This window comes from Periplaneta americana, chromosome 3 (assembly GCF_040183065.1).
Source record: "Periplaneta americana isolate PAMFEO1 chromosome 3, P.americana_PAMFEO1_priV1, whole genome shotgun sequence".
In the NCBI taxonomy this organism is placed as follows: domain Eukaryota; kingdom Metazoa; phylum Arthropoda; class Insecta; order Blattodea; family Blattidae; genus Periplaneta; species Periplaneta americana.
In genome coordinates, this window is record NC_091119.1 from 36,988,084 (window position 1) to 37,094,908 (window position 106,825).

Consider the following 106,825-nt stretch of genomic DNA (forward strand, 5'->3'; position numbering starts at 1 on the left):
CACGCCCTTTAGGAACAAGATCTTGGGCCGTCCGCTGAAACGATGGAGTGAGATCGCAACAGGCCACCAGGCTTAATACGTGATAGGAAGAAGAAGAAGAAGAAGAAGAAGAAGAAGAAGAAGAAGAAGAAGAACTTAAAACTAAAGTGTTTGAGCCACCCAATGTTTTCCAAAAGTTGACGCCACTGTTAGTGCATATAATTCTCAACACTAATTTTATCAATGTTATGATGTGAGTGAAGGGATATTGCTACATACAAAACTAAAATATTACATTTCATGTTAACTGAAATAATCCTTTATTAGTCAATTGATATCATTACATCTAAGGCTAAAGCAATAGTCGTGACATTAATTGATAATGCCATGATTCTGTGTCAGTCATGTGATATTACTATACATAGGGTTGAATTCTGCACGTGATATTGATTGACGGTGTCAGATTTATCTTTAAGTCCCGTGATAAGACCATATATAGGACTAAAACATGCATAATATATTAATTGACAAAGTTGTGTCATAACGCTTTGTGAGTCAAGTGACATTACTATTGGGAAACAACTTACAAAACTCCGTTGGTCTGCGCATGCGTCAATCTTAAGAGTGACAATATAATATACTATTCACCTCCTCCTTCCTAATAGTCAACCAATAACGGGAGAAGGCGTTACAGGCGTTACTCACGTAGACTTTCGGTTAAGTAAAATATTTTCGCATTTTTTATACTTAATAAGAACTCAAAAAGTAGTAGTCAGATTCTAAAAAGGAAAAAAGCATGTTGAAGAGTATTGTTTGTAGATTTCTAAAATGTTTGAGTCGCCGCAATATAACAAATGTAAGACTTCCTAATTGTGAGAAAATATGTTTTCGGAGTATTTCAACGATAACTTTTTTTCTTGAAAAGATAAGTGGGTAGTTGCAGTGTATTAAATCGTCTAAATATATTATACTTTATGTTGAAAAAAAAAAACATGTTAATAGAATGAGTTTACAAGACATTATCACTAAACTTGTTAAGGTTTATGTCTGACTACTCGCGGTCCGTCACGTAGCGCGCGCGTACATAAACATTATTTATCTTCAAAACCCAACAGGGCTTTAAAAATAAGCATTTATTGTTTTGATTGGTTTCATTTACTTAAAGGCCAGACTAAAGTCTGTGTGATGTATCTTGTCTCACTGTGAAAGAGAGAGAAAGGAAATATGTCTTACTTCGTCTGTATTGTTATGGCGATGGGGGGACTGGAGTGATGCCGTCCATTCATCCAGTGGCGGAAGGGACTAGTTGATACATTCTGTAGCACAAAATAAAATAACAAAATATCTTTCTTCGTACTGTGTAGTTCCGTCACTGAGCTTGTCTTTCAAGAAACTGAGTTCCCCGTAGCCTGTACAATAACAAGGTTTTGAAAGGAATCCTGAAAATTTACAACCCTCCTATAATCTCTCAACCCTCATTTGAAGGGATTTGGTTTTATTGCTACTGAGACAAGATAAACCTTACCAGGTATAAAATGTCTATTAAAATTTCTTCAGTTGTATGTCTTTTCAATTGAATTTTTGTAACAAAAATCTCACTTCACGTAAAGGAACGATTCTGTCGCCGCCTTTTGCAGAATATGTAAGACAAGTGTAAGAAATGTGCTGATCGCGTTAAAAATAACTAAGAACAATATTTTTGTAGTGCTAATGTATTAGACAGTGAAACTGACAATAATTTCGTTAGAAGTTTAAGTGATAGCAGTGATGCATCAGATGACTTGTCAATCAGTGCGACAATGGTTCAGATTAATGGAGGAAGACTCCGCCTACAACGCAGCGGTAAGGTTTAGTAACCTCCCATAACGGAGTTTTGGCAGTTGTTAACCTATAGATGTATGACTAAACCTTGTATGTGATATTAATAAAATTGTCAGTGTCGTAATACTCTGTGAGTGAAGTGCTATTATTGCACATAATGTAGGACTAAAACACTGAATGTGAAATTAATTCGAGGTGTCATTTTTTTTGTAAATGAAGTTTTTTTCCTCAGGTGAAAATAGAAGTTAAATTCTACATGTGGGTGTATAAAAAAAAAACAAAATAATAATATCATTCGATGTGTTTCATTAAAGTAGAACATTTTTTGCAATAAAGGTTCGAAGTTTAATTTTTATTTAAATCAGAACTCATTTTGATCACTTTCTTCACTTTACCCAAATAATATCGAATTGACAGTGTCAAAATTCAAGATATAATACTGCATATAGAACTACAGCACTATATGCGATCTTAATTGACTATACTTAGCAGTTTACACTGTAAGTTAAGACGACGTGTAATTGAGTTTTTGTAATTTATACAATTTTCATTATATCTTCTTGGAAATAATACATCAGTTAGGTACTATGTGTCCACAAATTTTTTATATGTATTTTAAAATCTTTTTGCTTATTTACCTGGGTCTCACATAAAGATAATCCATTTCCTAAAAGTTTAAAATTAAGCTAAGATTTCTTATAATGAAATGGTTAATTGATTTTCTTGGTCAGTACACTTCATTAGTAATAAAAATAACTCTGAACATTTGATTTTCTTTAACTTCACTGCCCGATATAAAAAATAACACATTTTTAATAATAATCATACTTACTTACTTACTTATTGGCTTTTAAGGAACTCGGAGGTTCATTGCCACCCTCACATAAGCCCGTCATTGGTCCCTATCCTGAGCAAAATTAATGCAGTCTCTACCATCACATCCCACCTCCCTCAAATCCATTTTAATATTATCTTCCCATCTACGTCTCGGCCTCCCCAAAGGACTTCTTTTCCTCCGGCCTCCCAACTAACACTCTACATGCATTTCTGGATTCGCTCATACATGCTACATGTCCTGCCCATCTCAAACGTCTCGATTTAATGTTCCTAATTATGTCAGGTGAAGAATACAATGCGTGCAGTCTGCGTTATGTAACTTTCTCCATTCTCCTGTAACTTCATCCCTCTTATCCCCAAATATTTTCCTAAGAATCTTATTCTCAAATACCCTTAATCTCTGTTCCTCTCTCGAAGTGAGAGTCCAAGTTAATAATAATCATAAGGAATTAAAATTTGGAGCGAGTCTTAAAATATAAAGTTTAATTAAAATCGGTTCAATAAAAGGTGAGTAGTTTCATACATACATACAGACAGACACACAGAGAGAAAAACGGATAAAGTGGCACTAAAACGTTATGTGAAGATTTGCGAATTTTCCTAAGACCAAAAACATAAAGATTTTGATAGAGACAGCCAAATAGGAATCGACCCATATCGAGATCCCCTCAAAACACAGTATCGAAATCTTCCCGAGTTACATCTTCATTCAAAAGACGACAGAAAGCCCGAAAGAAAGATAATTATTTAGGATAATCACTTTGGAGCCTTTAGTTACTTGTAATATATATATATATATATAGATATATATATATACATATATATATACATATATATACAATAATTTGTGCATCCAATAATATGACGAATGATCAGTCAAAGTACAATAAACTAGCAGGAGACGCCGATTCCCTCCCAGAAATGAGGTTCCGATTCCCTTCACAAAAAGGGTACAGCCCTATTCTCTCCCAATTCTTTGTTGTTTGAATTCAATGTAGCTCGATTCCCTCCATGCCTTAACCAAACATACAATTTTCCATTAAACTTTGCGTGGAAACTTTCACACGCGTTCGTCGTTCGAACTGCAGTAGCATTTTTTCAGCCCATAGAATTGGTGGGAAAAGAGCATCGTCATCTATGTAATTGTCTGTTAGATAGTCACAGAATGCTCTTACTTTTTCGCAATTAGGCATCTGCGAAATGAAATAATCGACGAAAGAATTTTCGACGTCAATACATTAAGACTTCATCGTATTCATCATCATACACAATCTCGCTATCTCGCTTGTGGAATACCCTACCCAGTGACATTAGAGACTGTCGGAATTTAGTAGCGTTCAAAAGCAAACTTATTAAGTATTTCCTTACTGCGTAGAGTAGGTTTACTTGTTACTTAATTAATAAAAAAAAATTTTCTCTCTTCTTAACTTTCACAATAAACTGTCTAGCTATTATTAATCAGTTAACCTTTTAGTACTTTGATTTTTATTGTATTTGTAAATGTAATATTAATTGTAATTATAATTGTAATTGTATTCTTAATATTGTAGTTGTAATCCCTTGGTAGAGGGGAAGAGAAGGCTTGATGGCCTTATCTCTTCCAGCTTAAATTAATTAATTAATTAATTAATTAATTAATTAATCCAAATAAGCGCCTTAGATATTTAGCAACATCCTTGTTACAATATTTGTATGTAGGTTCCAATCCTAATCTCTGAATTTTTCTCCACCATGCTTGACCGACTTGGACATGACAATACTTGATATTGATGTTTGTGAAAGCCGACCTGACTACAGTGTGAATAGCTACCTCAAAATATGCAACCAACTCTGAGGACTTTAACGTAAAATTGAGGTTTGCGCACTCTTCTACTAATGAAGATAGTTCAGTAAAACATACCTCGGTTGATTTGTTATTTAATAACGTGAAAACCAATGGAATACAGTGTCCGTTTTTCGCTATGTGCAAAGTGAATATTTGTTTTAAAAGATGAGCAATATTGAAACGTCCCATCTACAAACATACGTAGACCATAATAAGTAGCCAAGAACACTGTTATGAACCAATATTTTCTACATTTTCTTAGTTAATTCTGAATGAAAACATTACGATGTTTGTAGATTCACTTACAGATGGATTGCTTACATAATTACATGGAAATTAGTACACTCAGAGCATTCGTGTCCGCAACGACATGTAAGCAAAAACAAATACACTATGACACCCATACATACACCCACCAGCCATCTACACTTTACGGGAGGGAATCGGAGTATTTACTTCCAGCACCTCCTTTTTAGCGCGGAGGGAATCGGTATATTTACAATTATTGCTTCGGAGGGAATCGGGAAGAAAAATTAACCGCGGGAGGGAGTCAGTAGCCACCCAACCAAAGAAGTTATCTTATACAGTATTTCATAACCGAAAAGAAAAGTGTAACATTATGTTGTGTTTAATAATAATAATAATAATAATAATAATAATAATAATAATAATAATAATAATAATAATAATACTGGTTTATTTTAACTGGCAGAGTTAAGGCCATTCGGCCTTCTCTTCCACTCAACCAGTATGATAGAAAATTACTACACTGCTATTTGCCTTCTGTGACGTAAAACATAAATTAGAGCTATGAGATTCACTTACACAGAGATTACAAACACAGATTTTATATAGTTGGAACTGTTTTGACTAAGAATACTGCTCGCAATGGCTACTTTTGTACAGTGTCGAGATCTGCCGGAATGACTGTATTTACAGGGGCTCTTGTTTACTGCACATGCGCAGTATGTTGTAAGCCAAACTTGTGCAATAATGAAGCTGCAAATTTTGTTTCCGTATCTGTACATTTAGATTTATTTAATAATAACATATACATAAAAAAAAAAAACGCTACATGAAAGTATCCCGAAAGAGCAGAGCTCGTGTTCGGAGACAGTTCCGTTTTGAAAATGACATACAATTTTACATTGTTCACCAAACATATCTAATTTTGCTGAATTAAAATTTAAGATTCTGATTACACAGATTAAACATACCGGTAATTCACAAAAATTGAAATCTCTACTGTTTCTAAAATAAAATTTTAAATTCTTGCACTAAGATCACATTCTTAAAAAGAGTAGATAGAAACATACATAAATATAGCCTACATACTTTGTACACAAAATACTTAAGAAAAAAGGTCATATAAAGATGATAATAATAAAGTTAGTAATATACTATACACTAGTTAGTATATACTAGTAATAACTGAGTGAAAAAGAGACGATGTTGAGATTAGAGACAGATTAATATTAACTTATTATTAGTAATATAATTAGTACAGGTCATGTTGATATAGTAACAAAGATAAGATAGAAAAAATATACTTAGGATAGAAATAAAGTTGTTTTACAATACATGGTACATATAATACAGGGAAGTCTGTCATATAAATCTTTTAACCCCTTACTGCATAAAACAGTTTTACACACACTGGTTTAATTTTCAAATAACTTAATTAATTCTCTCTTAACTGTTGTCACATATGGTCAAATCCAGTTTTTCTTGACAGTGTGTCATATCTGTACCAGTATGCAGTTGGAAACATTTGCTTATATTATAAGTTACATGAATATAAAACCAGTATGTGTCATATCTGTCCCAGTATGCGGAAAGGGGTTAATTCTGGATCTGAAAATTTCATTGCTTAAAGTAGTCAATTCTGGATGAAATTTTATTATCGAATTATATAGACGTGGACCATAATTTGCACTGTGTAGTAAAGCAGCAGATGTGAAACATTTAGGTTCAACTAAATTAAGAATTTCATTATGAATACAGCATTTCATGCATAGACCTGCTGTGAATGGGTTTGCAAAGTTTCATTACTCTAGGTATGGCCACTTAGAAAGTATCTTATGTTTAGTACTCGTAAGTTAAAATGTAAAATACTGTGATTTGCGGTAAAATCACTTTAAAGTTTATAGCATTCATTCAGAATATAATAACCTCTTGCTTGTGGTAAGTTGAATTTCTAAGTTAAGATAAAGATATTACGAAGAAATCTTCACTACAGTATCCCTCATGAAACCGCCGTAGATTTTTGGCACCATATTAAAAAAATGAAGGAAATGACAAAACCTGTCAAAACTCAGTAGCTCGTCCCCTTAAGTCAGGGGTGGGCAGAAAACAATTTTCACCGAATCCATAGTGAACGCAACCCGGATAACAATGTTCATTAACCGCAAAACTGAAGGAGGGGGTGAAGTCTGACTGTTTCTTTTTTGTAGTGACGGATTAATATTATAGTGAACATCCATTAATTTCCGCTCTACTACACTGGCTAGGGTTACCATCTGTCCGGCAAAAGGAGGACATGTCCTCTTTTTTAATAATTTTATCCTGTCCGAAAGGCATTAAAAAAATTGAAATGTCCGGCATTTCGCATTTCAACTAGAATTAATCTCGAAGTTGTGAAATTTTTCTTTCATACCGTGGCATGATTGTGACTATAATAGTATTTAAATTCATAAATATTGAATAACATGCGATATTATGCACAGAATATCTAAACAAATGGTGAAAACCTATGAAAGAATTTAACTGCTTTCAATGATTGAAGCTGAAGCACATAAAAAAACATAAAATATGATGACCTATTGACATGCATTGAATTCTTACACTTTAAAATGTCACTATTCATGATTCTAAGCTATTTTATCAATTTTATTCTGCAATGTACAAAGATATGCCAATCAAGTTAATTTGGACAAAGATTTCAATTTAGATAAGCAATGGTGCAAATTCTTCAATTCCAATAGTTCTGCGAGCACTGAAAATTTCTCAGCACTCTTAAAAATATGTCAGTTCTATTTATTTATCCCAAGTCACAATGGAAGTGCTGAGAGAGTATTTTCCCTAATATCTGCTTAATGGACAAAAGAACGAAATCACATGCTAACGGAGACAGAGGTATCATCATGGTGAAATATAATTTCAGAGACATATCCTGTGAACAGTTCCATAGTTATTTGTTGCAAGATATGTCTGTCTCTTCAGGGTCTTGTGCACAAAGTGGGCTCCACCGATAAGTAGGGTACAGATGTAATATTAATCCAGCAACTAGTGAGAAAACCAGCGAATAGGGATTATAAAGAATGGACACTGAGCGAATTTTCCTGTGTTTTGTTTCTCTGTGCGCCGGCGTTTAGTTCCACTTTCAAGCACTAGAGGTTAGTGTAATCGAGAATACGCTAAGATAATAGCCTAATTGAGTATAGAGTTGAGACACAGGATCCAAACATCGCCTACCTTATTGCATAATCCAATAACGCTTTGCTTCAAATAAATTCAAGTTAACAGCTTTTCCTTATTTCTCAGTGACAAATTTGTTGTAATAATAATATTTTATATTTCAGATATAATAAATTATATTATAAAATAATATAATACGTTATAAAATTAAGTATCGAATTCGTTTAATAGTTCTATATAATATAATATAGGTATATGGTTTTACTTCTCGTAAGAGTTTTGTTTTTCCATTTTGAGCGGTATCAAATCATTACATATTTTAATTGTTGTTGGGGTCAACGTCTCAACTCTCATTATAAAGGAACTCTAGAGTCTAGACATTACAGTTAATGACGGATTTATTATTTTATGGATCCAATTTATTTTATTTGAGTACATAATGTACCTAGATGTATTAATTATGTGTGTTATATTTCCGCTGTGTCGACTGCAAGCAGGTGTGATGTCAGCGCCAACTCTAGGGAGAAAGCAGAATCTGACGCTCTAGCTGGCTTGAAGGTCATTGAAATCAGTCCGGCTACATCAAAGGTACCGACGCGAAGTGTCCATTCTTTATAATCCCTATTCGCTGAGAAAACTGACTAAGGTGAGCCATTGTTTTATTTTTAATTTTGTTCATACCAGTTTTTAAAAGGTTCCCTTTTTTTCAGCAATGTCCCCCTATAGAATTCCTTCTCATGGTAACCCTGAAGGCTCATTCACAATGAAAATTAAACATAACGTATGCGTTAACTTAAAAACGTAAACGTTACGGTAAAATCAAGAACATTCACGATGGGAACATAAACATAACCGCAAGGATACTTGGTAACCATGGAAACATAACGACGTCATTTCCTCATATTCTATCGTATACTTCAGCGCTCCACGATTGTGTACTGTTTGCAAATCATGTAAGCATAAGCATGAAAGTCTGGAGTTTGCAAACTTTCATGTTAACGTCTAACGGCAATGTTAATGTCAGTGTTTATGTGAATAATTGTGAATGATCCAATTTGGTAGCCTGGGCGCAAACTTCTGTGCTTATGTTACGATTATGTTTAATTTTCATTGTGAATGGGCCTTTACACTGGCGATCAAAATTAAAGCAATAAACATGTAAGGTAAAGAAATGAATAGTTACCCCGAAAAGAGATCTAACCAACAAAAAATCGAAAGATGAATTTTCAGTGGAATAGTGATCTATCAAAGAAATGCCATCGCCTGGCGGACGTAAAGTGACATAATTTCTCTTTCAAAGGTTAGTTTTTTTGTTTCAATATTGGGATTCCGCCGAATAGTGATCTATCTGTTCTAAAATGGCGGAAGTAGGGAAACAAGCTGTGAGTATTAGTGCTGAAAAACAATTCAATAAAGGCCGGAAGCGCAAAATAAACATTCATGAATGGAAGGATAATAAGAATAAAGCCTTAAGGAATGCTGGGAAGTCATATATGAGTAGAAAAGGGTATTTTGTGTCGGGAAAATGTGTATCAGAATCGGTGAGTGGAACACTGATGTAACCGCAATTTTTATTACAAGCTGTTTTTATTACTTTTCAGATCTGTAGTCCGACTCATTGGTAATATTTCATTAAATATTTAGGCACCATCGTAACATACACATATTACGTCGTGTGAAACCATTTTTAAAAACATGTTTTGTCGAATACACATTATTTCCAATATGAAAATTTATTGAAAACTAGGAGGGAGAAGATAGTATTAATTTTACAAAAATATTTTGCTTTCACACTTATTTGAAGCGTAAGCTGTATGTTGATTTTTGTACAATACAGGTAATCATTATTATTATTATTATTATTATTATTATTATTATTATTATTATTATTATTATTATCATCACACTTTTTATGTTACTGTATGCCGCTGTCGTAATCAGTGTGTAGAGGTTTAATACAGATACAATTCATTCGATGTAAATCAGTATAGGCAATATAACATTGCACACTAGCGAACTGTTATTTATAACATGCAATCAGAAGTTTACTCTGGCTAATTGAATTGCTATTTGAATTTCCCTTTGCGCAAACATAAATAATGCAAAACAGAAGTAGGAAAATTAATCGTCTTGGTCTGAACCTTTGACTATACGTTCAAAATGTGCAGTAATGTGCACAGCTATACGCGGCTGTGCCGGAAGATTATCATCTGAAAGAGAGGGTCTTGCTTTCGATTTAGCAGCGTTCATACGTTGCCGTTTAATGTTGACTCGAAGAAATGAATGTCGTGTAGTGACTGGTCTGGACACAGTGACCTTGTCCGTCACATGTGAAGTCTGGTGGCCATCACCGGTGTCCTATACTAAACACCAGGTTATGAACCGACTAAACAGGAAGTAGATGGGTGGGCGAGAAGAAAGTGCGAGTTAGAGGGGTAGCCTGTGCAGCGATGACATGTTGAGTGTGGGGGGGTGGAGGGGAGGAGAACGGAGCTTTTCATTGGACCTCACGTGAAAATGTCGTCTGCTAACGAAAATCTGGCAACGGGATCACTGAGACAGTGTAGTCAAACTTCCCAGTTCATTTGCAATACCACGTGAATTACGAGTCACATTTCATACCAGTGCCATTAGCTCGTGCTTTCTTAAAAACAATAATTTTAATTACTAATATTATTGATAGTGTTATCGAGAACTATATATAGTAGTGCTTGAAATAGAATAATGAATTCTCCCAAATGTTGCGATACAAAAAGGAAGCAGATTTTTAAGTCTGGAGTGACAGAAATGATTTTTTTTATAAATTCGTATATATGCTTGATATATATATATATATATGAGAATTTATAATAATAATAATAATAATAATAATAATAATAATAATAATAATAATAATAATAATAATTGAATATACATGACTCAATCAGTATAAATATAAACTTACAATCATATCCATTAAATTATTATTGATGTACAAAAATAGCCAAACAGTTAATTCGATTTATAACAATGACTCAAAATAAAATAAAAATTACTATAATATATATTGACATAAATTAGATAACAGTATATTATTATCGTTATTATTATCATTATCATTATTATTTGAATCGAATCGTTGTTCGTTCGTTTAACTGAAATGTTTGAATTCGTTATATACTACTTACTTACTGGCTTTTAAGGAACCCGGAGGTTCATTGCCGCCCTCACATAAGTCCGCCATTGGTCCCTATCCTGAGCAAGATTAATTCAGTCCCTACCATCATATCCCACCTCCCTCAAATCCATTCTAATATTATCTTCCCATCTACTTCTCGGCCTCCCCAAAGGTCTTTTCCCCTCTGGCCTCCCAACTAACACTCTATATGCATTTCTGGATTCGCCCACACGTGCTACATGCCCTGCCCATCTCAAACGTCTGGATTTAATGTTCCTAATTATGTCAGGTGAAGAATACAATGCGTGCAGTTCTGTGTTGTGTAACTTTCTCCATTCTCCTGTAACTTCATCCCTCTTAGCCCCAAATATTTTCCTAAGGACTTTATTCTCAAAAACCCTCAATCTCTATTCCTCTCTCAAAGTGAGAGTCCAAGTTTCACAACCATACAGAACAACCGGCAATATAACTGTTTATAAATTCTAACTTTCAGATTTTTTGACAGCAGATTGGATGACAAAAGCTTCTCAGCCGAATAATAACTGGCATTTCCCATATTTATTCTGCGTTTAATTTCCTCCCGAGTGTCATTTACATATGTTACTGTTGCTCCAAGATATCTGAATTTTTCCACCTCTTCGAAGGATAAATCTCCAACTTTTATAGTTCCATTTCGTACAATATTCTGATCACGAGACACAATCCTTATTTATTAAGTTAATAATTGAAAACACAGCTACGATAGTTATTTTAAACATATCGGTGACAAACGCTGAATTCGCTTTGAATCTCGCGCCACTATGTGGCAACAGAGCTCAGAAAGAGAGCAACAGAACGTTGCTTCCGGTTTAGTCGGTTCATAACCTGGCTTTTAGTATAGGCCTAGTGTGAAAAGGCTCTAACTGTAGCCCAGAATTGGCTATGCAGGGCGGAGAGGCGTACAGCAGAGAATGTAAGAGTGGAAATCAGAGGAAACTTAAAAAAATCTCAGAGAAAATTGAATCGGACGGATAGAATACAGGGATTAATGTAGTGTGTGGGTGCGAGCTGCTTGCGTGCGTTTATTCCAAGCTATCTCTAGCATGAGGACAGCGACGCTGTAGGCAATGCTGGCCGCGTACAGGGACAGCACGAGCTCTACGTGGCGCAGCGTCACTGTGGTGTGTGGCACAGCCTCTTCTTCTGACACCAGGGACGTCCTCACCACCCACTTGGAGCGCAGGTACTGCAGGATACCGCTCGTCTGCAGCCGGTTGATGCTGCAACACGTAATAGTAATATATGTTACAAGAGCGGTATGTTGACGTTTTCATGGTCGAGGAAAAGATTGAAAAAGCGAAACGTAGTTGAGCTTTTTTAATTTCCGAGAACATGAAAACAAACCTACCGCTCGTGTATCGTACATTATTTTGTGCGAAGATCGTTTATTACATACCTGAAAGACGAATTTCTAATTAGTTGCAATTAAATCTCCATGTTGGTTTCTGTTTAATGACGGCAACTTCGGAAAACCAAAATATCTTTCTTCAACATTGTTGCTATAAAATGTTTTCTGTGTTTTCTATACTCCAGCAGGCAGTAATATACGTCTGTCTTCCCCCCCCCCAGTCTATAAATGCGAACTTAAAACAAACGGTAAGGCTATGTAATGATTTATTTTTCATTTTAATATTTTAACAATATTATTTATATAACATATTGCAGTAATAACATCGGCATCTGGAATCTTGTTGTTTTTTTCACGGCTTCCTTGATGTTACTTCTATCAGGAATGCAATAAGTTTCGTGGAGTAGTAGACTTTACTTAATTTTTGCAAATATTTAAAAACAATAATTAACATTGCAATTTAGGTGAAATTGCAGTGGTAAGTTTCCAATTTATAATTATTACTATGTTAAACGTCTCTAAAAATAATATGTTAAAAGCCTAAAGCAGTAAAATGAATATGTCTCTTAAGCGGTAAGAAGAGGGAAATTGTTATGTGTGTTACGTTGGGAATACTGAATGTGGTATTTCACACTTACCGCGTATTGGTTCTATGCGGAAAACAAGCAAATACGCACGATCTCGCACAAAAAATATATAAATTACTTTCTCATATTTCATTATACTCGAACAAACGCATGCATTATGTTCAGACGCTCCCCCACTCTTCCTACAGAGCTGCGCTCGAGATCGGATGAGTCTACTTACGAATTATAGAGTAATGGGTTAGCCTTTACCTTGAACTCGGTAGACACAAGCCCGACCTTCCCTTCTACTCCTACCCCCTCCAGAGAAACGTTGTTTCCCTACTGCGCATTGCGAGTGTCTTGACAAAATGGTCCACACCTGTGGAGTAACGGTTAGCACGTCTGGCCGCGAAACCCGGTGGCCCGGGTTCGATTCCCGGTCGGGGCAAGTTACCTGGTTGAGGTTTTTTCCAGGGGTTTTCCCTCAACCCAATATGAGCAAATGCTGGGTAACTTTCGGTGTTGGACCCCGGACTCATATTTTCACCGACATTATCACCGTCATCTCATTCAGACGCTAAATAATCTAAGATGTTGATAAAGCGTCGTAAAATAACCTTACTTACTTACAAATGGCTTTTAAGGAACCTGAAGGTTCATTGCCGCCCTCACATAAGCCCGCCATCGGTCCCTATCCTGTGCAAGATTAATCCAGTCTCTATCATCATACCCCACCTCCCTCAAATCCATTTTAATATTATCCTCCCATCTACGTCTCGGCCTCTCTAAAGGTCTTTTTCCCTCCGGTCTCCCAACTAACACTCTATTTGCATTTCTGGATTCGCCCATACGTGCTGCATGCCCTGCCCATCTCAAATGTCTGGATTTTAAGTTCCTAATTCTTATTGTAGGGATTCGTAACAAGCTGTTTTTACGGTGATGGGTTGTTAGCCCTTCGCCCAACCCCCAAGCTGGAGGACCACCCCTTATCGGCTGTCCACGACTGCTTATTCAATATATTCGCAGCTACCCTCCATATCTGGAGGCCGTCTCCTCTATCCGTAAAATAACCTACTAAATAATAATAATAATAATAATAATAATAATAATAATAATAATAATAATAATAATAATAATAATTGACAAAGAATGCATGAGGAAACTGAATCATAAGTGTGTGTGGAAAACCCGTGAGCGTGCTCCTGGTTAAAAAAAACAAGCACAATTCATTATGGGCAAATTTTAAGGAAAATGCTTAGTTTCTGGAAAAATGTTGAAAATGATTGTAATTACTGACTTTATTTGACTCGCCCTGTAAAGGTAGACGGCGAATTCTAGTGCTACGTTCATCTGACAAGCAAACTTTCTAATGGGTGCAGATAAAGGAATTATTTTTTTCTTCCACAATGTTAATGATGTCAAAAAAGTGCTTATATAAATTTTTGGCCACTCGAGCGTAATTACGAAGGTCGCCAGAAAGTAAGTTTCACTGGGGTCGTTTACAGAAAGAAAACACAATTTCATGGAACATTTTGTTGGAACAGATACAGCAATAATTCTTGAGCTATTTTTCAACATATCCCCCAACGGAATTGACACATTTGTCATAATATGGGATCAACAGAGAGGTTCATACGGCTGTCACACACTGGTTGCGATCCCAGAAGGCAGACTTCTGCTGTAGAGTATTCCGACATATCAATTGATTTCCAAATTAGATACGCAGGTAGACGCGATCTTAGGCAGGTAAAAGGGCAGGTGTTCTCTTAACTTGCAGGGGGAGGATACAAGAATTTGTCATTATAGCTCGGAAAGTTACTAAAATAGTCTGACATTTATGTAACTTTATGGGAAGGTACTGGTCCAACTAACAGCTTGTTCCGCATACCTGCAAACCAATTTCAGAGTATTAAAGAAAATTGACCCTCCCTTGTTGACAGATTTATGAAGATGAGGCTTGAGTCCTCCTTCGACCCCATAGTGGAAGAATATGTTCGACCCTTGTAAACCAGACAGGTATACTATAATGTCTCTCGGGAAAAGGTGTTGGCGAGTAAGCGGGCGTAGTGAGATGGGGAGACCAGACGTCTCTGTATGTCCGTCACCCCAGCTTGGTCAATCACTTTTATACTTAAATTCAGTTCTATTGTAAATAAACTTTCATATCATAGAGCCAATGGGTTAGTATATATACATCGATTCATAGAGTCATCCTACCTAAGAGCCAACTGGCTAGTCTCTGAAATTGAGACAACTCATCCTGCCTAAAGTTTTTCCGTGGTTTTCCTAAGGCGCTAAGACAAATGTCGGGATGAGCCCTAAAAGAAATGGGCCACGGACCTGCACTCATCTCCCCATGAATCTCCCTAATTACTCTTATTTACAAATGGCTTTTAAGGAACCCGAAGGTTCATTGCCGCCCTCACATAAGCCCGCCAGCGGTCCCTATCCTGTGCAAGATTAATCCCGTCTCTATCATCATACCCCACCTCCCTCAAATCCATTTTAATATTATCCTCCCATCTACGTCTCGGCCTCCCTAAAGGTCTTTTTCCCTCCGGTCTCCCAACTAACACTCTATATGCATTTCTGGATTCGCCCATACGTGCTACATGCCCTGCCCATCTCAAACGTCTGGATTTAATGTTCCTAATTATGTCAGGTGAAGAATACAATGCGTGCAGTTCTGTGTTGTGTAGCTTTCTCTATTCTCCTGTAACTTCATCCCGCTTAGCCCCAAATATTTTCCTAAGCACCTTATTCTCAAACACCCTTAACCTATGTTCCTCTCTCAGAGTGAGAGTCCAAGTTTCACAACCATATAGAAGAACCGGTAATATAACTGTTTTATAAATTCTAACTTTCAGATTTTTGGACAGCAGAAGAACCGGTAATATAACTGTTTTATAAATTCTAACTTTCAGATTTTTGGACAGCAGACTGGATGATGAGAGCTTCTCAACCGAATAATAACACGCATTTCCCATATTTATTCTGCCCTGGCATGGCGCGTCCTTAGGTTGCGGATAGAGGAGACGGCCTCCAGATATGGAGGGTAACTGCGAATATATTAAATAAGCAGTCGTGGACAGCCGATAAGGGGTGGTCCTCCAGCTTGGGGGTTGGGCGAAGGGCTAACAACCCATCACCGTAAAAACAGCTTGTTACGAATCCCTACAATAAGCCCTAATTACTCTAAATTAATTAACAATTACATCTCTCCCCTCTCTTCGTAATTGAGCCACCATAAAGCCAAATGGCTGGTCTCTAAATTGAGACGATTCAACAAGGCTCATGACAACAATCACCTCCTACATAATAGCCAAATTGGCTAGTCTCTTATATGAGACAACTCATTCTGCCTAAGGTATTCCGTGGTTTTCCTAAGGCGTAAGACAAATGTCGGGATGAGCCCTATAAGAAATGGGCCACGGACCTATATGCCCTTCCCCATATATATTCCCCTTTTCTTGTAAACGACGTATGCCCTAGTTCAGAACCTCTAAATTGTCTGTTAAATGTACGAGGTCACTCAATTAGTTGCAATTTGAAAGGACAGGGACCTCTCAAATTGCAGATTTATAATTCACGGCGCCTCTTCCGAAGGCCTTCACATGTCTTGTCATCAAACAACAGATGACAGCGTCTTGCCATCCTAACGGCAAACACCAGCCAACTCCTCCTCGCCCCGTTCCGTGATCACTTGATCAAATCTCCGTCCCCCTAGCGTATGTGGTACCTAAGAGGTTACGTCCAATTTCGGCTTCCCCTTCAAAATTTTCTAGAGCTCCTTCAGTGGAGCAGCGTAACCCATAGTGAGACTAGTGGCCAACAGGCTTGGAGCTCACATATTTAGTTTTGTACAGCCCCCAACCCCTTGCAAGGACGCGTTTTGCGTACCTTTTAAATTTGTCCTCCCAATTCTCTTTCGATTTTTCGATAAACTTTCATTTGGTTTCCCTACAGCCAGAGACTTAGTATTTCCGGCGAACTTATACTTCTTTACCGCAAGGTCCGAGGACACGCGACACTACGTTACAGGGATACAAAAGTTGATCCCATGGTGTGGCAAATGTTTCAATTCCGGTAGGGAATATGTTGAAAAATAGCTCAACAATTGCTGTACCTGTCCCATTAAATTGTGTTTTCTTTCTGTAAACGGCTGCACGGAAACTTATTTTCTGGATGGCCCTCGTATTTGTGGCCAAAATCTGAATAAGCGCTTCTTTTGGCATTATTAACATGGTGGAAAAAAGAAATAACTTTTTTTCGCCCCCATGAGAATTTTTCCTTGTAAGAGAACTATTACGGTGATCCCTAGATATATGCATTCCCAACACACACCAGCTGACTATGTCAAGGTTAACATGCATCCAGGTTCCCAAGCAGGCAGCCCGGTTTGTGTCCAGACTAGCCTCCTCCGAGCCAATCACGGCACAAAGCACTGTACTTACTAGAAGTTGATGAGGTGAGTGTAGGGCAGGTTGGCGCGGAACTCGAGGGACACGGGCACGGCGAAATAGTGGCCTCGGATCTGCTTCATGTGGCAAGCGCTCTCCTTCGTGACTGCCATGTTGGACGGCGTCTCGAGCACCGCCACGCCCCACCTGCACAGCACGGCCTCCAGGTCCCGCTTGGTGACAGCGTTGCCACACGGCTTCCTTGCCACCACCTCGCGCCACTGCGGCGCCACCTCTTTGGCCGCCTCGCTCTCCTGACATTGCGGATTAAAAATCGTCCAAATAAATACAATTTACCTCTAGGGATAGTGATGATACCATAATGAAAATCATTTTGATATACAGTGCGATCGAAAAGTCCCTCCGCAGCTCCATTAATTCTTGTAACCCAGTAGAAAGTTGGCACTCCCCCATTAATTCCGGTTTGACAACCTCACACCGCCAGTCCATCATATACTTAGCGGCCAATGCTGCCACTTGAATTCTCTGCCTAGTGGATTCTCGGCTACACCGTGGCGGAAAGACTGCTTCTCGCCACGGGCTACACAAGCACTGCGGAGAGACTTCTCGATCGCACTGTATCATGATTAAAATAGTGATGTTATTAATAATATAAAACAATAAAATAATTCAGCTATATTATTATTGTTGTTATCATCATAATCATAGATACATTCCAAGATATGTAGCTTTGATATTAGTGTTCCATTAACAGTAGAATATAAAGAATATTTGTTGAAATTTTAACCAACGTAACAGAAATAAAATCTTGAAGTAGAAGTAAAGGTTGTCATTAGGGACCTATCTCATTAATTTAAGGGGTTAGGTACACCTTACAGCAGTAACATTTTTTTAAATATTCAACATTTTTGTCCTCCATTACTGTATTTTGTACAATAATGAAAATTGGTAGTGTAACACACTGTCCTTCTGCTATATGAAACAAATATTTTTAAGATTAAAAAGAATTAATTATACATTTTTTCAAAATTCAAAATGATGGCAGTTTATTGTGCAGTGATTAAGCGTTTCCCTCATAACTCATAAACTTGTTAACTTTTTCATGTTCTCTCTCTTTTATTTTATTGCTGAAACTCATGTTTGCAGTATGATGACCTTTCAACTACATTCCTTAATAAAAATATTTTTTTTTGTGTTAGAAGACAACACTGACATTTGACCATTTTTTAAAATGAATTTATTTTTTATCAGACAACCTATCAAAGGTAGAGAAGTGATCTTGCATCATATTGTAGATATGACATGCATAAATACACACAAAAAAAATCACCACAGAATTTTGGATAGTTTTTAGTTGGGTGGGAAAAGCTTCATCACTGCACAGTGAAATGAATTTTGAAAAAAAAAAAAAAAAAAAGTAAATATATTTTTTTTAAATCGTAAATAAATATATATATATATATATATTTTCATATAGCAGAAAGGCGGCAGTGTTTTACACATATTAGTTTTCATTATTGTACAAGATACAGTAATGGAGGAAAAAAATATTGAATATTTCCAAAATTTTACTTGCTGTAAACTGTACCTAACCCCTTAAGTGGAAGAAGTTACAACACAGAATCACGTCAAACACATATCGCATGTCTATAAGGAAAGTCAGTCTTTCATATATTTACTATTCAAATATAATAGTATTACTTTAGGTTATAATTTGTAACTCGCATGACGCAGAAGGTGCCAAGGTTTTGTTGACATTACAGTGACTCAATGTAACGCGACAAACATCGACGCGGTACTCGAACTTCTGCCAGACTTTTGGATAACATATCAAGTGTCACCGTGGCTGCGATTGAGTCCTTGCAAATTCCCCCAGGAATTTTTAGCCAAGTGAAGTTCAATTCTAGGACGATTCAGCAATTGGGGAAGTCCCATAAATAAATTTATCCAAAAGAAAGTTAAACCAAGAAATATTTACCAATTAAATTATTTTTATTTTTTTAATTTTAATTTTAATTTTTTTTTTATTTTATTTTATAACAATAAGCAGTCGCCAACAGCCGATGAGGGGTGGTCCTCCAGCTTGGGGGTTGGCCGAAGGGCTAACAACCCACCACCGTAAAAGACAGCTTGTTACGAAACCTTCAAATAAGCCTCGGAATGGGACTGATTCTCTGGCACGAACAAAGCAAAGGAATAAGGTTTTGAGAAATTTATCTTTTGAAGAGGTGGAAAAATTCAAATATATGGGAGCAACAGTAACAAATATAAATGATACTCAGGAGGAAATTAAACGCAGAATAAATATGGGAAATGCCTGTTATTATTCGGTTGAGAAGCTTTGATCATCCAGTCTGCTGTCAAAAAATCTGAAAGTTAGAATTTATAAAACAGCTTTATTACCGGTTTTTCTTTATGGTTGCGAAACTTGGATTCTCACTTTGAGAGAGGAATATAGGTTAAGGGTGTTTGAGAATAAGGATCTTAGGAAAATATTTGGGGCTAAGAGGGATGAAGTTACAGGAGAATGGAGAAAGTTACACAACACAGAACTGCACGCATTGTATTCTTCACCTGACATAATTAGAAACATTAAATCCAGACGTTTGAGATGGGCAGGGCATGTAGCACGTATGAGCGAATCCAGAAATGCATATAGAGTGTTAGTTGGGAGGCCGGAGGTAAAAAGACCTTTAGAGAGGCCGGGACGTAGATGGGAAGATAATATTAAAATGGATTTGAGGGAGGTGGGATATGATGATAGAGACTGGATTGATTTTGCTCAGGATAGGGACCGATGGCGGGCTTATGTGAGGGCGGCAATGAACCTCCGGGTTCCTTAAAAGCCAGTAAGTAAGTAAGTAAGTAAGTAATTATTTTCTAACGTTGAAATTTCTAACGCTTAATTGAAATTGCCATGTTATGGCCACATGCACGAAAGTATTCAATAATATATCCTTGGTCTTTAGGCTCATCATACTGAATTACGTTTTGCATTCTACAGAGTGATTCACGAGGATTTACCGTCCTTTACGGAGCTTATTTCCGAAGATATTCTGACCAAGAAATGACATATGAACATTTGTCTGACTCTTAATATCTTCAGAATTACACTAATTTGTGCATGAAAATGGTTTTTATATTCAAGTATGACTTTACTATTTTTATCATTGTCTCATTGCGTACTTCACTTCTGGTAGTGTGGAAGAGAAAGCCTCATGGCCTTAACTCTACTAAAATAAATAAATAAATAAATAAATAAATAAATAAATAAATAAATAAATAAATAAATAAATAAATAAATAAATTTGAAGTTGCTTGTAAAATAGCATTGTTCTTGAGTTTTAAGGGTAAAAAAATATTACAGATAAAGAATGAACTATTCAGCAGTATCATTTCTTTAATTAGCTAATATTCTGAAGCTAAAAATGTGTTGTGAATTCCATAGTTGCTTCGTACAGATTTTGTTTTCGATTTTTAACAACAAAATTATATAAATTATCATAACAATTGTTACAAATCACTCCACTCTTGTGAATTCTTTAAGACTGTACAGTAGGATGCAAAATTAAACTGTAAAGAATCAAGTTTCTAAAGTCGTATATAACAATTTTTGTGATAAGTGCGTACAAATGTCATTTTTAGTTAAAATTTAAAAAAAAAATTTGTACAAAGGAATTAACAACACATTTTTAGCTTCAGAACACTAGCCAATTAAAGAAATGACACTTCTGAATAGTTCATTCTGTATTTGTAGCATTTTTTACCCTTAAAACTAAATGAAAAAGTATTTTACTAACAATTTCAAATTAATGTAACCCTGAAAATATTGAGATTAGGACAAATGCTTTTTATGACATTTTTTGCTCGGAATGCCTTCGAAAATAAGCTCCGTAAGTGACGGTAAATCCTCGTGAATCATCTTGTATTATACAAGTTTTAAAATTTCCTTTTTTGAATGGGATGAATGGGTGAACGAATATTTTAAGGACAGGGATAAAGATGGAGAATATAAACGAATTTTTCCCTACCTTCTTAAACAGCCAGAGTTATTCTTTAATTATTTTAGAAATGTCATTAAAGATGCATCCCAGATTTCCCTTCTTTCTTGAATACATGCTATTAGTATTTCAACATCCATTGTGGAAAAAAATCACTCACAAAAACAGCTACAAATATCACGTCACACAGGCAAGCGTGCTATAAAAAACAAATTTATTTGATCGGCGGAGACGGGTGAACAAGTATGCACAAGCTTGCGGTTGTAACTTGCTTCCAGTGTGAACACTTTCGCCGCACCACCAATGGTTTCAAAAAGACATTCACTAGAACAGGAGTACGGTATACAGTAGTATAATGAGAGAGGAAGTATTAGAATTTTGTTTCTTAACAGACCCAAACATTAAAATCTACATAGTTTGCAATCGATAACATTTCTAGGCTTGTAGAACACATGTTTAGGTCGAGTACACCAATTGCCTACAAATATAACCTCAGTTATCGTGTATTTCCGATAGGAGACACTAACTTAGATTCTACATACTTTGTAATCGAAAGCTCACGAACTATCTTCAAATACATCTTTTCTCAGTCTTGGTTCCTTGCAATCGATACCATTTCTAGGCATGTAGAACAAAAGTTAAGGTCAAACATACCAATTAATGTCTCCAAATACCTCTTCATTGATTGCATATTCCTTCCGTTTTCTAGATTCTCTGTCAGAACGGTAGATAGCACCAATCGTCCTACAGGGTGTTTCAAAAATACGGGGCATAATTTCAGGTATGTATTTCCCACATGTAGATAATCAAAATAGTTCATTACAACATGTGTCCGGAAATGCTTTATTTCCTAGTTATGGCCTTCACAACATTGAAATTCACCGGAACCATACCTCATGTTTTAGAAGACACTCCACTGATCAATCGTCAACACATTCACTTCTTGCATGATGGCGCTCCTGCACACTTCAGTCGTACGGCTCGCCGGTACTTGGATCGAAGGTTTCCTCATCGATGGATAGGTAGAGGTGGCCCAATTGCTTGGCCTCCACGCTCACCTGATCTGAACTCTCTCGATTTCTACTTGTGGGGCCATTTAAAATCATTGGTTTATTCGTCTCCGGTGCCTGATTTAGAATCCCTTCGGAATTGAATTGTGGCAAGTTCTGAGGACATACGCAATACTCCTGGAGTTTGGGATCGTGTTCGCAGGTCAATGAGACATCGATGTGAGGTCTGTATTCAAGCAGGAGGTGGACATTTTGAACATCTTCTGTAATGACAACGACCTCCGGAAAGAAAAACGTTCCGGTGAATTTCAATGTTGTGAAGACCATAACTCGGAAATGAAGCATTTCCGGACACATGTTGTAATGACCTATTTTGATTGTCTACATGTGGGAAATACATACCTGAAATTATGCCCCGTATTTTTTAAACGCCCTGTATATACCTATTACACACATTTTAAAATAAATTACTCTTTCCCTCTTTCTTTAAATGCTGATATACATTGGCGTTTTATCTAACAAGATTATCCTTCTATTTTTAAATCTATCTTCATTCTTTAATTCCTATGTTTAGAATATTCCTATAATTATTTATTCTCTGGGACCCTCAAGTGATCTTCGTTCCTTTACCTATATATAGTGGCTCTCATGATTGATCGTACATTATCATTTAAGCGTAAAATTTTACAAGATTAATCACTCCGAGACGATTTTACTTAAATAACGTTAATTATTCGAAGGAGAGTATTTGTTTACACATTACAATTACGATTTTTTCCTTCCATCTCTGTTTGAAGATACTGTAAGCATTGCATAATAATTTTATTAGCTTATATACACGATCAACTACATCACAAAATTGAACGTACACCTATTAACTTGCCTCGAACTCACCTCTATTACTATCCGGACAAGAGGTTCAGCAGTTGCGTCTTGACCGTCAGTAGGTGTACTACACAGAGTGGACTGTTTATTTCAGTGCGCTAGTTCAGCGGTGGCGAAAATGCTATCGTGCGCCGAGCCACTGTGTAAGCTGCAACGTGCATAGCACCTATGGAGGGAGGCGGACACCCGAAGGGGAACTGAAGCAACTGTCTGACATTAACAGTTTTTCATTTTCCTTACGTCAAGCTCTTAAATAAAATTATATACAGTACAAGGCTACAAACTAATGTTTAGTACGTGTAACGAAGAAAGAAATGAACAAAAAGAACATAGGACACATTATCACAACCTGAAATTAATTGTCTTCAGAATGTCTCTGCGGCAGAGTTTCAAAATCAGGAATTATGTCATTTACTGCCAGTCGTAGTTGATCACGAAGGTATTTGTCTGTCAGTCGTGATCTAAATTTGATTTTTACTATTTTCATTGTTGAAAATAATTTTTCACAAACGTAAGTTACAGCGAACATGGCTTCAACAGAGCAAGCGAAAGAACGAAGCTTCAAATATTTATTTTTTGCCAAAGATTTGAAAAGTTCAACATTTGTCAAGTCCTTATATCTAGCTTTCGTTTAACATCACATTGTAAATATGTGAGTTTAAATTGAAGATCTAACCGCATTATTCGTACATCTGCTGAAAAAGGATCGACGTACAACGATGATGATGATGATGATGATGATAATAATAATAATAATAATAATAATAATAATAATAATAATAATAATAATAATGACAACACCTAACCTTTTAATGTTTCATCAGTAACATGTAGTAACCTATAATGCCGTTTTATGTTATACCACCGTTTTCCTAGTAATACTTGTGAACAAATCATACATTTAATATTCTCATCATATTGTCAGCAAAAAATGCGTCCTCCCATCCTACTTGAAACTTTCGTTTTTGTAGAGGTACATGTATTCGAAAGAGACATTGCGACGATACGCCACTCGCAGGTCAGAGACAAATATACATGGAACGGAGTTTGACTCCAGTGAGTGAGAGGGTGGGGGTTGTAGGTAGGAAGCAAGGGAAATGCACTGCGAGCCACAATGTGCTCGTGAGTCGCATTTTCGCCGCGGCTGCGCTAGTTGAAATGGGCAAGAGGAAAGAAACTTCCTTGGAGGAGCGCAAATCAATTATTAATTTTACTTTAAAAGGGAAATCACGTAGAGAAATAGGTTCAATTTTTGAAAGAACACATTCTACAATTCAAGGGATAGTAAACAAATACATATATAACGGAAAAATACAAAATGAGAGAGGCAGAGGTAGAAAAAAAAAACTTAACGAACGAGATGAACGCCAGATAGTTTCCACAGTTAGACGTAACCCACGGCTTAGCCAACCTGTATCTGCTGAAACGATTCGTCGCACTTTGAGAAGAGCGGGTTATCACGGCAGAATAGCAAGGAAAAAGCCATGGATCACGGAAGTAAATCGACGTAAGAGATTGGATTTTGCAAAAAGCTATGTAAATTATAATGAGTTCTGGAAATCAGTCATCTTTAGTGATGAAAGTAAATGCAACATTTTTGGTTCGGATAGACGAAATTTCGTGCGGCGCAGAGTTAATACAGTGTTTAAAAAGGAAAATCTCTGCCCAACTGTAAGACATGGTGATGGTTCTTCTATGGTTTGGGGCTATATATCTGCTAATGGAGTAGGGAACCTAGCTTTCATAGAGACCACACTGAACCAGTATGGCTACCTTAACATTTTGAAGCAAAATCTTCAACAAAGTGCGGAGAAAATGGGCTTGGGGTCGTATTATCAATTCCAGCATGACATCGACCCAAAACATACGGCCCTCAATGTTAAGTTGTGGCTGCTATATAATACCCCAAAACGCTTGAATACACCACCTCAATCCCCAGATCCCAATCCGATTGAGAATTTGTGGTGGGAATTGGAAAAAAGGGCACAAAAACTTCATGTGACAAGTAAACGTCAGCTTAACGCTGCATTAATTTAAGAATAGACAAATATTTCTAGTTTCATCACAAACAAATTAGTACAAGCCAAAACGACTGAGAGAAGTTATTAAAGCCAAGGGACTGTCTACAAAGTATTGAGTTTATTGTTCTTGTAAATAATGTTATGTTTTTTTTGTTTTGTTTTTTCCCCTGTGTACCATCAATTATGTGATGTTGAATTAAGATGTATTTTGTTAAATTTTATTTTATTTCATGAACATTGTAGACAAATTACGTACAAATTATGTTTAGTTGGAGAAATGATAATAGACGTTATAATTATATTTCTTTTGTGTGTAAATTATAATGCTAAACACAATATATAATTTGATTTATATAAAAAATGTAACTGTACGATCAATTATGAGAGCCACTGTACGTACGAATATCTCACAAGCAATTGGCGGCAATGAAATGAGTGGGTTTATTGTGAAGGTTTTCTCTGTAACGGTTGTGAATAGTAACCATAAGGCAATGTACTTAGCCCGTCCGAAATGAGAAAGAAGCATTTCTCTTTCTTCAATAAGTCTGTTATAGTATCACACGATTCGCCGTATGACATTAATCATTCTTTTTCCTAATAATGTATGATAACGCAATATTTTATAAATATATTAAATTCATATAGATGATGTTATCCAGTTATTCCCACTATTTTAAAAATTAATACAATTGGCACGTGTTCACATCCACATGCTATTTTTGAAATATAGGGAAAGTCGCCTAAATCTTACCACAGTAAATCAGTCCTTAGATATAATGTTAACGAATAAATCAAATGGCAAACTGCAGCTTTAAAAGAGTGTGGATGTGATACAATAACATAATCTCATTTCCATTTCTAATAACTCATGAATTATACATTCATGCAGATTTGTAAGTACGCTTCGGCTTACAATCAAAACACATTAAGTCAAAAATGTTTATAAACGTAGAATTGGAAAAATAAATAGAAACAACTAACAAGAAAATAATACTTTGAGGGTTCAGGTTTTTCATTCCTGGTTCACCTTATAGTTTTCATTTTGCTATTGCTCTGATAGATATCTCTGTAATTCCGAAAATTGTGTGTTTCGGAGTTCCTATAGAATTCGTCTCCTGGTATAATTTTGTTTCTTCAGGCACGCTAGTCATGCTGGCGCTTCCGTTTTACTTGCACAAGCGTACTTCCAATGTGACTGCAGCCTAAAACTGATGCACCAAACAAGTCACCGATTGGAATCATGTGTATGACGGCAGTAGAGTGTTTTCCTTAAGCATATTTCATTTTGTCTGCCATTATAATGAGTTTCTGTGTGTGTTATTTACTATTATTATTATTATTATTATTATTGTTATTATTATTATTATTATTATTATTATTATTATTATTATTATTAATACTACTATACTAAAAGCCAGGTTATGAACCGACTAAACAGGAAGTAGTTGGCAGGGCAAGAGGAAAGTGCGGGTTAGAGGGGTAGCCTGTGCAGCGATGACACGTTGAGTATGGCGGGGTGGAGGGGGGAAGGAGAACGGAGCTTTTCATTGGACCTCACGTGAAAATGTCGTCTGCTAACGAAAATCTGGCAACGGAATCACGGAGACAGTGTAGCCAAACTTCCCAGTTCCTTTGGAGTACCACGTGCATTACGAGTCGCATTTCGTACCAGCGTCATTAACTCGTGCTTTCTTAAAAACAGTAATTTTAATTACTAATATTGTTGACAGTGTTATCGAGAACTATATACAGTAGTTATTTTAAACATATCGGTGACAAACGCTGAACATTCTTTGAATCTCGCGCCACTATGTGGCAATAGAGCTCAGAAAGAGAGCAACAGAATGTTGCTTCCGGTTTAGTCGGTTCATAACCTGGCTTTTATACCAGGTAAGGTTTATCTTGTCTCAGTAGCAATAAAACCAAGTCCCTTCAAGTGAGGGTGGAGATTATCGGAGGGTTATAAATTTTCAGTATTCCTTTCAAAACCTTGTTATTGTGCAGGCTACCGGAATTTAATTTCTTGAAAGACAAGCTCAGTGACGGAACTACACAGTACAAAACGAGATATTTTGTAATTTTATTTTGCGCTACAGAATGTATCAACTAGTCCCTTCCGCCACTGGATGGATGGACGGCATCGCTCCATTCCCCCATCGCCATAACAATACAGATGAAGTAAGACATATCTCCTTTCTCTCTCTTTTCACAGTGAGACAAGATACATCACACAGACTCTAGTATACTACTACTACTACTACTACTACTACTACTACTACTACTACTACTACTACTACTACTACTATCATCGTCATCACCATCGTCGTCGTTGTTAGGCTGCGCTGTCATACCTTGAGCCTCATATACGCATAGCTGAGATTCCTGACGCAGAGCGCGTGGGTTCCCTTCTTAGCAACGTCATCCAGGTCGTTGAAGGGGAGAGTAGGGTTGGTGACGGCGAGGCTAGCTACCAGAACCGCGGAGTAAGAATTGTAGAGCAGGAGCCCGAAGAGCAGCGTCGTCACCATCAGCACGCGACCAGAGACCGAACTGGGCCTCAGCTGGAAACCTAGACCCCAGTCAAAAAACATCGCTTGACTCCGACAGTTACATACATTTTACATTTAACCCTATGGTTTAAATATAGCACTACATTTTCACCGTAGAGATACATGTTTTATAAATAGCATTAGTTTTTGATGCCAAAATTAACTCTGCGAACTTACAATTTCGTTACACTGCACTTCACAACTCAATCGTCATGTCCAGGGATTCGTAGCATTAATTGCGTCTGGGAAATTGTATCATTATTTTAAAAAACTATAGTAACCGTTAGCTACGAATGTAGTCTGATTTAGGGCACTTCTGCGAAAGCACTCTCACATTATTCCATGAACCAGTCAAGTTCATTTAATTTCTGCCTCTTACTAGGTCTAGCCTATGTTAATTAATATCGTGGCCTCGAAAACTATTCTTTAAAAATGTTTAAGTGTTCCAAAATATCAGCAAGGAAGTGCAATCTATGAAACAAAAGAGAATTGGTAAATAGTTTTGCATATTTCGATTTTTCGTCTTGCCTGCATCGGCACAATAAAAGCTCTGCTCTTAACTGTAAAACTCTTTTCAACATGTTGCCTTCGATTCCCGCTTGGCCTGATCCTACCTGGTTGGATTTTTTCCGAGGTTTTCCCCAACCGTAAGGGAAATATCAAGTAATCTATGGCGAATCCTCGGCCTCATCTCGCCAAATACCATCTCGCTATCACCAATCCCATCGACTCTAAATAATCTCGTAGTTGATATAGCGTCGTTAAATAAACAAGTAAAAAAGAACATGTTGCCCCACGAAAGCCGTCTTACTTTGTGTGTGTTTTTTAGTTGGTTATTTAACGACGCTGTCTCAACTACGAGGTTATTGATTGATGATAGCGAGATGGTATTTGACGAGATGAGACCGAAGATTCGCCATAGATTACCTGGCATTCACCTTACGGTTGGGGAAAACCTCGGAAAAAACCCAACCAGGTAATCAGCCTAAGCGGGGATCGAACCTGTGCCCGAGCGCAACTTCAGACCGGCATGATTTTACAAGAATTAGTGTTTTTCGAATGGGGTTAAGTACCGATACGGTAGTGAGGGGGGAGAGGTCGCAGAAGAAATTCTTGTCAAAAAGTGGTTTGCGCCTACAAAAAGTTTGGGAACCACTGCACTAGAGTATTTTCTTCATATTTAGTAGATTTAAAACGAAGTGTGATCTTTTACCTGCTATGCGCCTTCTCCCGGGTTAAATAACCGTTGCATATCTAGTTGTGTAATAGGGTGGAGTGAAAATATGAAGTTTATGGAATCAATTTGCAATACTTACTTACTTACTTACTTATTTACTTACTGGCTCTTAAGGAACCCAGAGGTTCATTGCCGCCCTCACATAAGCCCGCCATTGGTCCCTATCCTGAGCAAGATTAATCCAGTCTCTACCATCATATCCCACCTCCCTCAAATCCATTTTAATATTATCCTCCCATCTACGTCTCGGCCTCCCCAAAGGTTTTTTCCCCCCTGGCCTCCCAATTAACACTCTATATGCATTTCTGGATTCGCCCATACGCTCTACATGCCCTGCTCATCTCAAACGTCTGGATTTAAAGTTCCTATTATGTCAGGTGAAGGATGCAATGCGTGCAGCTCTGCGTTGTATAACCTTCTCCATTCTCCTGTAACTTCATCCCTCTTAGCCCCAAATATTTTCCTAAGAACCTTATTCCCAAAAACCCTCAATCTCTGTTCCTCTCTCAAAGTGAGAGTCCAAGTTTCACAACCATAAAGAACAACCGGTAATATAACTGTTTTATAAATTCCGGCTTTCAGATTTTTTGACAGCAGGCTAGATGAAAAAAGCTTCTCAACCGAATAATAACAGGCATTTCCCATATCTATTCTGCATTTAATTTCCTCCCGAGCATCATTTGTATTTGTTACTGTTGCTCACATATATTTGAATTTTTCCACCTCTTCGAAAGATAAATCTCCAACTTTTATAGTTCCATTTCGTACAATATTCTGATCACGCGACGTAATCATATACTTAGTCTTTTCGGGCTTTACTTCCAACCCTATCTCTTTACTTGCTTCAAGTAGAATTTCGCGTTTTCCCTAATCGTTTGTGGATTTTCTCCTAACACATTCACGTACGTAATCTATTTGCAATACCAGGGAAAAGTTGTGGTTTGATATTATAAAGTGAAAAGACAGATTTTTTCAACTACTACATTTAGAAAAAAGATAAAAAAAAATTCATATGTAGATTCACTCCACCCTCTTGTGTAAGTTTAAATATCTAAATATCTTTAGATTTAGTCAGTGTTAGTACAATACAATAATCTTAACTTAGTTACAATCTAAATCCTCAAATTGCATTTTCATGTTTCTATATACTCGATTTTAAGATCCAATCCAATACGAATATAACACATACCCAAATTTAAAGACAAAAATCTGGTAAAAAAATGAGGGTTTTATTTTCGAGTAAATATGTTAGCTTAGTAAGCCACTTTACCTTCGGACCCTAAGCTGCCGAGCACCGACAGAAAGCAGAGGCTGAGAGTCACTCTCTGTCGCCGGCGCGTCCCGCCGTCCTCCTCGAAGGCGCCGCACTTGCACATGAGCCTCACAGCCACGGTGAGGAGGGCCGTTGTGGCCAGGGTGGCCATCCACACGTTGGGGCCCCAGACCGTGAAGTGGGACTGTGCGGACGCCTGGCCTTCGGGGGCTCTCACGTACAGCTCGTACCTGAGGCAATGAAGACCCCAACTCGACTGAGTCCCTTCAATCATAAAGGCTACTCCCCATGACTTGTGAAATAACCGAACAATAATGACGTTGTATGAAGTACAGGCACTCTGAGAGAAAAAGGCATCATCATCATCATCATCATCATCATCATCATCATCATCATCATCATCATCATCAGCAGCAGCAGCAGCAGCAGCAGTTGTGGATTAGGCCTCTTAGGGTACGAACACGTTGACGATGGTAGACTAGCTGGTAGAGTAGCTGGTAGCGGTAGAGGGGGAAATGAATCGCTAGAATTATATGACACCGCACACGTTGACTCATGGAGGTCGCTTTACTGCTAGCTTTCCAGCACGCTGTAAGCTCCAAGAATGGTTTCAGTCATTCTTTCAAGCTTGCAGCGCAAGTCTCGGCGTGGAGCAGAGAGGCATTGCAGAGGTGATCTGTGGACCAGGTGTCAATGATGACTTGTGTAATTAGTACAGACGACTTTTATCAATTATTTGTGTAATTCGTGCTTTTTAATTTACACAAATTTGTATTCTATTTTAAACTACGCGCGTGTGATTTAGTTTTGACGTTAATTTGCCGTAACTCGGTAACCAGTAAAGATTTTGAGGAGCGGTAACTTTTAAAACGAATTTCCATTCTTACTCAACATTTTTTCTCGCTTTGACCCCCCATCTAACGTGAAAAACAAAAAAGTTTACCGCTTACCGAAAATTTTTTTCTGTGACCAGATAACTTCAAAGTTAGTATTTTTTTTTTCTCACTTTTAAAAACAATATTCTGACTTCGAATTGTTGTCTATGCTTCCCTTAGACATTGACCTATCAATACAAAAAATTGCAGCGCGATTGTTTGAATATCATAGATGCTACGACGTGATAAGTTAAACGGAGCGGGAAATATCATTCTTGGCTACTCCGATTATCAGCCAGCGGCCTGTCAAGCTCCGCCTTGAGCATACCGCTTGCTTCACTCGTGGCGGGAATCCTGTGTCAGTGGTTGTAAAGTTTTAAAACACTGCACACATTGGATGTAGAAAAACGTATTGCTCGTGTGTTCGAAAGACATGCCACGACATTAACTTTTCGTATAGATTCAGAACTGGAGGTAGAATTTAATTGATTTTTTTTAATTACAAACTATTAATGAATTCGGATGAATGGACATCGTCGTTCACCAATAGGCCTGATTTGCAGTCTTCGACCTCATTTCAAGAGTTTAAGCCTGTTACGCTTCAGATTTATAGCTGGTTCCTCCCCCCCCCACCCCAATCGCGTTTCCGGCTGTTCAAGATTTTTCTTCCCCAAGTCTGTAATGAAATAGTCTCTGGACCAGGAGATTTAACTCTTATAATGGAAGATATATGCTCATAGAAATTCCTTAGTTTACTGCAGCGTTGCATATTCAATCCCGTACGGAGTTACTTCACTTCACTTCCTCTACTAGAACACACCGAAAGAGAAGTAGTTGTGCTAAGGTTGTCCATATACAGCTTAAGTAGAGCTAACATTATCACCAATATTGTTGTAATATTATGATAGTCCTTGTGCTAAACTACTATTAGCTAACCGCTGTTACATAATATATTAACATTAATAATGGATAAAATGTATTATTATTATTGTTATTATTATTATTATTATTATTATTATTATTATTATTATGAACATTGTCACCAACATTGTTGTAATATTATGATAATCCTTGTACTAAACTATTATTAGCTAACAGCTGTTAAATAGTACATTAACATTAATAATGAATAAAATAAATTATGATGATGATTAATATTATTATTATCATCATCATTATTATCATCAACATTATCACCAACATTGTTGTAATATGATAATCCTTGCACTAAACTATTATTAACTATTCGCTGTTAAATAGTACATTAACATTAATAATGAATAAAATAAATTATTATCATGATTAATATTATTATTATCATCATCATCATCATTATTATTATCAACATTATCACCAACATTGTTGTAATGTTATGATAATCCTTGCACTAAACTATTATTAACTAACCACTGTTAAATAGTAGGCCTACATTAACATTAATAATGGATAAAATAATAATTATTATGATTATTATTACTATCAACATTATCACCAACATTATTGTAATGTTATGATAATCCTTGCACTAAACTATTATTAACTAACCACTGTTAAATAGTAGGCCTACATTAACATTAATAATGGATAAAATAATAATTATTATGATTATTATTATTATCAACATTATCACCAACATTGTTGTAATGTTATGATAATCCTTGTTCTAAACTATTATTAGTTAACCCCTGTTAAATAGTACATTAACATTAATAATGGATAAAATATATTATTATTATTATTATTATTATTATTATTATTATTATTATTATTATTAACATTATCACCAACATTCTTGTAATAGTATGATAATCCTTATACTGAACTATTATTAGCTAACCGCTGTTAAATAGTACATTAACATGAATAATGGATAAAATAGATTATGATAATGATGATTAATATTATTATCATTATTATCAACATATCACCAACATTGTTGTGATATTATGATAATTCTTGTACTAAACTATTATTAGCTAACCGCTGTTAAATAGTACATTAACGTTAATAATGAATAAAATAAATTATGATGATGATTAATATTATTATTGTTATTATTATTATTATTATCATCATCATCATTATTATCAACATTATCACCAACATTGTTGTAATATGATAATTCTTGCGCTAAACTATTATTAACTAACCGCTGTTAAATAGTACATTAATATTAATAATGGTTAAAATAAATTGTCATTAGGCCTATTATTATTATCAACATTATCAGGAACATTGTTGTAATATTATAATAGTCCTTGTACTAAACTACTATTAGCTAACCGATGTTAAATAGTACATTAACATTAATAATGGATAAAATAAATTATTATTATTATTACTATTATTATTATTATTATTATTATTATCATTATTTCCGTTGTAACTCTGTGAATAGCGTGCGCACTTCCCAAGCAAGTGGTCCGAGGTTCGATTCCCGGCGTGGGCAATGGAAGAAATTCATCTTTCGTGCACTGATTGATGTTTGACCGTGGTCTTGTACTTGTCCTGTGATGTCTTTGTGGTGGTTCTGCGTCATGTCAATCCCATGACCGGCAAGGCCCGCATTTTTAAGATGTCTAGTGTACGATCTAAAGATCTCCCTCCCCTACCCGCAATGGTATGTAAGTCGGAAAAAGGGAAGTTTAAGCAGAGTAAGAAAGAAAGAAAGATAGATAAGATTATTATTATTATTATTATTATTATTATTATTATTATTATTATTATTATTATTATTATTATTATTATTTACACTTGGAGTTACGGGGTTTCCTATGCAAATTGTTCATCCAACACTAGTAAACCACAAGAGTCGTAGAGTGTATGGGAGGAAAATAAATCTTAATTTTTGTACTTAGGAACCAAACCCAGTTCTGCTGGAGTTTACGTAGACTATTATACAGAACCGTAATTGTTCCGTTAGTTAAAAATCATTTTTGCTGATTTCTTCCAAATACCCTTTTCCCTCATTTTAGGTTTACTATCATAGATCTGATGTTATTTTAGTGAAGTCATTGTGTCGTCTGTTTATTGTTACCTGACGTTCTTTCAGTTTTTTTAAGTTCTTAAATTCGTAGAAGAGATAAAAACTGCAGACTTCTTCTATTGTATTTGTCACGTGGCGTTTCTTGACAGAAATGTATTTTCCGCATGCCTTGGAAACCATATACGTCATGGGAGTTTCTAAACATTATTTGCATTCTGTCTACCTTATAACTAATTCATAGGCATGTAGGAAGCGGCGTATTGCACAACGATTAATGCACAGCTTCCATTCCAAGTTTAATCCACGGTTGTGTGATCGTATCCAAAATAAGACACGGTGCTTTGCATTCTAAAGCCAGGGAATGCTGAATTTAACGTCATTTTGAAACTACAAAAAAACCGGACCGACTCTTGTAGCTGATTTCAGAGTCATAGATTCAAATTTTGCTAGTCACAAAATACATCCATCTTGTATAATTAATTGTAACAATGAAATTTGTTGCATTTGTTCGATTCTTACAGTCTTTTGCCGAAGGGCTGCCGAACATTGAAATCTTTCAAATCCAAGTTAGAAAATTATCTTATGATGGGTTGCCAAACTAACTTACTATTATGACAAGTGTTGTATTGCATGTTACCACGTATTCACATTTTTTTCTGTTCTAGTCATATTTAACTTATTTTATATTTTTGTTTTCATATTTTCCGATAATGGTATATCTATAATGTGATAAGTTGAGCTATATGTAATCATAATTTTCCTTACTGTGTGTACTTAAAAATATTGTATTCATTGTATGCTTTGTACTCCATTTTATTATTATTATTATTATTATTATTATTATTATTATTATTATTATTACTAGTCTTATTTTTTATCATCATCATTATTCTTTTTATTAGTCTATTATTATTATTATTATTATTATTATTATTATTATTATTATCAATAATTGTCTTATTTTTTATACTTTGTATGTCTCATGTATTTTGACCTGTTGTTCACATTTTATTATGCTTTCTCCTTTTTCTGTATGTTATATATTATGTCTGATTTCTACTTACTTGTTATTTACATTTTATTATTATTATTATATTATTCAGTTTTGTGTGTAAAATTGTAGTGTACTTTGTAAATTTGTAGTGTGTTTTGTAACGCAGTTTTACTCCTGGTTGAGTGTTAGAGAAGGCCGTATGGCCTTAACTCTGCCAGGTTAAATAAATCATTATTATTATTATTATTATTATTATTATTATTATTATTATTATTATTATTATTATTATTATTGCCCTGCTCATCTCAAACGTCTGGATTTAAAGTTCCTAATTATGTCAGGTGAAGGATGCAATGCGTGCAGCTCTGCGTTGTATAACCTTCTCCATTCTCCTGTAACTTCATCCCTCTTAGCCCCAAATATTTTCCTAAGAACCTTATTCCCAAAAACCCTCAATCTCTGTTCCTCTCTCAAAGTGAGAGTCCAAGTTTCACAACCATAAAGAACAATCGGTAATATAACTGTTTTATAAATTCCGGCTTTCAGATTTTTTGACAGCAGGCTAGATGACAAAAGCTTCTCAACCGAATAATAACAGGCATTTCCCATATCTATTCTGCGTTTAATTTCCTCCCGAGTATCATTTATATTTGTTACTGCCAGGTTAAATAAATCATTATTATTATTATTATTATTATTATTATTATTATTATTATTATTATTATTATTATTATTATTATTATTATTATTATGTTTTTCCTTCAGTGTATCAAACTTACAGACGAAAAAACTTTCAGAGTTTTATTTTCATCTTGCATCAATATTACATTTCTACCTCCATTCGGCAAAAGATAAGTGCGTATTTTTACATTAAATAGCAGTACATACTTCTGGCTTCACTATCCATATTGAAATTACCACAGTTTGACACAATGCACAGCACAGGATTCTTTTGAATCAGCTACAAGGGTCGGTCCGGTTTTTTTGGCCACTCCTGTACATAGATTATTTAGGATCGGTGTAAACATATTTAATTAATAATAAGGAAATGATAAGTTGAGCATGCTGCGCTAACCTAAGTATTCGGGAGAAACCTGTCCCAAAATCGGTTATTTCACTCATAATTTCAGAGAATCTACAAAGATCAATTCCTGGCAATGCTTAGGGACGCGGATGTATGAATTTCACGGCTCCAAGTCGGCCTTTAACTACGATCCACAACTGTTCTCTACAAAAATCTAAATATATAGAGGGTGTTTCAAAAGTGATGATAAAAAGTTTAGGGATGAAAATTAAAAACGAAAAGATGCAAAAAAAAAAAAAAAAAAACTTCCAGTAAACGTGGATCCGCAAATTAATCGTTTACGAGGTAATGTCATTTTGTGCTCGTTTTGGGCCCGCTGAATACTAAGTACTAATTCCAACAAAAACAGAGAGTAAAATTCATAATTTTGGCTTCAACACCATAGAAATTTGATTAAACATACTCAAAAAAAAAACTTTTTCCATGTTGAATCTTTTGTACACTACTTTTAACACTCGAATATAAATAATTGATTAAATGGCGATCTTACAAGTGTTAATTGTATAAGCATGTGCGGCTTACAGCTGTTTCGGAGGCTCTGAGGATGGTGTGAAGAAGCACCGAAACAGCTGTAAGCCGCACATGCTTACACAATTAACACGAGTAAGATCGCCATTTAAGCAATTATTTAAAAACGTTTTGTTTGAACAACAGTGAAGTATGTGGATAAACAAGGTACAGTAAAGTATGAACAAGTTAACTGAAGTATTTTACAGCAGGTGTTCAAAATGTTGACCATGCACTGGAATGGATCTGTCTAGTCTTTTCCACAAAGACCCAAGAATGCGTTCGAGCAATTCTGGGTCATTCTTCATTGGCTGGAAGGCATCTACAATCCGATGCTGAAATTCTTCAGCTGTGGTGATGTCTGTTGTGTAAACTAGGCTTTTTGCATAACTCCATACAGAAAAATCCAAATGATTTAAATCCGGTGATCTAGGTACAGTCCTCCTCTACCTATCCACCGTTCACCATATAGTCTGTTTAGATATCGCTTCACATTAGAAGGATATGGAATGGGGAGAATACGAAGCATGGATGTTGCCGCCTTACAGAATTCAAGCTCTCGGTTCACTGGCGGCCGCAACCACCAAAAAAGTGGCATTATCTCGTAAACGATTAATTTCCGGACCCATGTTTACTGGAACTTTTTTGTTTCTCTTTCTTTTTATCATTCTAAATATTTGACCATCACTTTTGAAACACCCTGTATTCTTTAGTAATAGAATTTTGAATTTAAATTAATAGGAAACATTTCGAAATGTGAGTATGTGTTTATGTTACTAATGATTTTATTTACTCTTATTTCAAGCAACAATATACATTTTCCTAAGTACTTTGGAACATCGTAATGGAAATTAATTGTGAAAGGGTTGAGTAAAATACACGACTAAATAATTATAAAATTTTCCTTCTTATAGAAATTAATTTTCATAATAAAATTATTATCCCGAAAAGACAAAGTATATTATTATGTCTCGTGACCAGAATATTATACGAAATGGAAATATAAAAATTGGAGATTTATCCTTCGAAGAGGTGGAAAAATTCAAATATCTTGGAGCAACAGTAACAAATATAAATGACACTCGGGAGGAAATTAAACGCAGAATAAATATGGGAAATGCGTCTTATTATTCGGTTGAGAAGCTCTTATCATCCAGTCTGCTGTCCAAAAATCTGAAAGTTAGAATTTATAAAACAGTTATATTACCGGTTCTTCTGTATGGTTGTGAAACTTGGACTCTCACTCTGAGAGAGGAACATAGGTTAAGGGTGTTTGAGAATAAGGTGCTTAGGAAAATATTTGGGGCTAAGCGGGATGAAGTTACAGGAGAATGGAGAAAGTTACACAACACAGAACTGCACGCATTGTATTCTTCACCTGACATAATTAGGAACATTAAATCCAGACGTTTGCGATGGGCAGGGCATGTAGCACGTATGGGCGAATCCAGAAATGCATATAGAGTGTTAGTTGGGAGACCGGAGGGAAAAAGACCTTTAGGGAGGCCGAGACATAGATGGGAGGATAATATTAAAATGGATTTGAGGGAGGTGGGTTATGATGATAGAGACTGGATTAATCTTGCACAGGATAGGGACCAATGGCGGGCTTATGTGAGGGCGGCAATGAACCTTCGGGTTCCTTAAAAGCCATTTGTAAGTAAGTAATAAAATTATTAACTAAACGAATGCTCTGGAATATTGAAAGCTACTTAAGGTAGCCTGAAATTATTTTAACCCTTTGCAGCATAGTGGTTGTTCAGAAGAACCACCATTTCCTTTCTTTCTAAATTTTATGGCACTGATATTCCACCAAGGAACCACCTCTTGAGTATACACAGAGGTGCCATCTCTGTTTTGAAATGTGTGCAGAGTTAAAATGTTAAAAAAAAAAAATTGATCGAAGCTTTGTTATGATCCATGATATGAAACACATAAAAAATTAATTTGTACTGCAATGGGTTAATCGATTTAGAAAAGAGGTCATCAATTCTTGGATCTCGATTGGAATTCGGACCTCAGAGATTGTTCTTTCGGACCAGTTGCATATAAGCACAGTCTAGTATATACAGTCACGAAGCTCAATACATAGTAAAAATGCATCCATAGGTAATTGCTAACCACTAGGATCGCTAATATCGCCTCATTACAGACAATGCGAAATAATACCGGCACAGTTTATTGTTCCTAGCACCCTCACAACTCAAGCTTCGTGACTGTATATACTAGACTGTGATATAAGTAAAAACTACAGTTTTCCTCTTAAATTATATGATTGCTGTGTTTACTCTGTGTCGTGTAATAATAGTAAACATATAATTACTGATTCTACAAAGCGTGCATACGCAGTGACCTCTATCGTCAGCTGTTATCAAAACGCAGCTGTTTGTGAGTTATTTGTAAGGAGTTATCAATTCAGTAATTAATTTATTTGTGGCTATTAATATGTAAACTCTAAAGTAAAATATGGACACCATACTAAGAAAGGTCGATTGTCAAAATAGGAATTTTTATAAAAAATACCTTCATTTATATTATTTGACGTTATGTATTACACCTGAAGCTGTACCATTGTGTTTGATTTCTTGTATTTAAAAATTCATACATCCAATTAATTATTGCTATTGTGATAATTGTAACTGACTTATTCTAAATGAATCTCCTCAAGTTAAGTATCTCGGAAAAATAATCGACCAACACTTACGTTGGGATAAACATGTTCTTTCTCTTTGCATTAGATTAAGAAACATTATTCACTATTTTGTTATCCTACGAAATTACTTGACTATCCATACTTAACGAATGATTTACCTCGAATTAGTACAAACTATCTTACAGTATGGTATTATGGAATTATAGGATGGTGTTGTGTTTCTAGTACCTCCCTCATGCCAATAACACTGTTACAGAAAAGAATAATACAATAAGCCTCTTCATTATCCCTCAGAACTGTCGTATTCTGAATTTAAAGTATCTGATATCCATTAAATTTATGGTCAAACAATATCATATTGAATTTCATACACAAAAACCAAAATATACTTAATTTGTATTCACATAAATATAAATCTAAAAAGATCAGACAACATATGCTTGACAGACACTAAATGTACCACAACTGTAGCTTTATGATCACAGTAGCAACTTCGGTCCAAGGCTCTATAACAAGATACAAATACTAAATTCCCAAACATACAATTTGTTATTGCTCCTTATTTAAAAAAATAAATTAAAATTATGTTTAGGGAAAAAATATAAAGCTTCAATGAATGTAATATCTGTGTTTTCCATTTTTTCTTTTTTTTTTACTTTTTATTCTCCTGTTTAATAAAATTTGTTCCTTTAAAAATTTTGTGGACTGCTCCCTAAACAAGAGTATATACTTTTCTTGGGGGTGCTAGATAGAATTTTTTATAAAAAAAAATACCAATTTGCGTCTTTCTTCTAGTAATACTTACTTACTTACTTACTTACTTACTTACTTACTTACTTACTTACTTACTTACTTACTTACTTACTTACTTACTTACTGGCTTTTAAGGAACCCGGAGGTTCATTGCCGCCCTCAAATAAGCCCGCCATTGGTCCCTATCCTGAGCAAGATTAATCCAGTCTCTATCATCATATTCCACCTCCCTCAAATCCATTTTAATGTTATCTTCCCATCTACGTCTCCGCCTCCCCAAAGGTCTTTTTCCCTCCAGCCTCCCAATTAACACTCTATATGCATTTCTGGATTCGCCCATACGTGCTGCATGCCCTGCCCATCTCAAAACGTCTGGATTTAATTTTCCTAATTATGTCAGGTGAAGAATACAATGCGTGCAGTTCTGTGTTGTGTAACTTTCTCCATTCTCCTGTAACTTCATCCCTCCTAGCCCCAAATATTTTCCTAAGATCCTTATTCTCAAACACCCTTAACCTATGTTCCTCTCTCAAAGTGAGAGTCCAAGTTTCACAACCATGCAGAACAACCGGTAATATAACTGTTTTATAAATTCTAACTTTCAGATTTTTTGACATCAGACTGGATGATAAAAGCTTCTCAACCGAATAATAACAGGCATTTCCCATATTTATTCTGTGTTTAATTACCTCCCGAGTATCATTTATATTTGTTACTGTTGCTCCCAAGTACTTGAATTTTTCCACCTATTCAGTAGATAAATTTCCAATTTTTATATTTCCATTTCGTACAATATTCTCGTCACGAGACATAATCATATACTTTGTCTTTTCGTGATTTATTTCCAAACTTCTCTCTTTACTTGCTTCAAGTAAAATTCCCGTGTTTTCCCTAATCGTTTGTGGATTTTCTCCTATTTCTTCTAGCAATAAATGTATTTACTATTATTATTATTATTATTATTATTATTATTATTATTATTATTATTATCATCATCATCATCATCATCAAACTGTTACAATAGTCTAGATTCTAGAGTTTTGATGCGCTTCCTATAAAACACTCTGACAGCATGCAGAAATCGTTTGGCGAGAAGTACGTATTAATGATGATATCTCGCTTACGAACTATTCCACAGCTTTGATTGACTTATAGGAGACATTATTCCAAAGTTCCTGGCTGCTTCTGTTTTAGAACACAATACAAAGGGGAAGGACTTGTACAAAATTCTTATTCGAGTGATATGCGCTTTTGAACTAGACTACTGGAGTTATGCAGATTATTGGATTTTTTTTTCATTTCACGAGAAAAGTACTATGATGAAGAAAACTTATTCTGAAACGATGCTCATCAAATAAAAAAAAAGTATTCTGATGCTGCAAGAAATCGATTTCGAGATTTTCGCCGAAATACACGTTGTCAGCATCCCTCATATCGAAAAAATATTTGTCGTGCTATCTGTCTGTATGTAGCATCGGATTTTTATGGCTACTACTTACGAGATTATTTATTGTGAAATATAATAATTTCAGTGAAACCAATTGATTTCTATTTTAAATTGGAAGCATACAATAAGTATTCCGTAAAAATCAAATCAAAATATTTTCTTCGTGATTTTCTGTATTACAATACAATAAAGAGACTAATGAAGCGATCTGATTTGCAATTAAAAATTCATTTATGAGATTAATTGATTATTATGTATACATTTATTTATATTTTTCGTTGCGATTTTCTTCTTCGTTCCTGGCAGATGACTGCACAGACAGTGAAGATACCCAATTATCGATCACTAGTTGTAAGGTCCCCTTGTTTCTTAAATAATCACCGGCCACGGGTTGTAAACCCCTCTTGTTACGCCTGGATGAATTTCCACAGAAGCATTATTTTATAAAGGAAAGGAATAAACATGTTTAGAGTATCATTATAAACAACAACTTTTGTGTCTGAACATTCATGTAACTTTAGAATGCCCATTTTCGTAAATAGAAATGTATTGTAATATTATATCAGATTAAAATATCAATATAGCTATTTTATGTAAAGTAATTACATACACCTATGCAAACAGTATACATTTATAAAAGAAGTCAAATACAAAGGTTGGATAAAAAGTAATGGCAACAGTTCGATATTTCTGACATGGCTTTATTCACAGGGGTACAACATTTACGTACTTTCAATATACTTTCCCCCTTTATTTGTCACCTTTTTCCAAATGTTTGGAAGGTGGCGTGCACCATCAGCGCGTCCATCTTTGTTGATGTTCCGTATTGGCCGTCCTATAGCACAGATAAGTTCATCTCTGGTATTGTACCGGGTCCCTCGCAGTGGTTCTTTCACTTTGGTGAAAAGATCGTAATCGCATGGATCATATCGGGTGAGTACGGAGGATGTTCCAGAATCTCCCATTGCCAGCGGCGCAAGAGGTCCTTGACAGCAGCAGCGGTGTGACTCCTTGCATTGTCATGAAGAATGATGGGGTTCTGTACCACCAAGTATCGTCGTTTTCTCCTGAGCGCTGGACGAAGGTAGTGCTGCAGGAACCTGCAGTAGTAGTCCGCGTTTACCGTCTGCCTTGGAGATACAGCGTTGTGCAGTATTACCCCATCAATGTCATACGCCACAATGAACCTTCACAGCACTTTGTGTAGGGCGCACTTTCTTTGGACGAGGAGAATCTGAATGCTCCCATTCATTTGATTGGCATTTCAAGTTTGGTTCGTACGAGCGAGTCCAGGTTTCGTCCATAGCGACGATTCGTACCGGTCCAACAAGGCCTTCCTGGAACACTTTAACCCATCGTGCCACTGTGCGATACGGCAACGCTGCATCGCCACATGCTTCACGCAGTCCCTGTAAACATTCTTGTGCACTACGACCTCGTGCCATTTCAATTTTGATTCAGGAACATTGGTCTAGTTTTGTAAACATGGTCTTAGGGCGCTCTTACTATCCCTATGAAAGTCAATGTTCTACACACTGCAGTAGATTGACAGAGTACTGTCGCCGCTGGCTGCACTAACTCATCTAACAGTCCTTGTTCTTCTTCTTCTTCGTTCTCTTTCTTGGCCTCGGGTTCAATTCAATGATCCCATGTAGCCAGCTAAATTCTCTAATGTAAAATTGTATTCTGTTATGTACTGAATAAATAGCACCGAAGTACCGCACCGACCGGTGACTAACTATTTAAAAAAAAACATGAAAGAGTTGTGGATGATAAACGATGACAGTGAACACGCCTGCACTTCACGGAGACAGACCGATGACTCTAGTCCTTGTTCATGTCCATACAGCTGGCAACTCTCGAACACACCATCGTCACGTGACAGCAGTGTTGCCACAACTTTTTATCCAACCCTTGTATCTTACTAATTGGGAAAGCCTTTTGTGCGAATTATAGAAACGAAAATCCGTCCTCTCACATGGGAACATAATAAATGATTTTGTTATTTCACGATAACGAAATAGAACTAATCTCACTGACATGATAAGCTGAAAAGTTCGTAAAACAGTATATATGCCAACTTTTTTTCTTAATCTTCTATCTCTAAATGTCCTTCCTTGTCGTTGTCCGAAGTTCCACAATTTTATTGTTTCAAGTTACTACACAAGATTGACACTTCGTGGAACTGCTGTGAACATTTAACGATATCAACTACAATAGACATATGCCTATCTTAGCAGCCAGGAGTCCGATATTGCCAAACGTCCTCCCACACAGGAGCTTTATAGTTTATCTCAAAGGAGGAAAATACTTATTAGCAGGGTGCGAATTAAAATTTCAAATGAGGGGGGATAGAATCCTAGATAGAGAATACCATACATAAAATTATTATTATCCTCTTTCAATACGGCTCAACGCTTGCTCGCACTGAGTTGCTTGTCTTGCATCTTGATCATAATAATAATTATATCCATGAGCAGCTTAAGATAAGATTGTAATTCCTAAGTTATTGATTATTGTCAGCTTGTTGGTAATGATAATACAGAAATATCATTTTCTTTGCTTACTTTATGAAGTATACTCGTATTAAACACAATTATATTCTGTGAGAGGGGATGGAAGTTATCTCTGGCAGGGATGTAAATATCATCGTCACCTGAATGCAAGAACTAGGTAACTCGAAATTTGCGTTTTAGAGTTATCTTTGTTAGAACATAACAAAAATCGCACAGAATGTAATACAAGAACTAGGTAACTAATCGAAAGATACCAGCGACATCTATTTTCCAATATAACAAATAGGTAAAAGAAAACGAGACATATTCCTTTCCGTCTTTGACTGTCTTATTAATCAATTTTCTTTAACATAACCTATTTAAATTTGTAAAATCATATTTTTGTAAAAGGCAAGGGTCCAAGAGACCTGGTACTTTCAATAAGAACATCTTAAAACTAAAAAAAAATAATAATAATAAATAAATATTCCTTAGTGTAATAAATAAGTAAATAGGCAATATGTCAAAATAAAAAAAAATTGAGTTACTAGTTCTTGAATTCAGGTGACTTATGAAACAGGGATAACTTTTCAACAGAGGGGAAATCCCCCCATTACACCCGTTAATTCCCATCCTGCTTATTAGTATTTGTTAAATTAATAGTTTAAACTACTAGGGACAGGTATCCATTGTCGCTGTAACAATTTCATATCCTCAACAGTAATTAAATAATTTTATTTCTGACATAATTTCTGTATTTCTTGGAAATTACTCTTATTTCTGAATTGATTAACGTTACAACACTTGCTACCAAGCTGACAATATCTAACAGATGTTTCATTATGTTCTCTCATTAATAACTAAAAAACTAAGGATTTTCTGACATATGTTTATATGAAGTTTTTTTGCTTGTTTTGGTGTGAGGAATATGCCCCCATGGTTTGTCAAAGTATTTCTGAAACACCCTGTACAGTATAGCTCTCAAACTTGGTAGCATATGATTTGCAGCTAAGGAGTAAAATATGCAAATAAACTAAAATCCGCTCCCTAGTCATTACTCTATTGATCAAGGCTGTTTGAGTGGAAAAAAGATCTTGTGGCCTTAATTCTGCCAGAGAAAATAAAACATTCTACATACTGCAGTGTCTTTCGTTGTCTATCAACAACTGAAAAAATACTGCGAGTCAATAAACTAAATTTCATGTACATTAAAAGCTGTTGTTAAAGCACTGTAAGGTAAACACACTGGCTGACAAACTGATGTCGAGCGCACTAGGGCCTTGAAGAGGAGGGATAGAGATAACAGACCAAGAATGCTGGTAGTGGTCGATCGACAGCTGACTCTTGAGTGCGCTGGGCTCGGCAGATACTTGGAATAAAATGGAATTTCGGGAGGAGGACACTACGACCCAGCACTGCGACCTTACAAGATTATTGTGCTGACCCTCATGCTAGGCGCATTCTCAAACTTCACTGGCTGACTACACTAAACCCTCGTTCACACTTTTCAAGTAACCTGAATTCAAGTTTCAGTTTAGACATATTCAAGTTATTTTGTTTTCAAGTAGGATAAAATGGCGTCGATGAATGTTTTGCAAGTGATAAATATATTGAAGAAATGGAAGACGCGTTGTTCGGTGTGGTTTAGGAATTAGATTAGTAAGAGAAATACAGGACAATTAACCATTACAAATAGAATAAGTGAAATCATTAAGCAGATTTAATCATTCTTATCTCAAATGCTATAAAATATAAGCAAGTCTGATTTACCATAATTGAAACTGATTTTCTTGAAGCTGTTACAGTTTCCAAAAAAATCTATCAGCCACATTGAACTATGCCAGTTTCGGCAGATAAATGTCATCCCTTCAAGCAAAACTCTTCTTAATCCCTCTTACCTTCCTCACTTCTTTCCTATCTACAGTTTAATGGTTTTTAATTATCTTTCATATCTCATTTGTGTCCACGTTAATATCTCTGCTGTTCAATTCTTCAATGAAGTCTTCCTTCCTTGGCAGCTTCCTTTGGACTTCTGTTACGAAACTTCGCAAATTCTATAATCCATAGGCCTTCGCGATTTTATACAACTTCAAAACTCGAATATTTGGTCATTATTTCACTTACTATTGTTCCCTATTAATTTTACGTTCTCAGTAGAACAGAAAAACAATCAACTGTTAATTTAACGCTCTTAAAACAGCTGTTAATTTAAATTCCTGCGCTTTTCTCCTTGAATTCAAGTTATCAAGTGACGTTCACACTCTTCAAGTTGTTTCAAGTGTCCTTTCAAGTCAAGTAAAAAGTAGAAAGTGATTCAACTTCACTTGAAACTTGAATTCAAGCCGTTACTTGACTTAAGTCAACTTGAAATATAGTTCACACTTTTCAAGTTCGGCGAATCAAGTGATTTAATTCAAGGTACTTGAAAAGTGTCAACGAGGCTTAAGATTTGCTGCATACCCAGGTTTCGAGCAGGCAACCCCACTCGTCCCTAGGCAGATTGCGCGCGTGCAGGGATAACATGATACATGCCACTGACCAGCTCGACGCCACGGGTCTTGTGAAGTCGTAGTCGCCGATGTTGTTCCCGGTGACCACTACGGGCTGCAGCATCGCGTCCGCCTCGCCGGACTTGAGCAGGCTTAGTCCTTCTTCGAACCCGGCCCTCCTCATCACCGACCTGCAATGTTATATTGCGACACATTATATCACTGTTTCTCAAACGTATTACCTGTGCAGAACACTTTAAATAATTTTGAGATCTCTGAGTATTTGTTTTTAGTAATATCTACAGCTTAGTATAGTCCATTCGCTTTCGTAGAGCAGACTCGAGCAGCAGTACCTCCACTCAAGCGAAACAAACCCCCTCAACCACTCCTATTCCAGCTACTGCACACGTAAAATGTAATAATAATAATAATAATAATAATAATAATAATAACAATTATTATTATTATTTATTTAACCTGGCAGAGTTAAGGCCATACGGCCTTCTCTAACACTCAACCAGGAGTAAAGACTGCGTTACAAAAACACTACAAATTTACAAAGTGCACTACAATTTTACACACAAAACTGAATAAGATAATAATAATAAAATGTAAACAATGAGTAAGAAGAAATCAGACATAATATATAACATACAGAAAGAAAGAAAAAAGCATAATAAAATGTGAAGAGCAGGTCAAAATAAATGAGGCATAGGCTACAAAGTATAAAAAATAAGACAATTATTCATAATAATAGTAATAATAATAATGATAAATAAGAATAGTAATAATAATAATAATAATAATAATAATAATAATAGTAATAAAATAGTGCAGTACAAAGCATACAGTGAATACAATATTTTTAAGTACACACAATAAGGAAAATTATGATTATATATAGCTCAACTTATCACATTAGAGATATACCATTATCGGAAAATATGAAAACAAAAGTATAAAATAAGTTTAATATCACTAGAACATTAAAAAAAATGTGAATACGTGGAAACATGCAATACAACACTTGTCATAATAGTAAGTTAGTTTGGCAACTCGTCATAAGATAATTTTCTAACTTGGATTTGAAAGATTTCAATGTTCGGCATCCCTTGACTTCAGGCGGCAGAGAATTCCAGTGACGAGAGGTAGCAACAGTGAAAGATGAGGAGTGTAAGAGTTGTCCAAACCTTTAAACTTGTAGCTATTCATTGATTTTATCATCAGCCACGGGAAAATACAGTGACACTGTTTTGTTACACCATGGGGTTTTCATTTGCCGCGTTGCCGCGGCTAGTGTCCTAGATCATATATGCATGTGGCATTGTGATACATTTTTGAACTCGTCTTAATGTGTGTAATCAATGTAACATTATTAAAGTATATAGTGCTATTTGAGAAATTGATGACGTCACGTGTATCTTGTACCATAATGTAGTTACATGCACGAAATTTCCATACTCATGTTAGCCCCTAGTTCTAACATAACACTAAAAAATGTAGGGCCATATTCATAGACATTCTTAGCGCGGGTTTCCGAAGGATGATCAGCGAATTAACGTTTTTCTTATTCATAAACCAGTGTTAGCGATATGATATGATGCGATATGATATGATATAGGGGAGACTGTTGTACCCTTAGCATAGTGTACCTTTGAACATTTTTTGTTTTTTAATGTTTGCTGCTACCTAGAGGACTGAAAATGAAGTAGATTGTAGAGAAAGCCTCTAAGTAGCTGTGGTCGTAGTTTCAGTTTGATTTATTGCAAAGTGTGAGTTCCGTGGACAAAAGAATTTTTCTAGTACCAAAAGTAAACATTTCGTTCATTGATGTATGTTTTCTAACACAAAACCAGATTGAATTTGTTAATATCTTTCAAGTACGGTGTGTTCCCTATCATCTGGTGAGTAATAATATATTTTAATTTCCATGATTTATTTGACTCTCTAGTTTTGGGAGCCATATTTGTTTAGACGTGCACCCTCTTGTACCTTTGAACACAAAACATCTTGTACCATGGAACATGTTCCAAATTACACGATACTATCGGTTTTTGTTTTTCTTTTATTTTAAGGTCATGTCACGAAGTAAGTCTGGAATTAAGAGGCCCCCAATTGATCCGGATGCCTTGAAGAAAGCTGTTGAAGCAGTTATTGCTCCTCCAGGAAATAAAATCTCAATCAAAGAAGCCTGCTGTGGTTTATGATTGCAAATACATTGTAAATATGATTGTCAGTTCTTACAGCTATATTCCCACCTATATTCCATGTGTTCATGTTTCAAGGTACATGATCCTGTTGTACCTTTGAACACATTACATATCTCTTCATTTTATTTTTTCCATCCTTAATAGATCTGTAAAACAGGAAAGTACATACAGGAAGTTGTAAAGGAATCTTCAGTAATTATTTCAAGCATTTTTTTTCATTTAAAAAATTTCATTTCCCAAAATTAAAAAAAATAAAATGTGAAAAGTGTTTAAAGGTACAACAGTCTCCCCTATGATATGATATGATATGATATGATATGATATGATATGATATGATATGATATGATATGATATGATATGATATGTTATGATATGATATATGATATGATATGATATGATATGATATGATATGATATGATATGATATGATATGATATGATATGATATGATATGATATGATATGATATGATATGTTATGATATGATATATGATATGATATGATATGATATGATATGTTATGATATGATATGATATGATATGATATGATATGATATGATATGATATGATATGATATGATATGATATGATATGATATGTTATGATATGATATATGATATGATATGATATGATATGATATGATATGATATGATATGATATGTTATGATATGATATATCATATCATATGAATCCTGTACAAGTAACCAGTCGATAGCCGGGGCTAGTTTAGCACTCTCGTAGCGCGGGCTAGCGAAATATCTATGAACAGCACCCCATAAGTCTGTACGCACTTTAATGCACTGCGCATTATACACAAATTGTTTGTCCATGCTATGGTATGGCATTTCGTGTACAAGATCCCGGCTGTAGTTCATATGAAATCAGTTGTTACTTTTGCAGTGTAGAATGCTGTGTACCACTTTGATATACATAATTATTGATCGTTCACCATGCGTTCTTACATCTATCACGGGAATTTCATCACCTCTTGCAATCTCAGACACTTATTTTCCTGATGTGTGTATAATTACAGCTAGGCGGCTATAACCTACTGTGTTGTCAGCTGTTGCGACTGGACTCCAATACGGTATTGTCATAGGCTTTTTTCTAATGCCACCAGGTTGTCTTACGACATTTCTAGTATTCTCTTCTGACATAGGCTTAGGTATAGCCCAATTCTGAGCGCCTGGAAGGCGGAATAGCATTACTCCGATGATATATAAATAGAGCTTTATAATGAAATTAGGTTTGAATACTAGCTTGAAGAATGCATTTTTCAGCTTGGTTACATCTAAAGAAAAGTGACATTTCTGAGACTGTCGAACATCAGCATTTAAAGTGTTCAAAGTCGGCCTGGTTAGCGCAATTGGTATAGCGCTGGCCTTCTATACCCGATGTTGCGGGTTCGATCCCGGGCTAGGTTGATGACATTTAAGCGTGCTTAAATGCGACAGGCTCATGTCAGTAGATTTACTGTCATGTAAAAGAACTCCTGCGGGACAAAATTCCGGCACATCGGCGACGCTGATATAACCTCAGCAGTTGCGAGCGTCGTTAAATAAATATCAAGTGTTCAATATCTGGACATTTACTCCAGTATTCATCTGTTGTGTTCATCTGTTTCTTCTTTAATTGCAAATTCTCATAGTTATTATTATAATAATTATTAATATTATCATTCCCGACGATCATCCAACCAGAATGGAGGTATCGTGTGGTTAGCACTATGATTCTCCCAGCCGTTATAGCTCGCTTTCGTAACCGGATTTCGCTACCTATCGTAGCTCCCCAAGTGCATCACGACGCTGGGTGGGCACCGGTCTCATTTTTTATTTATTTTTTATTTTAGTAGGTTATTTTACGACGCTTTATCAACATCTTGAGTTATTTAGCGTCTGAATGAGATGAAGGTGATAATGCCAGTGATGTGAGTCCAGGGTTCAGCACCGAAGTTACCCAGCATTTGCTCATATTGGGTTGAGGGAAAACCCCGGAAAAAACCTCAACCAGGTAACTTGCCCCGACCTAGAATTGAACCCGGGCCACCTGGTTTCGCAGCCAGACGCGCTAACCGTTACTCTACAGGTGTGGACGCACCGGTCCCATACACTAGCTGAAATTTCATAAGAAAATTTCTTCCCCCATGAGGACTCGAACCAGCGCGCATTCCGAAACGCGAGTCCTAGACAGAACGCCTTAGACCACGACGCTACGGCGCGGGACATCATTGTTATTGTTACCCATTATTATTAAATAGGCCTACTTTTCGCTTATTTTACTATACTGAGCCTTACTTGAATTGCAGCGTTCGTTCCAGGATTGCCCAGAGCTCTCCGATGTACCCCGACACTTGCATCCCTTCGTCTGTTGCCTCTGTTACAACAAAAGGCGCGTACTGGAACAAGATGGAGTGCAACGAGGTCACATTACATCATATTAATATCACAGTCTACTATATACAGTCACGAAGCTTGAGTTTTGAGGGTGCTAGAAACAATAGACTGTGACGGTACTATTTTGCATTGCCTGTAATGAGGCGATATTAGCGATCCTAGTGGTGAGCAACTATCTAATGTTTGCACATTTACTACGTATCGAGCTTCGCGACTGTATATACTAGACTGTGTTAATACTATAAAAATGAAGTGACGCATGCCATAAGCAGAGAATGTGGGAATATTCGCGAAAAGAGAAAAAAAATATTGTATATACATACCGTTATCAATGAAAATCTAATTGCGTCAATGTGCGTGAATGGAAGGGATTGATCGACGGATAGATGAATTAATTGCTTTAAGGATTCATGGATAAAGAGATGGGAGAATGGGTAGATGGATAGATAGACACATTTTAATTCATAGTTTTCTGCCCAAGAGTAGGCCTTTCACTGCTAACCCAGCATTCTCCAATCCTTCTTTTCCGCCTTTCTCTTTGTCTCTGCGTCCACATATCTTAATGTTGTCTATTTCCTGGTATCTTCTTCTACCCCGAACTTTTCTCCTGTTCACCACTTCCTTCCAGTACATCCTTCAGTAGGCAGTTTCTTTTTAACCAGTGACCCAGCCAATTTATTTTTCTTTTCCTCACCAGTTTCAGCAATATGCTTTCTTCACCCACTCTTTGTAGAACAGCTTTTATTTCTTATTTTTTCTGTCCATTTCACACGCTCTATTCTTCTCCACACCCACATTTCCAATGTTTCCAGTCGTTTCTCTTCATTTCATCGTAATGTCAATGTTTTTGCCCCTTACAATACCACACTCCACACAAAGCATTCCACTAGGCTCTTCCTTAGTTCTTTTTCCATAAGTCCGCAGAAAATGTTCCGATTTCTATCAAAATTTTCCTTTGCCATTGCTATTCTTCTTTTGAGTTCCCGGCAGCAGCTCATGTTACTGCTTATAGTGCATCCCAAGTATTTGAAGCTGTCCACTTGTTCTACTGCCTCATTTCGAATTCGCAAGTTTATCTTCTTTCATTTTCTTCTGATAACTATAGTAGGCCTAATCATCTTGTTTCCATTTATCATCACTCCACACTTCCAGCGAAAAAAAAATCTGCACACAATTGCAGCTGTCATTTAACTCCAGTAATAATTATATTCATAGTATCATCTTCTCATCTGATAAAAACTCTGTAATTATAATTATTAATAAATCTTATGCAATTTATTCTTCCTCCTTCTATCACTCCTTCCATGTTCTGAAAAACAGTTCTTCACTAAATCCTGCAAGTAGATGTTGAATAGAGTAGGTGATAAAGGGCGTCCTTGTCGTACTCCTCTTCCTATTCCACTTTCCTATAAAACTTCTTTTCTTATACAGACTTTGACTTATTTCATATAAAGATTACTGAATAACTTGCTCTATTTTGCACCAATATTCTTCAGGATCCCAATCTATTCCAATCCACTCTGCGAGATGCCTTTTCCAGATCCACAGACAGTACAGTACGATTATTTAGTCCTGACAGTCGCCAGAGATGTGCGCCTGGGACAGGCGAGTCCATTTAGTTACGCCAAGGGATGTTTGGGTTATTCACTCACTTGCCTTCGAAGCGATCGGATGTCATGCGTGCGGTACAATTAAGCTGTACTGCATGCCTTTACCGACCGCTCGCCCTTATCTCTACTCCGGAACTCTCTCCACTTCTCCTATTACTTCCCCTCTTTCGCGTCGCTGAGCTGTCAGGACTAAATAATCGATCTGTACACATACTTCATTATTTTTCTCTTTGTATCTTTCGCAGATACTGTACTTCGCAGCAGTCCAATTGCGTCTCTAGTACCTTTTCTAATCCCCAAAACAAATTTTATTGTTTTTCTTCGAACTCTCCTTCGATTTTAGAATGTAAACTTCGATTCAGTATTGGCAGGAGAATCTTCGCCGAGTGCGCTATCAGGCTGGTAGTCCCATTACATTTCTTGGCATTATTTTTCTTCGGTATTGGTAGCAACACTGTCCCCTGAAATCTTCAGGTCAATCGTTTTTCTCATATATTTCGTCGTATAATGATAGAGTTTCCTTCTTGTTTTCCCTTAGAAAAGAAAATCCTTTTCCGTCTTCTGATACGGCTGCCTCATCTTCTATAGTTAAGTCATCTGGGCGATTCCCCGTCTCATATACAGTAGCTCTTGTGAATGTTTCGTCCATCTATTCAGTATTCCTTCTTTGTCTCTTGCTTCACTGCCGATTTCGCCTTCTATCAAATATATGGATTTTCTGTTCATATTTTGTGATACATACATAAGAACATAGTGTTTAGCCAAATTACAGGTATTTTACTGAAATCTAGCATTCTCCAATTTTTTCTATTTTCTGTCTTCCTCTTATTTTCCGCATATGATCCATATGTCTTAATGTCGTCTGTCATCTGATATCTTCTTCTGTCCCGTTCACCATTCCTTCCAGTGCATACTTCAGTAGGCAGTTTCTTTTCAGCTAGTCACCCAACCAATTCCTTTTCCTCTTCCTCTTCCTGATCAGTTTCAGCATCATTCTTTCATCACCCACTCTTTCCAACATAGCTTCATTTCTTATTCTGTCTGTCCACTTCACACATTTCATTCTTCTCCATTATCCATATTTCAAATGCTTCTATTCACCTCTCTTCACTTCGTCGTAATGTCCATGTTTCTGCCCCATACAGTTCCACATTCCACACAAAGCACTTAATTAGTCTCATCCTTAGTTCTTTTTCCAGGATTCCGCAGAAGATGCTTCTTTTTCTATTAAAAGCTTCTTTTGCCATTGTTATCATCTTTTTGACTTCTTGGCAGGAGCTGATGTTACTGCTTATAGTACACCCCAAGTATTTGAAGCTGTTCACTTGCTCTACTGCCTCATTTAGAATTCACAAGGCCATGGTCGTAGAAAGAAAGATAAAGAAGATGAACTTCGTCTTATTTACATTTATCTTCATCCCATACTGCTCACAGCTGTCATTGAGCTCCAGCAACATATTCCTTATTATCGTATCCTCTACTGCTATCAACGCTATATTATCAGCAAATCTTATTCACTTTATTCTTCTTCCACCTACTATCACCCCTCCTATGATCTGAAAACTGTTCTTCACTAAATCTTCCAAGTAGGTGTTGAACAGCGGAGGTGATAAAGGGCATCCTTATCAAGCACGAACAAGTTAAGGCCTAATATCTCGGAAGATATTAATTTCAGAACAAATGTTTATTAGAATTTTTTATTTGTTTTGATGAGTTCTACCATCCCTTAAAATATTATACCCTTTTAAACACCTTGTATATATGTATAGGTGGATGAACATGTGAATAAATAGGCGATGGACGAACATATGATTGGATAAGTGGGTGGTGATTAAGATATCGATGGAGAGATGAATTGATGAAAATATTAATGAAAATGTGAGTGCATGTAAGTTACGTATGGATGGCTAGTTGTTGGTGTATGTAAATATAAGTGGATTGATGGACGGATGTACAATTAGGAACGGTAGGTATGTGGATGAATTGTTTGGATGTAGTAAGGTACATCTTAGATATTTTCATATTAAGTTTTGGGGGTCCTTACGTCATCCGCCACAACTATGAGTGTTCTCTGGATCGGGCGCCTGTAGAATCCATGGTGGCGCTCAAAGAATCCCCGCGACAAATCCAGCGTGAAATAGTATAGCTGCCGTTCGATGCGCAGCAGGTTGGGGCCGGTATTCCTTTGCGCAGTGATCTCGTGTGCGTAGCCGGTCTCGTGAAGTTGGAAGATGGCTACCGTAGATACTACAGACCGATGAGCACAAAGTGCGAGCTGTAACAAACGTAGCAGCTTCCTTCCTACATAATGCAGATCTTTTCTACAATACCTCAAAGCTAACTTGCAAACTGCTATATAGAAATTTAATTCACTAGCTCTTTCCATGAGTCTCAACTTTTGCATAACAATATCATACTTGTGTGTGTGTGTGTGTTTGTGTTTGTGTTTGTGTAACACCTTTCATTTGTATAGCATAATGAAAGTATGCTACTTTGTATTGTATATATTTGTATAGTTTTGGCCGATGAATTGTATATGCTTTAAATTGAATAGTAATCTATATAGCTCTACTGATAAATTGTTTGTGTTTGTAATTTGAAGTAGTTTGCATGATAATGTATTATCAATTTCTGTATATCACAACTGGTTGAATTATTTATACCTTAAATTTAATTAAATTGTTTTGTATTATAATATAGCTCAACTTATGAATGATCGTTTGCGTTTGTAAATTTAATAATCTGATTGGCTATGTATTGTATACTTTTAGTAGAGCCATCGATGTAGCTCAGTCGGCAGACTCGCTGGGCTGCTGTTCCGGAGCTGCGTTCGGGCTTGGGTTGGATCCCCCTTTGGACTTTGGTTTCTTCCGAGGTTTTCCACAGCCGTGGGACTGAAGCCGGATGGTCTATGGCGAGTCCTTGGCATCAACACCTTTGATTTGACTACCCCCTTTGATTTGATTACCTGGTTGGGTTTTTCCGAGGTTTCCCCCACCGAAAAGGCAAATGCCGGGTAATATTTTGGCGAATCCTCGGACCTCATTTCATCTCACTACATCTCGCCAAAATGTAAAAAAATTGTACAACATTGTAAAAATTGTAGAAAATTACTAAATTGTAAAACTATAAAAATTTGTAAAAATTGTAATTGTAATATTGTAAAATGTTGACATGTTCCACATCTTAAAGCTTCATTGCTCATGTAAGATCTATGGAATAAAATAAATGAATGAATGAATGAATGGAGCCGTTACAATTTCTACTTAATAATAGCAGGCCTATAGTATGCAACGGGCCTATAATGGTAGTAATTCAGATGCGAGTATGTTCATGAAACGAGCATAAGCGAGATTCATAATTTTCATACGTAGGCCTACATCGTAGTCCCCATTATAGGTCAAATTCATACGACTGTTTGTATTCGACCATAATTAAATGTTTAAGTTTTGAGTTTTTACAAATGTCTTACCTTGTTACTTTAGTGGTAATGAAATGGTGAGCATGGTGTATTTTCAGCGTGTTCTCGAATAGGAGAGACTCGGCTAATTCCGCAATATTAAGAAGTAAATCTATCACATTTTCATCAAAGTGTTTATTGAAAAATATTATCAAGGTATGTAGACATGGACGAAACCTTTCATTACCAAATGAGATAAAGAGACCTATTAAAATGCAAATATATTTAGTTGTACATACATTACAGTTGTAAAAGAACAACTCGGGTAATTCCGCAACAGTGCGGATAAATCCACAATAGGACTTGGCTAATTCCGCAGTCGTAAATAATTATGAAATACATTATGAAAGTAACATAAAAGGAACAATTTATATGTAACAATGCTCACTTTCTTCACAGCTGTATAGCAAAACACGAAAAACAGCCAATTTTCGATGTTTCACTGTATTGCCGATAGAGGTGTCGACCAATATCCTTTATTTTTTTTTTCTATAGCACTGCAGAGGACATGCCTCCTGTTGACAGCCTCTCAAAACTTACGTTCACGTTATTGTAAAGCAGTAGTGAAATCATAAGTTATATGCACTACTGCGGAATTAGCCGAGTTTCCCCACGAGTGTGAGTGAATTTTCGGCGTGTTTCCGAGTAGTGCAACAGATGGCAGGTGTGTACACCATATGTATTGCTTTTTTTTTTTTTGCAGGGCTTGGTATGGAGATTTTAACCATGAAGTAACACATATTAAAACACAGGAAATTAACTCAATTTATTAGAATATTAAAATTAACATGAACAGAATTTATTTTATTTTAAATACATGTTGTTGATTGTGCAGTTTATGAAATTTATCTGGGGAATGACTCCCAGTGGAACGTTTGAAGTTGGATTAATGTTTATTTGTATGATTCGAACAATGTCAGTTTGAAAACTCGCGCCTGCCATTTTGGATTGGTGCTCTCTAGGCCTGCGCGTATGATATTGATCTCTATCGCATATGCTTAGTTGGCAATCGAGAGTTGGAATAACACAATGAATAGCAGTACTTTAATGTGTGTCATTAAAGATACAGTTACGGTACATGTAATGAGCATATTATAGAATAATTGTTGAGCGAAAATCTATTTAAAGTATTTCTCTTCTCTATGTTCATAATATAGCGAGCACGCAATAACGTGGATTTCTGTATTTGTACAGAAATTCACGTTGTCAGGTTGTGTGAATACGATATAATTGTTTCCAGAATGTGTGTGTCTTAGCATTGAGTTGTGGGGAAAAAAGAGACCAAGTTACTTAACTTCTTTCCGATTTGGTACTTTAAAGTGTATATTTTGTTAAATTGTTTGTATTCGTTTTATTTTTTAGAGCATAGACCAATCTCATTGACTACAGCCTACTGAAACATTTATTTTGTAATATACAGTAGATTCATTGCCAATATATAAGAATTCTTCAAAGTCTGTATCTTGGATTAAATTATCTACTTTTGATTATACTTTAGTTAACGTAGAGGATTTATTGAGACTATCTTACTAAGACTACAAAATCCATTTCACTCAACCGTATATGAGATTCAATATATAGTAGTTAATAATAGAACACATCGCTTGTCTTCCATATCTGTTCATGTTTTTCTAAATAAGAAGTTGAAAAGCTTTCACTTACTACGGATTTATTTTGTATGCTTCGTAGTGAAGTGAATTGTTTGTACAAAAGGCATTTCTTTTGGAAACGACATGTAGTTAAATGTTAAAGCACCAAAGCTTATTCTACCGAGCAATTTCATTGACATTCTAAATTAACACCACATTCACAAGATTTCATACAACTCTCTGATTATATGTTAACTATTTCTGTCAAATATTATATATTACAGAAGTCTGTTATCATTTGCATTGGTTAAGAATAATAATTATTACATAGTTTTAAATTACCACTTTTTAGTACTTACTGCGAATATTGTATAGATATGATACATTACACAAACAGAAAACCACTAGTTAATTCAAACACAGAGTGACTAAGCAATGTCTCTCAGTAAATGGAATGCTTATAGGAATATTCACAGCCACATTTGAACGTACTTAATTAAATACTATTGCAATTGCACACGAACGGTAAAGCCTCGTGCTTCCTTTCTTCTCTTCTAATGAGAAAAAGCCTCAGACTTCCACTGTATTGTAGATTATTCGATTTTGAGATCTTGTCTGATACCGACTGACGTGTTGTGGCACAGGGATGTGCAAAAAGCGGAATTCATATACGTATATAAGCACTTAAAATTGTATTTTATGCGAAAAAGACTTTCTTCTCTTATTTCTTGTCGTAGAATATGGGATTTTAGCCTCAATGAAACTGTGAAATAGGCTTTAAAATTAAAGATTGGCCCAAAAAATATATAAAAAAATGACCTTTCATCACATCTTATTCAAAATTAACAAATGAAGAGGTTTTTGAGAAGTCCCATAAATCAAATTTTAACAAAATTGGGTTTATTGCTAATTTCTGTTCTATAGGGATAGATAGGTTAGGTTTTTGTAGAAAAAATATCAAAAGTCAAACGGTATTTCTATTGTAACGTGCGCTTTAAATTTAGGTTTCGTGGAGAAAAGCCATAAGTCAGTGACATGGCTGATACAGAGTGAACAAAACTATAGCCTAAGCTGTTTTGTTTGGTAAATTAATCATTTTGTACCTGAATTTTGGATTTGTTAGAATAATGTTGTTGTCTTTTGTGTAATGTATTATTGTATTAGATTACTTCGTGCAGAACATTATTATTTATGTCCTTAGTGACATTTTATACAGGTTAGAGTAAAATTTATTCACATGAAGCGGAAATTATGAAGTCAGTTTCTAAATACTGATTTTGAGAATCAAATTCGTATTACTTTTCATCCAAATTTTCAATTATCTCATAAAATAAATAGATTGTTTTGTTGAATTTTTACCAGATTTTGAGAAACCCCATAAGTCAAACATTTTCAAACATGAATATTGAGTCATATTCTATTTACAAATATTATTTTGCATTTAGAAATATTCATTATATTTTTAGCAACACTTCCCATTTCAAATATTCCAATTTTAACTCGTGTATTGCTTTTAAGCGGTTTTTGTCTTTCCCCAACCTTTGTATTTCATGACTTAAGAGGTTTCTCATTCATTCATTCATTCATTCATTTATTTTATTCCGTAGATCTTACATGAGCAATGAAGCTTTAAGATGTGGAACATGTCAACATTTTACAATATTACAATTACAATTTTTACAAATTTTTATAGTTTTACAATTTAGTAATTTTCTACAATTTTTACAATTTTGTACAATTTTTTTTACATTTTTTTTACATTTTTTTACATTTTGGCGAGATGTAGTGAGATGAGATGAGGTCCGAGGATTCGCCAAAATATTACCCGGCATTTGCCTTTTCGGTTGGGGAAACCTCGGAAAAACCCAACCAGGTAATCAATCAAAGGGGGTAATCAAATCAAAGGGGTTGATGCCAAGGACTCGCCATAGACCATCCGGCTTCAGTCCCACGGCTGGGGAAAACCTCCGAAGAAACCAAAGTCCAAAGGGGGATCGAACCCAAGCCCGAACGCAGCTCCGGATCAGCAGCCCAGCGAGTCTGTCGACTGAGCTACATCGATGGCTCTACTAAAAGTATACAATACATAGCCAAAAAACCGATTCAAATTATCAGGCATATTAGTTGATTATTTAACTTACTTACTTACAAATGGCTTTTACGGAACCTGTAGGTTCATTGCCGCCCTCACATAAGCCCGCCATCGGTCCCTATCCTGTGCAAGATTAATCCAGTCTCTACCATCATAACCCACTTCCCTCAAATCCATTTTAATATTATCTACGACTCGGCCTCCCCAAAGTCTTTTTCCCTCCAGTCTCCCAACTAACACTCTATATGCATTTCTGGATTCGCCCATACGTGTTACATGTTCTGCCCATCTCAAACATCTGGATATAATGTTCATAATTATGTCAGGTAAAGAATACAATGCGTGCAGTTCTGCGTTGTGTAACTTTCTCCATTCTCCTGTAACTTCATCCCTCTTGGCCCCACATATTTTCCTAAGATCCTTATTCTCACACGCCCTTAATCTCTGTTCCTCTCTCAAAGTGAGAGTCCAAGTTTCACAACCATACAGAACAACCTGGTAGTATAACTGTTTTATAAATTCTAATTTACAGATTTTTTGACAACAGATTAGATGATAAAATCTTCTCAACTGAATAATAACAGGCATTTCCCATATTTATTCTGCGTTTAATTTCCTCCCGAGTGCAATTTTTATTTGTTACTGTTCTCCAAGATATTTGAATTTTTTCAATTTTTATATTTCCATTTCGTACAATATTCTGGTCATGAGTAAGAGTCTAAAAAATTTTGTGACTTAGGAATTACCTTACACAACAGTGTAGGCTATTTTCATAGCCGTCTGTGAAGGCAAGGGTATACTGAAATGAAATGTAACTACCCAATAAAAATTAAAAGAAACAGAAGGATTATTTTATTCCCTACATTTACATGAAATATTCCTTCATTTTAATCAAATGCACTTTTCATATTAAACTCGCAGTATATAAGCAGTATAATTTTTCCAAATATCCGAGAGAAAATTTCTACTATTTATCTGTTAGCACAAGTATGTCTACAATGGATTCCCTGAAGAGAGCATATTGACAGACAACAGTGAGAAGGTTCCAGGTGCCGCGCATTGAGACATGTGACTGACGTCAGCGCTGCCAATCTCCGAACACATCTTGCAGCTTAATTATCCCCATCTGCATAATAAAACGTGGGTGCTGCCGGCTGCTGTATTGTGGTGCGTGTGGTTTCTTATTTGAAGATGGTGAAACTACTGCTATATTAAATCAATGGCGGAACTGTATTAAGTACTTGAAAAAATTATGGGTTTCCCATTACAAGTAACACTTTTTCTTTGCTGGAGCAGAATTCCATGCTTTGGAGATAAGAACTGACTGAATGAACTTAAAAGATGACGCAACGAACAGTATTAGTTCCGGGGTAAGTTATTTTAGTGCTGTTGATCGATCACAATATTTAATCGATTAACTATTTGAATTTAATCGATTAATCGATATATTAATCGAGTTTTGATCGGGTAGAAAAATGTTTTAATATACTGTAATACACAATTATTGTTAAATTTAACTTGTGTTCGTTGATAAGCATAAGTATTAATAATAATAATAATAATAATAATAATAATAATAATAATAATAATAATAATAATAATAATAATAATAATATTTTATTTCATCAATCTTTGTTCACGTCATGGCGGATTAGATGTGTTCCAGTTCTTAATCCGCCATCACTATACAAATATAAGAACAACTACATATTGAACCTATAACTTAAGTATCCTCTGCACACCCTAATAATAATAATAATAATAATAATAATAATAATAATAATAATAATAATAATAATAATAATAATAATAATTTATTTCATCAATCTTTGTTCACGTCATGGCGGATTAGATGTGTTCCAGTTCTTAATCCGCCATCACTCTCTATACAAACATAAGAACAACTACATATTGAACCTATAACTTAAGTATCCTCTGCACACCCTAATAATAATAATAATAATAATAATAATAATAATAATAATAATAATAATAATAATAATATTTTATTTCATCAATCTTTGTTCACGTCATGGCGGATTAGATGTGTTCCAGTTCTTAATCCGCCATCACTCTCTATACAAACATAAGAACAACTACATATTGAACCTATAACTTAAGTATCCTCTGCACACCCTAATAATAATAATAATAATAATAATAATAATAATAATAATAATAATAATTTATTTCATCAATCTTTGTTCACGTCATGGCGGATTAGATGTGTTCCAGTTCTTAATCCGCCATCACTCTCTATACAAACATAAGAACAACTACATATTGAACCTATAACTTAAGTATCCTCTGCACACCCTAATAATAATAATAATAATAATAATAATAATAATAATAATAATAATAATAATAATAATAATTTATTTCATCAATCTTTGTTCACGTCATGGCGGATTAGATGTGTTCCAGTTCTTAATCCGCCATCACTCTCTATACAAACATAAGAACAACTACATATTGAACCTATAACTTAAGTATCCTCTGCACACCCTAATAATAATAATAATAATAATAATAATAATAATAATAATAATATTTTATTTCATCAATCTTTGTTCACGTCATGGCGGATTAGATGTGTTCCAGTTCTTAATCCGCCATCACTCTCTATACAAACATAAGAACAACTACATATTGAACCTATAACTTAAGTATCCTCTGCACACCCTAATAATAATAATAATAATAATAATAATAATAATAATAATAATTTATTTCATCAATCTTTGTTCACGTCATGGCGGATTAGATGTGTTCCAGTTCTTAATCCGCCATCACTCTCTATACAAACATAAGAACAACTACATATTGAACCTATAACTTAAGTATCCTCTGCACACCCTAATAATAATAATAATAATAATAATAATAATAATAATAATAATAATAATAATAATAATAATAATATTTTATTTCATCAATCTTTGTTCACGTCATGGCGGATTAGATGTGTTCCAGTTCTTAATCCGCCATCACTCTCTATACAAACATAAGAACAACTACATATTGAACCTATAACTTAAGTATCCTCTGCACACCCTAATAATAATAATAATAATAATAATAATAATAATAATAATAATAATAATAATAATAATAATAATAATAATAATAATAATAATTTATTTCATCAATCTTTGTTCACGTCATGGCGGATTAGATGTGTTCCAGTTCTTAATCCGCCATCACTCTCTATACAAACATAAGAACAACTACATATTGAACCTATAACTTAAGTATCCTCTGCACACCCTAATAATAATAATAATAATAATAATAATAATAATAATAATAATAATATTTTATTTCATCAATCTTTGTTCACGTCATGGCGGATTAGATGTGTTCCAGTTCTTAATCCGCCATCACTCTCTATACAAACATAAGAACAACTACATATTGAACCTATAACTTAAGTATCCTCTGCACACCCTAATAATAATAATAATAATAATAATAATAATAATAATAATAATAATAATAATAATAATAATAATAATAATAATAATAATATTTTATTTCATCAATCTTTGTTCACGTCATGGCGGATTAGATGTGTTCCAGTTCTTAATCCGCCATCACTCTCTATACAAACATAAGAACAACTACATATTGAACCTATAACTTAAGTATCCTCTGCACACCCTAATAATAATAATAATAATAATAATAATAATAATAATAATAATATTTTATTTCATCAATCTTTGTTCACGTCATGGCGGATTAGATGTGTTCCAGTTCTTAATCCGCCATCACTCTCTATACAAACATAAGAACAACTACATATTGAACCTATAACTTAAGTATCCTCTGCACACCCTAATAATAATAATAATAATAATAATAATAATAATAATAATAATAATAATTATTATTATTATTATTATTATTATTATTATTATTATTATTATTATTATTATTATTATTATTATTATTATTATTATTATTATAGCTCTTGTATTTAAAACTCTTAATTTTGCTTTTTCAATTCTATGCTCAATCTCTTAAAAATTATTCTAACTTCATTGACTTACTTTTCATAGTTCCCTATCGTGTCCGACTATTCAACATTTATAGGCTAATTCCATATCCGTTAGAGCTTTGATTTTCTCTTCCCATCTAATTTTAACTCTAAAAAGAAATGTTCCTAATTTATGCAGACTGCTGGCGTTAAGAGGACCATTCATTTTTTATAAGCTACTCTAGCGTCTATTTGTAGAAATTTTTTATCCACCAACTGCGTCTCAAATCATTCGTTGCCTGACACTTCAACGCAGTATGCCTTGCGTCTTCCGCTAGTCCACAAAAAGGACATTTATCCTTCTCTACGTTCCCTCTCTTATTCTTGGGCCTCCAGATACCTAATCTCCACCATGCCATTCCTGTTCTCTCTTCCCTTGAATTTAGTCTGATATATTCTTCCTGTTCCCAAAACTGTTTAACCTCCCTATAGTATTTCAGTGATCCTAGGTTTTTAATATTACTAAAAATATCTTGTCTCGAAATTTCGTTTGCCCTCTCTTTTACTATTCTTCCAATCGTTTTCGTATTTATAGACCCTAGTTCTCTCCATAGCCAATTTAGACCTAATCTGTTTATTTCTCGTTCCAGCTTTTTCAGCCAATTCGATTTCCAATTAGAGGCTTCCATACAAAAGATACATGTTTTCATAATTACTGAATCATTCCTAAACAGAATATTACCTAAATAGCATAAGTATTAAATGTTGTATATCTGTATATATTGTATCGTTATATTACAAAATAACTATTTTCATTACTTACTAACACATTTTTATTATGAGGCTTATAATTTATTGTGTCAATTTCTCCGGGAATTTTTGAGACAAACATGAATAAAAAAAAGTATGAAGACTCACCTAGTTAATACTGCTTCATCCATGATTTTAAACATGTGAGAGCATTCACATGCTCCGAATTAAGTGCCGCTCTAAGTTTAGTTTCCTGCATCACTAAACACGAAAAAACATTTTTCTGTCAAGCACTTCTCCACGATCGTTCAATTTAAATCCAAACGTTTCACCGAGTTTACCTCTCAAATTCTCATATGACATAATGGAGAGTATACTTTTCACAAACCACAGAAAACTGATTTTTTCTTTATCAGACTAAACACACAACCTTCATTATAAACTCAGTACAGAAACTGCAAAAGTACAGCTGTCAAAACAGAAGACTGGCCCCTATTGTAATCGAATTACCAGATTTTAGAAAGAGAAGAAGGTAGTTACCCTCTCACTTGCACACAGTGTAGACATGGCTATTTTATAAGGGATGAGGGGACGAATCCCAGAAAAAGTATGTATTTCATATGCTAGGAAGATGACTTGACAACAAGGTGGAAGTTTCTTGGAAAACCACAAAACTTAATAAGAGTTTCACGTTGTGTTTCACCTTTCAATAGAGGTAGACTAGGTCACTGTCCTCAAATCTCCATCTCTTTCTGAAGTGTTTGTGCAAAAAAATTTCCTACGCTACCTGGTTTACAGATAGAAAATAACAGTACTATTGTGCTTTTAAGTAAGCAATTTCCGAGAGAGAAATATTGTCGGAATTTTTGGTATGAGTTTGTATTAACAAAATAATAATTAATATTAACCGCAACCGATTAATTTTAATCGACTCGATTATTCGGTTAAATATTTTTGATCGATTAATCTTACAAGAGAAATTGAACGATTAATCGATTAAATCCCACAATACTAGTTATTTTCATATAAGATTAGTTACAATATATTTACCAAACCCAAAATTTTGTTAAAGATAATATTTTACATAATATATTGACACATTGAAGTAATGTACATCTATATTATATTAGAAACTAGCTCGTGCATTACATGTGCTATTTTCGGTTGAATATTGTCGATGTTCGCTCCGCAGAAGGAGGCCTGTCGTGATTGTTACACCTTGTTATAAAAATATTCGCTGTCCTCCGCTCCCACTCCTTCATATTTTAACCGTTTAAGAATTTTAGCACAGATCTTGCTATTAGTTTTTCATACGAATAAAGAATAATTCCGTAGGAAATCCTGTACCACCAGCACGTTGTCCAGAGGCTAAAGGTGGTAGCCCCACCACTGGAATTACTTTCTCCAGGTCAGTAACCTGTTGGAAGGACATCTTTTTACTAAAAAGTCTCGAAAACAGTTAACACGACTGCTCAGTAATATATACAAAATAAAGTAAACAGAAGAAATAAAAGGGAATACAATAATTCTTCTAGAAAGAATAAAAAACAAAGAAGTTTAGTATTAAAGAACTTATTAATATTATAAAAGAGTTTGTTCATCAAATAATCAGAGATAAGTCTGTAATAAGACCTTTCCAGAGTAAAAACATAACACTGATTTTTCTCTAATTTTTAAAAGGCACAATAGAATTATTCATTGTTTCTGATAGTCTACTCTACATTTGAGTAGGTAAAAAAGATTACGGTTTCTAGTAGTGTTCTGCAATGTTCGAACGTGAGAGAGACAACCAAGACATGGAAGGATGATGATGTTGATGTTGATTATGATTAGGCTAGATTGAGTAGAAAAGTTTGGGCTAGGCAAAATGGCTTAACTTAGGCAGATTTGCTTAGGTTGGGTTATATGTAGATTAGACAGAATAGCTTACATTAAGTGGAGTAGGTGAAATTAGGTAACGATTAGATTGTGTAGAATGGGTTAGTTCAATTATGGTAGGTTAAGACAGTTTTTATTACACGACGAAATATTTAGTTACTTGGCCCTTGAGAACTGTGGCCTAATCATGCGCGATCATTTCATCATTACACTGTTCCATCGATTTAGTAGAAAGTCAATGTTTAACTACTTAGATATAACACGCGGAGCAAGTCCCCTGCAATCGGCAAGCATCATGCAGTGGTATTCAAACTATAATAAGTGTACGAAGGGTTGTCTTAAGGGGTACGCATCCCACTGATTACGTATGTAAAAATTTAGATTTAGATTTAGATTTTATTTAATAATAACATATACATAAAAACGTTACATTAAAATACCCCGAAAGAGCAAAGCTCGTGTTCGGGGACAGTTCCATTACATAAATATACATACTTGGTAGACAAAATACTTAAGAAAAACCTCACATAAAGATGATAATAAAATTAGTAAATAATAATACTAGTAATAACTGAGTGAAAAAAGAGACGATATTGAGATTGATGGATTAATATTAAATTATTAGTAGTATAATTAGTGCAGGTCATGTTGATATAGTAACCAAGATAAAATAGAAAAATACACTTAGGATAGAAATAAACTTGTTTTACAATACATGGTACATAATATATATACAGGGAAGTCTGTCATATAAATTTTTTAATTCTGGATCTGAAAATTTCATTGCTTAAAGTAGTCAACTCTGGATTAAATTTTATTATCGAATTATATAGACGTGGACCATAATTTGTACTGTGTAGTAAAGCAGCAGATGTGAAATATTTAGGTTCAACTAATTTAAGAATTTCATTTCGTCTTGTATTATGAGCATGTGGCTGAGCTACAAATTTCATTCTATTTTTATGATAGAATTTCATTAAAGAGTATTTATAAATTTGGTCAATTCTAAAAACATTCAATTCGGAATGGATCAAATTTGTTGGATAATCCAGTCGCCTTTTCAAACAAATTTTCATTATACGTTTTTGCAACACAATTAGAGAAAGCTGCCATATTTATATTATTATACTTGTTGGTAATTATTGCATCATCGTTTCTTTTGCAATTTCAACTCTTCTCTTTTCCTCGTTTGAATACCATTTTACGTAAAAGCATTACAATTATTTTTGTTGGGATCCCTATAGAATATATCAGATAAATTCCTTAGAAAGAATCCAGTATAGGGCAGCTAAATTTGTTAAAGATAAAAGAGAAGGTGGAAAAGATACGGTAAAAGAACTTAAATGGGAAACTTTGGAAAACAGACGTAGGAAAACTAGAATAACATCATTGTATAGAGCACATCTAGGTCAGAAAGCATGGATAGACATAACGGCTCGGTTACAAAAGTCAACGTACTACTATAGGAACGATCATGATTTTAAAATCAAATGTAGGAAACAGAAAACGGATGTAGGTAAATTCTCATTTTTAAATAGAACTATAAATTATTGGAATGACCTACCTGCAGCGGTCTTTGAGGGCTGTCCTTCCTTAAGGAGATTCAAGAATAACTTAAAAAGTTGTGTATAAAGTGCAAATTAAAATTAAGGTGACATTTCACATTTAATTTTTTAAGGTGACATGTATTTATCTAGTCTGACGAGTTACTCCCTTGGTTTGAATTGTAAATTATTTAAAAATAGCGTGTAAGAGGGCCTTAGACTAGAAATGTTTAGTTTAAATGTAGTTCTGTTTATAAGTATGCATAAGGGTGTAATTGTCTTATTTGAGCTGATGTATCAGTGAAGCGAGGTGAGTCAGTGAAGTTATGGTTTTACAGTGCAATGAATAGTTCCGATCAGTGATAATTTATAGTGTCAGTGAAATGTGTCCTAAAGTGTCAGTGAAATGTGTCCTAAAGTGTCAGTGAAATGTGTCCTAAAGTGTCAGTGAAATGTGTCCTAAAGTGTCAGTGAAATGTGTCCTAAAGTGTCAGTGAAATGTGTCCTAAAGTGTCAGTGAAATGCGTCACAGTGTCACTACAGTGAGTGAGATGAGAGTAAAGTGAAAGACTATTATCAGTACCAATGTGAAACTTATGTAGGGCCTATACATATGTAGGTTGTATTGTAACATTAGGTTCACTCATTCATTAGGTTATTTTATGTATTATTATTAATTGTAATTATTGTGTTAAATTGTATTGTGTATTCTTATTGTATTGTGTATTGTATAATTGTATTGTGTACTGTAATTTTATTGTGTATTGTTTATATTGTGTATACCACTGCCACCGGGTGCTTGCCCACTTGCAGTGTAAATAAATACATACATACATTATTATTGCATCAGTAACTACTGAATAATAATAATAATAATAATAATAATAATAATAATAATAGTAATAATAATAATAATTTATTTCAGTACAACATCAATCATAGTTTTTTGTTAATTCTTCTATAATTGCAATGCACTTGGGGAGTACGCTAGCAAAAAAAGATTGAATACAACTGAGGTATAACAAGAAAGTGAATGAACATTATGGACAGTAAAAAATCTGTCGTACGGGAATAGGTATTTAAGAGTTGTTAATTCATTCTAAAAAAAAAGCGAAAGTTAAATAAATAAATAAATAAATAGATAGATAGATAGATAGATAGATAGATAGATAGATAGATAGATAGATAGATAGATAGATAGATAGATAGATAGATAGATAGATAGATAGATAGATAGATAGATAGATAGATGGGTGGGTGGGTGGGTGGGTGGGTGGGTGGGTGGGTGGGTGGGTGGGTGGGTGGGTGGGTGGGTGGGTGGGTGGGTGGATGGGTGGATGGATGGATGGATGGATGGATGGATCGATAGATAGATAGATAGATAGATAGATAGATAGATAGATAGATAGATAGATAGATAGATAGATAGATAGATAGATAGATAGATAGATAGATAGATAGATAGATAGATAGATAGATAGATAGATAGATAGATAGATAGATAGATAGATAGATAGATAGATAGATAGATAGATAGATAGATAGATAGATAGATAGATAGATAGATAGATAGATAGATAGATAGATAGATAGATAGATAGATAGATAGATAGATAGATAGATAGATAGATAGATAGATAGATAGATAGATAGATAGCGAAAGAAAGGAAGGAGTGAGTGAGTCAGTGAGCGAGTGAGTGAGTGAGTTGTGAAGGAATGAATGAGTAAGTGAGTGAGTGAGTGAGTAAATGGAATGAATGAATGAATGAATGAAAGAAAGATTAAATAAAGAGAGAAAAAATATTAATAAACAAATATTATCTTTGCAAAATCAGCTAAGATATAATTTTAAAATCAATGTAACAACTTTAAATACAATACTGTTCGCCGACGATCAGGTTGTTTTTGCAGAAAATGAGAATAGTTTACAACTAGCCACATTTCAGCTGGAAAAAACAATGAAAACATATTATAATCTAACGATCTCGGCAACTAAAACGAAATTTATAGCATCACAGGGAAAATACCCGAGAAGGTCTAAAATGTTGATTGTTGATAAAATTTTAGAATTATTTAGGCTGCGAAGTTACATTAAATTACGAAGAAGACCTGAAGAACAAAGTTCATTAATTCCAAAATATATGTGGAACTATCAAGAGAACCTTAAAAAATAAAACTCAGAAAGAAACAATGCTAAAATTCTACAAAACTATGGCAGTACCAATTTTGACTTGCGGGTCGGAGAACAGGGCAATGAATAGAAAGGATAGAAGAATTATAGAAACAGCAGAAATGAAGTTTCTTAGATATGTGGCTGGATACTCTCTCACAGACCATATGAGAAGTGAAGAAATACGAGATCAGCTGAATATATTTAATTTAAAGACAAAATCATGAATAATAAACAAAATTGGCATGACCATAGAATCATGAACAATAGACCGGCAAAACTGGCAATCTATGCTAATAATAAATCTGTAGCCGAAATTGTTCTGGTAATTTTCGATTTTCCAAAAAATAATTGGTCCTAACATATATAATTTACCACCCTGAAACCGAAAATCGCTTTTTTGAAATTTTTGTTTGTCTGTTTGTCTGTCTGTCTGTCTGTCTGTCTGGATGTTTGTTACCTTTACACGCGATAATGGCTGAACCGATTTATATGAAAATTGGAATGTAAATTAAGTTCATTGTAACTTAGAATTTAGGCTATATGGCATTCAAAATATTTTATTTAAAAGGGAGCTTTAATTAAATAAATCGAAATATCTTCCTTATTATTAATTTTCATTTAAAATGTTACATAACAAAAGTTTCTTTAAAAATAATTTCCGATAAGTTTTATTCTATGCAAAATTTTAATAGGACTGATATTTAATGAGATAAATGAGTTTTAAAATTACAATAACAACGCCATCTAAGGCGGTGTAATGTAATAAAAAACAAATGAATTCGTCTATGACAACAACAATCGAAAGCTATGAAACATAGCCTACAGAGAATGTTTCTGTGTTTGTATGAAGTAATATCGGAAGCTAAATTAACCGATTTGTATAATTAATTATTAATTCACCATTGGAAAGTGTAGTTTCTCTAGATGGACATAATGCCATAATGTTATTACAGTAACTTCTGAGTGAATCCAGGACAGGTAGGATTAAAATAGCTTCTTACGCACAGAAAACCTGATAGGCTATTCTGTACATTCGTTTCCTGTATTTCCTAAAATAATGTTTATGTCTCTGGATCAAAATGATCGCATCTTAATTTTTAAAATACAATTTAAATTAAATAACATACTAAACGATTTATCCTTCTATCAAACACGAATGTTCCCTGGATCAAACGTCCTATTTTAATTATGTAATTACTTGATATTTATTTCTAACGGGTGCAGCGGAGCGCACGGGTACGGCTAGTGTGAAATAAACCCATAGGATCAAGAGACATAGGAAGACCTCGCCGGCGATGGGAGGATGACTTTTGAGACGAAACAGGTCAACTTGGCCTATCTTGATGTAGATGATGATGAAATATTATCTTTCTCTCTCCAGCAATATCCGTAACATTTGTACCGTTTCCAAGGCGCTGAATAATATTTACTTTGTCAGATATACGGTACTCAGACTTGAAAGTGTTTTGACATGATGCCTTACCGGTATGCGGGGACTTGGATTCTCGTGACAACAGACCACGTTGTACTGTTTTGCTGCTTTCTTTAGACTCAAACGCATTCTACTAAATCGGCGGAGCAGTGTATTACCAATCTCTCCTATGAATTTCATCATGACTTGTCAACCTTGTTATACCAAGTAAAACCAATTTCCTGGCACACAGCTGTTTATTTATCGTACACGACTACGCGTATAAATCCCTTCTCTTGGTCTTTTGGACCAACTGCGTGTCAATTAAGATTAGGCCTATGTCTGCTGCTCTCTTATCTTATCCACCGGCAATATTCCTTTTACACGATAACTCACAATATTATTTCTATGTAATAAATTGTAACTTTCGAAGCGGAATGGATTTCAATAAAGACACATCACTATGCCAAGTACAAATACTGTACTTCACAATGCTCAAATGTTGGGCCTGCTTTGTAAAAACAGTGGTTAAAATTGGGTTTCACAGGAGTAGATCTTCACCGATTGATCTATTTAAGAGTTTAGGTCCCGGTTTCTTCAACCTTTGTTAAAATGCACCTAACATAGCGTTAATTAACTGTTAGTTAAAAGTATGAATTGTTGTTAAACATATTGCGTTTCTTCAACTTTACAGTACATTTCACAATTTAACAACCTGTTTGTTAACTCTCTGTTTGGACCAGAGAATCTAGAGTTTAACCATAACCTATAACCAAGCATAGGCTCAATTCTGTTTTATGAACTCTGACAATAATTGCGATTCTCGCTTGTTTCCGTTGTTTGATTCAGAGAGGATAGAAGTCTTTCTATTCTCTCAGGTTTGATTTCTGCTTCTTTCCTCGTCTGTGTCACAATAGTGTGGAGCGGTGTATTGGTTTTGCTGTTATGAAATGGAAAACACTGGAACAAAAAGAAATCGTGGGACTAATTTCTCTTCGTTCGAGAGAAGCCTTCTGCTGAAAATTATTTCGCAGTATAAATTAATTAATGAGAGTAAACAAACAAACGGATCTAAGTTGAAAGCTAAAAGTGAGGCTTGGCAGAAAATAGCCTATACCTTTGTATGAATTTCTGTTCCGTCAAATCACAGAAATCATTCGCTCTGTTTATGTATTCATGGATATCATTTTCTAAATAATCCACATATATAAGTTCAGCATCTAACGCACCAGCCATATTGTTTTATTTGTTTTATTGGGTTATTTTACGACGCTGTATCAACATCTAGGTTATTTAGCGTCTGAATGAGATGAAGGTCATAATGCCGGTGAAATGAGTCCGGGGTCCAGCACCAAAAGTTACCCAGCATTTGCTCTTATTGGGTTGAGGGAAAACCCCGGAAAAAACCTCAACCAGGTAACTTGCCCCGACCGGGATTCGAACCCGGGCCACCTGGTTTCACGGCCAGACGTGCTGACCGTTACTCCACAGGTGTGGACACCAGCCATATTGGATACTTCTATGCTAACAGAGAGTTAAATGATTTAACTGCATGAAATTGGGCAGTTAAATTAACATAGGTTTTAACAGTCTGTTAGTACTAACAGCAGTTGAAGAAATGCTTCAACTGTTAAGTTTACAGTTAAAATGGAATAACACACTGTTATAATTTAACAAAGGTTGAAGAAACCGGGCCTAGGTGGAGTATCATTAACCGAAGGAATACAGGTTCGATTTACAATTGCAGCAAATTCAAGTAAACTTTATGGCGGACAAAGATTATATTTAAAGCTGGTTTTCACGGAGTAATGCCAGACTGTTGTGCTCGATGATCTAGTGGTTACCGTGCTATCCGTTGGATCTGCGGTTCGGAGATTAAAATCCTACCTTAGCATGGCTTTCTTGGGAGGAAAGTATTGCTGGAATTCCATGTCATTTACGACATGTTAAAGAACCTTGTGCTTAAAAATGACTAATCTGACCTAGCCACCGGCGTAACTCAGGCGGTAGCGCGTTTGTCTGCTGAACAGAAACTGCGCTGCGAGGTTAGTGAGCTTTGTGTTGCTATTTTCTGTCTGTTAGCTAATGAATTCTGGGTTCGATTGAAGTAATGGCCAAACGGATACAGAAATTGCAGGTGGTTCCTCTGATTCGTTTTAAGCACGATCTTGGCAGAAAATACAGTTCCACAAAGATACATGTTGGAAAAACAAATAAAGTCTGTGTGATGAATCTTGTCTCACTGTGAAAAGAGAGAAAAAAGAGACATGTCTTACTTCGTCTGTATTGTTATGTCGATGGGGGAGTGGAGCGGTACCGTCCAGTGGCGGAAGGGACTAGTTGATACATTCTGTAGCGCAAAATAAAATAACAAAATATCTCTCTTCGTACTGTATAGTTCCGTCACTGAGCTTGTCTTTCAAGAAACTGAGTTCCGGTAGCCTGCACAATAACAAGATTTTGAAAGGAATCCTAAAAATTGTCAACCCTCCTATAATCTCCACCCTCATTTGAAGGGATTTAGTCTTATTGCTACTGAGACAAGATAAACCTTACCAGGTATAATAATTCTGATTATTTCATGTGAATTTGAGTATTCATTTTTCATTCTTATACAGAATTTCGAATTACTTTCCAATCCTTTGTCTGATGATAATTCATGAAGTTGAAGGGTTTCTCCGTGGGAAAGGGCTATCTGTGTTCAACAAAATGGTTCACAAACCACATGTTTTGTTTCAGTCGGCTTGCAGGGAATTTTTTATGACATCATAAACAACGGTATTCTCTTTCACGAATGTTGAATGACTTATGAGTTTGAAGAATTCCCGATCATTAAAAAATAAGTGGCTTGGTGATAGACATTTGCTACACAGATCTTATTTAGTTAGATATCAGAATTTAGAGTTCAGAGACGATCTGGATCTGACAAGCAAACGTTCTGATGGTGGCAGATAAAAAAGTTATTATTTTTTTCTTCCACCATGTTAATAATGTAAAAAGAAGTGCTTATACAAATTTTGACCACTCGACCGCAATTACGAGGCCGTAAAAAATAAGTTCGCCAGGGGCCGTTAACAGAAAAAAACACAATTTAATTGGACAAATTTGTTGGAACAGATACAGCAATTTTTTACCTATTTTTTAACATATTTTCCATCGGAACTGAGACATTTCTCGTATCATGAGATCGACAGAGAGAGGTGCAGACGCAGTCAAAGCTGGTTCCGATCTGAGGCGGCTGATTACTACGACACAAAAATCGATCCCATGGTGTGACAAATGTCTCAGTTTCAGTGGGGAATATGTTAACAAATAGCGCAACAATTGCTGTATCTGTTTCAATAAATATTTTCATGCAATTGTGCTTTTTTTTATATAAACGGCCCCAGGGAAAATCACTTTCAGAACGGCCTCGTAATTGCGGTCGAGTGGCCAAAATTTGTATAAGCACTTCTTTTGACATTATTAACATGGTGGAAGAAAAAAATTTAACTTTTCTATCTGCCCCCATCAGAACGTTTGCTTGTGAGCTTTTCGAGACAATGACGAAAAAATTTTCCTAAGAATATGTCCACTATAAAATATTTATTCGCGAAAAAATGCTTACCAAAAGTAAAATGACAAATCCTAGGAGAACATCTCGCGGTCCAATATAGTTGATGCCAGGGCCGGTACCGGGCCGCGGCCCGGCGGTTGAGAAACACTGTATTAGAAGATCCTGGTTTACGTTTCGCAACTATTAGCACGATACTGTAATGTGGGAAGCAGTGTGTTGTTGAGAGGTCCCCAGAAGAAAATAACTGATCTGATGTTAGTGAAATACGTCGCATATCCCGTGTCATCATGTCTACGTGCCACTCTGCAGGCTGCAATTTCCCAATATCTGCGTGCACAGTCACCAAAACAATTAGTGCATGTTAAGTTGTAGTTGTGATGCGTGACTCTCGGAGAATACGAGTAGGCCTCTGTTTAGGTCCTGTAATCGTTATAAACATACGCCGGTCCGAACAGGAAATCTGAACTGTACTTGAAAATAGTAGGTTCCAAATAACAGTACCAATCACTGTTGCCAACATATCACCCTACAATCTCAACTTTTCAGCAAAAAGTGACTAAGGGTCGAATTCATAGTCGTCGCTTATAAAATGAGGAAACACTTAAGTAATGAGCATTTCCTTAGCACTTATTTCAGATCGTATTGCAGAGACGCTACTCATTCATATGCTCTGAGCATTCCCTTGACATCGAAAGAAATATGGCAACATGGCTAGACGTGAGCGCTTTCCTACATTCAATTGTTTTCCAGCGCCTTCAAATTGTTAAATCGGCATTATTGTCATACACAAATACAGAAGTAAATATTATAGAGCTAAAAATTATACAAGATGTCCAGAAAGCATTTTACAGAAAAGAAAGAAGTGAGCTAAGATAACTAGTTATGAAATATGGAGATATCGTCGAAAGTAAAAAAAAATTATAATTGTTCTCTCCAAAAGAAGAAACTGACATAGAACAAAATTGTAGTTGAGTTTAATACAAACTCCGGAAATATTCCTGTAAGTAAATCATTTTAATTTATTTTTCAGTTATTTTTATGCTAAACAAAGTGGAAGTGATATAATTACGCAAATTTTAACAGCTTATTCCTTGGGTAGAATACAAACAAAAATGCAAATGACTCTTTGTTGGGACGTAAATACTTTTCGAAAAAAATGTCACTTAAATCTACCTGAAATGCTGCTGTATGATAAAATCTCAAAGCAACCAGTACTTTCAGCAGTGGCGAAATCGGTAAGCCTCATGGTTGTATTGTAAATTTAAATGAGAAACACCAGAATATTCACAACAGTGTTCTTGTCGAAACATCTCCTCTTAAATTGTTGATCATTATACATCTCTAAAGGGTTTTCCATATCTCTGATATATCTTTTGCTTGCCGAAACTCATTTTCATTTTAATTACAGAACTCAATAAATTATATTGAATCTTAATCATCATCTATTGTATATCGAATCAGCTGATTACATTGCATATGAGGAAACACTTGAGTAAGCTGACAAGCTACCTTATTTGAATAAGTGTTCACTTCAGTGGGATTTATGAATTGGAAATTATTATAAGCAACTGCTTAAGTGTTTCCTTACGATAAGTATTGACTATGAATTCGGCCCTAAATCTCTCCAAAGTTTGTTTTAAAAAATCCCCAGAAATGTCGCTAAAAATTAATAATAAATATCACTAAGTAAAAATAAGAAAAACATACATATACGAAGAAAATATAACTTCCTCGTCGTGACCCTCTTCTGTGGAGTCTGTTGTGTTGTTGACGGCTGTCATGTTGAGCTGGAAGGTGTAGGAACAGCTGATTGTGAATACACTGCACTTGATCCAATCATTGACGCTAAACTTTTTGACAAATTGTAAGTATGGAAATTTTCACCTAAGCGTTTGACCACAAATTTGTTTGTGAAATCTAACACTTTTTAAACATATGAAGACCTCCCTCAAAGAACGTTGTATATCATATGCAAAAGCCGTTGATATACAACGTTCTTTGAGGGAGGTCTTTATATGTTGAAATATATTAAAACCAACAAAACTACAGTCTCATTTGCTTCACACGAACTGTCGGCACAACATTTCAAAACTCAATTGCTTCAGATCGGTTCGGAGTGAAAAATCTTCACGTAGCTGCGACTCGCGACTCGTCACGTGCCAATCAAAGTTGTCACCGTTTATGGATGTTGGAGCTGTAGCATTGAGAGAGACCTAACCTGTGAGAATCACTGAATGAGCATCTTTCATCACTGATCACAATTATATGAAATCAGGGCTTTCATGTATGAATCATTAGACGACTTTGTCATGTCTGTTCTAAAACTAGGAAGTACATGACTTCAGTTGAATGTTTTAACTTAAAAGAAAGAAAAAAGTGGAAGAATATAAAAACCAGCAGAAAAGTCGCTAATCGTATTTTACAAAATTTGTCGCCGAGATTGATTCAAAATTCCCTAGATTTAGCGACTTATCGCTAAATATGGCAACACTGGTACCAATGTAGCCAACTTATATGGGTCCGTGTGGCCTGAGCCCACCCAATAATTTGTCGTCTTATTAATTTATTATTATTATTATTATTATTATTATTATTATTATTATTATTATTATTATCATCATCATCATCATCATCATCATCATCATCATCATCATCATCATCATTTCCTTTTCCATTCTTTCCTGGTTTAGTTACCTCATTTTTATCAGACAGTCCATCAAATATAGAGAAGTGATTTTGCATTATATTGTAGATAGGGTAAACTGGGGTCTGTTGGACAGTCGGGCATGTTGGACACTCTATACTTTAACGTGTTACCTCGCCACTTGTGGGCACCACATTCTGCTAGAAGTCAATGACGGAAGTAGCCCCACTCGTGACTACTTCCGTCATTGACTTCTAGCAGAATGTGGTGCCCACAAGTGGCGAGGTAACACGTTAAAGTATAGAGTGTCCAACATGCCCGGCTGTCCAACAGACCCTAGTTTACCCTATGACATGCATTAATACACACAATAAATTTCATGACAGAATGTTGGATATGCTGTACATTGAACAAGAGAACGGCGGACATCTTCCCAATGGTTTGTCAACCCCGTTGTTTGCCCAACACTGTGATGTTTTTGTTTTTTCCCTATCTCAAATATTTATAGCGGTTCAAGGTTTGAACTGACTTTTGAAATACCCTATATTACACCGCACGCTTTATTATTTTAACGGCCAGCTAATATAGGCCTACTTTTAAGCGGTTGCATCATGGAGGCCTACATGAGTTATTACTACCATTATCATTTAATGAAACTCCATTTTTATTCCTTCTCAGTGGTTTCTCCCGGACACTTTTTTATTGAAGGTTATTATATACTGTATGCACATCGTTAAAAATAATGAGCTTCTTTTATATTAGATATCATTTGTTTCAGGTGAAGTGAGTGTGATGTAACAGACATACAGTATCTCGTATGACGAAATATAGAGGAAGGTGATATTGAATCGCATAAAATAAAAAGAGCACGTACCAGAGTACTTGCAGAATATGGAACTCAACAGTTAATGTACTACGCGTTTCATGTCACATGACCACTGAACTCTGATATCGCCACTATCGTGGTATACAAGAATCGTGGGCGATTATGGAGCGCAGTTTTTATCAATAATTCTTGAAATTAAACTAAATTCTATTCAAACATAAATATATTGTAACCTTAGTGAGACAGCAAGGAATGTTGCAGATTTGTTATTTACAAAAATACAAAGATTGTAAATGTTTCTATTTCATTACAATGAAATTATTACTCTTCATAACGGTATTGTGAATTTTGACATGACCAAAATTATTATAGATTTTTATTTACTAATTTTTGGAGAAACTGAACACCATTGTGAACTTGAGCTGGGCAAAAGAGGAAGAATAGGTTAGGTGTCATGTATGATTGAGATCCACTTCAATTTGTGACTAATTTACAAATAATTTAATATTGCATTAAATTTCCTGCTTCGAGCAAACCTGATCTACGAATTCAATTTGGCATTAGAAAACATTGTTTCATTACTAGTCTTCCGTACATGTTACAAAATACCATTGAGTCGTAAAATAACCTACTAAAAATGGTGGAGTTAACACGCGTAATTGAGGTTCGTTTTCCGTCCAAAGTGATCATAAACTTGTTAACTTTTTCATGTTCTCTCTTTTTTATTTTATTTCTGAAATTCATGTTTACAATATCATGCTCTTTCAACTACATTCCTTAATAAATAATATTTTTTTTTTGTGTTAGAAGAAAATACTGATATTTGACCATTTTAAAAATGAATTTATTTTTTATCAGACAATCTATCAAAGGTAGAGAAGTGATCCCGCATCATATTGTAGATATGACATGCATTAATACACACAAGAAATTTCATCAAAGAAAGTTGGATAGCTTTTTAGTTATGTGGAAAACGCTTCATCACTGCACAGTGAACTGAATTTTGAAAAAAAAATGTAAATAATTTGTTAAATCGTATTTTTTTATATAGCAAAAGGACAGTGTTTTACACATACTAATTTTCGCCTAAATCTAATTAAATCAAGATGTAAAAATATAACTAGACAAAATGATTTTAGCAGTAACAATGAAATGCGATCCCCGATATTTTTTAATGAATATAAAAAATATGGGGAAGGAGTACATATATAGACAATATGAATATGAAAAAAAGATTTGGACTGGCCTGGTTCAGACTAGGAATTTGGAAATTAAGAAGTAATAGAGGTAATATACCTCAAGGCACGTGCCCATTATGTGGACGGAGAGAAGATGACATTGTTCTTGAATGTCAAAATACAAAAGATATAAGGAAGAAATCTATAAAAGAAAAGTTCCTACAAATAAATAAAGAAATAGCTATAAGAAAACTTATGAATAATAATAATAACACAAAGTTACAAAAGCAATTAGGTTTATACCTTTTTTTGACTACAAAAATTAGAATGGAAAGAATAAATGAAATAGCTAGAATTGAATGAAAAAATGCATAAATAAATAAATAAACAAGTAAAAAAATAATAAGAATAATGATTATTAAACAAATATGCTTAACGTTTGTTTTTGTGTTATAGATGTTTTTTTTTTATCCAATGCCACCAGGTTGTCTTTTCGACATTTCTGGTCTTCTCTCCTGGCCGTGGCTTAGTTGTAACCCACTTCTGAGGTTGGGGCGCCTGGAAGGCGGAGTTACATTACCCCGATGATGTGATAGGATGATTATGATAATGTAGTGCCAGGAGAGGTCTTAAATCTAAACTTAACCTAAATTCCAGACCATGGACGAACACAGGAATAATCCCCTTTAAGGAAAAATCCTGTGCTCTAACCGGGAATCGAACCCGAGACCTCATGAACTATAGCCAGAAGCTCTGACCACTAGACCATGAGGCTGGTCATCTCCTAAAATATTTACTATTTCTTCTGAAACACTCTGTAGAACACAGAAACATCAACACTTACAGATGTAAAATTATGCAGGTGGCCCGGGTTCGATTCCCGGTCGGGGCAAGTTATCTGGTTGAGGTTTTTCCGGGGTTTTCCCTCAACCCAATATGAGCAAATGCTGGGTAACTTTCGGTGCTGGACCCCGGACTCATTTCACCGGCATTATCACCTTCATCTCATTCAGACGCTAAATAACCTAAGCTGTTGATAAAGCGTCGTAAAATAACCTACTACAATAGAATAAATATCAATACCTGCATTTGCGAGACATACTAATTTTCATTATTGTACAAGATACAGTAATGGAGGAAAAAAATGTTGAATATTTCCAAACTTTTACTTCTGTAAGTTGTACCTAACCCCTTAATAGTAAAAACAGGTTGGGTTGAAATCTGAGGCTTCCGATGCTGATCTGGCTCTAAGGGCTTACGGCTTCGGACTCGTCAGTAGATGATGGGATCTTACTTGCAGGGCTAGGAAGGATGGCCCGTCTGTCAGCGTCAGAGTCCATCGGACTGAATCATCGCATATAAGGCATAAGGCCTAAGCGTAAGGATTCATTCCGGATCCAGCCCTCGCGAAATACATCAATCAGCCAATCAGTCAATCAATCGGAGACAAATAGCTTGGCAATTTTTTCATACAACGAGCAACTGGACTAATAATAGTGCTGACTGAGTGTCCCAATGAGGAAGAAATCACTGGAGTTGACGCAACCAGTTATCCTGGCGCTGTAAGTTTCCTTCTTGTAGAGATATGTGAAAAAAACAAATGAAATAAAAGGTACAACAAGGAAAGCTTGCACATCGCCAGAGGCGCTCCGTTTTGGTGCGTCTGCTTTTTCCGCGTGAGAGTACTGTAAGACGTTGCAGAATAGTACAATGACGTGTTTGTAAACATTTCTTTTGAACATTACGTGCTCTATTGTTATATAGTTCTGCTGTGTGTAAAACCAATATTATAGAGAAACCAATCTATTATGGAAAGCATTTTTCCCTGAAAATTAATTATTTTACACATTCATTTGCTACACAGATATTTGATTTGTTTTTTTTATTGTTTTGTACAGAACCAATTTCCTTAATTTTAAAGTAAATAAGAGCCAAGAGTATTCTGTATTTAAAAAGAATTAATGCTATAATTTCCTGTATTTGTCAAAATTGATCGATTGCAGCACATTGTGTAAAACACATCATTGTTCAATCTTGCATACTTTAAAAGACATAAATATTCAACATTTTTTTTTAATTAACCCGTGTATGTCCGTACGAATGTATGTGTGACTGTATGTATGTATTTATGTATGTATGTATGTATGTATGTATGTATGTATGTATGTACAGGGACATAATTTTGTTTTTACTAAAATTTCTAATATTAACCTGGCTATACCTTTGGACCAACGATTAATAACCGGAAACCCCCCTTCCACGACTGGAGTTCGATGATACCGGCGTAATATACAAACAAATCACTTTACTAGGTATAGGAGGGAAGAAAAGTAGTTCACCCATTTACGTAAACTAGGAAATATCGCGATTTTTAGGTTTGATCATTTTCATTAGTTTTTTGTTTAATCAAAATACAGTACTGTATTAACAATGAGTGTTTTTACTCACGAACTGAGCTTTCCATGCGGACGTATTCATTATGCAATGTATATTATACTGTCTACAGCACATTAGCGTACACTATAGAGAATGAAGTTAAATTGAAAAATAATCATAATATGGATATTTATACACATTTTTTAAAATGATGGCCGTTCATTTCGATACAGGCTTCAGTTCTAATGTGCATATTATATCACTATAGACTATTGTACGTAATTCCAATTACCAGGTTCGTACTTCGTATCAGTAACTCATGCTGAAATAATTTTGTACCTAGTCTATAAAAGAGACCTTACGTACTGTAAATTCAATCTTCACTTCTGCCCGATCCGAAAAGATAAAATTACTCACACATGCTATCTACTGTCCATCCAAGTGGTTACGTCGCAGCGTCGTAGAAAGGGAGGAAATCACGTGACAATTAATTACTTAACGAGGCCCCTTTTATTTAAGTTATTTTAAAAATTGTATGGGTATAATATTACGTAGACGTCCAATTCCTAACAGAAATTAATGTTCTCAGAAAATAGCTAAGACAGGCCAGGCACTAGCATTTACAGAGAGGCAAATAAAAGCAGGTGGGGGAAACCGGGATGCGACGTAGGCAAATGGAAAATGATGCAATATTGAAAGCTCTTTCGTCACTGGAAAACGCGAACATATTTTTGGAACGTACTGTTTAGTATGACCATAAGGCTACTATGACTGTATATGCGGTCTTGGATCTGTGTGGAGGACGGTTGAACTTCATTAGTAAAGGGGTGAGAGTGAAGTACATTCAAAAACTCAGGTACAATAAAAATTGAAGTAAAAATAAAATAATGTCCCTGTATATGTATTCATTCATGGTGTTCTGCCCAAGGGCAGGCCTTTCATTGCAAACCCAGCTTCCTCCAAGCTTTCCTATTTTATGCCTTCCTCTTTGTCTCCGCGTATGATCCATATATGAGCCGTTCAGAGTAGAAGTGGTGTAAGTCAAAATTGGGTAATGAGGTTTAAAGTAAAAATTCTATAAAATACAGCGCAAAGTAGCAATTAATATGTCCTTTGTGCTATCCACTGACTACTAATAGTTTAAATAGATGGAATATTAATTGTTACTTTGCGCTGTATTTTACAGAATGTTTACTTTAACCCTCATTACCTATTTTTGACTTACACCACTTCTGCTCTGAACGGCTCACATCTTAGTGTCGTCTAGCATTTAATATCTTCTTCTGTCACGAACTCTTCTCCTGTTCACCATTCCTTTCAGTGCATCCTTCAGTAGGCAGTTTCTTCTCAACCAGTGACCCAACAAATTCCTTTTTCTCTTCCTGATCAGTTTCAGCATAATTCTTTCTTCACCGACTCTTTCCAACACGGCTTCGTTTCTTCTTCTGTCTGTCCATTTCACACGTTCTATTGTTCTCCATGTTCACATTTCAAATGCTTCTATTCGCTTCTCATCACTTCGTCGTAATGTCCATGTTTCTCCCCATACAATGCCACATTCCACACAAAGCACTTCATTAATCTCTTCCTTAGTTCTTTTTCCAGAGTTCCACGGAAGATGCTCCTTTTTCTATTAAACGCTTCCTTGCCCATTGCTATTCTCCTTTTGACTTACTGGCAGCAGCTCATGTTACTGCTTATAGTACACCCGAAGTATTCGAAGCTGTCTACTTGCTTTACTGCCTCATTTAGAATTCGCAAGTTTACCTTCTTTATCTTTCTTCCTGTAACCATGGTCTTCGTCTTGTTTGCATTAATCTTCATTCCATACTTCTCACAGCTGACATTTAGCTCCAGTAGCATATCCTTAGCATCATCTTCTCTTCTGCTAACAACGTCACATCATAGCAAATCTTATGCACTTTATTCTTCTTTCTCCTGCTATCACTCGTCCCATGTTCTGAATACTAACATCCTCTCGTGCAGAAGTCATTATTAAATCTAAATAACCAATTCCATTGAAGCTAAAATATGATTGAAAGTAGCTCATATCAAATGAAGTGGGCAGTTTCTTGTCGAAACCACGAATGACATGGGTTATTTTTGTAAGACTATGAAATATTTGACAAGCCCTCAACGCTTGACATGGGCTAATTTTCATGTAAATAGCCTAAATGATAAAATAATATGTAGGCTGTAGTAGACATCGTCGTGTATTGGATGACACTGAAAGCTCATTTTCGAAGAAAAATGACAATGGCTGTTTTTGTAAATAACCTCTCAAATTGAAAAGAAAGAAAGAAAGAATGAAAGAAAGAAAGGAGGGAAAGAAAGAAAGAAGGAAAAAATAAAGAAAGAAAGAAGGAAAGAAAGAAAGATGGAAAGAAAGAAGGAAAGAAAGAAAGAAATAAAGAAAGAAAGAAGGGAGGAAAGAAAGAAAGAAGGAAAGAAAGAAAGGCAGAAAGAAAAAAGGAAGGAAAGAAGGATAGAAAGAAGGAAGGAAAGAAAGAAAGATGGAAAGAAAGAAAGAAGGAAAGAAAGAAGGATGGAAAGAAAGAAGGAAAGAAAGAAAGAAAGAAAGAAAGAAAGAAGGAAATAAAGAAAGAAGGAAGGAAATAAGGAAAGAAGGAAAGAAATAAAGAAAAAAGAAGGAAAGAAAGAAAGAAGGAAGGAAAGAAAGAAGGAAGGAAGGAAAGAAAGGCAGAAAGAAAAAAGGAAGGAAAGAAGGAAGGAAAGAAAGAAAGAAAGAAGGTAGGAAGGAAAGGAAGAAAGATGGAAAGAAAGAAGGAAAGAAAGAAAGAGAAAGAAAGAAAGAAGGAAATAAAGAAAGAAGGAAGGAAAGAAAGTAAGGCAGAAAGAAAAAAGGAAGGAAAGAAGGAAAGAAAGTAAGGCAGAAAGAAAAAAGGAAGGAAAGAAGGAAAGAAAGAAGGAAGGAAAGAAAGTAAGGCAGAAAGAAAAAAGGAAGGAAAGAAGGAAAGAAAGAATGAAGGAAAGAAGGAAAGAAAGAAGGAAGGAAAGAAAGAAGGAAAGAAAGAAGGAAATAATGAAAGAAGGAAGGAAAGAAAGAAGGAAAGAAAGAATGGCAGAAAGAAAAAAGGAAGGAAAGAAGGAAAGAAAGAAAGAAGGAAAGAAAGATGGAAAGAAGGAAAGAAAGGAAGAAAGAAAGAAGGAAATAAAGAAAGAAAGAAAGAAGGAAGGAAAGAAGGAAAGAAAGAAAAAAATAAAGAAAAAAAGAAAGAAAAAAGAAAGGAAGAAAGAAGAAAAGAAAGAAAGAAGGAAAGAAAGAAAGAAAGAAGGAAAGAAAGAAAGAAAGAATGAAATAAAGAAAGAAGGAAAGAAATAAAGAAAGAAAGAAAGAAGGAAAGAAAGGCGGAAAGAAAAAAGGAATGAAAGAAGGAAAGAAAGAAAGAAGGAAAGAAAGAGATGGGAAGAAAGAAAGGAATAAAGAAAGAAGGAAAGAAAGAAGGAAAGAAAGAAAGAAGGAAAGAAAGAAAGAAGGAAATAAAGAAAGAAGGAAAGAAATAAAGAAAGAAAGAAGGAAAGAAAGGCGGAAAGAAAAAAGGAATGAAAGAAGGAAAGAAAGAAAGAAGGAAAGAAAGAGATGGGAAGAAAGAAAGGAATAAAGAAAGAAAGAAGGAAAGAAAGAAGGAAAGAAAGAAAGAAAGAAAGAAAGAAAAAAGAAAGAAAGAAAGAAAGAAAGAATATAGTATCAAAGTGTTTGTAGGCAGTTACGAAATTATTTATAGAAGGCGTACGTTTCGTGTGAAATCGTGACGTCATGATTACGGGCCGGCCTCTGCTTGCTTGTCACGCTTCACACTGATGCCTCCTGATTACACACAGGCGTACCGTCTTCACACTGTGTGACCGTCGACGTATCTAGGTCAAAGTGCGCACAACAATCGTATACGCATGCAAGTGGCTACTATTTTTGTCTAATGGTTTTCCCTGGACATTTATCTTAAGAGTGCATTTTTATCGTTCTCCAATTATAACTGATTTTCACAGAACTTGGGTTGAACAGTATGATTGTACTCCAAATTTCATGTTAAATCAAAAGTGTGATATCAGGTTAACGAAAGATACAAATTCCATCAGATGTTGATGACGTACCGTACGTATTTTTAAAGAAAATGTAAGGTTGAAATGAATTGAAGGAGATGGAAATGAGAGGGGAATCTTTGCGAAACGCGTCCTGCAAGGAGTTCGGGGCTGAGAAAACTGAATATTTGAACTCCAATTACTACGATGTACCGAAGTAGGTACATATGATATTTCTGTACAGGAATTCTACATTACCATATGATGAAGAACTACTAACTACTAAGTAAGTATAGGTAGAGTAGAGTTCAGATAGAAATTATCCCTTCCTGCAAGCGATTGCTCGCTTCGTTCAAGCAATGCCTCCCCCAAAGCAGTCATTGGTCCTAGCCCACACACAAACCAAAGATCTTGTTTCGTCTTTCTACTCCTCAGATTCCTGGGACCGACCATAGTACTGTGTGTAGTGTCTTTTCTGCAGGATGACATCCAATGCTGTGTAAAATTAGCCGGCCAGTAAAATTTAAGTAATAAAATCCTAAAAAATACTATACAAAGGAAACAAAAGACAGATCCAAAACCTACATCAACACATAAACAAAATACACCCAAAGCTATACTACACATTAGAAATTGAAAACAACAAATCCATAAATTTTCTAGACATCACAATAACAAAAGTAGACAACAAACACACATTCAAAGTATACAGAAAACCAACAACAACAACACACATACACAACACCTCCAACCACCCCACACAAGACAAACAAGCTGCATTCCGAACAATGGTACATAGACTACTCAACATACCAATGAACCAACAGGATTACAATGAAGAACTAAACACAATCAAATACATAGCACAAGAAAATGGATACAACCCCAACATAATAGACAACATAATACGTAAGACAAAACAAAACCACAAAAAACAGAAGAATACAACACAAACACTGGAACACAAAAAAATACATCACACTAACATACGAAAACAAAAACAGACATAAAATTGCAACCTCATTCAAGAAATTAAATTACAACATCGCATACAGAACAAATAACACTCTACAAAAACATCTCAACACAAAAACAACACAAACAAATACAACCATACAATTCAAACGTAACACCTGCAACAACTTCTACATGGGACAGACAGGCAGATCATTTCAAACACGTTACAAAGAACACATCACAGCCATAACATAATTACAAAACACCTCCACATATGCAGAACACATCACAAATGCCAACCATACCTACAGAGACATCAACACAGACATGGAAATACTGCACATCCAACCAAAAAGCCAGAAACTCAACACACTAGAACAGTATGAAATATACAGACACACGAAAACACACCCCAACGATATTCTCAACATACAACTCAATTTCAAAAACATACACTCTTTGATTCTACACTACGAACGCACCCTCACAGGAAACAAGAGGCGCCAAGACCAACAACGACCAGTTCAGAAGATGACCCAAAATAGGTCGAAACATGTTAACAATGTACGTTAAAATTTAACAAGAAAGTCTTATCATACATATTCCGAAGTGATACAGTGTTAAAAGTTGTGTAATCAAGATGTATAATAAAATCCATTAATGAAGGTGAAACAATTTTATTTCCGTCAAAGTGGTAATTCTTACGCGATATTTTTCCGTGCTACAGACTTCGCTCATTTTGTGAGCAAGCTGAGTTCCTTATTTTTTCCCCATTGTCCCTCAGGGTCTCAACTGTCAGTACTGACAACAACTAAAATTGGTAAAAATTGCTCCAGTAGCATATTATGCTAGCGAGGCGGTTTAGCCAGTTTGGCGGGCTGCAGACACACGTAGATGCCGTGGCACGGGTGGTAGCAGCACTTCTCTTCGCCTGCACAGGCGTTGTCCGAAGTGCACAGGATGACCTGCTGCTGCTGCCTGTAGGGCGGGCAGCTGACGAAGGTGGGACAGACCCCCGGCTTCAAGCCTCCTGTGTAACAAATATTAAGACAAGGTTTTTTAAACATAAAATGCTCGTCCGGAATGGCTTAGACGGAGTATGTATTATGCAGTTAGGAATCAGCTTTTTAAAATAGTTCTTATATCCACGAAATAACTACACCTGTCCTGCGTATTATATTATGAAAACCCATGTCTATCTATACTAATAATAATAAATCTGTAGCCAAAATTTTTCTGGTAATTTTCGATTTTCCAAAAATAATTGGCGTTAACATGTATAATTAACCATCCTCAAACCGAAAATCGCTTTTTTTAATTTTTGTTTGTATGTCTGTCTGTCTGGATGTTTGTTACCTTTTCACGCGATAATGGCTGAACCGATTTATATGAAAATTGGAATATAAATTAAGTTCGTTGTAACTTAGATTTTAAGCTATATGGCATTTAAAATACTTTATTTAAAAGGGGGGTTATAAGGGGGCCTGAATTAAATAAATCGAAATATCTCGCTTATTATTGATTTTCATGAACAATCTTACATAACAAAAGTTTCTTTAAACATCATTTCCGATAAGTTTTATTCTATACAAAATTTTGATAGGACTGATATTTAATGAGATAAATGAGTTTTAAAATTACAATTACAACGCCATCTAAGGCGCTGTTCTGAAATAAAAACAAATGACTTCGTCTATAAGGGGCCTTGGATAACAACAATCGAAAGCTATTAAAGATAGCCTAAGAGAATGTTTCTGTGTTTGTATGAAGTAATATCGGAAGCTAATTAATTGTTTAATTATTATTTCACCATTGGAAAGTGTAGTTTCTCTAGATGGACATAATTCTACAATGTTATTACAGTAACTTCTGAAACATATAGCAAAGTAATATAAAGTACACACATTAAAACTAAATGATTTGTCAATCTTCATTAAACTATGGTTGCATGTAATAACAATTAAGAAACATGTTAAAGGAATTGACATTGCACCAAATGATTGCTCTCTGGACCAAACTGACCGCGTTTTAATTATTTAAATATAATTTAAATTAAGTAACATATTAAACGATTTATCCTTCTATCAAACACGAATGTTCCCTGGATCAAACGTTCTATTTTAATAATGTAATTTCTTTATATTTATTTCTAACAGGTGCAGCGGAGCGCACGGGTACGGCTAGTATGAAATATATTTCTTCTGAATTTTTAGCCTTTTTAAATCTATTGGAGAGAAATTATAAACATAATTTTAGAAAGTGCGACATCATTACCAGATTTACCCTAATGAAATACATAAAAGTCTTCATATTCTGATATTGTTATTGTTGTTTAGTCAACTGTCCGAAGACAGGTTTGAACCTGATAAGTGACACCAATAAGGAATCGCTTATGAGGCAACTAAGCTAGGAGATAATGGGTAGGGTGGCGATGATATACATTTTACTGAATCACTAAGTTCAGACGTCCACCACTGTGTCCTCAGCCTGCTGTTGAATCCACCTCACATAAAGTAGTGTTAGGGTGTGATTTGAAGACCTGTGAGCGCAGGAAATACTGAATCTCTACGTTTAAGTAAGAACATCGTCATGCCAATGGTAAGGCATCTTCATGTTACGTAGTTTTAATTTTGTCACTTGTATTTTTATTTTAACAAGAAAGATTAGGTTTTTTTTTGGCTTTAGAGTATATTTTATGGAATTATATCACATTTCCCATTAGAACTACCAACATTTCCCCATTTCCAGAGTCTTTCTTCAGGATATTATTATTATTATTATTATTATTATTATTATTATTATTATTATTATTATTATTATTAAGTTGGCTATTTAACGACGCTGTATCAACTACTAGGTTATTTAGCGTCGATGAGATTGATGATAGCGAGATGGTACTTGGCGAGATGAGGCCGAGGATTCACCATAGATTACCTGGCATTCACCTTACGGTTGGGGAAAACCTCGGGAAAAAACCCAACCAGGTAATCAGCCCAAGAGGGGATCGAACCCGCGCCCGATCGTTTCTTCAGGATATCCTACTACATTAATTACCATTAGGACAACAGTAATAAGATGGCGGATAAGTTGCGCTTTGACACCAATAGCGACAAGATGTCTGTTTTGTGGCTCCATAACCGAGCAGTGCCATCAGTAGTAGCAGCAGCTTCAAGCTCAACATTCCCATCTGCAAAAAAAGAGTTCAGAGTCTCGTGTTAGAAAATAGCCCTACATCAGCATAAACCTGTCACATTTTAGCTACATTTCTTCCAAAATATCTGAAAGTCGGATCTCCATTTTCGTAATTTTTTGGCAATAGTGTCACTACAGTCCTGTAATATTCTAATTTTTCCTTTACATAATTACATAAATACTAAGGTTGGATAAAAGGTAATGGCAACAGTTCGATATTTCTGACATGGCTTTATTCACAGGGGTACAACATTTACGTACCTTCTATATAGTCGCCCCCTCTTATTTATTACCTTTTGCCAGATGTTTGGAAGGTGGCGTACACTATCAGCGCGTCCATCTTAGTTGATGTTCCGTATTGACCGCCCTAAAGCACGGATAAGTTCATCTCTGGTATTGTACCGGGTCCCTCGCAGTGGTTCTTTCACTTTGGTGAAAAGTCGTAAACACATGGATCATATCGGGTGAGTACGGTGGATGTTCCAGTAGTCCGCGTTTTCCGTCTGCCTTGGAGGTACAGCGTGGTGCAGTATTACCCCATCAATGTCATATGCTACAATGAACATCACTTTCACATCCCTGCCTTCCCGGAACGCTTTAACCCATCGTGCCACTGTGCGATATGGCAACGCTGCATCGGCATATGCTTCATGCGGTCCCTGAAAACATTCTTGTGCACTACGACCTCGTGTCACTTCAATTTTGATCCAGGAACGTTGCTCTAGTTTTATAAACGTGGTCTTAGGGCGCTCGCACTATCCCTATGAAAGTCAACGTTCTACACAATGCAGTAGATTGACAGAGTACTGTCGCCGCTGGCTGCACTAACTCATCTAACAGTCCTTGTTCATGTCCACACAGCTAGCAACTCTCGAACGCACCATCGTCACGTGACAGCAGTGTTGCCATTACTTTTTATCCAACCTATGTAATTCACTGTAAATCTTTTCTTCTGGAAGAATTCCATAAGAGTCATTATTCGAAATTCGATTCCTGTTCGAAACAAAGTGCTTTCCTCTAGAAATAATAAATAAAGGACCGTTCTGAATTTTTACATTATAGTAAATAATAATTGTTTATAATTTATTGTGAAAGCATTAAAATCTCTGTTCTCAAGCAAACTAATTCAACGTAAGAAATTTAACTTTTATTTCAAGACTAATTGTAAGCTCGATGCATAAAATTGTTCTAAATTAATGTAGGCTACGTCTTGTAATCCTAAATATAGACATTTCACGTAAGAAATGTATATTGTGACTAGAGATTACAAAGGATAATACTCTTGCACATGATACGGAGTATATCTGGTGCAAGAGTAATGCAGCTTATTGCTGTACATCAGTAGAACAACATTTGTACCTACACTCCGCGTCAGTAGAAAATGCATCTGAAGGTCAAATCCAATGCCTTGGCCCTCCGTCCCGCAAACCTTAAAATTTCGCACGATGTTGCGAGTGAGTGTGTTATCTCAACCTCAGCCCACGTACGTCTTGAATCAACATAAGTCACGCGGTGCCAAATGGTGGTGCTATATGCGTGTAAGGAAAACATCAGTCTTTACCGAAAGCCGTATTGAAAGCGGCGTGTTAATTGTGCAGTGTCATTGCTTTTTAAATGTGTGTCTATTATATTGTTTTATTATTTTTCATTTTTATTTCGCTAATTTCGTTTATTGCTCATTTTGGCATTATGGAGGATGAAGCTGGATCATCTGCTATCTACAGTACACCAGATAAAACACGCAAACGAATGGGACGAAGTGTTATAACTTGCTTGAAGATCTTGCGGAACATCCCGAAAAAATTGCCACCACTGATTTTAGAAAATCTTAAGATCTGACTGCAAATATGTGTGGAATTTCCAAACGAAATGTAAACAAGGTTTCGAGAAAGAACTAAAATCTACAGAACATCTTGTGAAATTTTCTTCTCATAGGAAAGCAATCAAACGACATCATCATGTGACAGATCTCAATGACTTCGATAAGGACATGTTGCGCCGTTGTATTGCACTGCAAATGAATATATTTCGTGCAGACATATTACAGTGAATACATTTTATCTTTCCACGCTCGCATGTGGATAGCTGCGCTGTGCTCTGCCGTTTTCACTCTACGTCCACGACCTTGGAAAGGTAACATTTATGCACCTCCAAAAGTACTAGTTAGAAGAGCTTGAAGTAATCGGACTTCTGGTTGGAGCAAGAGGTACCGCTACTCTCTTCATGAAAGATGTGTTTAAGAGGCCTGGAATTTGTTTACCTTTTTATTTAAAGATTTTAGTATTGTTAGTTAGATTTTTAGGTGGCTGGTTTGGATATGAAATTTCTAAGGTTAATATTGGTAATGAATTATCTATTAAATTTTATTTATATTCAAGATTTATAGGCTCTATATGGTTTATACCTTATACTTCTACTTATGGTATATCTAATATACCTTTATTCTTAGGTTATCAATCGTATAAGGTATCCTACATCTATTATTCTGATTGTAATTTTAGCTGCATTGAAAGGATCAATTGCTCTCCTGAAGCATCACCTATATTCGAAACGAAACCAAGTTCATTAGCATTCTTTACTTTTTTTTTGTAACACTTGGCTCTCTAAAACTAGGTATATTTCCACCAATCACAAAATGTATTTGCAGCTATGTACTTGGAGTTTCATTGTCAAAACAAAATTAATGGTTCACTGGAGTTGTAAACATTCTATGGTTAAGTACTCTTTGTCCCTTGTGGCAGCTCACGAATAGTGAGAAGATTTCTAAATTCTAATTTAACATGTATGGGCCAATGTTTTCGTAATGGATATATTTCTCATTTATTCAAAGAACGACTGCATTTTATTGAGATTAATCTGTTATATGAGTATTTAACATATATGGACGAATATCTCAAAACATATATTTCTGATTTTTAAAGAATGACTGCATTGTATTGGGTGTTAATCTATTTTGTGGAAGCGTATATTAAACATGTATGAGCCAACGTTTGCATAATGTGCATATTTCTCATATTTTAAAGAACGGTTGTATTGAACTATTTTATGCAGATATATTATACAGTATTAAACATTAGGGTCAATGTTTTCATAAAGAGTACACTTCTTTAAGGACGGTTATATTGTACCGGGAATTAATATGTGTTATGCAGGTGTCACTTTTGTAGTAAAAAAAATGTAGTTCAATGTTTTCTTTCAGGGGTATAGCACTCAGTGCATGATGTTCGCTGGAAATTCTCTTTCCGTAAACATCTTATGACTGAACAGAAGCGGCAACTATGCATTGACCTTGAAGCGCATATTCAATTGATGCAGACTATAGAGCGTATTCCGAATCTCACCGGTGAGCAATCCGATGGCATCACGGTGTTCCGAATTCCACCGATGACGTCATTGATGCTCCACCGGTGTCGCACCGGTGCCATCAACTTGCAGAGGTGGTGGCAGTCTCCATCAGCCGCCATCAGTGAATCTGATTGGTTCTTGTATAGGGCGGGAATTAGCAGACGAATAACATCGTGCACTCTTGTGTCATGGCGGTGTGTTCTGCTTTAGTTCTGCTGTATTGTTTGTAATGAGCAAAACGTAAAAACAATATGTTAATGGCTTATGAGCGAACATGTCAACGGATCAGTTATTACTACCGGTTCAAGAAATAAATTGTTTATGCTATCTTTTCTTTGAACGAGGTGGGAGTACGAAAATTTCGCAAAATTTTGCTAGCGTAGCACAGACAACAACAACCATCGATCCTTTCAGCAGTTTTGTTCCTTATTTCGCTGCAACGTGACGTCATTGATGCCACCGGACCGGTGAGATTCGGAATACGCTGTATAGCTGTGCGTCATAAATGCAAATGTCTCATTGCGTTGGAAGTTAACAATGTCTGTGATGTCAACTACTGTACAGTTTAGTGATAAGTAAGTTGGGAACGTACAGGGACATCACTTTATTTTTACCTACATTTTTAACATTAACCTGGCTATACTCGGAAACACTGTTTCCCCCTTCCGTTACAGGAATTTGATGTTACTAGTGCAATATGTAAACAAATCATTTTACTAGGTATAGGAGGAGAGAAAAGTAGTGTATCCATTTATGTTGTAGGGAAATACGATATTACGATTTTCAGTTTGATCATCACTTTTACGGAATTTATCAAAATACAGTAGAGTAGTAACATTTTTTTTTTCAAAAACTCAACTTTTCAGGTGGCTATGTTCGTTATGTAATGTCTACTTTATTTAGCATATTAATTATTGATGTTATCATACAATATAGAGAGTGTATTTAAATTGAGGGGGTCATAAGTAAAGGGCAGTAAGTGCACTTAAGTTACTTTTGAGAAAATTGAGTTAAAATATTTAAGCTCTCGTAAAATCGGTGAAATTTTTATTTAAATTTTAATGTGTGATGCGATTAAAATATCCCTTTGCCACTAAAATTTTAGATACTTTTGCTTACACTGGATGCACTAAACTCATGTTATTACAAATGTCACTAGCATCCCTTTGCTTCTAGCCACCTCAATTCAAAAAAAGCTAATCTGAATTTTTAAACAAGTTGCTGAAAATGGTTGCCGTTCATTACAATGCAGGCTTCAATTCAGTACGCATATTATTAAAAACATTTTGAAGCATATTCTCTGAAATTTAATTTATCGTTTCTTGAATATAATTTTTAGTACGATATTATTAATATAGGTTCTTTCTTCTATAGAAAACGCAATCATATTTATGAAACACACTGCAGTGTTTACTTCACTGCTTGAAGACTTCGAATGCAACAGCGAAGTTTGTGTGTCTGACGGGAGCAAGGACATTAGTGAAGGGGTGAGAGTGAAGTACATTCAGAAATGCAGGTACAATAAAAATGCAAGTAAAAATAAAATGATGTCCCTGTAGATTCTGGACGTCCTCGAACATTCACTGTATTTACCAAACATTAGCACATGTGTTTATGCTGTATTGTTGAAAAATTAAGGATGCTCTGCGAAGCATCCGCTTTCTGAGAAGAAATGTAAGTTTAGCGACTTTAGAGAAGTCTTTTGAGAGAACAATCGCATAAAGGTGGTACAGATGTAGTAGGCCTAAGCAGACGTCCTCGGTTTCGTCAACCTGTTTTTGAAATGGCACGGAACTACATTTAAAACCCATAATGCTGAAATCCTCCTAAATAAACATTCGAACCACCGGGTAGCTCAGTCGGTTAAGGCGCTTGCCTGCCGATCCGGAGTTGCGTTCGGGCATGGGTTCGATTTCCGCTTAAGCTGATTACCTGGTTAGGTTATTTCCGAGCTTTTCCCCAACCATAAGGCAAATGTCAGGTAATCTATGGTGAATCCTCGGTCTCATCTTGCCAAATATCTCACTATCACCAATCCCATAGACGTTAAATAACCTCGTAGTTGATACAGCGTCGTTAAATAACCAAGTAAAATAAAGAAAATAAATTAAAATAAACATTCGATCGTTCTTAGGTAGGACTTTGATTCTAGCTGACTATCTTGTTGCAATAATTGCGTTGTCCATGGAGCTGTAGAATAAGCAGAAAATAAGCTTCAGTGATTAAGCGGAATTTGTACTATAAAATATCTTAGTTGAACTTAATCCCTTGTGTGAAAGAATCGGCGGAAATGACGTCACATAATTTATCTAAATGCGATAGAAATATTTGAGCGTTGTCAGTTACTATCGTTTTTATCTTACTGCGAAGTTCAATGATTTGCTGAATTTGTTTTTATCACAAATTTACTGTTGAAATATATTTGGTGATCTCTTTATGACGTTTTGTGAACACAGTATTCATCTTCATGAAGTAATATTATTTTTTGTTTTCTCGTCGTTACAACAAACGGCGCCCACGATTGAAAGTTGATATTACTGAATTCAGAGTTGCCAACCTAGATAATTTTGTTGAAATATTACAAATAACTGCTCTAGAGTTGTAATGAAAATCACTGCCTTCTATATACTGTATGCTATATTCCTACAGTGCATGTAAAATTTATACGCAAAAGACAGTGTTACTTAATATGCATTATACTGCGTTTGCAGCGAAAGACATGTCCTTGGGCAGAACATTATGAATTAATACGAAACAAATCGCTGCTTTCGAAATGTACTGAACTTTATTTAAACAACTCAAACTTCACGTAGCAAAAAGAAATACAAATTATTCCACTTGAACATGAAATATTACAAGTACCTGAATCATTTCTACTTCTTCACATTGAACTTGATTGTGAAGTATGTACGTTGGCCAGACTGCTAGCCTTCAGTCAGCTGTTCATAGTGTAATGTACGTAATGTAATTAAGATTTTCCTCGATTTTGTAAAAACCAATTTTCAACCTTGTATTGTAATAAACTATTACATGTTTTCAAATGAGGGGCTTAGAACAAAAAGCAGGTAAGTGGCATTATTAAAAAAAATTAGATAAGTGCGTGTTGTGATAGCCCAAAAGGATGTTCCTTTGGGATAAAATCAGGTAAGTGATCACTAGACTTCGTTGAATTGCCACACGCAGCATGCAATCAGGTTGCCGATGTACGGTAGTATAGAGGAGGTGAGCGACCGCCCGGTCTCGTAGTATAAGCAGTTCATGTTAAGAGTTGTGACCGGTCCAAATAGATAGAGCAGCTATAGCTAATATATACCTATGTAAGCACTTGTTTTTGCATTACTGTGGTTGGAATAGTTAAAGCTTAATATTTGTTCAGTGCAAACAAGAATTCAATGAAACATACTACAATGAGAGTGTTGCTGTTACAAACAATTGCCCCAGGAATATCCTTACCTCCGCAGCCAGTCTTGACCCGTTGGGGAACATGGTTGGATTCTGTTAATTATTATGCAGAACATTATAGCAAAATAATGGAGGTAACTGATGCACTGGATAGCATAGACAGTTTCGCTGTTGCAGCTGTAAAATCATTGCCTCCTGAACAGCTATTGGAAGATATTCTGTTCATTGATTCTAATTCTAAAATCGTGTCCAAAAGCATCATTCTGTTAGAATCCTCTAAACTACAACTCTCAGAAGCCCTTAAATAAAATATCACAAACCGTTATCCAAAATAACAATTCACTAATTTCAGAAAAAGTGAAATGTAAGTTGAGAAACATTATTGCTAAAAATTCTGCCTATTCACAACTTCGTATTATAAATGATGTACTAACAGGTCACGACAAGACGTCTGAAGTTGGTGTACTAAAAAGTAGTGACTTCCCGTTCTTCAAATATGCACCTATTACATCGTGTGATGTTGAACGTTCATTATCATAATATAAAAACCGTTTAAGTGACCATCGGAGGAGATTACTTTGCAGTCGCTCAAAATGTACGTAACTCTTCACTGCAATGCACATATTCAAGGATGATGTGAGTATATTACACTAAATTTTAAGAGTTAATATATCTCACTACAAAATAATTGTGTATTTACATGTTTAGACATTTCCTACTTCAATGATCGTTCATTATATTTCTCGAATGCAGGATACAGGTTTTATTGTAACCGCAGTATACTGCTCAGTGTTTACATCAGACGCATACTCCATTCGTTCCACGCCACCTTCTCATACAGTCTATACCGCGTGCGCAGTAAACCTTGCGATTCTCGTGGCAATTCCACGAAGTCTAGTGATCACACTGTGCAGTGCTGCTATATGGGCATCATTTCACCAAACTAGTGTATGATAGGCCTATTTCATTGCATGTAGAACTTTAACTGTAGTTTCCTCAAAACTAGGTTTCCGTCACTTACCTGCTTTTTGTTCTAAGCCCCTCAAATAATATTCAAATTATATATATACATATATATATATATATATATTTGCATTTAGTGCAACAAAACTAGTCATTTCTCAAGTTTATTCAAGCTAGTATTTAAGGGATATTAACAAATAACGCTGTGAAAACCATATATTCTTGAAAAGATTGTCTAGTACCTATGATTTTTATACTATCTTTACAAAAATTGATATGCATGTTTGTTGTGGTCCTTTCTTTTAAGATACTTCGCCAAACATACTTTTTCAAAAGTTATTGTCAACAAATTGTTTATAAATTGTTATAAATAATTTAACACAATATCATAAGAAATGCACATTTCTCTGAAACCATTCAACTTATTTACATGACTTTTTTGGGCTTCATTTTCCTGGAAGTAATAGCAATTTGAATTGATAATAAATGTAATATTAAGAAATATATTCTTAAAAAGATATATTACCGTATGTAAATACTCTGATAAAATTATCTCATTCATGAAACATTTTTCAAATTTCAGTATGGGATATAATCAGAAACTCAATTTATTCAGTTTGTTAACACTCTTGGTATGTAGGCTATAGTACTTATATACAAATGGCTTTTAGAGAACCCGGAGGTTCATTGCCGCCCTCACATACGTCCGCCATCGATCGCTATCCTGAGCAAGATTAATCCAGTCCCTTTCATCATATCCCACCTCCCTCAACCCCATTTTAATATTATCTCCCAACTAACACACTATATGCATTTATGGATTCGCCCATACGTGCTATATGCCCTGTCCATCTCAAACGTCTGGATTTAATGTTTCTAATTATGCCAGGTGAAGAATACACTTCTGCGTTGTATAACTCTCTGCATTTTCCTGTAACTTCATCTCCCTTAGCCCCAAATATTTTCCTAAGCACCTTATTCTCAAACACCCTTAATCTCTCTTCCTCTCTCAAAGTGAGAGTCCAAGTTTCACAACCATACAGAACAACCGGTAATACAACTGTTTTATAAATTCTAACTTTCAGATTTTTTGACAGCAGACTGAATGACAAACGCTTCTCAACCGAATAATAACAGGCATTTCCCATATTTAGTCTATCCTGCGTTTAATTTCCTTCTGAGTGTCATTTATATTTGTTTATTTGTTACTGTTACTTCGAGATATTTGAATTTTTCTACCTTTTCAAACGACAAATTTCCAATTTTTATATTTCCATTTCTTTTGTATGTATAATAGAGTAAAAATTCAGAACAATATATATACACAAGTTTTTGAGAAAAGTTACATTTCTTATGATAACTTGTTAAATTATTTATAACAACTTATGAACAATTTGTTGTCAACAGCTATTGAAAAAACATGTTGGCGAAGTATCTTAAAAGAAAGGACCATAACAAACATGCATATCAATTTTTGTGAATATAGCATAAAAAGCATAGGTACTAGACAATCTTTTCAACAATGTATGGTTTTCACAGCGTTATATTTTAATACGGTACTCCCTTAAGAAATTAATTTCTTCCTCTATTCTAATGCAAGAAACTTGTACGAGTCATCATGGTCTCATAGTAGTGATTAGATAAAGAAGTGTATTCTGTGTTTCAGTGAAATTCATTGTACAGCATGATTACTCTATTCTAGCGCGATCAGTTAGCGCCATAAACTAGCGATGTCATTCAAGTATACATAAAGAAAGATCTTTAAACGGCACTGATGGAAAACTACTCGTACTTGCATCTCGAGAAAGAATGAAGGGAAGGCAGACGCGATGCTTATAGCTCAGAATTATTGTTATTTTTTATCTAATGAAGAGTATGCCTACTTAACTCACATCGTTCACCTATTTCTGGACGACGCACCGAAGCTATAGTTATTTCAGCCGCCATAGGCTTTGCTCTTTATGCACAGTAGGGGGCAAACTATATAGCACCGCATACAGGCGAAATACCGGTAGGGGAAATGGGACTTTCCCGCGAAAACCTACTACCAAGTATCCGTCTTTGTTCACCACAAATTTCAGTTAGATCCTCTGGGATTCGAACCCGGGTTTCCAGCGTAGAAAACCGACGCTCTGGCGGTGCTCTTAGCTCAGAATTATACGTAACAATAAATGTCATTGAAAAGTAACGTTGTAGCAATAATACCGAACCAGGCAAAAAATTTACAACAGCTTCAATCGTAAAATTTATGTCATATTGTTTTGAAATGACTATGCTGATAAAGTTCAGTTTATGATGTCGTCGCTGTGCCTCCAAAATCCGCTATGTGCATTTAAACAGATTTTTCAGGAGAAAGAAAAAAGTACTATCACTTTTAATTCCCTCCATTTTCAAAGCTATTTTCGGTATAATTTCATTACTTGCGTCTTTGTAATGTATAAAGATTTATGAACATACATATCAACTTACCTTGCTGGTATCTATTCCTACAAAGAGTCGTAATCAGCACTTGCCTTCAATCGAACAGACAGTCAACTAACATCTTTGATGAACAGAAAATTTCCGATGTTCAGGTCAAAACATATCGAGACTTTTTTAACCTTCACCTCTGAACTTCAATGAAAGTCATTTCAACTAAAAAGAAAAGTTGCAGATATATTGTAACTCCATATAAAGTGATTAGTTGGCTGTGGTGTACGAAATGGTTCAAACGCAATTTTCTTGCCGCGCGGTGTCTATAGTTTATGGGTTCGAATTCCATCTAGGTCATGGATGTTTATCTATAGTAATCTCAGACCTCGAGTGACTTTTGTTAGGACTATTTCGTGAATAAAATAAAAATGTAAATAATATATCCCTAAAATTCGATCACAAAATGTTAATAATTGTATATTTATACGAATACTTAAACTATTCAGACATTGTAAAGTTGAACTAGATGGATATCGATTACTGCAATAAAGAAATTCGATGTTATTATTCAGTAATGCCAATTGCGAAAAGCGAAATACAGGTTTAACAATGTTAATTACATATACTGCACTTTTTCCTTATTATTTTAACATAAATACATTTGCATTATCTGCTGAAATCATAGTTTAATTTACAATTTTATAATATAATTACAGTAACCTGATTAATACATTAATTGAATGAAGAATTGTATAGCAATGCTTATGTGTTCACAGCGAGACATGTTGCTACACAGTGAAGCTATCTCTGTATAGATAATTAAAACACGAATTTTCTTACTCCATACGGAAGGCAGTTTGATCAAAGACCTTGTATATATTACTATACAAGGTCTTTGGGTTTGATATGCGATGATGTTACATAAATTTGAACATCTGACTTTCTCTTAACTGTTTAATTTCATTCACAAAATACAAATTTCATAGGCTAATTATAGGTTAAGTTACCTGTGGGAGCAGGACCAGTGTCAGCTGTGCCTTATTTCGACCGTTACTGGTGCTACAGGAAAGCATTTTTTATAGCTCGACAAACGCATTCTCGCTGTAGTGTGTAACGGAACTAAAACTGCATCTACACAGTTTAATATTCCAATCGCGTATGCGTGCAATCTGGGAAGAATATTGAAAGAATCAAGTTTAAAAAGTACGTTCAATTAAGATGCATGAAGATTTTGTGTGTACATGGTGCGCTGTTTTGAACGTCGTCTTCACTGCGTAAATATATTAATTAATATTAAATATCAATCTTGCATTCATTGCTTTAAAGTTGAAAGAACAGTTTAACCGTGTAGTTGCAGCTTAATGTATTCATGATCATCAATTTACGGGGAAACAGTTGGCGACAACGACTAAACAAAAGAACGACCATGCGATAAATTGGTAGCGATAAATCTAGCTGCAAAAATTATCGCAAAGTGTGACTGTGATTGGTTGGAATTCAAAATTTAATTACACTTCATTGGTCTAAAATGGAATGACGTCATATAAACGAAATAGTTGTAAATGTGATGACTTTCGTTGTGTCAGGTAAAGAACTGACATCTTGCTAAACAAACGCTCCTCTTTCCAGCCTCATTAAAGAGTAATTTTTTGGTTCTACAGAATTTATATGTTAGGTAACAATGATTAGTAGAGAAGAATTGTTACCATAAATTCTGTAGGACCAAAAAATCAATCTTTACATAGATTCTTCGCCTAACAGTGCATATGTACTGTGGGATTCCGGCCATGAAGTCACTCAAATGAATGCACTCCTTGTATCATGACAGTTAATATATCGTCGTTGTTCCTGCAAGAACTCCCATGTAAAATATTCATCGATTTTCAGATTTTTGCTCTATTAAATAACTTAAAAGTGATACAGCAAATAAAAAAATCTCCTATATGTAATTGGATTTCTTTGTTTCGGAAATGTAAGAATTCACAGTCTCCTATGTATGGCTGCCATAGGATGAATAAATATGTTTTTTCTTCCTACTGAAAAATTTTATATTTTGCATATAGGACTTATTGCAGGAACAACGACGATATGTTAACATATAATATATGTCGAATAAGTAGTAAGCCCACATAGAGAAAACACTAGAAGAGGGAGATTCGATCCGGTGCTGTGGATCGGACCTCGGCGTAGCTCAGTGATTAGAGCGCTTGGTACGTAGAACTAAGGACGCGGGCTCGATCCTCGGTGCCGGAGTGAATTTTTCTCCTCTAACAATCATTGTTTCTAGCCTCAGGTCGAGAAAATAGTCTAGATATGGATTCAGATGCAAATACATGGAATAACCAAGACTAAAGGAATAATGGAGAGTCTATTAACAATTTTTTTTACTTGGTTATGTAATGACGCTGTATCAACTACTAGTCATTTAGCGTCGATGAGATTGGTGATAACGAGATGGTATTTAGCGAGTGAGGCAGAAGATTCGCCAAAGATAATCTAACTTTCGCCTTATGGTTGGGAAACCTCGGGGGAGGGGAAAACCCAACCAGATAATCAGTCCAAGGGGAAATCGAACCCACGCCCGAACGCAACTCTGGGTCGGCAGACAAGTGCCTCAGCCGACTGAGCTACGTCGGTGCTGTATAATAAAAAATTAGAAGGATATGAAATTATTTGTAAAATTCTAAAATTAATACTTACTTTCTCATTACGCGAAGTATACGAGAAGAGAAACAACTGTAGTATTGCATGAAAATTGATTTAAACAATTTCACAGAGACAGTAGTTATCGTACCCATAATATAAAACATCTGATGAGGATCCTGAAGAAAATTGACGTGGATTGGAAAGAGAGGAGGCTGTTCAGTAACCTTTATATGAAACAACGAGCCAAAGCAGGATAGGAGAACAAATGTCAGAAGGAACTGAAATAGGGAGAGGAGTACGACAAGGATGTCCTTTATCACCTACCCTGTTCAACATCTACTTGGAGGATTTAGTAAAGAACTGTTTTCAGAACATGGGAGAAGAGACAGTAGGAGGAAGAAGATTAAAGTGTATAAGATTTGCTGGTGATGTGGCGTTGTTGGCAGAAGAGGAGATGATACTAAGGGTTATGCTACAGGAGCTAAATGACAGCTGTGAGGAGTATGGAATGAAGATAAATGCCAACAAGACGAAGACCGTGGTCATAGGAAGAAAAGTAAAGAAGGTAAACTTGCGAATTCTAAATGAGGCAGTAGAGCAAATGGACAGCTTCAAATACTTGGGGTGTACTATAAGCAGTAACATGAGCTGCTGCCAAGAAGTCAAAAGGAGGATAGCAATGGCAAAGGAAGCTTTTAATAGAAAAAGGAGCATCTTCTGCAGACTCCTGGAAAAAGAACTAAGGAAGAGATTAATGAAGTGCTTTGTGTGGAGTGTGGAACTGTATGGGGCAGAAACATGGACATTACGACGAAATGAAGATAAGTGACTAGAACAGGATCGTCAGCACAGAGCACACTGGGGCTAGCATCTCTTACTCGCTGAAAACGCAGTGCACTATAGTGCTCTCGTAGCTGCTAGCGGGTATGCTCTCTATCTCTCCCTGTTGCACGACAGTGCACACGAGACGGCACCGCGTACCCATTGCACATTTCAGCGAGTGCTGACGACCACTGGACTAGAAGCATTTGAAATGTGGATGTGGAGAAGGATGGAACGTGTAAAGTGGACAGACAGAATAAGAAACGAAATTGTGTTGGAAAGAGTGAGTGAAGAAAAACTGATGCTGAAACTGACCAGAAAGAGGAAAAGGAATTGGCTGGGTCATTGGCTGAGAAGAAACTGCCTTCTGATGGATGCACTGGAAGGAATGGTGAACGGGAGAAGAGTTCGGGGCAGAAGAAGATATCAGATGATAGACGACATTAAGATATGAAGAGTCCACTGCAAGAATGATGGATGTCATTTGGAATACATTTTTCAGGAGAAGCAATTGAAAGTTTGAAATGCTTAGCACTCAAAGCTTAACTGTGATTTTCCGATCATTACTGGACAATGACTATCAGTGTTAATGCCATATAACTCTCTATGTATGTACATTCTATATGTCTTAAGCTATGCATTGACAGTCTTGGTTTATTTTCGACAAGTAAATGACATCCATCATTCTTGTAGTGGACTCTTCATATATGGATCATGTGAGGAGACTAAGAGGAAGGCAAAAAATAGGAAAGACTGAAGAATGCCTTTAGGCAGAACACTATGAATGAATGAATATAAAACATTTTAATATGCTGTCTGTCTGTCTGTCCATTCGTCGGTTTATTCGCCTCACTGTTGCCAACATACCGCCCTACAATCTGGCTAAAATTTCAACAAAAAGTATCTAAATCTCTCCAAAGTTTGTTTAAAAAATCCCCAGAAATGTCGCTAAAAATTAATAATAAATATCACTAAATAAAAATAAGAAAAACATGCATATGCGGAGAAAAATTATAATTTCCTCGTCGTCACCCTCTTCTGCGGAGTCTGATTGTATTGTTGACGGCTGTGAGGTTGAGCTGGAAGATGTGGGAACAGCTGATTGTGAATACACTGCATTTGATCCAATCATTGACACTACACTTTCTGACAAATTGTAAGTGTGGAAATTTTCACCTAAGAGTTTGACCACAATTTTTTTTTGTGAAATCTAGCATTGAGAGAGACCTAACCGTGAGAATCATTGAAACATCATCTTTCACCCCTGATCACTAGTCATGCACCCATGCCTCTTCTAAAACTAAGAAGTGCATGACTTCAGTTGAATGTTTTAACTTAAAAGAAAGGAAAAAGTGGAAGAATATAAAAATCAGCAGAAAAGTCGCTAATCGTATTTTACAAAACTTATCGCCGAGACTGATTCAAAATTCCCTAGATTTAGCGACTTATCGCTAAATATGGCCACATTGATTCGCCTGTCCGTCGGCTATTCCGATTTCCTTAAGTCATATGATTGAATATCATTCTATTTGAATTTAGTACTCGACGTATTGGAATTTTCAAAAATGAACTCAAAAACAAGTCAATTGTGGCTGTACAACGCGAGTTTCGGCGGATGTTTGGTGATAATCGACAACGTGGAATTGCACCGTCACGAAAAATAAATAACCAGTCGGTGGATTGTTGTGTGTTGTGCCATTGCAACGTAAGGAATTGTCGGCCCCTACTTCTTCGAGGATAATAATAATGGTGAACGTCAGCTCCGAAATTTACAGCCACATGCTGACAACATTCTCCCTGCCTGAGTTGGCACATCGTAACTGGAACATGGAGACACTATGGTTTCAACAGAACTGAGCCACAGCACATACAGCACATCTTTCAATGAACATGCTACGTGCTGCTTTCCTCGGGCGACTTCTCTCCAGGTTAGGTGACATTCAATGACCCTCCGTATCCCCAGATTTCACTGCACCAGACTTCTTTTTGTGGGGATAACTGAAAGCTAAGACTACGCTCGTAGACTCCTTGATATCAATAGCGTCAAAAATGAAATTCGTGAGGAAATTGCTGGCGTCACGACAGACACTGCAGAGAGTAATGGCTAGTGTACAAAGAAGATTACAACAATGTATTGACGCTAATGGTGGGCATCTTAAGGATGTAATTAAAAAAAAATAAAGTAATAATCTGTAAATCTAAGACTATAACGTGCCTAGCAATGTCCATGGTTTGTAATTTCTTTAAGCAACAAATCAATAATTATGGGATTTTGAAAATTGAAAACGTTTAACTGCCGGACCCTGTACAAGGCCAACGATAAGAATTACGACATTGACTACGACAAGGATCACGATAAGGACCACAACATGGGCCACGATATGGATCACGACCACAACAATGACCACGATAAGGACCATGACAAAAACAAGGATCACGACAAAGATAACAAGGACCACGATAAAGACCATGACAGAGACAACAATGACGAGAAGAACGACAAGGATCACGTGAAGGAACACAACATGGACCACGGTATGGATCACGACCACAACAATGACCACGATAAGGACCATGACAAAGACAGCAAGGATCACGACAAAGATAACAAGGACCACGATAAAGACCATGACAGAGACAACAATGACGAGAAGAACGACAAGGATCACGTGAAGGAACACAACATGGACCACGGTATGGATCACGACC

The 106,825-nt window shown here is 35.5% G+C and overlaps 2 protein-coding genes across 3 annotated transcripts; both read right to left on the reverse strand.

Annotated features, from left to right (window-relative positions):
• Positions 1–11,242: 11,242 nt before the first annotated feature.
• Positions 11,243–75,556, reverse strand: LOC138695929 (glutamate receptor ionotropic, delta-1-like). Of its 2 annotated transcripts, none has more exons than XM_069820318.1 (8): positions 75,364–75,556; positions 54,922–55,152; positions 51,169–51,269; positions 46,720–46,860; positions 30,384–30,616; positions 27,679–27,896; positions 17,444–17,703; positions 11,243–12,295 (listed from the first exon to the last, which is right to left on the reverse strand). In XM_069820318.1, the coding sequence occupies exons 3-8, from the start codon at positions 51,228–51,230 to the stop codon at positions 12,061–12,063; spliced, it is 1,149 nt and encodes a 382-aa protein (XP_069676419.1). In that variant the 5' UTR covers positions 51,231–51,269; positions 54,922–55,152; positions 75,364–75,556; the 3' UTR covers positions 11,243–12,060. The 2 variants fall into 2 exon arrangements, with proteins under 2 accessions (XP_069676419.1, XP_069676420.1); XM_069820319.1 differs by having other exon boundaries at positions 54,922–55,170.
• Positions 75,557–87,995: 12,439 nt separating this feature from the next.
• LOC138695930 (uncharacterized) lies at positions 87,996–94,024 on the reverse strand. Its single transcript, XM_069820320.1, has 3 exons — positions 93,868–94,024; positions 90,389–90,521; positions 87,996–88,364 (listed from the first exon to the last, which is right to left on the reverse strand). The coding sequence occupies exons 1-3, from the start codon at positions 93,988–93,990 to the stop codon at positions 88,183–88,185; spliced, it is 438 nt and encodes a 145-aa protein (XP_069676421.1). The 5' UTR covers positions 93,991–94,024; the 3' UTR covers positions 87,996–88,182.
• Between the last annotated feature and the right edge of the window lie 12,801 nt (positions 94,025–106,825).

Bases quoted from the DNA above. Each gene is read 5' to 3' on its own strand.
- LOC138695929 (XM_069820318.1), bottom strand. From the start codon at position 51,230: ATGCAAGTGTCGGGGTACATCGGAGAGCTCTGGGCAATCCTGGAACGA. The intron at 30,617-46,719 runs GTCAGTGGCATG...TCATTGCCTCAG, and splicing joins AGACCCGTGGCGTCGAGCTG to GTACGAGCTGTACGTGAGAG. The intron at 12,296-17,443 runs GTAAGTACAGTG...TACGTGTTGCAG, and splicing joins ACTCACCTCATCAACTTCTA to CATCAACCGGCTGCAGACGA.
- LOC138695930 (XM_069820320.1), bottom strand. From the start codon at position 93,990: ATGGCGGCTGATGGAGACTGCCACCACCTCTGCAAGTTGATGGCACCG. The intron at 90,522-93,867 runs GTGAGATTCGGA...CTTTTTTTGCAG, and splicing joins TGCCATCGGATTGCTCACCG to ATGGGAATGTTGAGCTTGAA. The intron at 88,365-90,388 runs GTAATTAATGTA...TTTGTTACACAG, and splicing joins TTATTACTGTTGTCCTAATG to GAGGCTTGAAGCCGGGGGTC.